This window comes from Numenius arquata, chromosome 21, assembly GCF_964106895.1.
Source record: "Numenius arquata chromosome 21, bNumArq3.hap1.1, whole genome shotgun sequence".
Classification (NCBI taxonomy): domain Eukaryota; kingdom Metazoa; phylum Chordata; class Aves; order Charadriiformes; family Scolopacidae; genus Numenius; species Numenius arquata.
In genome coordinates, this window is record NC_133596.1 from 5,731,437 (window position 1) to 5,866,184 (window position 134,748).

The window sequence follows — 134,748 nt, forward strand, 5'->3', positions numbered from 1 at the left end:
GGCTTCATATTGCTATCGAACGCCGTGCTCAATTCTCTTCTCATACTGCTTTTTTAGAGCGGTTTGACACCACTGATTTACGTGTAGCTACTCCTAAACCGTGGTAGTGAAAGGAAAGGCACGCTCAGATCTGCTGCCCTAGATTTCACTGCATTATCTGCTGACTTCGACTACCCCGTCTCTCTCCCAGGTATCACTACGAAGGGGGTTTTCTAGACTGCTCTCAACCATCCACACCTCTGAGTTTTCCTTCCCTACGCTCAGAGTCCTGCTTTGTGGTCTCCGAGCACTGGGTTGCAGCTCTGCCAAGTGCTTCCCTTCTGCCTCGCAGCCCCCCACCCTCTCTCCCCCTTTCCCCGAGAGGTTGTTTGCTCTTCTCCAGCTCTGCTGGGTCTTCCCAACTCCCCCACGTTTTACGTCATCGGGAAACTTAAGACGCTTTTTTCTGCTATGCCTCCCTCAAGGTCACAGATTTCAAAGGGGACCCGGGCGCAAAGCGGGGTGTGATGTACGTTCCCTTTTCCCAGCCTGAAGCTTTTTCCCTGAGACTCCGCTCTCTGTTCCCGTGGGGTTAATTCATCTCTTTTCAAAGGCCTCCTCAACCTAAGCTGAGTAAATCAGTGGTAGCTCCTAAAAAAAAAAATTTTTAGCTCCTAAAAATATCCAGGAAAGACAACCATGCCGGGATTTAACTGTACAGCTGTACTTTGGGAAGGGCGAAGTGCCTGGCTGCAGCTGGAGACTGTTTTGTCTCCCATCTCTCAGCTCTGTCATGTCCTCCGTATGTTCTAGCAAATTCGTCAGGCGTGACTCACAGACCTTCCCCGTCCGCATTCCCATCTGCTGACTGCCCCTTCCTAAAATTAGACCCTACTCTTGTTGGCACAGGGGTTCAGTCACGGGGGAAGGTGAGGAGCTGCATACCCACGTCTGGAAGTGCTGAGTCCAGAAGGGACTAATGTCCAGGCTGAGGGGGGCGATCCATCTCCCCCTGCTTGGCATGTCCTTGGCCTCCTGCTGCAGTGGAGGGTGAGGTTGATAAATGTTTCCGTTCCCCAAGAGCTGGCTGGAGACCACTGCCTCATTCCATGAAGGCCAGTCCCTGAGGGACAAGAATGCTCTGGGTCAATACTGACTCGATCGTCTGCTCCAGAGAGGAAGGACACCTTCCCCTAGGAAATCCTGGAGGTCACAGTTTCTTGCTGCTCCTCCTTCTGAAGTCCCAAATTGACATGAATTTAACCATGCACCTTCCAGCGACCTTTCTGCTCACTGAAGGACTCGTTAGAATCAGTCCAGATCCAAACAGCTTGTCCAGACATCCCGTTCCAAAGGGTCTCACTGGTGGGCATGGGTCTCGGTCTGCTAGAAAGGGGAGCTCTGAAGGCTCTGGGTGGTGTTTGAGGAGGAGAGAAGGGAATAAGGTCATCGCTCTGCTAAGTGTGGAACAGCTCTGACCTTCAGCTGGGGAATTTTGTGCTCCCGTTATTTTCTCTGTTCCCGGGGGAACATTCACCAGGAGTGAAGTCAGTCGTTAGGAGACTCTGACACCACAGCTCGAATATTTTCGACCACATTCAGGCGGCTGGGACTGACTATAAATCCAACAAGTGTTACTGGAGACGTGCACACGTGCGTCCTTCTTTTACTGGTGACCTCAGCCCCAGAAGGGCAGTGTTGTGCAATGGTTACAAAGCAATAAAAGTATTATTCTTTGATGAGAGTCAAAAAAAAAAAAGGACTCCTTCTCACCCTGCTGACCTCCTGGGGGCAGTCAGAGTCCTGACAGTCTCGTTAGCATTTACTGCCTTTGGATTTGGGGGACAAGCTGGAGATTGCGAATTAAATTTGACCAGGGGAGAGGGAAGAGGAGTCCAACCTTGGCACAGAGCACTGGAAGGACTGTGCCAAGCCTAGGAGGTAAAACCTTCCCCCCTGAGGTGCCAAGAAGGGCTTTGCACCGTGCAGCTCCCTTGGGAAGAGGCTCTCAGTCCCAGCTGGTACCTCGGAGCTGGCCTTGGCAAGGCTGGAAGCTACGCAGATCCATCCTGCAGCTGGAAATTGGGAATAAACAGGGAGCCTTGGGCTACTGCTTTCAGGGCCTGCCCTTTTCACATTACAACGGTCCATCGGTGCTGTTGTAGCGTGTTCTGTCCCGTTGGCTGTAAGCAGATGGTTGCTGGATGTCTTCTGACCATCCGAGAGACAGCAAAACATGTATAAAAAATTCTCTGTCAAACTAACAGGGAAAAGCAAAAAGAAACACTCCCATTTACTACTCCTGAATTTCAAACCTCCAGAGCGCTCATCAAAGCGTTCGGTTTTCATACTTCCAAGGCAGAGTTTGCATTTCCTCCCGGCTGTCGCTGTCAGACCGTAATGGGAAAAAACAGAGAAACCGTGGTACGTGGCTGGGAAGGATGAGATGAATGAGCTCCTCAGTGGTCCGCTATGCTGTCAAAAGGAACTGTTTCTAAGGGTCAGATGTTTCACACATGTCTAACGCAACTCATACTCTCAGCAGAGATCTCCTAAAACCTCACTGGTAATTGGGACACGGAGTTCCTGCAATATCCAGGTCCCATCCCCAGATCCACATACCCAAACCTTGAGCAAGGTCCTTCCCCGCTCCCCTCCGTGCTCTGTCTCTGCCCGCGGCCGTGACTTTGCCTCCGTAAAGGTTCTGCTCTCCCTCCTTGCAGACAGCCCGTCGGCTCCAGTAAATGTCACAGTCAAACACCTGAAAGCCAACTCAGCCGTTGTGACTTGGGATGTTCTGGAAGATGAAGTTGTCATTGGATTTGCAATTTCCCAACAGGTACGGTGCCTGCAGTTACCCGGTTTCGATCACGTTCATCTTCACCCCAGGTCCCCTCAGTTTCCAAATTCTCTTGCTGTGGTTTAAGCCCATTCCTTCTCGTCCTGTCCCTCGTGGTCTGGGAGGGGACTTGGCTTTCCCCGTCCTCTTTGCAGCAGCTCTTCACGTATTGGTAGCTGCAGAGAGGAAAGGGTCCGATGGTCTCCACGTCCGTGGTGGACAGGGCAGGAAGAAGTGGTCTTAGATGACAGCAGTGCACACGGGAGGCCTCTCCACCACTCTGTGCTCTCCTCTCTCGGCTTCCAGAAGAAGGACGTGCGGATGCTGCGCTTCATCCAGGAGGTGAACACCACCACCCGCTCCTGTGCCCTCTGGGACCTAGAGGAGGACACTGAGTACATTGTGCATGTCCAGTCCATCAGCATTCAAGGCCAGAGCCCTGCCAGTGAGCCAGTCCTCTTCAAGACCCCCAGGGAAGCTGAGAAACTAGCCTCTAAAAATAAAGGCAAGTGTGGGTGAGTTCCTATGTGGCCCCTGGGACGCCCAGGCAGAGTAGGGCTCTGCAGAGAGGAAACCAGTGTCCTTGTGCAATGAGAATAGCTGCGTCAAACACACAGAGGGGTGAGTGCCCTCTCGCAGCCCCACGTGGACAAGTGGGACGCCCTGAGAGCACCCCGCAGACAAGGCTGACGGGTGCACAAAGCGATAGGGAGGTGCTGCCAAAGGCTGGCTCTTCATTTCTCCCGTTTCAGATGAGGTTTAACAGGCAAAGTGAGGAGGAGGAGAAGGTTTCCAGCCTAGGAGCAATGTGTCCAGCATCCTCGCAAGTGGAGAATGCCAGGGGAAATTCCTGGGCAGCCTGTGAACTCACATGGAAGTGGGCTCCTGGGTGGCACAACACTGCTGTGCTCACAGGGCACTCAGGGGGATTCGCTGAGCCTCCTCTGCTTGGATGCCAGGACAGCAGGGGGAAATATACCCAGACTCTGCCACTTTTCTTATATTTCAAATATTTCTGCCAAATCACAGGAAGTTGAGGTTGGAAGGGACCTCTTGAAATCACCTAGTCCAAACCCCTGCCCAAGCAGGGTCAGCTAGAGCAGGTTGTCCAGGATCACGTCCAGTTGGGTTTTGAACATCTCCATGGAGGAAATCAGGCACTTCCTCACCGGCAGCTCCTTCACTCGTTCCTCTTAAGCCAAAATAGATTGTTGAAGGTTTTCTGTCAGCAAGAATCTCTGCTACAAAAAGGGATAGGGAGTACGGGGGTCTGGGCTTTAAAGGGTTACTGCCTCCCTGCTGAGGACCCAGCCTGTTGCGGGGCTTTTGGCCATGGTTCCTAGGATGCTGTGAGTTCTTGACTCTTCCTGCTAAAATGATTTGGTGTCTGTAAATACTGAATTGCTGTTCATCTGAAAGCACTAAGAGGAGCACAGCTTCCCTCCCCGGAGGCCTGAACTGTAATCTTCTTAGTGCTTTGAAGCCAAGGAGGCGCATTACGCCCTGCAAAAAGGCTCTACTCATTTCTGAATCCCATGGCTCCGCTGAAAAATATCATGCCAGGCTCCACGCTCCTGAGCTGGGAGAGGAACTGCTGAAGCGTGCAAGGCTTTGTGACAGGCGCAGACGGCACTGGCAGAGACCAGAGACTGAGCAGAGCGAGCCACCGCAGGGCCAGATAACATGTAGACTTACCCCATGGCAGCTCCTCTGTGGTCACTGCCTGTTGATCCCGTCTCACAGCTCCTCCCTCACTCCATAGAATCACAGAATGGTTTGGGTTGGAAGGGACCTTAAAGCCCATCCAGTCCAACCCCCTGCTCTGGGCAGCGACACCTCCCACCAGACCAGGTTGCTCAAAGCCCCATCCAACCTGGCCTTGAACCCCTCCAGGGATGGGGCATCCACAGCTTCTCTGGGCAACCTGGGCCAGGCTCTCACCACCCTCACAGCAAAGAATTTCTTCCTGAGATCTCATCTCAATCTCCCCTCTTTCAGTTTAAAACCCTTCCCCCTCGTCCTATGGCTCCCCTCCCTGACCAAGAGTCCCTCCCCAGCTTTCCTGGAGCCCCTTTAGGGACTGGAAGGGGCTCTAAATTCTACCTGGAGCCTTCTCTTCTCCAGGCTGAACCCCCCCAAACTCTCTCAGCCTGTCCTCACAGCAGAGGGGCTCCAGCCCTCCCAGCATCTCCGTGGCCTCCTAGGGCCCTGCTCCAACACGTCCATGTCCTTCCTGTGCTGAGGACTCCAGAGCTGGACACAGTACTTCAGGTGGGGTCTCACCAGAGTGGAATAGAGGGGTAGAATCACCTCCCTCGCCACATCTCCTGCAGGTTGTGGGGGGCAGTGGCTGCAGAGCAGTTGATGCTCTGCAAGTTCAAAGCGCAGCTTGTGGAGCTGGGGTGACTGGTGGGTGAGGACTCTCTCCCTGCTGGCTTTGACAGTGATGATTTGAGTCAAGGGCCCAGTTAAACTGGTGTCTGGTGCAGGCTGAGCCAGGCGGTGTGGTTTCATGATCTCTCTTTCCCCTTGTGCAGATGAGGTGACAATGAAGGAGATGGCGAAGAAAAACCAACAGCTGCGAGCGGGGGAAATTCTCATCATTGTTGTGGTGTTGTTTATGTGGGCAGGTCAGTTCAATCTTTCCGTCAAAAGCACCTAATATCCCTAGGGCCTGCTGGCTTGCTTGGTTTGCCTCTGTAATCATGTAAGACCTGAAAAGAAACCCTTCCTCCCCTAAAGAATTCTGTATATTCAGCTGTAAGGGTATCTTGGTTCCCTCTGCAGCATCACAAGTCGGGCAGTGCCAAAAGCAGGTAAATCGATGGTCTGATGTGGTCCAGCAGGAAGCAGATGAGGGACTTGATGAACCAATTGCCTGATTCTCCATGGCTAATCCTGTAATCTCAATTTTTCCAGAAGGCACTGATGATAATGCCCTCAGCCACCCAACAGGATGCCTCAAGCCCTTCAAATGATACAGGTCACTGTAATTATCTGGCTATTTTATGACTCCAACTCTCATGCAAAACAGGAATTTAAGAGTCTTGCTCTCAACACCTACTATTATATATACACAAAAACCCACTTCAAAATCAATTAAAATAATGGAAGCATTGAAAGAACAAATGGCCCCAAACCTCAAAACACCAATGAACCCAGATCCTCTCAACATCCACTATTAAAATACAAAGAATAGTATTTAATAGGAAGAGGAGGGACATTAGCAGAAACATATTAACTGAAAGGAAGGAAACGTCTACATGAGCTTAGGATGGGAGAAGGAAGCATTAGCTGAAAGCTGCTATCCAAAAGGGTGCTTTGGAGCCAAACTTTTGGCAATCTTTTGAAATTCCACCCTAGTCTTCCTTCCATCCTGCAGCCACTAATCCTTTTAACCCAAGCGGAGGCTCTGCTCCAAGACAGCTACCATAGTATATGATTTTATAAGCGAGACCACATGCCCAGCTGCAGCTGAAAGCACCCAGTGCTGAGGAAGGTAAAGTAAAATCATCCTCAGGCCACTTTGCTGTAAGATGCGATGGGCATAACTAGGCACAGACATTAACACAGCCTCTAAAAGAGCATCGTAAGTGTGTTCCTTTAAAATGAAGATCCCTCACTGTCACTTTCTGTAATATGGACAAATGTATACATTAAATTTCCAAAGAGAACCACGAGTTTTCCGACAGGAGTTTGGGACCACATTTCAATACAGCAAACTGTAGCTAGGACAGACCTCGCTCATGTGTTTTAAGCTGGCAAACAGGGAGAAGAAAACGCCTCCGACTCCCGCTCCATCAGCTTAGCATGTCTGAAGAGGCTGCAGCCGGCCCTTCAGCTTGTTCAGTTTGGAAATTACATGCATGAGTTAATGGGAAATAAAGTTTGCACACATTTGTTTTCTATTTAGAGCCCCAGCCTCCCCTGGCTGCCAGTCTGCTGCTGCTCCTGCTGCAGCGTGAAACACTAATGAAACAACATTTGCTCCCTGCGAGTCACAGAGCACGTCGCCCAAGGGGGGAACAGTTCAGGTGACCCAAGGAAACAGGCAGGAAGGGAAATTAGCACAATGGTAAATCTCTGATCCGTAAAAGACAACCTTTGCCACTCGGTATTTAGTCCTCTCGGCCCAGGCAAACCACTTTTCCATGCACAGAGGGTGTAAACAGTCGCACGGAGAATTTTTCTCGCTCAGAAGAGAAAGCCACCACAACAGCACTGAGAAGCTGATGACTTTGACACCTTGTAGTTTCACCAGTTGACTCCAACAGAGGATTTGGCCCATTTAGACTAGATTCTGCTGCGATGAGATGCCTCCAGGGAGAGAAGCGAAGAGGAAACCAGTCACTGATCTGAGATCTGTCACAGAAGAGGAGGATGGAGGGACTGGATGTGTCCTGTGCAGCTCTGCAAGGTTTCTTACAAGGGAATCCAGGTGACACAGAATCAGATCCACGTATAATACCTTTTTGCCCTGGAATGTCCTGAGTTTACCATACCTTATCTGCATTTCCAGAGACTGGACACCAATTATTGCTAAAGATGACAGCCAAATGAAAACCTAATCTAAATTAAAAGGTTTCCAAAACCTCTAGTCCATGATCTTTTCAGCGTTTACACCAAGTTTTAGTTCTGCACATTCAAATTTAAATGCCCTGCCAGTAAAAACAATCATGAATAATTACACAAAGCGACTGAACAACTGATTCATCTCCCACTGTATTATAATCTAAAACTCACATCAGCGTTGGAACAAAGAATTTGCTAATACCACCATTTCCCTTCTAGACAGATGACTTACATTTGAAAAGGAAAGTGGGTGAGGGGAAAATCTCTTTACATCTAGTGGGTTCTTTACAAAGTCTCAATAAAAAAAACCCTCTTTCCAGCTCTTAACCTGGCCGGGCCATAACCTGAATGTATGACGATGTTTTAGCAAATGCCAACAGGAACCGGTCTGTGCCCAGGGCTCTGAACTGAGACGAGACCCAAGCTCTCGTGCTGTCCCTCTTCCCGGTATCGTTCACAGCACTTTGCTTCTCTCTGCCTCAGTTTTTCCATCAGAAATGACAGAAGGTGTGACTGTGGCAGATGTTCGCCTTCTCTCTCAGGATCAGCCATTTGTTCACGTGCGCAAGAAAGAATTTAGACCACCGTGTTTATCAGTAACACCTGGGGGCAGCTGCCATAACAACACCTCGCTTTATAAAGCAGTTTGTGATGATCTGGTGAAAGCCTTACACATGTTTTGCTATCAAGGGAGCTGGAATATTTCTCAGTAAGGGAGAAGCAGCATCTGCCTGGGTCTACTTAACCTCCGGGTTTGGAATCTGCAGGCAGAGAAGTTATTTGGTCAAAATGTCACATAAAAGGTTCCGAGAAAGACATTTGCAGTCTTCTTACGTGTCATGGCTGCCCCTGCTTTTCTCTTCATGTGCCTGCGTGTGTGGGAGGAAATTTCCACTGGCAGCTTCTGCTGCCGTCACTGTTGCATATTTGCAGATGTTGTCCTGCTGCTCAAAAGGCCCTGGCTTATATGACAGGCAGGCAGGTACTGTACCTGCCTCTCATCTGCCAGCTCCTTCTTCTCACCCCAGAGGAGAGAGATCAGAGGACACCTTCTCACTAACCAGAAACTCCAGGAGCTCCTGTGTTTGCAAAGCAAAGATCCCATTTAACCGCACTGCGAGTGTTGATCGGTATCCAAACCTAGGGCTCGAAACACTTGTCCCATTTAATGATAGGGAAGTTGGAATATAATTAATCTTCTGTTCTACTGTCTAACTAGTTTAGCACGGAATTAGGCATCGAGAAGGAAAGAGCTGGAGGGCTGACTAGCTGTGTTAGAAAATGATCCTTAGGAGGAATTGTGAACGCTGCCGAGATCTCTACCAGGAGGCACAAAGCCGGCTGGCAAGTGAGGGATCTCTGATCTCTGCAGGCTCCGGGGGCTGAGCTCATTTGTGTGATCACTAATGCTTTTTCCTGTTAGGGGTGATCGCCCTGTTTTGCAGACAGTACGATATCATCAAAGATAACGAGCCAAATAACAGCAAGGAGAAAGCCAAGAGCGCCTCGGAGAACAGCACTCCCGAGCACCAGAGCGGAGGGCTCCTGCGCAGCAAGGTGAGACGCTGCTGGCACCCGGTGGGGGACGGGACAGACAATCAACTTCCAGCTGGGCTTCAGTGAAATTATCCCAAAAAAAGCAGCCTCTGTTAACCATCCTCACTCCAGCCTCCTCCCGCCAGCTCTGATGCAGAAAGGGAACACCCCTTCACATCCACGCACGCCGGCACCACGGCTTGGTTAGTGGCCTGAGCCTCCCAGATGCATCAGGGCAGCAGCACTTCACCCCCACCTCTGGATTAGGATTAGATTCAGTAAAACAGATTTTAATCCATAACTCTGAAATATCCGAACATCTCTGGAAGAAAAATACACTGAGCAACACTGCAGTCCCTGAGCCGCTGGGTCCTTACCCCCCCCAGCAGCCCTTCGGTGGCATGTGGTAAAGGGGATATTACTCTTGCATGGCTGGTAATACCCGTGATGTTAAAGGTAGGCCATATCCATAACAACAGCAGACTCAAGCCTATAATTTATACCAACTTATTTCAACTAATTTAACTTCCTTGTGTTTCCATTCACAACATGCCCTCTGGCACATCCCCACCACTCCGCATTTACTTAGGATTTGAAATAGTCCCCTAATTCAGGCTCATTTGGAAGCAGACGGTGATGAACCACACAACCCTAAAGCTCAACTCCGGCCCTTTTTCATTATCCTGAGGGGAAGGGAACAAGAACTCTTACAAAAACAAAAACTGACCCACATGCTGCACTCCTCTCATCTGTTTTTTTTCCTCTCTAGCGATTCCTATCCATTTTTTCTCCCTTTTATCTCCTTTTCTCTTCTAGTTCCCCAAAAACAAGCCCTCAGTGAACATCATTGAAGCGTGACAGCCTGCCATCTGATGGATGGACTCCATTCCTCACTCTCACTTTCTGCCTCTGAGCCTTGATGACTTGGGAGGTGAAATATCGTTGGAGGGATTTGGAAAGAGAGCTAGTGATTGTCACTCGCTGGCATTCACGCCTCCTCGTCCGTGTTCTGCAAAACATCTGGCCAGAAAGAAAAAATCCTGCAAAAAAATAACAAAGAAAACCACCCTGAAACCCAAACAATTAAGATGGAAAAGCATCAGTGAGGTGGCTGCTGCCGGTGATCCTCTACTGGACTCACGAATCACCTGGGCTGGAGCAGCTTCTCACGCACTCCTCTCCACCCTCACACTCCATCTTCTGGAACGATTTTCCTGTCTTTGGAAATGTGCAAGGTTTTTGTTGTATCTTTATTTTGTCTCACTGTCGCTCCATCTTGACAGTATTAAGGTGAGCTCAGGCATCAGTCACTGTCACTCCTCTTCCGAGCAAGGAAGGAGGAAAGCTCATCCCAGACACCACGAGCAACCAGATTTGGGCTGCTGTGTGCGCTCCCGGCTTGCTTTGTTCCGTTGATGTGTGTTGTGTAACACGTCTTGCAGGTGGGTTTTTAAAACAAAGAAAAAAAAGGCATACCCCAGTCTCCATTCCCACTGGGAGAACTTCCCTGGTTGTTCTCCGGTTAGGCTGCAGCACGTGTCTCCACCGTTGCTGTCTCTCCTGTCTCGCACTGGTGCTCTTCACCTCAGATAATGGGGGCATGCCCAACACTGAGGCACAGACAGACCCATATGAGGGGACACCAGGAGCCATTGTTTAGCTTCCAGGATAATTTCAACCATTTTCTTCACGGTATTTTCAGCTGGGCCTGCGTCCACCACCGGTGTGATAAAAGGTCTGTAAAAAATGTAGCCAGTCAGCAAAAAAAAGTAAAAAAAAAAGTTAAAAAAAAAAATCACGATACCGGTTGCTATGCAAGGTCACCCATGGCAATAGCTCTTTATTGCGAAAGGCTCTTGCCTAAGGGACCTTTTTCTGAGGGCTTAAGTTCTTAAATTGCTTCTTTTAGTGGGGTTCCTGTGGGAAGGTCTGGTTCTCCTTACACGTCCCGTCTGCACTATTTTTTGTGACGTTGTAATGCCAGGTATCTGCTGCAGGCGGTCCTCCGGAAAAAGGGTGACGAGGAGTGGAAAAGGGGTTGGGGTTCTCCTCTTCTCTCTTATTAAGTGCTTGATGTTTGTAAGCTGACAGGATCCCTGGGATTGCTGGTGCTCTGGAAGCTGGTAGATGCAAGTCCATCACACCGAAAAGATTTACTCTTTGTAGTGCGCCATGGGGTATCTGTATTTATTTAATTACTCCACGAAACCACTCCATATGCACTAGGGGATGAGGCAAGATCCTACTTGTTCCATCAAACACCAAGACAGGTTGGGCCTGAGTAGGGTTGGAATCTCGTTACAACAAACCTGCACCCAAACGAGCCTGGCTTAAAAGTCCCTGCAAAGAAACAGGCTGGCAGTAACCCAGTTCAGCCATCTCTCCTCTTCCACTGTCACCAGCCTTTCCAAAATAGGTGATTTGGGAGAAAGGCACGAGGAACTCTGCTTGTAAAAGTGTCGGTGAACGAGCAAGGACTTCCCTCGTGCCGGTTGCAGAAGACAGGCCAACCCCAAAGGTCTCTTCAGTGGATCCTCTGCCAGAACATACTCCTCCATCACCAAGAGGGAGAGGTCAGCACCTCTGATACAGACAGAGCAATAAACATTTTATAATGTACAATAAAAGATTAAAGGCATCTCCCGTGTCCTTGTAATGTCTGAATTTAGTAATATTTCACCTTTGCCTGCTTCGAGCAGAACACACACAATAGAATGGGGAGATTTTCTCTCTGTTTCCCAGGGACTGCAGCATAAAATGTTTTCTCAATGTCTGGGAGAAAAAAACCAGGAAGGTTCAGAGTTCCCTCTGCTTGTGGGACGAGGGGAAAAAAAAACCACACAGTGTGACATAAATAGCACCACGGCCATACCTAGAGAGATTCTTCAGACATGCCTGTTATCTCCTAAGAAAGAAATGGCATTTGGAATCCGTACCCCTATAAAGGGAGATTTAGGACAGATGGTACAGCATGTGCAAAATGATAAGGGAGATGCTCTCTCCTAATCCTAGAGCAGACAGCCAAGCAAGCAGCCCTCAGAAGGCTGCTCGGGAGGAAATTCAGCCCAATAATTTGGCAGGTTTGGGACGGGGGGGCAGGGGGTTGTGCGTCTGTTTTTAAAGACAGTCGTCCCTGGGAATTCAGGCCATATCCCCTTTTTTACAGTTAACTCTTGTTCCCAAGTGACAGGTTTAAACTCTTTCTTTCCTAACAGAGACGTGCTCACTCTTTGTTTGGTAGAAAAGAATTAAAATGTAAAGCATCAGCGATTGCGCAGAGTTCAATATTCACACCATAATGTGGCAGGAGGTAAAAGGGTTATCATTATGTTCGATAACGGCAGGCTTTAAAAGTAAGGTAATAATGCTATTAGTCAGGGGAAACAAATGTAGGCTGGCAGCAACTCAACCCATCAGAGAGGGACTCCAAGGTACCCGATTCAAGCGATTCTCTTAAAGGAAATGTTTTCAGCAACTGGGAATTGCAGTGATGTAATAAGCCCACACTTTAGGAAAAGGTGTTTCCCGTTATAAGAAAATAAAGTTACTTAAGATCCTAATTTTCTGTGGGTCATAACCATCAAAGCTTTAACTGCTCTTTCAGCATCAGCTTCCACTGTAACCTGTAAGAGCCAGAACCCATTAATGCTCCGGGGCTGTGTGACTTCAAGCCTAAGCCCACCTTTAGAAGAGATGCCTTATTCTCAGCAACAGCTGCCAAAAGATACTCCTGAGGTGTTTTACTGTCAATAAAGGGAAGAGATCAAGAAAAAAGCAACCAAGAGAGTGCTGAGGAAAGTCATGTTGGGCCACAGACGAACGCACCCTAAAGGCCACCCACATTTCCCCATGTGTTTCTGCCTGACTGCTGGTTTTAACTGGTTGTTGGAAGCAGGAGCAGAGAAAGGGAGGATTCAATGAATACTAAAAAGCGGTAAGTGGGAGGGGGCTGGCATGACAGGGATCCCAGAGAGCCCTGCAAGAACCCATTCCCCGTTGATCTCAAAAGCAAAGCAGCCAGCTCTGCTGACGCCATGCAGCCCCCGAGGATTAATCCCCTTGATTTCCAAACCTCAACTGAGCAGAGACTACGGGCACGATAAGGAGCACGAAGCTGAAAACAAAACCCGTTGCCAATATACGCAGTGCGTGTTTAAAGTTAAGCACCACTCGCCTTCAGCCTTTCAAGCACTGTAATATTATGCCTACAAGTACAATTTAGCCAATATATTCCTCCCCCACGAGTTTAGTAAAAGGGAGCCGCAGGAGGCGGTGTGGAGCAAACAATCCCGCACAGCGTGTCCTTCCAATTGACAACACAAGGCGCCATCCGCTTCTCACCACCTCCCTCCGTACAACAAGCAGCAACGCGAGCTCTGTTCTCTGTCTCCTCGGAGGAAAATGAGAACATTAGGCGGTTTAGTCCCTGACAGTTCAATAGCATCCGAGGAGGAAACACCTACACGACAGAAAAGTGTTAGTATAATCTCAGCTGGTAATGACTTTCTGGAGGAGATGTAAATGGAGAGGAACAGACTGCTAATGCCAGTATTTGCCAAAGACATTAAAGGTTACATCACTCAAAAGCGTATGTCACAGCTGCACATCCATTTTGCTGATAAAAATATGGCAATTCATTGACTGAGTAGTCAGACTGCACTTCCCAAGGAGAGAGTTGAAGATTATACCATATGTTGTACCAAATGTAATTTCCCCAGCTTTGCAGAAAAGCTTCCTAACGACATGTAATGAGCTATTACTGGCTAGACTGGAAGCAGAAGCCTTGCTGACCAAATTCAATCAGCTTTCTAGCATTTGTTAAAAAGCTGTATGATCAACGCGCTTGTTATGCTAAAATATCTTCTGTTTCCTCCACAAATCTGGTGTCTATTAAATCGTCGGATGACCTTATAGATTAAAATTATTATGTTCCTACTTGTTAGCTCTTTAGCCCACACGTCTCGAGGAAAGCGAGCTGGATTCTCTTTCAGCTCATGCGGCAGCATCAATTTTGTTTAACTAAGTTCCAAATGAAGAATCTTTATTATTAGCGACAGAGCCAGGAAAGACACAGCTTGAATTTTAGATCCCAGATGGAATCAGCAAAGTTGGCAGCCAGAAAAGCCATCTTTCTCCCTGCGATCTGAACACGTTGGATGTGGAGTCACCGAGTGGCAATAATGACATAGCCCCACGACGCCATTTGACACTTTCCAACACATCGCTGTCCTTTTTAACGGACAAAAAAACACCCCCCCGCATTTAGTGCCACCAACTGCTAAATATAACCTATTTATGCCACCCGGACCTGTTTTGCGGAGGATGAGACCAGCATAGCACTAGAGATCCTCTCAAATCCAAGGGAGGATATTATCAGCTTCCACTATTGTTTCACGTTTCAGGACATAATTTCTTCCTCACATTTAGAATTACCTTCAGGACAAAAGTAGGGAAGAGTTGGTTTTGAGAGGAGGGCAGAAAAAGCCACGCAGCAGTTTAATTTCAGTCTCATTGTTTTCTAGCTGCTGTTGTTAGAGTGCAATATACTGACAAATGTTATTAAATTTTTAATTGGAAGGCATTTCATCACAGAGCTCACACAGGGCCTGCACAAAACTGTCTCTTCCAGTCTTATCTGATGTTGCTGGATTCTATAAAAATCAGAAACAGAGCCCTTGGCTACACTTGAGCAGCAAACATGCAGAATGTCCTTCAACAAAGGCTTAATACTGCCAGGGGAGGGAGAGATTGTGTATCTCTACCGCTCGGCGTATATGAATCACGGTTGCAATGTCAAAGAACGAAATCTTCAGCAATAAGGCTGCCCGGAAGCCTAAAGCCTTTACAAAGTGCAGAGCCGCTCCATGGCAGGGTTCATTCACGTGAGAGATTTACATTCACAAAGAGGATAAAACACACGTTCGGGAGGAGGAACCCGCGTTTGCCCGAGGTCCCTCAGCCCAGGGAAACTGGTCTGAGACACAGCACACGTACAGACACCATCATCCCGCTGCCACGGGAAGGTGCTGCCTGTTCAGAATAATTTCATTTTCTCAGCATGGCTGAACCGACATCAGAACGCCCGCTTTAAGAGAAGGCTAACACAAATAACATCCTGGCTGCTCCACATCGCTTAGTAATCATCTCATCAAGAGATATATAACAAAATCAAGACGGCCACAGTGGAAAGCTCTGAAAGTATAAAAGGCAACACCTCAGCACGCACGGCAAAGGGAGCGGGTTGCCTGTGGTCTTCCTGCCCTGTTATATCGCCACCGATCAGCAGCGACCATCGATCGCCGGTTGAGCCAGAGCTTCACTATCCCAGCAGTGTGTGACTGCAACAGCTGCCGCCGGGCCCGCATTATTTCTGGGCCTTCAAAGAGCCACTCTGTTAGTGGTTTAATATCAGATAAACCCTCCGGCAGGCAAGCTCGTCCGCTTTTGGAAGGGGAGGAGGGGGAACAGGCTCTGCAGTCAGACTCCTGCTGTGCCTCTTGCCTTCTTCAAAATGCCTGCAACAAGGAGATTCGAAGCAAATCATCTTCCTTGCTTTATTATGTGCGTTGGGAGGTGGTGGACTTTACAGACAACAACCTGGACAGCACATGGAACTGCCCTCAGGACCACAAGTAAATCGGTCATTTTTCAGAGAAGTATTTTGAATTTAATATATAGGATTCACTGGTTTAAAAGCCATCAGCACCACGTTAATAACCCCCATGCCACCCAGCCAGGGGATGTTACCTTCTCTTTCTAAGCAAGGCGCTCTGCGAGCAAAATTTATAGTGGAAAAAGTCACCTGAGAGGCTGCGCTGGCATTAAGAACACATTATTAACTGGAGAAGATCAATTATTGACACAAAGCTCTAACGCTGGGCATCTACCGCCCAGGCCTGTACAACCCATCAGAAAAAAAAAGACACTCCCCGCTGCCTATGAATTAGTTCGTTAACGGAGGCGGTTATTATCTAGGAGTTAGTGCAGTCAGGCAGCACCAGGCTCCGTTCCAAGCTCCACTGCTTATCCTTTGGACAAATTACTTTGATTCCCTGCGCCTCAGTCGCTGCACATCTAGGACAGTGATAAACTTTGTCCGCTTTTTTAAAGCCACTTCCTCCCGTCCTGCTCCGGATTTGGAAGATGCTATGGTAGAGCAAAATAATAAAATATATATGAACCAAAACAGTGAAAAACTTTAGTACTGTACCTAAATTTTATTTCTTTAAAATCACAGTGTCATCAAAAATTCTAATCACTCTAATAAAAATATAGTACCATTTCCTCTGTGAATAAGCCTCATTTGCTCTCTGAAATCCACCTACAAATGCCTACAGAGTTCGTAAGGCCTGTGCGGGCCCTGCTGCACCCCTGGGAAGAGCATTTTATATAAATAATATATATGAGTAATTTATATAAATAATATATATAAATAATTTTGAGTGTCTACACCCTGTCAGGGAAGGAGATGGAGGCAGTAGCTGCTGTCAGACTGTGTAGCTTCAATAAACACCAGGTCACATTCTTCTGGGCACTCCAGAAAGCGGGCAAGAGAAAGGGAGATGAGACAAAGCCTCACAATGTGGCCTCACAAAGCCACACAACAAAGAAAACTCCATCTAACAGGTGCAAAAATTTTTATAAACGGAAGTGCAAATCTCATGAAACGTTTTGACAAGAACGGTTACAAATGAAACCACAAGCAAAAACAATCAAAGGAGGCAGCAAATTTTTCAGGGACAGAACAAAGAACAGGACAAGACGAGACATACCCAAACCAGGTAAATCAACTGCTGCTCCTGAGTTTACAGTGAACAAATACAAATTGGTCTTTGCCAAACAGAGGGAGACAGCAGCCACAAGCCATTTTCACAATTTAAAGCCTTCATGTTATTCAAAGGGAGCCCAATCACTGTAGGAGATTTAATACCAAGGTTTAGGTCCAAGCTTTAAAGAAAAGTTTTTCCAATTCAAAGCACATTTTCCAGATTCCATCATTGAAATGTTACATCCTCACATCCAACACACAATCTTGCCTCTTGAACACCAACTACTTTTGTTACCTGCTCTGTGAGGAGGCATGTTTCACGATGCAAAACACAGAAGTTACCTCTACAGAAACCGATCACATTGAAATTGCGCTTCAAAACCAGTTCCAAATGTTCCTAAAACACAGAAACTTCTGCCGGCCTCATTAAAAACAGATCATAAAACAACTCGTGAAGATACAAACCACTCAAAACCAGAACAATTAAGAACAACTCTAAATGCAGAGTAAGAACCAGCACAGTCCCTCGGCAGCAAAATCAGACATTAGAACAGGCTGTCACGGGGCGACGCTGGAAGTGGTCAGGGATGCTCTGGAAATGGTGGCGTTTGGCCAAGTTCTTGCTCACCCACCATGTGAGGCTGTACTTTTGGGCAGGTTTCTTGTTGGACCTTGAGTAATTTCTGCAAAAGTAAGTAAAATAGTTAAAACAAACACAAGAGAAGCATATGTATGAGAGACTTGAACAGCATCTCTGAAAACACCTTCTCCATTCCTTGGGGCTTGCAGCTGGTACCTAATTTTCTTGTTATGAGGTTTTAAAAGGGAAACCACATTCTAAGGCTGCACCTTGGTAAGTAACAGTATGAAAGTTTAAAGACTGTCCCTTTCAGGAACGCTGCCTTGTGCTTTATTACCTCCTTTGCAAAGCTCTTTCTCCCTGGCCCAGCAGAGAAGGCTGAGGGCTCCACTAGAGTTGAGCACTACTGATCTCACAGCCAGGGCTATCTGTGTACACAGAACAAGCCCCTCTATTCAAGAGCACAGATCTGAAGGCCTGGCACAGTGAATCCTTGGCAAGAGATGGTTCATAAGAACGCAAAAATCCTTGAACTCATGTCATAAAATACAAAACAACCAGTAACTTCAACCTTGCCGTAGCGTTCGCCCTCCTGCTCGCTCAGAATAGGTACTACAGCTCGGAGAAAGGCAACTTCCCTGGAATACTGCCCTCCCCCAAAGTTCACTGTTTCAAGGTGCTCTCAGCACAGAACAGAGTGTGTCCTTGTCCTTGCCCAGTCGAAACTCAAAGTTTTTTCCATCCTGCCACCGCAGCCATGTGATTAATGTGAATCACGGCTCTGCGTAACACTTCCTTTCCAGGGAACATCGCGTCCCTTGAGCAAATCCAGGTCTCCTTCATAAACTGCAGTATCAGCTTTTATTTACCCAAAGGAATAACTTCTTGTCAAAAAAAAAAAAAAAAAGATACTCCTAGAAGAGATTTCAGAAGTGTTCTGAAAAATCCATGTTTTCAGGCTGCATTGTTTAGGAAGAAGGGAGGCACTTCAAGACAGCCAACAAAAGGGAAACACTCACCATCACACAACTGTCCATATTGTCCCCAATAAGCTGATGGGAGATGTGGGTGTGACTAGAAGAAATCACAACTTTTCACAAATTCTCAGCCTTCCTCTATAAAGTCCCCCTCCTTGGCCGTTCTGATTCACAGTTAAAATGGGTGACAGAAACAGGGGGGTGATTTCCTACTGTCAGGGGTGCACCCTTCACCCTTGCACCTGAGGGGAGACAAGAAGTCGTGCAAAATATCACCACGCGTCACAACTACTTCACACCAGTAAGAGGTTTGAGCTCCTCTGCAGGTCGCAGGAGCAGACTAACCCCATCAAATATTTGGAGAGCATTATTATCACTGTGCCTTATGTAACTATCTAACCCAAGACTCAGAGTAAGAATCCTCATGGCCGTTACACGAGGGAAGGGGACAATGACACCCTAGATAAACTTAACTGCCATGGAACAGAACTTAAAACATTTCGATTTGCTTCTCCTCAGGCCCAGTCCATCCCCCATCCTTCCACAACAGTTGAGACCAAACTACAGATTTAGGATGAGATTTTTAGGCAAGTTCCACTCTCATTTAGAAACCAGAAGCTCGGATTATCTCGGCAAAAGCACCTGCAAACTGAAGCCAGGTGGCTTGTCACTAGAGAAGCCCCTGGACCAGCAGTGCAGACTGAGAACAGGTAACTGCTCCCACCACTCTCCCGGCAGAAGCCTCCTTACAATCTGCTTTATTCCTACCCCATATCCCCTACGCCAAACCCCATCTCACACCCCTCTTGAGATGTAGGGTTTGTAGGTGGATTTCATTTGCTTTGAAATGAAATCTCCCTCCTAGGCTCAGCATAAACATAATTCCTCCTTTATGTCAGCACACCAAAGTCCCGTACCTTCCCTGCGTGCTTTCCACTCAAGCAGAATGAGTTTGGGCAGGTTAAGAACTGCTTCAAGATAAAGTCTTTTCCTCAGCCAGCTCAGTACCAATCCACAGCCCAGACTCTTTCAAGGCAGAGTCTGCTAACACAGCACTCATTTGTATTTCACAGATTTGTTTCTCCATATGTTCCCTTATACTCTTTTCCCTTTCCATCACCTTAAACCTGGGGTGTCTGTTTTTTAAAGATACTGATCTTTTTTATTACAGTAAGACCAGATGGTCTGTGACTCTTCATAAGGTATTTCCTCCACCTCCTCTCCCTTTGATTCAACAGGGATCCAAGAAAACAATTTATCAGGTTTCTCCCAGGTTGTAAGAAGTCTGATAAAATTGCTAAGCATCAGAAACCTCTACTGACCAAACCAAGGCTGAAGGAGAACTCCTGCTGGAGTCCTGCTACAGAAGCCCTCAGAGAAAGCAGTGGTTAGAGGTCAGAGAGGAGCTGGCTCAGCCTCCCAGGTACCCCGGGGTGCGTGACTCTGCCCAGAGTGATCCCCCTCCAAATAACATGAGAATACTTGTCTGAGCAGCAGGTGGTGCGGGCGCTATCCCACGTGCACAACTGCAACGTTAATGACCTGTGAAAGCAGATCTCCTGAAGTGCAGATGTTTGGGTGGAAACCAAGAAAAGGCTCTGTTTAGAGGGAAATGCTTTTTCTGTTCAGTTTGTCCTTCCCCTGCGCATTTAAAAATAGGCCTAATCCAGCTACGTGCATCGCTGAGGACAAGGCTAAGCAGCAGAGAGATAACACCCAGTGCCAAGAGGCAGTTATAAAAGCAGGAGCCCCATTACTTCTGCAGGCTGACACAGAACCGACCAGAATTGCCAAGGAGGATCTCATCAAGAAGGATATGATTCTATTTACTGTTGGATAAAGGGCAATAATGAAGTGTGAATGCTAACAAATGGTCAGCTGGCAGAAATCTTTTGTGGTCAATTATCAGTTTCAGCCACCCATTTCCAAGCAGATGTTCAAATCACATCTCATTTTTACATCTGCTACAACGCAGCCTCAGCAGCATTTAGATTCCTATGGGAAGCTGCAAATAAATTTATCTATTCAGATTGAATATCCTCTAGATACTAGAATGAGAGAAAGAGCAACCAGAACCATGGGTTATCTCCCAACTCACTTGAGGTGGCTGGATTTGAAAGGTTTACTCAGAATACACAAGGATTTCTTCAACCAGTCGATGATAAAGACTCCACACGTGCAACTTTTAGCACACAATCACCCAACGTGGATATAAGCAAGCTGTATTTATAGAGAATCTGAAAGTAAGTGCAAGATACAGTGCAGGTAAGTGAAAAGATAAAGCCCCTGCTGTAGCCAGCCCGTAATTCAGCCAGAGAACACATGAGCGAGAGGCAGGATCCAAGGAAGAGCAGAGAGATTACGTAGGAGAGAGGAAAGCAAAATCAAACACCACCATAAGACAAATGCCAGAGGATTTGCAATACAAAACAGAGCCGAAGATTTGTAGCAGCAATATGTAAGTTACAGCTTCCCAAAGGGAATCCCCTTGCTGGCTCTGAAACCTGCTAATGTGTTTTTTAGGAATTTCTTGGGATCATTCTGCATTATTGCGTCTCCTACGCAAATGATACACAAGACACTGCTGCAGATCCAGGTGTACAGAAACACCACACAGGGTCAAAGCCAGCCCACCGAGAAGGTTTTTCTGCGACAACGGGGAAAGCCCACGCTGTCTGTTGGGCTGAATTCCAAGCCTCCAGCTATTTGGAATAAGAGAGGTTTGCACTAATAAGAAAATCAAATTGTGTGCATCACAGACAATGCTCTTCCCCAGCAAAATAGATCTCTCTTGCGCTCACCAGCTTTGTTCATTTGGAGCTCCTGTCTGATTTTCTGTGACTCAGAACATACGTCTTGCATTTTTAATTTGAAAGGAAGAGAAAACAGGCCATTTTAGCTTTCCTTGCGTAGTCCCCTCTGCATTACTTATGCTGTATTCATAGGCTGGAAAGCAGCCCCGTGGCTATGCAGCTGCTCGTGCTGCCCAGATAAGTGCAGGCTTCATGCAACGAGCCACAAAACTGTCAGCTTCTTGTAACTCTCAGGAAATGACAATTATTGCACCCATGAACACCCAGAATAACCACAGTGGGAGGGCCATCTCTGGAAGCTACCAGAACACTCTTTGCCCTTCCGAAAATCCCAGTTCTACCCATCAGATTCTGCTCTACAGCTGATATCCATACGTGCTCTTTACAGACATCTTCCTTTAGACCTCCGCAGCTGATAGACCTTGGATGACACTGCTGAGAGCGGCAGCGCGGAGAAGGTGTCAATAGTGAATCCACATCCCAGCACTTAAGCTAAGGATTCCCTGAGTCTGGGCTCATATTTATGAACCAGTTCCAGAGAACTGTGATCTCCCAACACAAGCAGTCAGGGCTCAGCTCTGCTCTTCTCAGGTAATGTGGGCCTGTTTTGGGAGCATCCCTGATTTACTGCAGCAAAACCTGTATCCCAGGTATCCCAAACCATGAAACTCATCTGAACCAGCCCTGGGACAAGACCGGTTGCTGTACAGGAATTCTGTGCATGGTATTACTAGCAAGTGTAGCAGGCACTTTTTATTTCCCTCTGAAAAACGAGTACATTCAAAACATCAAAGAATACAAGTTGAGCAGGCCAGGCCTCCCGCAGGATTATCCATCCTCCATCCTGCCCTCCTCACCAGCACAGCCTTACCCCATCCCATGTGGAAGTTGCCTGGTGTAGGAGCTACGATTTTCTTCATATGGAGACACACACTTGGGATATAAATGCTTCTTTTCCTCAAGCTCTTCTTCTGAAATGCACATCCGTTGTTTCAGGCTTTAAAATAAAAGACAGCATTAATTGTTTTTCAGACAATTTGTCAAATTAGGTTACAGGTGACAGAGGGGAGAAAGTGTCCTGCAGAACTATTACAGACATCAACTTCTTGCAGCACTTTTCTATTATTGCAAAAATAAACGTATTTATTCGAGCAAAGCTGCAAAGGTAACCTACTGAGAGCAAAGCAGGAGTGAGTGTCAGCTGAGCGAACCTGCAAGTCACTGTCCTGATTAACAAGCCAGGAACCTGCAGCGAGCCCCCAAAAGCTGCAGATTTTTCGTGTTACTCAAGGCCACGCTGGGAACAGCAACGCGCAGAACATCTGAGTGCAGCAAGTCTGCAGCAGCCACAGCGAAGAACCACCGAACAGACAACTCCGGGCCCAGGAGCACCAGAGAGGAGAAGACAACCATCCCTGCAGCACCCGGAGCTGCTCTGCTGCTGCCATCTGCTGGAAACCACTCCAGGAGAGCAGCCACCGAGCCAGGCCAGCACAAACATCTCCTCTTCTGCCCCACAGACCACTGCCCGGGACTCCCTTGGAAACCTTTCCCATTTGGACCAGGCCTATATTCTTCCCCCTCTTACAGGGTAAAATATTAAGTATTTTTCCCACTATTTCAGTGCACCATAAGGAAAAAAAAAGGGAGAAAACCAGCAGCACACAACCAACCAAACTGGTTTGGGAAACTGCTGGGACATTTTTCACAGTGCAAAGGGATTTAGAAGTTCATAAGAATCTACCTTTCCTCCTCCTCCTGTGGCACAGGCTTCTTCCCACTGGTTGTCTCTTCCTGCCCAATCTGGCCTACAGCTATATCACTTAACTAGAAAGATAAGGAGAAAGGGGATTAACATCAAATAGAAAAATCATTCCATGGAAGTCTTGCCTATGCAGTTACATAAAAATTCACACTTTGCTCCACTTGAAAAACCTCCCCTTACTGCGTAAAAATGCACACTGGTGTGCATATGGACATTACTGCAAGTACCAATCAAAAGGAATGGAATTTAAAATGTTTTAGTTACAAGAATTAAAATGTATGTTTACTTTAATGCTGTTTGATGGCTGTTCAGCTGCTGAAGATTCCTGCTCCCCATCATCATCTAGAAAGTTTAATTTCCTTGAAAAATATCTGTTTGTTGCTTTGGAAAGTTCTCGGTTTCTCAACCCAGAAGATGGCGTGGGACACCTTGGTAACCCGGGCGCTGATCTCTCCTCAGCCGGACTCTGGCTGCAGGCAGGGTCAGAAGAGGGCATGGACCTTTCCAGCCGATCACTACAGGAGTCAGACACATCTCTGCTCGCAAAGGGCGTCTCTCCCAGGCAGCCCACACCCAGGCTTTGCCACTCATTAGACAACAGCTCCTCCAAGGATTCTTCAAGAACGCAGCTACTCATCGTTTTATCAAACTCTAGGCAATCGCTTTGGATTCCTTCTGAAGCTTCTCTTTTGGCTTCCACCAAAGAATCGTCCTCCAGAGGCTGATCAACATCGTCAGCATCAATTGGGCTAAGACTCAGAAGCTCCTGAATGTCAAGGTCAAACAACATGCGGGTTACTTGGGCTGACTGCAGATGGTGTTCATCCAAACTAACACTCTCATTCGAAAGGCTGGGATAAGGTTCCGAACCAGGTGAAGAACACTCTCTGGATGGAGGTTCGTTTGGTGTCTCTGTGATCTCTGAGGCCACGCTCGCATCTTCGCTGATGACTGATGCCCCGGTGCAGCTGCTGCTCTCGTCCTTTTCACTCTCTCCATTTACATTTTGGCTCAGAGTGCTTTTTCTCATTAGGTACCGCTCAGATTCCACACGATCATCTGCCAAGATTTCCTGGATCTCTTCCTCGGTGTAATTGAAAGGAGAATTCCCTACTTCATTGTCTGACAGTTCCAACAAGGAGTCATCTGGCTCGCTATCATCAAAACATCTGGTTGTATCTAGAGAAATGGCTACATCATCATATTTTGAGGCAGAAGAACTGGCAACAAGGTCGTCATGGCCAGTATCATCCAGAAAATGAGAGGATCCTTGAAAGCAGGCAGAATCTGGGGAGCAGAGCAGCAGTTTCTTTGATGGATCTGGAGTGCTACAGTGATGACTCAACATACAAGGTTTCTTAGCTGAGTGCAGGGCGTGAACCTGCTCTGAGGAATCCAAGAGCCTTTTGGCCCCGAGAACTGTATTACGAACAGTAGGTTTAAATTCATGGCAAAGACTAAGCCCAAAGGCATGAAGGGAATGGTCGTCCATGTTGCTGTCAGTTCCCGTATCTCAGTGACCCTGTTCCTTCTGCTCTAGAAGCCTGTTTTGAAGTTCATCTGACCCTGGTGCCCTTCGATCAGCCCTTTCAGAAATGGGCAAGAGTCAGCTCCAACCTGCCAGCAAAAGACAACGTCTTAAGTAAAAGAAACTCAGCTGGTTTTCCAAAGATGCAGAAATGTAATGGGGAAGGCAAAAACACTGGCTGAGGCACAGCGGGCACAATTTTAACTCCCTGGTCTCCATTACCTCTGCTCCTGACCATTTTAGGTCTCAACAACATATAACAACAACCAGACTCTCATTCCCTGAGTGTTCTCCGGTTGTTTGGCGTTATCAAGCAGGACTAATATAAGCCCCAACCATCACTGCAGTCTGTACCATCTCCTCCAAAGCTGCTGTAAATCAGTCGCTTTAACAGCAGGTATCAGTATTCACAAATTATTCTTTACGACCTTAAAGCACCGAGCACGCTTTAGGTATTAAATAAAGCCTCACAGACATCCCCCCCCATCTCCCAACCCCCACCTCCGTCCTTCAAAGCCACTAAACAAATAAAAAGTCTTTTTTTGGGTTAGGAAAAACTGAGCAACGGAAGAGTAACTCTGTCAGGGAGCTAAGAGGACATTCAGCAGGTATTAGTCACTAACACACTCACACAAAACACATCTTATAATGAAAGATCAGAAGATAAAGAACCTTCCCGTAAAATTCAACAGTTTAAAAGTATTCACAAACAAAACCTGTTTTCCTTTTAGTGAGGACTCAAACTACCATGAATCTTTTGAGCTGAAAGCCCTGCATTTGACTCTCACCCAGCAGGAGAATCTTGTCTAAGGAAAGGTATTTCCTGTCCTCTTTGTGCAGCAGATTTAAAGCAGTACCTTTTGTCTTTCCCTACCTTTGACTACTCACTGCTTTCAAAAAGGAAGGGGTTAACTACTCCGGGAATAAAACCCAGTTCTGCTACTTCCTCTTCTCATTATGTCCAAATAATAAAAATCAGCACTTTCAGAATAATGCTGTAACCACACTGAAGAAAGAAAATACCTCAGGAATCACCTACATACACACAAAACCTACACAAGAACACGAGGAGCCACAGTCAGTCCTCATTAGATAGTACTTGCCCAGAGTTCTGCAATTTAGCCACAAGTGCTCAAGTGCTCCAAAGAGAAACAAAAGGCAAATAAAACCAAATTAAACATGGGTTGAGTCCTACAGAGTGCAGCAGTCTGATCATCTAGCTCCTAACCAATAAGGACTTGAAAGAGAAGCAAACATTTTAAGCCTTTTTGATGGAACTGCCTTACAAAAAGGATGCTGGGAGATGTTTGCATGCTCAGCTTGCAGACAAGGAAATGGTTTCTTCACTGCCGTGACCTTCCCAATTCACCTAACTCCAACCTACTCCCAGTCTGCACTTTCAGCCCTACAGCAACTGATTCTGGAAGCAGAACCCCGGTAACTATGCAACCAAGCCCAGAGCCCCCTGCCATTCCCCACAGATGTGTGCTGAATTCAGGGGCTGTTCCAGGATTTACACCAGGGTAACGCTCATTAACAGTTTAAATGGCTCTTAAACTGATGTAAGACAAGGCTGCCTGCTGCCACCCTCACACCCTGTCCCTCGTTCCAGCACTGGTGCTCATATGGTCAGCCCACCCCCAACTGCGAAAGCCCAGCCCTGGATGGGTCATTCTTCATGGGGCAGCCAAAGGAAAGCTCTTTGGAAAGCTATACATGCTTCAGAATCACAGAGTAGTTTGGGCGGGAAGGGACCTTTAAAGGTCATCTAGTCCAACCTCCTGCAATGAACAGGGGCACCTCCCACCAGATCAGGTTGCTCAGGGCCCCCCAACCTGGCCTGAAATGGTTCCAGGGATGGGGGGATCTACCACCTCTCCAAGCAGCCTGGGCCAGTGTCTCACCTTCAGTGTAAACAATTTCTTCCTTATATCTTGCCTACATCTACCTTCTTTAAGTTTAAAGCCATTACCCCTTGTCCTATTGTTACGGCCCTCTAAAAAGTTTGTCCCCATTTTTCTTAGAAGCCCCCTTTAGGGACTGGAAGGAGCTCTAAGGTCTCCTTAGAGCCTTCTCTTCTCCAGGCTGAACCTCCCCAACTCTCTCAGCCTGTCCTCACAGCAGAGGGGCTCCAGCCCTCGGAGCATCACTGTGGCCTCCTCTGGCCCCGCTCCAACGGGTCCATGTCCTTCTGATGCTGGGGGCCCCAGAGCTGGACACAGTACTTCAGGTGGATACTTTATGTGGGTTTCTAGCACAGCTTCAGTAAATAATGAGATCAAAAGACAAAACTACTGAGAAACACAGTTCTGCCAAGGCTCACGGACTGGCCGTATTGCCCGCTCCACTCCCCACAGCCAGACACAGATCCCACCAACTGACAGCACTGCGCTGCCCTGGGATCTGCGCCCTGATGAGAGAACGGGGAGCAGAGGGAGGCAATCATGGCCTAACACTTCCCTCAGCCCCGTGATTTACCCACGACAAGGTTATCTCCTTTGAAAAAGCAAAATCGTGAGAGGTGAGGACTGTGCTCTCTTCTCACCCCACAGCACACAGGCAAATACCGGCCTTTCACCTCTGCAGCTCCCTAACTTCGCCCTCTCTATGACAGCTTTACTCGTACCCGCTCTAGGCCTGTCCCTACCTCAGCAGCCCCCTTTTAACCCCCATCCCGCGGGCACGGCCCGGGACCGCCCAACCGGCGCCCAACAGCGCTGCGCGGGGCCGGGGCCGCCCCGAGGGAGGGGCCCGGCCCGCCCCCGGCTGCTCCTCCTCCTCCCGTCCAGGCGCCGGCTGCTCCCGCGAGCCCCGACCGGGAAAAAGGAGCAAATAACCTAAATCGATAAACAAGAAGCTATACTAAGACCAATGAACTGCCGGGGCCTGGGCCAGGCCTGGCGGCGGAAAAGGCCGCGCCGCGCTCACCCGCCGCCATTTTATCACACACACATACACCCCCGCCCGCGAGGCGCCTCCCGATTGGCGGAGCGAGGCCCCGCCCCCTCCTCATCGGCAGCTCGGCGTTCCGACGCCGGAAGTGACGCCCAGGCGCGGCGGGCGAGCGCCGAGCGGGGCTGATGCAACGCGGGGAAGGTCGGTGGGGCCGGGCCGGGGGGGAGCGGGGCGGCCCCGGGACCGGGCAGGGCATCGGCGGGCTCCCGGGAGGGCTGGTGACTTCGGTAACGTTGTCTCCTTCCCTGTAGCTGCCGCCATGGAGCCTGCACCCGGCCCCCAGGAGAAGTATCACCTCATCACGCGGAACCTGCAGGTACTGGGGTGGGGGGATCGGGGCCTAGGCAGGCCGAGGCGGGGAGATCGGGGCCTGGGCAGGCCGGGAGGGGGAGATCGGGGCCTGGGGAGGGCGGCTCCGGACCGAGGCAGGCCCTGGGCATAGCGGAGGGGATCCTGGATCAGCCTCAGGACCTGTCAGGAGCCCCGGGGACACGCTGCATGAATGGTGGGCCGGAGCCTGGGCACAGCTCGGGGCTAGGCCATTCAGCAGAAACGTTTTCCTACCCACGTCCTCCCTCAGCGTGTTTCTGGAGAGGCTCAGCCCTACCAGATGTTTGTCTTGGCCCTCCACAGGAGGTGTTGGGGGAGGATAAGCTCATGGCCATCCTGAAAGAGCGAGAGTTGAAGATCTACTGGGGGACTGCCACCACGGGCAAGCCGCACGTGGCCTACTTTGTGCCCATGTCCAAGATTGCAGACTTCCTGAAGGCAGGGTGTGAGGTAGGTGGCCAGGCTGGGAGCCCTGTGTGACTCTGTTGCCACGCCAGTGGGTGGGAATGTGCATTTCCCCTGAGCAGGGCGGCACTGACTCTGTCCCCCTTTGTACCAGGTGACGATACTCTTTGCTGATCTCCACGCTTACCTAGACAACATGAAGGCCCCTTGGGAGCTGCTGGAGTTGCGCACCCGCTATTACGAGAACGTGATCAAAGCCATGCTGGAGAGCATTGGGGTGCCCCTGGAAAAGCTGAAGTTTGTCCGGGGCACTGACTACCAGCTCAGCAAGTGAGTCCTGGGGCGTCTGGCCCTCTCAGGAAGAGAGAGCCTGAGCTGGGGCTCTGCTGTCCCTGAGCCTGCTCCCAGGCACTGTCATTCAGGGAACAAAGTGAAGGTGCCTCCAGATCTGGGCTCCTCTTGCTGTGGCTAGAACCAGTGTTTACATGAAGCGGCTCTAAAAGATGTCTCCCTCCCTGGTGCTAACAGCGCTGTCCCTTCCCACAGGGAGTACACGCTGGACGTCTATCGCCTCTCCTCTGTGGTGACGCAGCACGACGCAAAGAAGGCGGGTGCGGAGGTGGTGAAGCAGGTGGAGCACCCTTTGCTGAGCGGTTTGCTCTACCCAGGCCTGCAGGTGCGTCGTGGCGAGGCCGGTCAGCGGAGCTGCTGGGCTGGGGAGGTGCTGGGGGGAAGCCGGGACGGCAGGGACGCATGAGGCTGAATGCCAAGGTCGTTATACTCCACCCCGATATTACACCTGGCAGCAGCACAAAGCATAACCTGAACACAGAGCTGCTTTTACAGCGACTCCAGCCAACTGCAGCACAGCAGGCAGTCCAGGGAGCTCCCAACCCTGTGGCAGGATTGACCTGGAGGAGACTGGGCAGATCCTGGGGGATGAGCAGGACCTCCAAAGGCTGAGCGCAGCTGGAGCGTGGAGTCTTGGGTCCAGTCTCAAGGCTGCGTGTGTCTTTCCGCAGGCCCTGGATGAGGAGTACCTCAAGGTCGACGCACAGTTTGGAGGAGTTGATCAGAGGAAGATATTCACCTTTGCAGAAAAGGTGAGGAAATGGGGGTGTTTCTGAGCCCCCTGCGATGCTGACGCCTGGCTCAGGGTTCAAACACTCACTAATCCATTGGGAGAAGTGTCTGTGACTTTGGTTGGCACCACAGCACCCTTTGCAGCTCCTGCTGCTGCTCTCGTGGTCTGCAGGGCTCTGGTGTGCTGCCAGTATCCCTGGCTGTGGCTTTCTGCGCCCCGTGAACTCACGATAGCTTTCTGGGTCCCCAATTTACCTGGACCCAGGAGCAAACAGGGATTGTGGGTTAAAGCTGATCTTCAGAAGAGGATTGTCCATGACTTGCCTCCTTGCTTTTTCCCAGTACCTTCCTTCCCTGGGCTATGCCAAGCGCGTCCATTTGATGAACCCCATGGTTCCTGGTCTGACAGGCAGCAAAATGAGCTCATCAGAAGAGGTTGGTCCCTGAACGGTGGCTGTGGTCAGGGGTTCTGCAGGGGGATGGGTTAATGGCTGGGCGTGCAGAGGCTGCACCCCAAGAGAAGGCGACTTCTCTCTCTACTCATGCTGGGGTCTAAGAAGAAGTTGCAGCAACTCCAGCACGAGTTGTCTCTTTTGGGCGAGAGGTTGGGTAAAAGGCTGCGGATATCTCTTCCTGCAGGACTCAAAGATCGACCTTCTGGACCGCAAGGAGGATGTGAAGAAGAAGCTGAAGAAGGCTTTCTGCGAGCCAGGGAATGTGGAGAACAACGGTGTCCTCTCCTTCATCAAGCACGTCCTCTTTCCCCTCAAGTCAGGTGAGGAGCTCCCCACGCTTGGGCGCTGGGGCTAGTTTTTCTGTGGGTAAGAGGAGGGGACAGCAGTGTGTGTCCCCTGAAGCTGGGTGGTTTACCTGGCTGAGCAGAGGGTGAGTCTCCGCTTGGGTTAATCTGAGCATTAAAATCTGTGTGTTGCAGAATTTGTCATTCTACGAGAAGAAAAATGGGGAGGAAACAAAACCTACACGGCCTATGAGGCCCTGGAGAAGGACTTTGCTGATCAGGTGAGTGTCAGGAGGGACTGAACCGCTCCTGAGAGCGCTGTTGGAGGGCTCTCAGCAGCAGTGGGAGACAGAAATCCACACTGGAGAAAGTGTGGAGCAGAGCACGGCCCAGTGGCTGTAGGGTGGCAGGGTGCTGCTCACCAGGAGAGCCCGAAGGTGAGAGGACTTGGGGGCAGCAGCTGTCCTGGTGCAGGACAGGACCACATCAGCCACATCCTGGAACAGGGCAACAGTTTAACTGTTCCCAGCTGAGGCTGCAAGTGAAAGCGTCCAGAAGAGGGGCTTTGTTTTCCGAGGAGGAATGAGTCTTAAGTGCTGGGTTCATCTCCCTGCCCTGCATCATCTCCAGTTCCTTCTTCTTTGGCCTCAGATCAGTGATTCAAATTCAGCTGCTCCCCCTGCCTGGGAGGAAACCAAGCAGGAACCTGTCTGTTTGTCATGATACAGGTCGTGCATCCCGGAGACTTGAAGAACTCGGTGGAAGTGGCCCTGAACAAACTGCTTGATCCCATCAGAGAGAAATTCAACAGCCCGGAACTGAAGAAATTGACCAACGCAGCGTATCCCGACCCTTCCAAAGCCAGTAAGGAGGTGCTGGGAGCTCAGGAAAGTGGGGCTGGGTGGGAGAGTCCCTTCAGGGGCTGAGGTTAGAGAGAAGTTTGGAAACTTCAGTTTCAGGAGCAGCCCCAGAGAGCATTAGGAAGGGTGAGGAAAGGCCAACAGCAGGGGTGTCTGCCTGGCCTGGAGAGGACAGAGGAGGGACCATGCTGTCTGGTCTAGAGACAAGCAGGGAATTCAGGGAGCCCCAGGGCCAGCGTTTGGGGGTCACTGTGTGCTCCCCAGGGCCTGGCCAACTCCCTGGCTTTATGCTGAGCGGCAAAACTGTTCCCTTTGCACTGCAGAGCCTGCAGAGAAGGGCACCAAGAACTCGGAGCCAGAGAATGTGGTCCCATCCCGGCTGGACATCCGTGTTGGCAAAGTGATCAGTGTGGAAAAGGTACGGGTACAACGGGGAGAGGAGAGTAACCTTCCCAGGTGGTGGCATGGGCACTCAGTGCATGTAGGGGGGCTCTGTCCCCTTCCCTGCTCCTCACTTTGCTTCTGCTTGGCAGCACCCAGACGCTGACAGCCTGTACGTGGAGAAGATCGACGTGGGGGAGCCTGAGCCCCGCACCGTGGTGAGTGGCCTGGTGCAGTTTGTCCCCAAGGAGCAGCTGCAGGACAGGCTGGTGGTGCTGCTGTGCAACCTCAAGCCCCAGAAGATGAGGGGTGTGGAGTCTCAGGGCATGGTGCTGTGTGCCTCCAGGTGAGGGAGGGGACATAGGGGGGCCGTACCCCTCCGGGGGTGCAGTCCAGACCCCCCTTTCCTGTCCCAGAGCCTGGTGGTTCTGGGGGGCAGATGGGTGCTGCCTTGGGGTGACTCTGCTTCTTCTACACCCCTCCGCAGTGTGGGGGAGCCGCGGCAGGTGGAGCCCCTGGACCCGCCGGCCGGGTGCTGCGCCGGGGAGCGCGTCTACGTGGAGGGCTACGAGAGCGGGGAGCCCGACGACGAGCTCAAGCCGAAGAAGAAGGTCTTCGAGAAGCTGCAGGTGAGGGGCTGCACCGGGAGCCTGGGCCACAGCTCAGAGTAGCTGGGGCTCCAGGCATTGAGTGGGGCAGCGCTTAGGGCCAGTGTCCCCACTTGCGTGACCCCAAATTAGCTACTGGCTGCTCAGTGCCCCTGTTTGCTACTGTCAGCAAAGCCGGGGAGGAGACAAACCTCCCCACCGGCTGAGCAAGGTGCCACCGGCAGCCCAGGCCTGACCCTGTCTCCCCTGCTTTGCTCCCCAGGCCGACTTCTGCATCTCTGAGGACTGTGTGGCCCAGTGGAAGCAGAAAAACTTCCTGACCAAGCTGGGGAGAGTCTCCTGTAAAAGCCTGAAGGGAGGGAGCATCAGCTAACAAGCGCCAGAGCCGCTGCTCGTGCCTCCTGCCTGGTCCCCTCCATCGCTCCAGCCAGGCTCTCCTCCCCGGTCCCTGCCATCTCCTCCCCAGTGCCCCGAGCCGGGGGCTCAGCTCTGCGGGACCTGGGGGCTCTGGGACTGAATTTGCAGCCTCCCAACCTGAGGAGCTGCCTCTGACATCCCTCTGGCCCTGGAGCCTGCTCAGTCAGCATCCGTGCCTCGGCCGTGGGCCAGCTCTGGGGACTGGCATCTGGGACCTGTGTGACTTGTGCCCGTGGCCTCGGGCTCTACGCTGGGGCCATCGGCTCGCTCCCAGTTGTGCTACAGAGTGGATGCCTTGCCCGCTGGCCCCAACTGGGACAGCAGTGAGGGCAGAAAGGGAAGGCTGCTTGCTCGAACCTTTGTTGCTGCTAACAGAGCTGGGGGCAGCTGCCTGGCACCCCCTGCTCTGCCCAGGCACCCCCTGCTCCCCACTCAGCCCCCCCCCCTTCCCCCAGGGGGCTGGGGCTGCTGCTGGGGCTGCTCTTGGGCCAGGAGCCCAGGCGGCACCGGTGGGTCTGTCCTGAGCCCGTGGGGGGGTGGCACGGGCCTCGAACACTGACTCGGGAACCATCTGTCTGTCGTAAACCCAAATAAAACGTGAAGCTGAGTGCGCCCGAGTGTGCCCGTCTGTCTGGGGGGAGGTGGCCAAGTTGGCAACTAGCCCTGCTCCTGTGGTTTAGTGCTGCCCGAGCCCTCTGCCCCCACTCTGTGGGCAGCGGGGCCAGGAGCCAGCCCCCTCGCGGGGGGGGTCTGTGCCCACCCCAGGGCTCAGCACCACCGGGAAGGGCTACTGCCGCACGTGGCAAGGCCGTGGCCAGGAAGCACAAGAGGCGGGCAAGCTTCGGTCATCATTTTTACCAGCCAGTACAGAGCTCTGAGCAGCTACTCGGCGGCAGAGGGTTGGTTGCTTTTGGTTTGGTTTGGTTGGTTTGTTTTTTTTTTTTTTACAATCAAAGAAATCAAAATGTGACCGGAGGTTACAGAAACAGAAATCGAGGCTCTACCCCAGGGTCTGAAGACCAGCTCCCGGGGCAGCCGGGCTTCCCCTCCACCCTGCGGCCAGTGGGCAGAGATCGGTGCTGGCCAAGAGCCCGCTCCTGCCTTTCCAGCAAGGGCTGCGGTCCTGGTCCCTCCCAACCTGCATCTCCATCCCCTCCTGCCCGCCTTCCCCCATGGCCGAAGCCTTCCCCTTCCCGTGTCCAAAGTGCTTCGATTCCTCGTGGGCAGAGCAGCTCCACCATCTTCATCCTCTGCGGGGCTGCTCGGCTCCGCACCCCAAACCAAGCTGGAGGGAGGAGGTGCTGGCTCTGGGCATGGGGTCTCCAGTCCAGTTTAAAAAAAAACCAAAAAACAAAAAAAAAAGCAAAATAAAGCTGTAGTACTTAGGAAAGTGAAACCAACACCATTTTTGCATAAATATCATCAAGGCCGTGGAGGCTAAGGCTGTTTGCTTCCTGTATTAAGTTAGTTGCCAGTTCCACACTCGTCCGTTGACCTGCCCAGGTCCCTGAGAGATTTGGATTCCTGTCCGTGGGGCACCAGTCCTGCAGCTTCGTCCTTCAGGCCGTCTCTCCCCGTCCGTCTGCAAGGCAGGAGGGAAGAACCCATCAGCTTCCCTGAGCCCCATCTTCCCACAGCTGTGCCCCACGCCTGGGCTCTTCCCAGCCACCCCAGCCCCACACAGCCCAAGTGCTATGTTGGGAGCCTATAGCTCGGGAGCCCGAGCATCCCATGGAGGGGCTGAACCTGGCTCCCCCCCACCCCGTCCCACGTACCTTGTGCAGGGAGGCTCTGAGCCGGTGGCTCTGTGGCATTCCTCCCCTCTGTCCCCGTGGCCGCCGTCCCCACCGGCTCGCTCTTAGTCCTGCTCTCGTTGGCCGGCGCTGCCTTGGCCTTCCCATCCGGCATGGGGGAGCCCGGCACCTCCGCCTCCGGCGCCTTTGGGCTCAAAGGGGAAGGAGCCGACCCCGGGCCAAGAGAAGGCTTCTTGGCTACCGGAGGGGGAATCTTGCCGGGTTTTCGGTGGGTTTGCGCCTTGCCGGGGCCCTGTTGGGCGGCAGCCGGGGCTACCGAGCGCTGCCCCGAGAAATTCATCAGCTCAGCCACCAAGTTCCTCTTCAGGTCAGCCTGCGCCTCGGGGGACGAGGCCGTCTCGATCACCAGCTTCTTGGAGCTCTTGGCGAAGATGAAGCTGGCGGTGGAGGCCGGGGACTTGTTCCTGGGGGAGAGCTGGCCGTCCCCAGGGGGTCCCTCGGGGCCGGGCAGAGCCGCTTTGCTGCCCGGTGGCTTCTCCGCAGCCTCGCCGGAGGACAAGGCGGCCGCCTTGAGGTGCACGGCGTGGTGGAGCTGGTTGGAAGGCACCGCGTCTTTGGCAGGAGGGGGCTGCCGCGTGGACAGGGACCGGCGGACGGGCTTTTGGGGTGCCAGCCGCTCCTCGGCACCGGCCCCGGCGGGTGGCTCCACGCTGACGGAGCGCAGCCGCACCATCTGCAGCAGCGATGGCGTGACGATGGGCAGGCTGGCGTCCTCCTTGGGCACGGGACCGCTCTTGCTCCGTGACACCGGCTCCTTCTTGGCATCCGCCCGAGGGCCGTTGGCCGCCTTCTTAAGGCTGGTTTGGGGCGGCAGAGCTGGAGCCGAGGGTGGGGGGAGAGGCGGTGGGGGCGGCGGCACGGTGGTCTCAGGAGGGGGCTTGGTGGGGGAAGGTGGCCGCGGTGCCCCAGCCGGTGGCCCTTGCTGCTGACTGTGTGAGGAGACGGTGGCCAAGAAGGAGGAAGACGCAGCCCCCGGGGTCGGTGCCGCTGTCTGCCCAGCCACCGGAGCCGGTGCGGCGTCGGGCAGGCTGGAGAAATAGGCTTCATCTGGAGGGGGAAAGTCCGCCATGGACAGGTCGTGCTCCTCAGGAGCTGGTGGAGGTGGCGGGGGCCAGGCAGCATCAACGGGGGCTTCACTGGTGGCCTGGGGGCTCTCCTCCACCTTCTTTGCTGGTGGGGGAGGTGGGTGATAGGCAGGTGGCGGCGATGGTGGTGGAGACTTGCTGCTGGGCTTGGCCGAGGTCTCCTGGCCGGCAGCGCCGGGGGCCGGTGGGCCTGGAGAGGGGATGAGGGGGCCGGCGGGGGCCACGGGCTGTTGGGGCTTGGTGGGTGGCGGGGAGAAGGGAGCGGGCACCTTGGGGTGCGGTGGGATGATGAACCGGTCCGAGCGGCACGGCAGCATCTCGGGGGGGGCCGGGTCTGAAGCCGAGGAGGAGATGGAGGTGAGGGAGGAGGACACAGAGAGCGCAGGCGACTGCAGGGAACAGACCCGGTCCGACTTCGGGGGCTGAGCCCTGCCCGGGGACACAGAGGGGGGTCCCAGCCCCTTGGTGGGCAGCGTGGGTGTCCCGCTCTGGCTGGAGTAGCCGCTGGAGGGGGACATGGTGCGGTCAAACCCATCTGGGCAGCTCCACTTGGGCTGAGCCTGAGGCTCCCTCAGCACCACCGTCACCCCGGGGCTGCCCCGCGAGGCCTCGGGGGAGCTGGCACCGGCCAAGCTCTCGGAGCGGAGGCTGCTGGTCTCGCTCAGAGACGACGGGGAGAAGACCTCATCCTCGGCCGTGGGGCTGAAGGGCTCGGGGCGCGGGGACCAGGGCGTGCTGCTCTCCCGCTGGGACCGCCGGTCGGGCTTGGGGGGCAGCCCCAGCACCTTGGGCTCCCCCTCAGCCTTCTGGTGCAGCGAGTAGGTCCTGCGAGGGGGGGCCGGGGGCTTCTTCATCTTCCTGAGGGAGACACTACGGGTGGAAGAGCGCTCGCTGGCCAGGCTGCCCGTGTCCGAGCCCTCTGCCTGGCTGCTCGTGCTGTAGGCAGGGGACACCCGGCCGCTGCTGGCCCCCACGGCTAGTAGCCCAGGGGCTGCAGGTGTGGGGCCGGTGGTGGGCTTGGAGCAGGAGCTGGCGAAGCTGGCAGAGCTGTAGATGCTGACTTGGTCGGTGTCAGAGCGAGCGGCCACGTCCACCTCACCACGGGGCCCTGCCTCGGGCTGCCCGGAACCCCCCTGGGAGGAGATGGTGGAGCTGTTGGAGACGATGGTCTCCGTGGACTGCGAGTGGCTCCAGTTGTCGCTGGAGGAGGAAGGCTCACGGCTGCGGGCGCTGCGCTCCGAGAAGCGGGCGAGGGAGCGCACCGAGGCCGGGCTGGAGGACACCAAGCTGCAGCGGCTCAGAGTCCGCACGCTGCTCCGTGTCAGGGCCACCACGTCCACCATGGGCGGCAGGATGGCGTTGGGGATGATCTTGGACATGTAGGTGCCTTGGGGCGAGATGGACATGACGGGGCCCAGCAGCTCCGGGGGGCTGGTGTTGGTGGTCATGCCTGGCACGGCCAGTGACTTTGGCCTCACCATGGGTGACAGCTTGGCTGCCGTCTTCCTCCCCACCAGCATGTCATCGTAGTAAACCCGGTCGATGTGCTTCTGCAGGGCCGCGTCCGCCTCCTCCAGGGCTCCCAGGCGGACGTGGGCACCCCCGGGGACAGCCAGGGGCTGCAGCTTCCCGTCGATGGTGGGGATGCGGATGGCATCGCCGGAGACCTGCCCGCCGTTCAGCAAGACCTGGGGTACCTGGCTGCCCCCGCGCCCCGCCGGCCCTCGCCCATCAGCATCAGGGTGTCCCTTGGCTTCCCGGCTGTTCCTGAGACCTGGGAGCAGGGAGAGACGAACCCGGCGTGATCCCAAGGCAGACACACTGAGCCAAGGCAAACAGAGCCTGGGCAACGAGACCAGACCCTAAAAATCTCCCCTAAAAATCCCCCCCGAGACTTACCCAGCTCCTTCTGGACATGCTGGGGGATGCCCAGCACCGTTGTCCTCCTCTCCTTCCTCTTCTTGCCAGCCCTCTCCGAGGATTTGGGAAAGGAGTCATGCGGTCGGAAGGTGGAACCTGCGAGAGGCATGAGCTGGTGTGAGGGGGGCCGTGGCCAGGGGGTCCCCAGTGTCCCCAGAACCCCCCCCACTGCGGAAGATGCTCCAGGACAAGCCGGGCGCAGGCGCTCGGCACAGCCCGGAGAGGCACCAGCAGCTGCCAAAGAGCTGCGTGGTCTGAGCAGGGAGGAGACGGTGTCTGTCCGTCTGTCTGTCCCCCTCGCCCAGCCCCAGCGCTCTGACTCAGCCGGAGTTGCTCCCTTCTCTCCAAGGGCCCCCAAATCCCCGCGCTGGCTCCTGGCCACGCCAACGCGGAGAGCCCAGCTTTCCTGCCACGCACCCCAGCCCCCCTCGCACCCCCTTGGCTCGTGTCCCACAGCCCCCCAGCCGGGTACCTTTCCGCTGGATCATCTCGGAGCGGATGGAGAGGGCGTCCTCAGAGGTGCTGTCAGTGGCACAGGAGGCCGCCCGGCTCCGGAAGGACACGCTGTCATCCTCCAAGGATGCGCAGGACTGCGTGGGCAGAGAGGGGGCTCAGACGGACCCCGGGCTGCGGGAAAGGACCTGCCCTGGCCCCCGCCAAGGCCCCTTCTCCGCCGCAAACTGACTCCGCAGCCCAGCGCTGCCGAGACAAAAGCTTCTCCGAGGGCCAAAGGCTGAGTCAGCCACGCCGGCATCCAGAGTCCTCCCACCAGAGCGGGGCTGGGAGCAGCCCCAGGGACCCCTCATGGCCTTGTAACCCCCCTGGAGAGCAGATGAGCTGGGGTCGGGTCTGCCAGAGGAGGACCCGAGGGAACCACCAGCCCCGCCACCATGCCAAGCCGAAAATGTCCCCATGGCTGTGCCCAGCCCTGCTGTGCCCCAGAGCCTGGGGCTGGAGGGCTGCCATGGCTGGGAGAGAGGTGCTGGGAGAGGGGTGCAGGGATGGGGCGGGGGGGGGGGGGGACAGGGACAAAGAGGCAGCGATGTGGCTGCACACTGGGGATCCAGAGATCACACATTTTCCCCCCAGGCACAGCCAACAGCACAGCTTTCAGTGCCCCCCTCCCCCCCCAAAGCATCTCTTGGCACAGGCGGAGGTCAGGATGAGACACATCAGCGGGAACCACCGCCCAAACCCTCCACCACGTCACCCTGAGCCATCCCGGCTCCCCCCGTGGATCTGCGCTCCCCCCCCAGGGACTCCCAGCCCACTGCTTCCAAGGGGTTAAGGGGGCCGAGAGCCAACGGGAGGCAGTGGCTTGAGCAAACATCGATGGCAGCAGGGTCAGAGCCCTGGGAAGCGGCAAAGCTCAGCTTGGCCAAGAGGGTGGGAGCTTCTCCTCGTCAGCAGCCAGGGAGGGGCCCGGCCATGGGGCTGGATATGGCCGATGGACCCCGTCACCCCATCCCGTCACCCCACCTCGCTCGGGGCTGCCAGGGGACAACAGTGGGGTGGAAAGGGGGTGGACAGAGGGACATGGGCATGGTGAGGGTCCCCAGGCACAGCAGGACACGCCAAGGCTGAGGAGAGGGACAGGGGCAAAGGGATAATGTTGAGGGACAAACGGTCCCTTCCCACCCCACAAACCCCCCGGCCACGGTCTTGCAGCCCCAGCTTCAGCCGGTTCCCCACTTGCTCTCAGCCCCCAAACAGCACCCAGGGGGGGACAGAGGGGCCACCCGGTGTCCCCTCAGCCCCAGGGCACCCCGAGAGCACTGAGAGGCAGAGCCATCTCCTTGGCAGGGCTCACCTGGAGGCTGCTGGTGTCCCCGTGGTCCCAGGCACTTTTGGTCTGCTTCTGTTTCTCTGGGGAGGGAAGGCAGGGGGTAAATCCCTCCGTGGGAGCTGGGGGGGGGCCACCAGCCAGAGAAATGGCTGCCGAGTGCAGCCGTGCTGCCCGCACACCCCAGCCCCGGCTGGACTCCGGTCAGCCCCATCGCGCCGCCCACGCAGCCCGGCCAGCCAGGAGTGTCACCGGGGCCACCCCGGGGTTGGGGACACCTACCCTGGTGCTGCAGGGACTTCAGTCCTTGCTGGGCCTGGTTGTGCAGCTCCTCCAGGTGCGGGGGCCGGGTGCTGGGGAAGAAGACGTTGTCGGGACATTCCTCGCCCGCCGTGTACTGCACACTCAGCCGCTTCTCAGCCTCGCCCTTGGCAGCGCCTGCGGAGACAGAGGGATCAGCTGAGTATCAGAGAATCATAGAACAGTTCAGGTTGGAAGGAACCTTTAAAGGCCATCTAGTCCAATCCCCTGCCACGGGCAGGGACATCTTCAAGTAGACCAGGTTGCTCGGAGCCCCGTCCAACCTGGCCCTGGAATGGTTCCAGGGATGGGGCAGCCACCGCCTCTCTGGGCAACCTGGGCCAGTGTCTCACCACCTTCAGTGTCAACAGTTTTTTCCTTATATCTAGCCTAAATCTTCCCTCTTTTAGTTTGAAAAACATTACCCCTTGTCCTACCACAACAGGTCCTGCTAAAAAGTCTGTCCCATCTTTCTTATAAGTCCTCTTTAGGGACTGGAAGGGGCTCTAAGGTCTCCCCGGAGCCTTCTCTTCTCCAGGCTGAACCCCCGCAACTCTCTCAGCCTGTCCTCCCAGCAGAGGGGCTCCAGCCCTCCCAGCATCTCCATGGCCTCCTCTGGCCCCGCTCCAACAGATCCATGTCCTTCTGATGTTGGTGGCCCAAGAGCTGGAGTGGGGGCGGTCCCCCCAGAGCGGAGCAGAATCCCCCCCTCGCCCTGCTGGACACACTGCTGGGGATGCAGCCCAGGGTGCAGGGGGCTTTCTAGGCTGCCAGCACACATCGCCAGCTCATGGCCAGCTTTTCACCCACCACTATCCCCGAGCCCTTCTCGGTAGGGCTGCTCTCCATCCTTCCATCCCCACCCTGTGCTGATATCAAGGGTTGCCCCAACCCAGGTGCAGGACCCTGCAGTTGGCCTTGATGAACCTCATGAGGTTCACATGGACCAACTTCTCTAGCCTGTCCAGAGGGGGGATGGCATCCCATCCCATGGGCATGTCAACCACACTGCTCAGCTTGGTGTCGTCAGCAAACTTGCCCTCAATCCCACTGTCTATGTCACTGATGGAGACGGGGGGACACAGCCACGCTCCCGCTGATGTACCCCCACCCACAGGATGCAGCCCCAATGAGCTGGGAGAAGCGCCAGGTGATGACAGCCCGCCCGGGATGACGTTATCCTGCTCATCTCCGAACCAGGCGAGAAATCATCTCCCATGGCTCTGCCCGGCCGGTCGATACGCTGGAGTCAGGCTGTCTCTGCCACGAAGCCACAGGGTTTTCTCCCCACTGGCTGGAGCGGAGCTGGAGCACGACACCACCCTCCTCTCCAGCGCCTTCGTTAGAAGCAAACGAGGCAGCGAGTTAGTTGTGCGGGGCTGTGGGCAGCTGAGCGGAGAAGGGGCAGCACGGGGGTATGAAATGAGGATGGAAAACCAATGACTTTCCCTTCGGAGGGTTGCATCGTCCCCAAACCTTGCAAAGCACCCCAAGAGCAGGGACTCACCCCGTGCCCAGCCAGGCTGGGAACTGCACAGATGAGGGAAACTGAGGCACAGAGACCCCAGAGAACCCAAATCCCCCCCTCCAAGCCCCCCAGGTGCCATGCCAGGGTTGGCACAGGACTCTCCACACCCCATCTCACAGCCCCCTCCCCACAAACCATTGCCAGCACCCTGGGGTGCCCACCACCAGCTCCGGGCACCTGCTGGGGGCTGTGCCTGGCATCACGCACCCGGGACACCACCGGCACAGCCCTGCCTGCTCCTGCCTGCACACCCCTGCCTGCCGCGAAGCCTCAAACTCTTCCTGCCCGGAAAAAAACAACTTCAGGCTGAGGAAGGGAAGGGCGAGACCAGGAAACCAGTGGGGCTGGCGGCAGCACCCCGGGGACACGAGTACCCGCTGCTCAGCATCGCCGGCGCCAGGCACCCATCCTCTGACCCCCGTGTCCCCTGTCCCCTCCCGGCCAGCCCGGCCAGGCAGCGAGGCGGCCGCGCTCCAGCTCCACCGCACAAAGGAGCAGGCCCCGAACAATGGAGCCGGCCCGCCCTGCCGCGCCATGCCACCACGCCATGCCGCCACGCCGGCCTCTGCCTCCACCGGCACGGCGAGCGGGCACTGGGGGTACAGCCAGGACCCGGGGGGGGGGGACAGGTCGTGGCGCAGGGGACCCCTGTGCTGGTGCAGGGTCCCTGTAGGGGGACACAAGACACCCACAGCCGCCCCCCCCCCCCCCATTGTGTCCCCCTTCCCCTTAAGCCCTTTTCTCCCACAATTTTGGCAGCCCCTCGCCTGACACCACCCCCCCCACCCCCCCGGCTCGCTCAGAGATGCCTTCCAGCGAGAGGACTGCAGTGATTTATTCCCATAACTTCCCAGCGGATGAGGCTGGGGCCCGAGTGACCTTCCCTGCCCTCTCCCTGGGGTGGCAGCCCCCCCCGCTACCCGCTGCGGGTGGGCGAACGCCCGATGTGGGGGCAGGCGGGGGTCCTGGCAGGCAGGGGTTGTGTAAGGACAAGGCACCACTCCCTCCCCCCCCTCCCCATCACTCACCCTTCTTCTTGAAGAAAGCCAGAAGCGAGGAGAGGTTCCTGCCCATGAAAACCACCATGGTGGACGGGGAGCGGGTCTGGTCCCCACGGGGGCTCCGTGGGTCCCCAAGGGGGCTCCGCCACCCCCCACGGAGGCTCTGCCTATTGTGCCGGGGTGGCTCTCGCCCAGCCGTGAGCCGGCGAGGCGGATGCTGGCAGCCGCCAGCTCCCTCTCTCCGTCCTCATCCGCACGGCGGGAGGATGCTCGGCCGGGTGAAGAGGCTCCGGCGCAGCTGCCTGACCCTGGGGACGGCTGCGCGGTGGCAGGAGGGGACAGCCCCAGCTGCGCCCACCACACTCCTCAGTCACGGGAGGAGGAGAGCAGGGGGGCTCCTCCTCTGGCCTCCCCGCTCACCCCCAGCCCTCCCACCTCCTCCCACGCATGGCACGGCCGGCAAGGATCCATCCTGTTGGGCTCAGGGCTGGAATTTCCCCAACTCCCCCCTCTTGCACCCCTGGGACCCCCCCCCAGATCCTCCTTGCTTGCTCCCCACTGGGCACAGCATCCCTGCAAACCAGTTGCTCGCTTCCACAACAGTGCATCCAACTGGGAGGAGGTGGGAGGCTTTTCCTCCGGCCCTTGGAATGTGTTGGCATTCCCTGTCCATCCCCAGCGCCCCCCAGGACCCGGTGACCACTGTGATCCCCCCCTATCCCTGTCAGGGAGAGCCCTTCTCCCGACACTGCTCAGCCCGCAGCAGGAGGACACGAGCCATCACGGGGCAAAGGGTGTTTTTCCTTGGGGACCAGGCGTCCAGCGCGACTACGTCACGGTCACGAGAGTTGGCAGCACTGGGGGAGAACGAGGTCTCAGACCAGTCTAACCAGTAGCTCCAGCTGCTGGCACAGGGGCACGTGAAGGCAGGGGAAGAAATGCCGGCTGGTCAGGCACTGGCACAGACCATGGCACTGACAGCCACCCGTCCCCACCGCACAAGGTGCTGTGGAATGCCTCGGACAGAAGGGGAATTTGCCCTTTCCATCAGCCCCGGGTGTTCAACACCTCAGGGAGCTCCATCCCTCCCATCTCCAGGCGTTTGGCCCCAAAAGGTGAAGAGCTCCCAGTATAATACATAATATATATGATATATAATATATATATCAACCACATCCTGGGCTGCATCAAGAGAAGTGTGGCCAGCAGGTCGCGGGAGGTGATTCTACCCTTCTGCTCTGCGCTCGTGAGACCCCACCTGGAATACTGTGTCCAGCTTTGGAGTCCTCAACACAGGAAGGACATGGACCTGTTGGAACGGGCCCAGCGGAGGGCCACGAAGATGATCAGAGGGATGGAGCACCTCCCCTGTGAAGACAGACTGAGAGAGCTGGGGCTGTTCAGCCTGGAGAAGAGAAGGCTCCGAGGAGACCTTCCAGTCCCTAAAGGGGCTCCAGGAAAGCTGGGGATATTCAAGAGGAGGGGAGGGGAGCCATAGGACGAGGGGTAGCAGTTTTAAACTGAAAGAGGGGAGATTGAGATGAGATCTCAGGAAGAAATTCTTTGCTGTGAGGGTGGTGAGAGCCTGGCCCAGGTTGCCCAGAGAAGCTGGGGCTGCCCCATCCCTGGAGGGGTTCAAGGCCAGGTTGGAGGGGGCTTGGAGCGACCTGGTCTGGTGGGAGGTGTCCCTGCCCATGGCAGGGGGGTTGGAACTAGATGATCTTTAAGGTCCCTTCCAACTCTAACCATTCTATGATTCTATTACTCTATTTACGCAGCAGGAAGGGCCGTCCTCGTGCCAGCCGGGAGCCAACGTGTCAAACCCTCCTTCCCCTGCCCTTCCAGCTCCCCAGGCGCTGCTCACAGGTTGAATTGCGGCAGGACAGAGGTTTGGCTGCAGACGGAGCAGCGTCACCCAAAGCAGAGAGCCAGGATCCCACCAGGCATTGAACAGCCCGAGGGACACTTTGACCTTGCAAAGGGCACCTCGGCGTGCATGGCTGGGCAGCTGCGGGCTTCGGGAGGATTTCTCCCCCTGCATGCCCACAACAGCACTTGCAGCAATGCCCTGCAGTCCCTGCTATGCATAACCCAGCACCCTGCCTCCGGCACGGGCAGGATCAGCCCCCGCTGCCCACACGCTCACCCAGAAGGTGCCGGCGGCTGCAGGCAGACGCTCCCCAGCTCTTTTCACAGCACAAGTGGAAAAGGGACATAATTAAAGGGCTGAGGATGCACAAAGCGGGCGGCCACGTGCTGTGCTGACCGCTGCCCTCTCCTCCCCGGGCAGCCCATCACGAGTCCCAGCGAGGGCCAGGGCGACGGTGGGCAAACGCAGCCAAGAGTGACACCGGGTCCATCCCTCTGGGATTCATCCAGCTCTGCCTCCATGGATGGGACTGCACCCAGGACCCCCCAGCACAGCACCAGCAGCTTTGCGAGGCAGATAAAGGGGGGCAGTCCCCTCCCTGTGCCACCAGTCCAGGGCCCAGGGACCGCTGAGCTTCAGCGCAGAGCTTCCAGCACACATGGAAGCTGCTGCCCAGGGCTGTGAGGACATTCCCAGGTGCCAGCAGAGAGACCCAAAGGGTCTCAAGACTGTCCCTTGCTGATGGAGACATGCATCCCACTCCCGAGTGTGTGGGAAGGAGGAGCTCAGCATCGCTGGCTGCAATCACCCAAAGGATAATCCAGGTAGGACGTTGTGGCAACCACCCAGCAGGAGCAGGAGCCCAGCCTTGGAGGAGCTTTGGGCCAAGGGCTGACGCTGGGGAGCGCAGCGGCGTGTGAAGAGCAGCCTCCGCTTCTCCTCCCACTCCCTGCGACCTTCGCTACCGTGTCCTCCTTGCCCGGACAGCCTCACCCCGGCTCTGTCAACACATGGCTAAACCTGCTTGAAAAGGGACTGGAAAAAAATAATAGAATCATAGATGAAAGGGACCTTAAAGATCATCTGGTTCCAACCCCCCTGCCATGGGCAGGGACACCTCCACTAGAGCAGGTTGCTCAAAGCCCCATCCAGCCTGGCCTTAAACACTTCCAGGGATGGGGCATCCACAACTTCCCTGGGCAACCTGTTCCAGTGCCTCACCACTCTCACGGTAAAGAATTTCCTCCTAATATCTAATCTAAATCTCCCCTCTTCCAGTTTAAAACCATTACCCCTTGTCCTGTCACTACACTTCCTGACAAAGAGTCCCCCTCCGGCTCTCCTGTAGGCCCCCTTCAGATACTGGAAGGCTGCTATGAGGTCTCCCCGGAGCCTTCTCTTCGGGGGAAGAGAAGGGGAGAAGCCAGGAGGGAGAGAGGTCTGATCCTGCGGCAGAGGCTGCAGAGCTTGGCGGGCCGAGGAAGCCGCCGCAGCTGCAGCCGATGCCGGTACCAACACGCCCGGTCGGAGCTGGCGTCCCGTCCCTCGTTGCATTCCTTGCGACGCGCCCTGGATCGCCCCGTCCCCTCCAGGCTCGGCGGCGTTGATCTGACACACGTGCCTCGGCTGCACGTGGCAGTGGGATCCTCCCGGAGAAGAAGCCAGAGGCCTCTCGGGGCTGAGCACTCTCTCAAGGGCGGTCTCCCTGCCTCGGAGCTGGTATCCACCACCGCCAGTGCCAGGGATGGTCCGGACGGAATAAAGCATCCCCACAGCAAGGCAAAGAGATAGGAAGGGGCAGAGAACCCTAGGCACCATGCCTGCAGCTCCATCTGCTCCAGCAGGTTGGAAGGCACCGGGATGGGAATGGGAAGAGCTGCACTGGGAGAAACTGGAGCTGAGACCCCGAAGGAACACGACTTGGACCATACAGCCCCGGACCAGCGATGCTGCAAGCGGGACACAATGCCATCCCAGCTCCCTCCCGGAGCTGGCTTAGCCACGATGCTGCTCTTCCCACCGGGACAGCCGGAGGAGGAAATCCTGGCTCCTGTCCCCCTCCTCACCAGGCCTGTGCCTCCTGCAAGCAGCAGGTTGGGCCGGACTCAGCTGCAAAAAAACATCCATCTCTGCCTGCACGGCACTGCCCCGACTTGCCTTCTCCCTGCGCAGCGGCGGGTCCTGCGGCAGGAGGCAGGGAACAGGCAGCGCAGCTCCACCACCACTGACTCACCCGAGAAAAATGGGGAGGAGGGGGGAGCTGGCAGGCGGGAGGGAAAGGGGCTGCGAGGTCCCCGGGGGAGGAAGGGGAGGTGAACCTGCCTGTCTGTGTCCTGCTCAGTGGGATGAAGACCTGCCTCCCTTCTCCCAGCAGTAGGGACAGTGCAGAAGGCAGCGAGAAGACCCACTGCCCCATGGGACCGATGCTCTCCCACCACTTTGGGGCTCCTTCCCACCATTGGCCACTACCATGCAGGCGAGCACCAAGGCTTGGGGACCCCTCCGCTCCCTGCACTGGAGCGATGACAAAGCGGCACTTGCCTGCGGATGCCAGAAGTGTGGATAACGCCAATGGGGTGCACCATGAACCAACCCCAGCCCTGAGACCCCTGGGGAACAGCCAGCACGTGGACCCTGCCGTGGCCACAAAGAGTCCCCGTGCTCTGCTCCAGGATCCAGCCCCTCTGTGCCAGGATCCAGCCCCTCTGCTCCCTCCGAATCGGCCTCTCCCCGTGCGACCAGCCCATTCCCCAGCTGGCAGGATGGAGCAGGCAGCCCTTCTGGCATCTCCCTGTTGGGAGCGACGCCGCCTCTTCACGAGCCTGAGCCCGTTTATCTTTCCCTTGGGCCCATCACCTCCAGCTCCATGGCCCTGGCACCCACCTTTGCCACCCTGCCCTGCCTCTGCTCCCTGGTCCTTGGCTAGGGAGGGAGGCTGGGGGGCCAGCGACCCTGCTGGAGGCAACCAGCCCAGCTCCCCTCAATCCCCGAGCCCTTGTTGTCTCTGCACAGGATCCGTGCCCTGGACACACCATGGGATCGTGCTCTCTCCAGGCAGGATAAGAGCACAATAATATTTACTGTGGCTCCGGCCACGCAGCCCCCCGCTGCCAGCCCAGGGGCTGCAGCCCGCCCTTGGCTCACTCGGGGGCTGCTGCTTCGGCCAGGAAAACATCTCCGTAAAGCAAATAAACACGACCCGATCTGCACCGCTGGCTCGACTCTCAAACATGATCCCACGCAGAGGCAGGAATAAAATTAATTTCAAATGGGGAAACAAACTTGAGTCGGTTTCTTCCTCTAAATCGTAGTGCAGAAACCTGCCCTGCGTCGCCCCAGTGAGCAAAGGGGCCACGGCAAAGGAGCCAGTGTGGGGTGAAACCCCGCTCGGAGGAGAACGGTCACCCCGACAGCCACCTCCAGGCACGGCTGCTGTCATGGCAGGAGCACGCACCGGGCTCTGCGACGGGGCTGCGCCGCAGCCGGCTTGGCCCTGACCTCGCTGCTGCCCGTGTGGTGACGTGTGACATTCGCCATTCCCAACCCTGCGTTATCTCGGACCCTGGGCGAGGGTCTGGCAGCACCCCACGGCGGGGGTCCCGGCACCGCAGAGGAAGGCAGGACCCCCCCTCCTCCCCCCAAGCCTGACTGTGCCCCACTCCCATCCCTGGCCCCTGTTCCAGCCCGGCGAGCCTCCGTCCCACCACATCCCCACCCCGCGCCCGTCCCCTCCCCGGAGAAGCCACCAAACAGGTTTGAAGGTAAATAACAGCCTTTCCCGGGGCCAGGAGCCGGATCCAGGCAGGAACGGCCCAGCTGGGGAGCACGGGGTGGGAGAGGGCGGCGGGCAGAGCCTCAAGAGCCACGCGGGGCCACGGAGGCAACGCCGATGGCACACACGGCCGGGGACAAACCACCAGCACCTCCTCCTCCTCCTCCTTCCCCCAGAGCTATGCCAAAGTCCAGAGGTTTATCACAGCCCTGCTTCACCTTCCCTGGGTGCCCTCTGCCTCCCACGCACATGCTGCGGCCGCGGCGCCTACGCCGCTTCCCCGCCACGGTGCCCGGAGCTGGCTGCGTCCCCACGGCGCGTGCCGTCATGCCCAGCGTGTTTGCAGGGTACCCAAGGGTGCCGTGGAGATGGCAGCCGTGCCTGTCACAGCAGGTACCTGGCTCCGACGCGGCAAGCCAACCCAGCAGAGGGATTAGGGACAAGACCTTGCAGGTTGTTTCTCTTCCCCGTGCACGGATCCGCCGTCCCGCAGGCAGCACCCAACCCCGCTCCTGCCCAGGGAGCAACCGAGGAGCTGCCCATCCTCCCCCGGGAAGGGAGACGGACCCAGCGATGCGGGATCAGGGGAGAAGATGGGAGAGGAGCCATCAGATGGGGCTGGGGCTGCCCCCAAAATGGGGTGGAGGGGACAACCAGCAGCAGAACAGCAGGTCGCCCCGGTCCCTGCCTCTTGGTGACGGGGGGCGGCTGCCAAGAGGGCACGACCCGGCATGTCGGAGCCGAGCGCTGGAAGCAGCTGCCTGCCCGGGACACCCACAGATCACCCCCTCCCCTGCTCCGGCATTGCTCCAGGAGCACCAGGAAGGGTTCGGCCCTCCCAGCCGGAGGGAAGATGCCGGTAGGCGAATCCGGCACGCCGGTGTGCCGGGCTGGCGGTGCCGGGAGAAAGCGCCTGTGTAAATCTCGGCGCGTCCCCCGCCAGGGCGGGCCCCTGCCCTTATCTGCTCCCCCGGCTGTTTGCGGAGCCGGCCCAGCGTGGGTCTGGCACGAAGAGCGGCTGCGAAGGAGAGAAAAGACGCCCAGATTTGCTCAGCCCACCCCGGAGCTGCGCGGCAAGAGCAGGGCACCGGTGCCGGCTGCCGGGGGGGGGAGCCTCGCCGCCCACGGGTCATACCCTCGCCCCAAACCTGCCTCCTCCCAGGGATTTGCCCCTGACGCCTGCCCTAGCGCCCACCGACGGGGAGGTGGGCATCAAGGGACCCCGCGCCGGCTGCAGCCGCATCCCCGCTGGCTCGGCGGGGCGCAGCCTGGCCGGCCGCCACGTTCCTCCACCCTGACTCAGCAGGGCGTCCCGATAAGGAGGCGATAAGAGGCTTCGGTCTCCCTGGTGCTCAAGGACCTTCCCCGGCTGCTCCCGCCGGAGATGAGCCCGGGGAAGAGAGGCAGGGGGTGAAACCCAGAGCGAGCCGAGCCCCACTCCATCACCGGGGATGGGGACACGGGGGTTTGGGACTGGGGAAGGAGGGCGAGGAGCCCCACGTGGAAAGCGAGGAGGTGGGGAGCGGGTCGAGCGATGCCGGCAGCCCTCAGCCATGCTCCCGAGGCTCCTGCCCGGCCAACCCCATCCCTGGGGACCGCTGCTCTCAAGATCAAAAGGCAGTGGGTGCCCACGCCACCCCACGCGTGGGCAGAAGCACAAAGGCAGCCGCCGGTGCCTGCCCGGGCCTGACGCATCGGCAGTGGGCACGGTGGGGCCAAACTGGTGCTCCCAACAGAGAGATGGGAACTGGGGGATATCGGTCCAGTTGCCCGCGAGATGCAATTAGCCCCTGACCTGAAACCCAGAAGCACCCAGGGCCTCGGTGGTGGGCAGGAGGGAGACAGAGCGATGGCGGGGGCCCGTCGGGCGGGTGCCAGCACACCCTGCCCCCAGCCGGTGATCCCGGCTGCGCCCCACGAAATGCTGAAGCGACACAATGCAAATTCTTTCGCTTTGTGGCCGCCGCGCCGTTGCCATGGAGCCGCCGCAGAGAACAAACACAACTCACCCCATGTTTTCTCAGCACCTTCCACCCCACGGCCTTCAGCCCCAGCGCCGGCCCTCGCCTCGCCAGGATCTGCCTCGGTTGCATCGCAGGATCCCACATGGCACCCATTTCAGGGCACCCGAAATGGGGCAGGGCTTCTCCCGGCCACCCCTGGGGAAGGGCAGCAGCGGTGGCACCAGGGACTGGGACTGCAGGTCCAGGGACCGGTAAGGGGTACCCAAGGGGTACCCAAGCCTGGCAGGGGGGATGGAGAGGAGACAGAGATCTGGATGGGGATGGCACAAGGAAAGGGTAAGGATTGTGCCAGGGGTGCTCACACGAGCCCCCAGACCACCTCTCCCCAGGAGGCGGCTCACCCCATCACCTGCAGCGCTGCGGCCCAGGGCAGAGGCAAAGGGACCGACAGGAGAAGGGCAGGAGCCCGGCTATGACACAGCCTGGATGGTGGCACCCAGCCATTCCGGTGTGGAGACCATGACGAGAGGATGGCTTTGGCGGAGAGGAACCCACAGCCAGCTGGTGAGGAGGGACGGACAGCAGAGAGCCAGCAGTGAAGGAGATGCCGTCCCCGCACAGCCATGGGTGACTGGAGTAACTGCTCCTGCCTCAGTTTTCCCAGGCACCGAGGGGATGCTGCTGGCTGGGGCACTTTGGTACCCCCTCCCCATGCACCCGCAGGGTCCCCCCGTTCTCTGGGGTAGTTTTTCTTGGCATGATCACTCCCCAAGCCTGCGAGGGCTTGACTCCAGACCCTGTTTACCCTGCAGACAGCTCAGCTCACCACACCTGGGGACCTGCTGACCGTAAAGACCGAGGGAAACGGGGAGCCAAGAGCTGGGGAGTTGGTGGGGCTGCGAGTCCCATGGGCCTGGATAGAGAAAACTGCCCAATTCCCACCATCCTGGGTCCGCCATTCCCAATCCTACCAACCCTGGACCTCTGCCCACGTGCCCGTCAAGTCCCCTCCCTGACACAGACCAGGCTGGGGACACAGGGACAGTTTAACAACATCAGCGGGGAAATTGGCAGCCCCAGGATGGGGACAACGTTACTGAGAGAGACCTTCCCTGTTCTCACCGCCCTGCTCCAATGGAGGAACCTCACCGGGACTGGGCACCCCATGGGGCTGGTAGGTCAATACACGGGTCCAGGCTGGCGTGGGACCCTTTTCCCTGCTCCTCTTCCCCGCAGAAAAGAGCTCCCCCTGCCCCCTGCCTCCTCCCGGGCTTTTCAGCTGCATCCCTGGAGCTGGAGCATAAAGAATCGGAGCAATCGGTGCATGGACGGACAGACAGACACACAGAGCGCAGGACGGATGCAGGGGGGGGAGCAGCCCGGTGCTCTCTGCAAACACTCCCAGATCCCCAGGGCGCAGTGAGGGAAACCGAGGCACGGGATGGGAGCGGAGGCCGGGGAGGAAGGTGACACCGCGGGGACGCCGCTTAGAAAAACAAATCGGTAATTAACTCAGCGGATGATCCCTGTCCCGATAGCGCAGGCGAGCCGGCGGCTGGTCCCCGGCATGTCGGCACAGCCCCTGCACGCAGCCGGAGGTTCTTCCCCAGCTCCAGCACCTGGAGCCAGGGGGCCTAATCCTGACACACACACACCCCCCCCCAGCACGGGGAGGGCAGGGGGAGCGAAGCCACCGGCCACGGTGGCTCAGGTCCTGCCCAGCCCCATGCCAAGGCGGGCAGAGCAGAGGCAGCAAACTTTCCTGGTGCGTTTCCCCCCCCCAAAAAAGTCACCAAACCGGGACACCCCGCAGCCCCTCCCCGGGCACCCCCCCATCGTTCCTACCTGCCCGTGGCTTCCCAGCACGGCCGAAGGGCCAGTAGGAGCCGGCCTTGACGCCCGCCGGGCTCCTCTTGCGGTGCACGTTGCCCATGAGGCCGCTCTCGCCCTCCACCGCGGCCGGGTGGAGGAAGCCGGGACGCTACATGGCGGAGCCGAACGGGCTCCGGCGTGGCCCCGGCGGCCGCGGGAGACGAGGGCTCTCAGCCACCGTCTCCCATCCCTCCGGCTCCGGCGGAGCTCGGCGCTCGCAGGCGGCGGTGCCGGAGCCAATGGTACAGGCAGAGAGGAGGGGCCTGCCGGGATCACCCGTCGGATCCCACGGCACCCTCCCAGCCCCATCCCTCCGGCAGGGATGCGTGGGTGCCGCAGACAGGCCAAGCGGGCAAAAGGAGACACACACCCCCCCCCAGCTCCCCAGATGTCCCCAAACATGGGGACAAGCTGGACACAGAGCTCGCCTTCCTCCCCGCTCCAACCTCCCCGGGAGTTTGCCACGCTCCACTGATCCACCACCATTTCTGCCTGTCCCTGAGCACAGCGCCGACAACCGAGGCTACAACACACCCCCACTGCAGGTCTCGGGGGTCCCAGCCCCATGGGGACACCCCAGCCAAGCTTGGCACGGGACGGACAAGGCTAGAACACGACCTCCAAGATCCCGAGGACACGGGATGGGTCTGGCTGTTGCCCAACCTCAGGGCGAGCACCCACACGCCCATAGGTGGATGTTAAACCCCTGCCACCCTCTCCACGGTCACTCCTGTCCCAGGGGCAAGCCGCAGGTGGACGAGCCAGGAGGAGATCTGCATCCGCATCAGCTCACACCCCCGGCACATCCTTCCCATGCCCTCCCCAGGTGCACCCCAGTTTTTTCCCCGCTCCGGCAGGGTTTTGCAAGCAGGGAGCAGGCTGGGGCTGGCAGGGGAAGGGCAGATGGGTGCTCCACCAGCTGCCCACGCTGCACGGAAAAGCCCTGCCATTGCTCGTTCTGAAACGTGTCTGCCAGCCTGCCCCGGCCAAAACCCAGCTTTCCCTCCTGATTTTTATTTAGAACATTAAATGCTGGGAGGGCAGGGAGGGGTCAGCCGGCCAGGCGGTGGGCAATTCCTGCTGGCAATGTTGATGTTCCTTAGGTGATTCATCAGAGACAGGGATAAATAGGAAGGAGGGTTTTGTGGGAAAGGCACAGAACTGGGGAGATGATGTAAAAAAATAAAAATAAATTACAAATCAACCGGCAGCTCTGTCCTGACCTCCCAAGGTGAGCAGTAATAAAGTAATCTTTGGACTTCAGCCTCCTTCTCCGCAATGGAAATTGTGATGCTTCCGTTTCTCACCGGCTTGGTTTGCTGCCCAAAAGGCACGGTCAGTGGGGCAGAGACCGTCTTGTGCCTGGCACAGGGTGACTGTCCCCATGTCCCTGTGCATTTGCTGCCCCGTCTGCTGTGGGAGCTGTTAAGGGAATGGGGGATCCAGTGGGAAACTATTCCCTGTTTCCCATTTACTGGCTGTACCCAGTTTAAGGCACAGCCTTTCCGTCTCAGGGCAGATGGGATTAAACATGGACATGGCCACAAGTGCAACAGAGTCCAAGGTCTCTGCCCAGCGACTTGGGGAGATGATTTTTCCCCTGGGCTGAAGGAGTGGGGTCGGCTGGGGGCATCTCAAGCCCAGGACAGGGCTTGTTCCCACCACCCAGCACCTCCTGAACCTTCCTGGGGACATACATCCCCTTGCAGCAGGTCCAAACAGGGTGCATGGACCCTTCCCATACTGCTCAGTCCCCCTCCCCAGTGACACAGGGGGCTCCTCCGCAGCCACGCACACCAGCGTTCCCAGTGAGGCATTTTTATGTTTCCCCCTGCAAGAAAAGGAGAGGCTGGAGCCTGCGGCTGCCCCAGATACAGCGAGACACTTCCCCCTCCGCTCCCAAAACAGACGCCCTCCGTGCCAGCACCTGCCAAGCGAACGCGGCCACCGCCGGCACCGAAGCTTCACCGCCCCCAGCCGCTGCAACCCTGAGGTGCCGAGGGGGCTCCGAGAGGGAACCGAGCCCCAGGAACCCAGAAAAGTGCCATAAATATCAAGGGGCTAATGGGGGTCACTCACAGCCACGTAGCAACACAGCCCCTCCTGGGTCCCCTGTTTTGGTCCCGGCCGTAGTGGGGGGCTGAGGGCAGCAGGGGCAGCTCCAGCATCCCCCGCAGACCCCACTGAGCTGCGTCGCTGCCCCATCGCTGCCTGGGGACACAAACCCCTCTGAAACCCGCCGACAGGCTGCAGGGCCAGCCGGCTTCTCTCATCCTTCATCCCGGACTCGGGTTTACATCGCTGCACCCAGAAATCCGCCTGGAAAGAGTGGCAGGGAATGGGGAAGCATTTGCAGCTTCTCCGGTATGCGATTCCCAGCACAGCAGGAATGCTATGAAACCCAGCGAGAATGGGAAACTGGGGGCCAGAGGTGCTCATCCAGGTCTCTCCGGGCCAGAACCCCCTGGTTTTATTCACTGAGAGGACTCTGATAATAGCACGGAGCTCAGAGGGAGGGGGGAAGCTGCTCATGAGATACAGATCTTGTCACCGCAGCGTGACCGCTCCGAGCGCATCTGATCGTCCCCGAGTCACACGCTCCCTGGGTCAGACCGGCCAGCCCAAGCGTGGGGCGGCGGGGACCCCCCTGCCCTGGCACAGGGTGGGGAAGGATCTGTCCCTCCTGGTGTTTTATCCCTCCCTCGTGGTGTTTTCTAAACCTGATCCCTTCGCCGAGCAAACAGGGAGCCGAGCTGCCTGAATGAGAAAGGAATTCAGCCCTTGCTCCCTTCCCGGGGAAGTAAAGCGCAGCGAGGCAAAGGTAACACAAAAACCCCACTTGAGATCCCCAATCATTAACAGAAATACATAACCAGAAAGGTTTCAGATGATTTCCTGCTCGAGCCGGAGTCCAGGCCGGCTCTGCCGATGACAGCTCCAGCCCCAGCCCATAGAAGTGGAGGGAGCTCAGCTCCCTGCTCCCAGGAAGGCATTTTTTGATCCGGGCACGGAGGGGACCGGCCCAGGGCCCCGGCTCCCGCTTGGCAGGGAAATGCTTTTTCGCTTCATCCTCGCCCAGCTCTTCACCTCCCAACGGCTTATGTTCCCATCGCTGCCGGAGTCAGAGTCAATGATGATATTGTCTTATGAAATAAGACCTTCCTTCTGAAGAGAAATATGACTCCGGCGAAATAGTTTTATCGGATCTTATGGAACGTTATTTGCAAGAGTAATTCTTCCAGTTGTCTCCAGGTGGAATAGCTGTGGTTGCAGACACACCTCTCTTTGTTCGCAGCAGCCGCTCACCGTTGCCAGTTCGGGCCAGCCAGGGGATTCCTGCTGCTCACATTTGCTGAAGTGTCACTCTCTCCCTTCTTTGCAGATTAACAGATTCGTTCCCACACGCGCGCGGGGGAACAAATCCCGGGGCGCGGGGGTGGCGGTGCCCACCCCTCTCCTCCCTCCTTTGAGTCCAGGAGCTCAAACTAACACACAAAGCCCATGTTTACACCAAAACACGTGCCACGCAGCGGCCGAGGACGGAGGAAATCAAGTGTCCGGGGAGATTTCACATCTCCGTCATTATCAGAGCAACACCGGGGGGGCCGGGGAGCAGCCCAGCCCCAAATTGCCCTCAAGGAGTCCAGTGCCACCCCAAAACCCATAGCATCAAGCCCGGCCCCCATCGCAGCCCAGCCCCTGCCACTCGCTGCTCACCCCACACGGTTTCCAACCAGCCCTCGCTGATGCTATGAACCAGCTGAGCGCATTTAAAGCGTTATTTTTAACATCACGGTGACACCCCCCACCCCCCAAGTCAGGAAATCTGTTGCTGCCGGACTAAGCTGGCATCAAAGGGGGAAAAAAAGCCAACCCTAATTTAATATTTCTGGAACATCGATTCCTTTACTTCACTGGGGAATTAAGAAGAATATTGCGAAACCCAGACAAAGCAGTAGCCAAAAAACAGACTAAAACCGCTCGCAGGCAGCAGGACTCCACGAGCACCCACCCGGGGAGCGGGAGAGGGCTCGCCGCCGCTGAGGGTTAACATCTGCCTTCATCCCGGGGGCTGCGGGAGGAGAAGGAAAAGCCTTTGGCTTTCTTGCTCCCAGTTTCCAGCAGGAAAAAGCAGCCAGACAGAGCAAACCGGAGCCGGCCGAGCACCCCGATTCCTTGCTCCACGGCACAGCCCACCTGCTCCCCCCGCCTCTGTTCCCATCCCAGGGGTTAATCGCTCCTCGGCCTCCAAAGGTTATTGTGGAAATAAACAGGTTGGGAATGGCGAGGTGCTCGGATACCATGGGGATGGGGCCACGGGGGTGCTGAGAGCCGGGGGGGAGCTGTGTACAGGTAAAACAGCCTGGGGCTGGCAGCACCCTGGCAGCCACCACACACCCCGGGACGGGGCGTTACAGCTCGCAGCAGGAATTATCCTGTAGCAAAGAGTTGCACCGGCATAAAAAGGGGACGGTGCAGCCAGTAGGACCCATACACCCAAACAGGGCAGAGCATCCAGCTGGGAAATGGGAGAGGACTCGGCTTCCAGCTGGGATGGAGCCGTCCCCAGCTCAGCATAAAGCTGTTGGTGTTCCCCCCCACCCCCCAGAGAGGGGGCCTGAAACTCGCCCATGAGCAGGATTAGTGCGTCTTTCCTCTACACAGCTCAGCTGTTTGAGCGGCCAGAGATGGGAGCTCTGATTAGACGGACCTGCGGGTTTGATCCAAAGTGGAAATGCTTTCATCCTCCTGCTCCCGTGGTTTCAGTGCTGAGCAATTCCGACCCCACCGACACCCTGGTCGGGAACAGGCAGATGCCCAGGCTGAGGAACTAGTCCTGACCCAAATCTCCATGGGGTGGCTTTCCTCCCTCTCCTCCCCATCCCCAAGTCCCTGAACAGCCCCTCCCTGCTTCCCCACAGCCGGGATGCACCGGGGTTGGTGGGACATGCCCTGTCCCCCCTCCGTGACCAAAGCCACCTGCGGGAACGGCAGGATGACGGATCGGGTGAGACACAGGGGAAAAGCTGAGGGCACCCAGAACCCACAAGGACCTGCAGAATCTCTCCCTTCTCCCTCTCCCACAGCTCCCAGCTGATATTTGGAAAAATTCCCAGGCTGGGGCAGAGCCCGGCCAGCTCATGGTGTGGGCAGCAAGGCCAACGCAGCCTCCAGGCAGGTCAGAACTTCCCAACGTGGCGGCCGACACCACCAGCTCCTGCACGCAGCTCTGCAGCCGCCCTCGGAAAGCGGCCGGCACTTGGTGCTGCCGGAGCCATCACTCCTTCCATCTCCACTGCTCAGGCCAGGGTGCCACTCAAGGCACCCTGACGCCGTCACTTGGGGGGGAAGCGTTATCCCCCATCTCACAGGGAAGGATGCTGGTATCCCAGAGGATGCTGGCAGCCTCAGCTGGGCCAGAGGAAGATAAGCTGGGGGGAGACCCGGCACGCTCAGCACACTGGAAGCACGTGGAGAGGCCGATTCAATCACACACTCAAGCTGCAACCGTGGGGCATCCCCGCTGCTTCCCCGCTGCTTTGCCACTGAGCGAGCGGTGACACGGTGGAACATTGGCACCTCCCGGCTCGGGGCATGCCAAGGGGGATGCCACGGGCTGCCAGCATGGCCGTGGGCATAGCTCCAAGGAGAAGGGTCCCGCAGCCCCAAGGGGAAGGGTCCCACAACCCCGAGGGGAAGGGTCCCGCAGCCCCGGGGCCAGTCGTGGCCCCTCCGTCACCAGCGTGGACCTTGGGCAGGCAGGGGCTCTGGGCAGCAATCCCAGACACGGGGATATCTAACGGAACGGCATGGTGACAGCGCGGTGACGGAGGACACGATGGTGCTTTGTCGGGGTGTATTTACAGCGGACAGCGTGGCAAGCGGGCTGCGGGTCCCCGAGCTGCAACCCTGACGGGCAGTGACTTCGCATTTCGAGGATTCGCTGGCGAATGTTACAACTTCAGGGGAAGGGAAAAAAAAAAAAAAATAAAAAAAAAATAAAAAGAGGGCTGGCAGAGCTGCTGGGGGCGTTTCCGTGCTGCGAAGAGGAACATCACATGCTCCGGCACATCTCATTTTTTCTGCTCAGGTTTCAGCGTCGGGCTGTGGCAGCGGTGTCCACGCAGGAGGGAGGCACCGGCAGCATCCCATGGACCCGCTGAGCCTCTTCCCGAGACCCTCCTGCCTTTCCACGGCCACCCCTCTCCTATCACAGATCTCCATGCACTTCTCCAAGCGGTAAACGTGCCTGCCTGCAGTCCTGGATGCCTGGAAATTCGCTCCCCGGGGCAAATCGAGGGAGAAAGTCCCAGGCGACGGCATCTGGCTGCGTTTGGGTGCCGCAGAAGTGGCCTCTCCCTTGGCGAGAGCGCGGTGACGTCCCCGCCGGAGGTGCCCTGCAGGGAGGGCAGCGGCGTGACGCAGACGGTGTCCCCGACAGCATGGGGTGGGAGAGGCTGAGCACGTCTCTGCTGCTCGGGGTGATACCTCCAGCGACTCCTGCCTCGCCGGGACACCTACTACTGCAAAACAACCGTGCCGAGGAGACGAGCAAGACCAGACACGCCACCACCCATCGCTCTGCTGAAGGTCCCGGCCCACGGGAGGCCGGGCTGAGCCCACGGATCCCCGTAACCCAGCCCTGGGGCAACGAAGAGAAGGCACCCGCAGCACCTTCCACTGCAGGATTGTCCTGGTCGAGGTGGCAGGGACGTGGCGGGGCGATGGAGGGAGCACCCCGCAAAGCGGCCGGGGTGAGGGCCATATCTAGGACAGGAAGGGCCACACCTGGAGCACGCAAACACCCTGCCCAGGAGGAGGAGGAGGAGAAGGAGGAGGAGGAGGCAGCGGCTGGCGTCTCTCCCGGTTTCCCTCAGCCCCAGTGACCTTCTGACTCAGCGGAGAGAGAACCTACCCACTGAACCGGCACCAGCCCTCGGGGCAGGGGCGAGATTGCACCGGGGACTGCCGGATCCGGCCTGCTGGCACGGCTGCTGCAGCGGCGGCACCATGGCCACCATGGCCACCCCAGCCACCATGGCGGCCACCACCACCTCCTTCACTCCCCTTCAGCCACCTCCGCTGCCACCACGGCCAGCGCCTCCACCCCTCCTGGCCACCACCACGGCCAGCGCCTCTGCCCCTCCTTGGCCACCACCATGACCCCTCTGTGGCCGTCACCTCCACCCCTCCTCGGCCACCACCATGACGCCTTTTTGCCCACCTCCACGGCCACCACCGTGACTCTTTTTTGGTCACCACTGTGGTCTGTCTTTGGGCACCTCCTTGGCTAGCACCTCCACCTCTCTTTGCCACCTCCATGGCCACCACCTTGAGCTCTCCTTGGTCACCTCCACAGCCCCCACTGTGACTCCTCCTCGACCACTGCCATGACACCTCCTCAGTCACCACCTCGAGCCACCACCCTGACCCCTCCTTGCCTACCTCCATGGCCATCCTGACCCCTCCTTGGCCGCCTCCATGGTCACCATCCTGACACCTCCTTGCCCACCACCCCAACACCTCCTTGCCCACTACTCCAACCCCTCCTTGCCCACCTCTACAGCCATCCTGACCCCTCCTTGGCCGCCTCCATGGTCACCATCCTGACACCTCCTTGCCCACCACCCCAACACCTCCTTGCCCACTACTCCAACCCCTCCTTGCCCACCTCTACAGCCATCCTGACCTCTCCTTGCCCGCCTCCATGGCCACCACCCCGGTCCTTCCTTGCCCACCACCATGGACACCACCCCAACCGCTCCTTGCCCACCACCCCAACCTCTCGCCGCCCCCTTCCCCTCCCCATCCGGCCCCCCCCCGCCGCTCCCTCACCTCGTCCCTCCTTCCCGTCCGGGGTACTGTCGCCCTTTCTCCGCCGCCGCCGGCCGCGGAGCCAGCTGAAGGCCCGGCGCAACGAGCCCGCCCGGGCCTTCCTCCGCCGTGGGGGGGCCGCCGCCGCCGCCTCCGCCGATCCGCCGCCCCGCTCCGGCTCCCGCTCGCCGCCCGCCGCAGGTGCAGCCCCGGCGGACATGGCCGCGGCGGGCAGCGCCCCGCACCGCCCCGCAACCGCCGGCAGCCGCTGCCCATAGGGCCGGGCCCGCCCGGCTCCGGCTGCAGCCCCGGCTCCGGCCCCGGTCCCCGCTCCGGGCTCCCGCCGAGCGCCCGGCGCCGACGGAAAGTTTCTGCGGGGCGGGGCCGGGCTGCGGGAGGCCCCGCCCGCACCGGCCCCCGCCCCCCCCCCCCCCTCCCCTCCGCCCGCCCGCAGGTGGCCCCGGTGGCGATGGAAGGGGGGGGGTCCGATGCGGGGACCCTCCCCTTGATGCCGCCGGGGTGTCTCCGCACTAACGGCGAGTCGTGTGTGTCCCCCCCCCCAGAGCTGTTCTCCCCTGCCCCGGTGAGTCCCGGCTTTGTCCCCTCGGGACCCGCACCCTGCGAGGGACGAGCCCGTGGGGACAGCCGGGGGCTGCTGTCGCCCCTTGGGACCCTCCATCTGCACCCCCCGCCCCGTGGTGCTGAGCCTCAGCAGGAGAGAACCGGGGCAGAGCAGCCCCTGCGGGACCGGAGCAAGTAATTACAGCATCGTCACCTTCCCCCCCACCCCGAGCGGTGGTGTCCTGCAGAGCCGCGGGGGTGGCTGTCCCCGTCCCCAGGAGAGGAGCCAGAGCCGGCGGCCGTGTCCTGCCCTTGCCCTCTCCCCGCAGCCACCACCGGTTCCTCACCTGATGGGCCCGAGGGTGACGCTTGCCCTGTCACCGCCGCTGGCAGCGCCTGGGGGGGACACAGCGCTCCCGAACAGCGGCCGACCTGGGCGCACCTGAGGCCACCAACACGCTGCCGTGAAACACCCCGTGCCGCGCTGCTTCTTGTTGCTAATAATAAATCAGCTCCTTGAAAATGAAATGACACGGGAAGGTGGGGAGGGTGAGGGGAGGGGGGGTTCGGCCGCTTGACGTGGCTCTACCAGCCTCTGCCTGCGGCCCAGAGCGCGCCTGGGCGCTTGCCCGGGAATGGCAGCGGCTCTCGTAAAAGATTTCACCGCTTGCCACGAGCCTGCGCTGCTCGGGAGCGTGAGCGTGCGGATCGGGCTGCGAGGGGACAACAGGATGCAGAGGAGAGCCTGGGGCCGGCGCGGTGACGCATGCCGGTGGTGAGCAGGTCGGTGGCAGGACACGCGGCAAAGCCGGAGGCCATGAGCCTGGGGCAAGGAAGCAGGTGGTTTTTGCCGCATTTCCACGCTCTGTGGCTCAGTGGGGTTTGGGTCCCCGTGCGGATGCGTTTCCTGAAGCTGCACCGTTGCATTTGAGCCGCATCCTTCCCGGAGGCTGGCAAGGGCCTGGCCATGTGCCCGGGGGAGTTTGCCAACCGCTGGAAATGACTAGAAGAATTTATAAAGAGAGAAGCCTGTCCATCCCAGGGGCTTCCCGGTGCGTTGCTGTCTCCCGTGGGATTCGGGGGCCGGCACCGCGTGTCTCGTGGGCTGTGCAAACCCCAGCATCCTGCTGCTGTTCGGTGGTACCGGCGATGAGGGACAGGGATGTGACCCCAAATCCTGGGCGATGCCTGCAGAAGGGCTGGGGCTCGCTGTGCTTTTTTGTCTCTGCCTCTCATTCCTCTCCCTTCACCCCCTGAACCCGGACTTGAGACCTAAATGAGGCCTGAAACACTCGGGCAGCGATTTCCTAGCACCCCTCCTGGCCCCCCATGATCCCAGGGGAAGGGATCCTTCCCAGGGGGAGGGCTGAGCACGCCACTGCGCTCCGAGGCTTTGCTGACCCACAGCGAGGTGAAGTGCGCTGGGGAAAAGCTAATCCCCAATTAGGGCGTTTGTGTTGACTTTCTGCCGCCGGCTCCAGCTTCCGAGTCATTAACCTCCAAAAAAAGATCCTGGTTTTCACATCATGCCCCTCCTCAGATGGCAGAAGAACCAGTTTGAAAAATATATTTGCACAGAGCTACGGGGCATTGTCCAGATAATCACAGCGAGAGGGAGAGTGTCCCTTACCCTCCGGGGAGAGCTCTCGTCAGATGGGTGAGGAAAGTAGAGGAGGAAGGTGAAGAGGAAGGTCATCCTCAGCTTTCCCTCCATGACAGTCCTGGTCCTGGTGGAGAATGACGATCCAGAGGCTCCCTAAAGCACCAGCCCTTCGTGCAGAGCCCCAGAAACCTTCACCCCCTCCCCAGAGAGCCCCCGCGCCGGCAGCGTGCCAGGGTACCCAGCTGGATAACTCATTTTCCACTTCCACGGCCAAGATGGTCACAAGGACGCCGGGCGCTCGCGGGGAGAGGAGCCGGCTGGAGCTCAGCCCCTGCGAGGCCACGGCAGAGGCACATGGGAGGGGAGGCAGAGAGGCAGAGACACCCCCCCACCCCGCGCCTGACCCTTGGGAGGTGACATCCCGAATGCGGGTAATGGGTGCTAAAGGGTGCCAAAACACATTGGCCACTGGCTGCGGCATCGCGGGCTTCAGCAGCCACCCAAGATCCTGTCCCTTGCACTGGGAAGGCATGAGCTCGGAGCCACCGGCACGTTGGGGTGTGCTCAGCCCGTCCTCTGCCCCCCTTCCTTCCCCTCGCCGGGGCAGCGGGAGGGATGGCTGCTCCCTCATTACTCATTAACGCTTCCGGCGCTAGTGGGTGGCCGGGACAAGGTCCTCCCGCAGCCACCCCAGTCCCACTGAGCCCTGTGGGTGCTGCTTCCCACCCCGCTGCACCCCCAAGAAGGAGCCGCTCGCTCCAAATCCCTCCCACGGGGACGGGAGCCGGAGCCGGAGCCGCTGCTCCCCATCGCTCGCCCCAGGATATGGAAAAACCCAGCGACGAGCCCTCTCCGCCGGCGCTCGGGCAGCAGTGACCCTGCCAGCGATCGTTGGGACACGGGGACTGGTTGCTGCCATGCTCAAAAGCAGCACCTCACTCACTGTTTTAAAAAAGGGGCTTTATAAAAGGGCGCCTGGGCCCTAAATGTCACGGGAAGGGGAAACGCAAACGGCTCCTGGCTCGGCTGCGTTGTACGTGGAGACGGAGATGAATAAAGAGTAGTGGTTGCTCCCTGCCCAGCTTCCTCGTGCTGGGAAGGGACGGCTCCGTCACGCACAGCCCACGACAGGGGGAGGAGCGGGACATCACCAAAACCGGGTGTCCATCACGGCTGCTTCAAAGGTCCCCAACCTCCCCCCGACGTCGGCCCCTGCCAGCCCCGTCGCACAAGCCCACGGGGCTGCTCAGAACGGGGGGCACTTGTTGCATCGGCTGCTTGTCACGGGGCTGTTTGTGCACGCCGAGCTGTGCGCACACACACACGGACACGTGCACACACGCACACGCCGTGGTGGGCACGGCAGGAGCGTGGCCGAGTGCTGCTTGGGGCACACATAAGCCCGTGGCACACACGGGGGCTGCCGGGGGGGGGCTGCCGGGACGGGCAGCCTTGACTCAAGCATGTGAAGCCCAGTATCTGGGCTGAGCAGAGATAAAACCGAAGGACCACAATGCAGAACTGGGGGACACTGGTGGGGGCTCCAGTGCTTGGTCCCTGTAGCCAGACCCCCCACCAGTCCCCGCTCCGCTCCCCTGGCTGGGCCGGTGTCTCCTTCAGGAGCAGCTATGGCAGGAACGGTGCTTTCCTCGTCCCCCCTCGCCGTGGGGCAGAGCGGGACCCAGCACCCAGATAAGGGGGAGCCGCCGGCGCCTGTGGCCTGTGGGCAGGGTCTGGCCCCATTCCCGTGGAGTTCCCAAGGTCCCTGCAGGACAGACAGAGCCTTCGGCCTCCCCCTTTCATCTCTGCCCCAGCTGGGCACATGCCCACGCTGCATTTCTCTTCCTCCTCCTCCTCCTCTTCCTCCTCCTCCCGGTCCCGCTGGGTGACCTCGTGTCCCTCTCACAGGATCTGTCCTGAGCCTCTTTGCCCGGGGAGTTTTGTGATGGGTCCGGCATCTCCGTGGTGTGTACGTGATGGGACCCCATGTGCCAGGTCCTGGGACTCGGCTGCGGTGCTCACCCTGTGCCGGCACCGCCATGGCACCCCTGCATCACTGCCAGCAGTGGGCACCAACGAGAGACACCCCCCCCCAGCTCTCAGCCGGGGAAACTGAGGCAGGAGGAGAAGCTGTTTCCAAATGGCCAGTGGCACCCAAACCCCCCAAGCTCGGATGAATGCCACCAGGTGCCATCTCCATGCAGCCACGGCCATTTCAGCTTCATCCAGGGACCCCCCACCCTCCCGGGGCGAAGGGGCCACCTTGTGAGGGCAGGGCAGGAGCGGGCACACGGTGCCACCACCCTCCCAGCCAGGATCCGTCCCTGGAAGCGCTCCCGGCTCCGGCGATGAATCACACTTTCCCCCTGAGGTCAGATTGCAGCTCCTGTGCATGGGAGGGGTGTGTGGATCCAGACCCCCCCCTTGGCAAACACCGTGGTGAGACGCATGCAGAGGGCACGGGGCTGGCAGCATCGCCTGGGTTCACTGCTGCAAAATCCCATCGGTGCTGGGGTTTGGGGCAGCCTGGGTGACCCCCAGTGCCTCCGGAGCTGCCGGAGCCTCTGGCCAAGGAGATCCCAAAGTTGGGAGAGCGTCCCTGCTACCTCAAGCCTGTCCCTAAAGATTATGGGGGTACCGAGCCCTCATGCTGCCGTGGCGGTGCCAGGGTGGTCGTGCCAAGATGGTGCTGAGGCTGCGGTGCCTGCTCCGTCCCTGCCCTCGGGGCAGATCTGCCATGTGTGATGGAAAAATCCACCGGGAAGGGGGACGGCAGCACCAGCACCAGGTCGCCAGAGGAGAGGCAAAGTGGCCCACGACCCCCTTCAGCCACCGGCCGGCTCCGTGCCGGGGATGCCGAGGCAGGGCAGCGACGGCAGCTGCCACCATTGATCCCAACAGCCGGAACATTTCATCTCACAAACCCTCTCCTGCCTTTTGCTTTCCCCTCCGGCAGCGCCGCCGATAATTCCCCGCCGGCTCTGTTTACCGGAGCAAAGTCCACGATGGTGGTTTGCAGGCGACGGTGTCTCTCCGCGCCGGCTGGACCCAACGCTCGCCCGCGACCGGCCGGGCTCTGCCGAGCGCCTCGGGGTCCGGCCACCGACACCCGAGCCAGCCGTTGCCTGGTTATATCCACAAAACAGCCCCGCGCCGGGGCCGGGGTATCTTCTTACCGAGCCGGGAACAGCTGAGCCTCTTCAATCCCCACCCTGCCCTTGGCAGCTCATCAGATAAACCCCGGCCGGGGCTCGGCAGCGCCGCCGCCATCGGCCCCTCCATCCCCGACAAGGGTTTGTCGGACCCAGCCCCCAGCGCGACCCACAGGTTTCTCCCCTCGGCCGGTTTGGGCTCCGGATAGATATTTATACACGCAACTTGTGCGAATTAACAGCATTCCTCTCCTATTGAGTCAAAAGCCCCGGCACAAATAGAGGAGCTTCATGGGAAAAAAAAAAAAAAGAGAGAGAGAAGAGAAAAAAAAAAAAAAAAAAAGGTGGGTTGTGCTGAAAAAAGCAACAGGATAAAAAAAAAATAAAAGGAAAGAAAAGAAAAGAAAAAAAAAAGTACCCAAATCTCCCTTTTCCTTTTAAAGCTCTGTTCCTGGGAGATGGACAAGCGCAGTTATTTTAAACCTGATTTCAGCAGCCCGGCGGCCAGCGCGGCATGGGCAAGGTGGCGGTGACGGTGGCGGTGACGCGGGGACGGGGTGGCACTGGGCGATGTTGCAAGCCGTGGCGCGCGTTGCCGGGGGATTTTGGGGCACACGTAAACTGGCGACTTCCTGAGCGGCGAGTGGCGACTTCCTGAGCCGCGGCGGCAGCGGCAGGATCGGGCCCTGGCAGAGGTAGGCTCGGTTGGCTCTAAGACCACGGTGGGGCCACCAGGCTACGCGGCCACTGGCCGTGCCACCACCCCGGGCTGTTGCACCCATGCCAAGGCGGCAATAGATCTAAAATATGTATTTTATATAAATATATGCTAATGATACAGCCGCCGAAGGGCCGGTTTAGGGTGCCGTGGGGTGGGGAGGATGGGGATGGGCGCTGCCGGAAAGCGGAGCTGCGGGGATGGTGGGTGAGCAGAGGTGGAAAACCACGTCTGTGGGCAGCGAGGGCAGCAGCGAGGGCAGTGTCACCGCTGGGCGTCCAGGAGCTTGGCCACGGCCACCACCGGGCTTTGCAGAGCACGACGCCACCGTCTCCATCCCCAAAACAGAGGGGAGAGGGAGGCAGGGACGGGGTTCGGGGTGGAAGGGGAAGTGGCGGCTGCGCTCTGCCATTACTGGGGTGTTTGCGGGGACAACCTGCGGCGTCTGAAGACCCCTGAGTTATTGGTATGTAATACATTCATACACTTTATAATAAATACCGAGGGGAGCGCATCACCGGGCTGCCAGTACCCCGCCCCGTGCACAGGACGAGGCCGCAGCGTTTGGCAGCCATGTGCTGCGTGCTCCGGCGTTTCCCCTTCCAGCCGCCCGTGTCAGACGCAAACCCCATGCACCCCCAGGGGACACCACCCAGGCCCCCCACTGTCCCCATCCCGTCCCCCAGAGCTGGGAAGTGGGACTCCACAGCTCCCGGGAAAGAGCCCCCAGCCCCGCGAGGCGGGGAAGGGGGGGGGGTTGAGGCTGCACAAAGCAAATCTCCACCCTAAATCACGGGTGGGGACAGCCGGAGCGGGATGGGGGGCTGCGGGGGATGCTCCCCAGGGATGCGGGTTAGCTGCAGCCAGCCCCTGCGGCTGCCTCTGCCAGGGATGCAGGCGGCTTGGCCTTCCCCGCCCTCCTCCTCCTCCTCCTCCCCCGGGGCGGAGGAAGGCAGCCGCCTGCAGCTGGCACCGCAGGCGGTGGCCGGGCGAAGCGGCTGCTCCGGGGAGTCTGATTTCCAGCCCTGTTTATTAATAACACCCCCCCGCCCCATGCTAAGCCCATGTGCAGCACAGAGACGGAGGCGCTGGGCTCCGGGGGAGGAAGGTAAGAGCCCAGCCGGGGGGGAGCAGAGAAGGGGCTGGTGGCCGCCGAGGGGGTCCCATGGGTGCCTTGGTGAGGTGGGAGGTGTGGGGCAGGCGAGGGGGCTGCCAAAGCATGGAGTGGGGAGGGGGAAAGGGGTGGGGAGATCTGAGGTTCGGCACCCGGGGAGCATCCCTGGACCCCCAGGAGTGATGGGGGGGGGGGAGCACGGCCCCTCTGGGGTACGCAGGAGTGCTGGGGGGGGGGGGGGTCTGGGATGAGGGGTGGTGGGTGGGAGCAAGCCCCTGCGCCCCACTGCGAGGGTGGGACGGATCCTCCCCTCCCGCCCTGCTGATGCAAAGCAGAGCCGAGAACTTTGAAAAATAAGCGCTGGCACGGTACGAGGGCAAGAAAAAAATGAAGCGGAGCCCATTCCCCACCTTTCCAGGCGCTGCCCCCTCTCCAGCCGACCGGCCGCTGGGTCCGAGGCTGCGATGTGTCATCGCTGCCGAAAACTACCTTATTAGGAGAGAAAGTATCAGTGAAAATCAGTTCTTTCCCTAAAGCCGTTGCCGCGAGCCGAGGGCTGCCTGCGAGTGCCAGCCTGCGCTCATTCCTTGGGGGATGACGAGACATGAGCTCAGCGGCGTGGCCGGGAGGTGAGAGCATCCTCCCACCGATCCCACCGGCCCCGGCTCCTGGAAGCAGCAGGAAAAGCCCCAGCTCGTTCCCTGAGGGTTGTCCTCTCCATCCTACCCCAAATAGCACCCGGGCGAACGCGAGAGGGGAGTATTTGGTGGTGGCAGCTGCAGGTACCGGGGCTGGGGATAATGTCGGGATCGGATGACTCTGCAAAGCCCGGCTCCTGCTGCAGGAGCTGCCGCTCGCTCGGGCGCTGTGCGTGTGCGGTGCTTTACTCCATCCCAGCCACCCCGGAGCCCACCTGCGCTTTAGCAGCACGTTCCCTTGCCGTGAGGTTATCCCCCATTGCTAAAATCCCGAGAAGCTCTACTGGCGGTGCCCCCACCAGCATGTGTGCGATGTGTGTGCGGCACCCCGGGTGTGAGCTTTTGGCATGGGTACGGCAGCTCTGCTCCCGGCTCGCCGGTCACACCGGTGACGCTGGGGGAGACCGGCCGTGACATGGTGGGCAGTTCCCATCAACACTGTGGTTGTACCTCTTGGTTTTGGGGTCGGGGTTTGCATCCCTCGCTCTTCCTCTGTCACTTTAAGAGGGTTTTCTTCCCTTGGTTTGGCCCGTGCCAAAGCCGACGGTTTGGGTCCAAGTTGTCATCGGAGCGTGCCAGCGCAGCCCTGCCCAGTTTGCACAGCTCTTGGGTGGCACGGGGACGGTGACAGCAGCGGGGGCTGCGGCGAGAGCACCCCCAGCTCAGCCTGCTGCAGGGCGGAGAGGAAGGGCTGAGACCTGTTGCACTCATTGCTCTGGTTCACCTCTCCTCTCCTTTCCAGGGACCTGATGGCAGAGCCTGAGCCCCCTCCAGAGCTGCAGCTGGATGAAGCTGGAGCATCCTCTGCCCCTGAGGACACAGCTGCAGGAGCTGCTGCGCACCCGGACCTTTTGCGCAGCCCGTTAGACACAGCAGCGGCTGGGGGGGTGACACCCCTGAACCAGGACAGCCCTGTCACCTGCTGGGAGCTGCAGGCAGATGGCGGGGACACTTCCTTGGAGCTAAACATGGCAGGGCCCCAGCTGGGCGAGGGTGCGGCCAGGGCTGAGATCCCGCTGGATGTGGATGTGGCAGGAATCCCGCTGGACGTGGATGCAGATGGAGCAGGGATCCCACTGGACGTGGATGGGGCAGGGAGTCCACTGGATGTGAATGGGGCAGGGATCCTGCTGGATGTGGATGGGGCAGGGATCCTGCTGGATGTGGATGCAGATGGAGTAGGGATCCCGCTGTACATGGACACAGACGGGGCAGGGATCCCAGCCGACGCGGATGCAGATGGGGCAGGAATCCCACTGGATATGGATGCAGAGGGAGCAGGTGGCCCCTTGGATGCAGAGCAGCAGTGCCTGACCCTCGAAGAGCTGGGGGACTATTTCCAGGAATGTATCGAAGCCGTCGAGCAGCTGGAGAAAGAGAGAGACAGCCTGATCGCAGAGCTCTCCCAGCTCCGGGAGCCGGCGCTGCAGGAGATCCGCCATGCCCACGAGGAGATCCAGGCAGCTTGCCGGCTGCTGGCCAAGGTGGAGCTGGAGAGGGACAACCTGAAGGATGAGATCCGACAGATCAAGCAGAAGCTGTTCAAGGTGACGAAGGAGTGCGTGGCTTGCCAGTACCAGCTGGAGAGCCGGCGGCACGACCTCTCCCAGCACGCCGCTTACCGGGGCGAGCTGGAGACCCAGGCTGGACAACTCTCCGGTGAATTGTCCCAGCTGAAGGAGACCTGCGAGAAGGAGAAGGAGGTTTTGAGGCAGCGGCTGGAGACCCCGCCGTGTCGGCCGGACAACCTGTACCTGCAGGAGAGCCGCCGGCTCTCCATGGAGTTCGAGAGCTTCGTGGCGGAGAGCCGGCGGGGTCTGGAGGAGCACTACGAGCCCCAGCTGCTGCGGCTGCTGGAGAGACGGGAGGCAGGGGCCAAGGCGCTGCAGGAGATGCAGGGGGAGATCCAAGGGATGAAGGAAGCCCTGCGGCCCTTGCAGGGGGAGGTCAGCCGGCTGCGGCTGCAGAACCGCAGCCTGGAGGAGCAGATCGTCCTCGTCAAGCAGAAGCGGGACGAGGAGGTCGGGCAGTACCGGGTACGTGCCCCATCACCCCTGGCACCCGCTTGTTCGGAGAGTGGGAGCCGTTCTTTGCAGCCGGTGAAACGTGGGTGGTGTTGCTCGTAGGGCCAAGGGGAGGAGCGGGGTGGATGAGGAGGGTAAAGAGGTGGAATATCTCCTGCTGGTTGAAGTCAAAAGCATCCCCTGCCCTGGCACCAGCCCCTGAGCAAAGGGCAAACCTGAGCTGACAGGGGTGCGGTGGGAAAAAGCTGGGGCTGCGCCCCCTGAGCTGCTGGAAAAAAGCTTTCTCCTGATTATATTCTCACTTGGGTTTGACCTGCCCCTCAGGAATGGCCCCAGCGAGCAGGGACAAGGCAGAGGGGACAGGGGGGTTTCGTTCCCAGAGTGGGCTGGCGGCAGAGCTGAGCGATGCTGCTGGGCACAGCTCGCACTGAGGTGCACTTTGCTGAGCAAAGGCACTTGGAAAAGTCAGGTTTTTTTTAAAAATGACGGCTTTTCTTTAAAAGCCCAGCCCTGCCGGGGCAGATCCTGCCCTTCCCACTGCCAGGAGGGTCTCACCTCCTGCACCCACAGCCCTGGCTGCCTCCCGAGAGGGTTATTTCTGTCTGCGCCTGGTGCATGTGTCTCCCCCCCGGCCCCCCGCCACCGCGTCCTGAGGGACAAGGCAATTCAATATCTACAAGAGCGCATTTGGCAAAGAGGCTCCACAATTAATCTCCCCCGTTTCAACACTCCCTGTTCTCGGCTCGTAATCGCTGCCTCCTCCCAGCCTGGCTCCGAGCAGCTTCTCGAAGCTGGCATGTCCCCTCCGTGGCTTCTCCTCCCCGGTGGGCTGGGGACCAGGTCCCCAGTGCCCGTGACGCTGCTCGTCTTGGATTTCTCCCTCTCCCCGGGAGGACAGGACTTGGGGCACGCCTGATGTGCCTCCACATTTTCTTTTTTTTTCCCAAATTCCTTGTTTATCTTTTCCTGGCTCACAGGTTTATATAGTTCTGGCAGCTTTTCAAAACACACACGAAGTAGTCTAGGGGACAAAACCAACTAAGGACTCAACACAGCACATCCCAACCCAAACTCCCACCTTTCTAATAAAACAAAGATACTATGTTTTTTTGGAGGTTTTTTGAGATGGTGGTTGGCCACCAGCCTGGCTGGGCTTTGTCCAGACCAACACCATGGACAGGCCGATCCCCCCAGGAGAGCGTGGGCAGCAGCTGAGCGTAGGAACCGAGGCAGCTCATCCACTCGTGTCTTCTGACTCCCCAGGAGCAGGTTGAGGAGCTGGAAGACAGGCTGAAGGAGCTGAAGAACGGGGTCCAGCTCCAGCAGCGCAAGAATCAGGAACTGGAGGAGCTGAGGACCAGCCTCCACCGGGAGCTCTCCATCTACAAGTGCGTTGGTGGCTCATCCCTGCGGCGTGGAGGGGCCGGGGAGGGAGGAGGAGGATGGTGGAGAAGCAGCTGGTGGTCACACCATGGGTTCCTGGCCAGTGTGCGAGCAAGGGGTCTGGTGGCAGGAACTCCAAAGCCTTTGCCATCCAGCAAATAGGGATTTGCTGGAAATTCCTGTACACGAAGGAGCGGAGGTGGCTTTCCAGGAAGCAGCTGTGGCAACTTAAAACCAAATATTCCTATTCCTTAGGAATACATGGGAAGGAGCTGAGGTTTAGGTTTGGGAAACACCGCTGTGGATGCTCTTCAATGAGTGCGCGCTATCTTCTGCTTGTCACTCCCTGCTGCTGCTTTCACTCAGGTCTTTATTACGTGGGATTTTTTAAAGCTGCAGAAAATGTCTGTAGGTTTGAGGACTATTTTACTCACCAAACTTGGTGGTGGTTTGTGTTACTCCAATCTCAGCTGTACACTCTAAACCGTTTTCCGTAGCTTCGCCGTTACTTTAGTATTCATTTTTCCCCTTCTCCACTCAAACCTCCTCACGCAAGGGCATGAGAGGAGATTCCCCACCACAAACAGGTAGAGTTTCCTTTTATCCGGGTAAGACTCGCGCAGGGGAAGAGAGCTCTGTTTCAGCCTCTCACGTCAGCGGCCGTTCCAAAATGTATTAACAAGAATAACCGCATTTACGACTCAGACCAGATCCCAATAACCCCGTGTCTTTGCTGCTTGGGGTCCTTCTAAATCACGGGTCTAAATCACAGCACCATGGCTCTCGTAATCTTTAACTTGCCATCCCTGGAAGGGATAGGGCGGGAGGCTTTTCTGGTGGCGGGACACCTCATGGAGTTTCCCCTTGGAACCTGGGGGTTAAGAAGGGCCCCGAGCCGGCGTCTCCCGCTGCTCACACCAAAAACGTTCCCTGCTGTTAAAGCTTTCCTCGCCAAGGGCTCTTGGGTTGGGCCGGGTCCACGCACTCACGAGACCGCGTACCCAGCCAGTTTAAGTGTTTCCTAATTACTTTTCTTCCCTAACCTCAAAAGAATGTTTTTCAGAAATAGCATCTCTCGCCCGTTCTCTCCGGCCAAAGCACTTTATATAAATAGTCTCCTAAATTTACCTTCTCTCCCCACAGGGGCTGCTTAGAAATCTACGGCCACCTCTGCAAATCGGAAGAAAAAGAAGACCAGGACTGCTAAAAACGATGGATTTTCCCCTCTTTGTAGCAAAACTAAAGGACAGAGGCACCTGCAGGGGACGTCCCCTCCTGCCGCTGGCCCTGCCTGACGCCCAGCAGCCGCCCCGAGCCGGGAACACCCATCGTTTCGCTTGTTATTTTCTCGAGGCGCTGCTGTCGATGGCGTAGTAAAACTGCTTTCCCCCAGAGGAGCAGAGAAAATAATCCTTGCACTGAACAACGGACATAAATGAAGAACGTTATACTGTATGTTTTTGCTGTGTTTGAGAAAAAAAAAAAGAAAAAAAAAAAAATGTATCTTGTCTTGTTCCATAGGTGGATGGTGTCAGCCTGCGCGGGGAGCCGTGTTCTGGGAGCCAGCGTTGGGGGGCGGGGGGGTGTTGATTTTTAAAGTTTACATGCAAGAGAAGCTTTATCCTTTTAACGGGATTTTCTTTTGTATTCTAAGGGCCTCTGCTGTATTGTGACACGCTCCACCGCGGGCCACAGGAAGGAGTTTGTGGATAATAGGTTTCCACTTTGATATATCAAGTCTCACACTGAAAATAAAGGCCGGAGTTTAAAGATGCTTTTCATTCTCAAAGCTGCGTCTTAAAAAGAAAATAACAAGCTCGTGTCAAAGCAGGGTACTTGGAAGGAAGGTATCTGACTATTTATTCTGCAGACTAACAATAAAAAAAATAATAGTTCTGTGGCAAGGGCTGAAGGCAGACCCAAAATCCACTTCATTCTTGGCTTCTTAGGGATAATAAGTCCTTATTTAGAATCATAGAATGGTTAGAGTTGGAAGGGACCTTAAAGATCATCAAGTTCCAACCCCCCTGCCATGGGCAGGGACACCTCCACCAGAGCAGGTTGCTCAAAGCCCCATCCAGCCTGGCCTTAAACACTTCCAGGGATGGGGCATCCGCAACTTCCCTGGGCAACCTGTTCCAGTGCCTCACCACCCTCACAGGAAAGAATTTCCTCCTAATATCTAATCTAAATCTCCCCTCTTCCAATTTAAAACCATTACCCCTTGTCCTGTCACTACACCTCCTGACAAAGAGTCCCTCTCCGGCTCTCCTGTAGCTCCCTTCAGATATTGGAAGGCTGCTATGAGGTCTCCCCGGAGCCTTCTCTTCTCCAGGCTGAACAGCCCCAGCTCTCTCAGTCTGTCTTCATAGGGGAGGTGCTCCAGCCCTCCGATCATCTTCGTGGCCCTCTGCTGGCCCCGTTCCAACAGGTCCATGTCCTTCCTGTGTTGAGGACTCCAAAGCTGGACACAGTATTCCAGGTGGGGTCTCACGAGCGCAGAGTAGAGGGGTAATTTACTCATTTCACAAAGAAAGAATCCAAGTGTACAAATGTAAGGAATATCTATACCAGCACCAAGTCCCACAGGACACACCATGGGTAGAGACCATGCCCTTGCCTTCTCCGCTCTCCGAGGAGTTTACCCTGGAGAAAGCGGTTGATGCGGAAGGGAAAGCCCAGCGCACAAATCACAGAGCTCCACAGCTTTTACGTAGAAAAAATTTATTCCATCTGAAGCACTTACACGCAATTAGTCATGAGGAGCACGGAGAGTAACAGGTTGCTGGTGGAACAGGACACCCTAGTGGAAGATGTGCAGGAACTAGTGGTCAAAGGACTAACTCCTAAAAAAAGTAGTTTATCCACATTTAAATTGCTTTACAGGTACCAGCTACCGACGCTGTTATAGGTTCCCGGACACGCCATCTGTGGTACATCAGTTGGTAAAAACATACACCTTTACAACTTGGTGGCCCCCAAGTTTTAAAAACCATTTCACAGAAAGGAAAGAAATATTTATGTGAAAACACAGCTCAAGAAACACACAATAGAGCCAAAAAAAAAAAAAAAACCCCAAAAAACTTGAAAAGGTGAACAATGCTCTGCAGGAATAGCTAACGAATCCAAACCGCTGTGGCCCAGCAGATGGGAGAGAAGGGAAAGGAAGGAAGGAAGGAAAGAAGGAAGGAAGGAAGGAAAAACCCAGAATTACCAGTAGAGACAAAAAAAAAAATATAGAAAGGAACTTCAGTTCAACTTAGAATCTGCAAATCTGTTTTGCATCTGCAGAGGCAGGAAAAAAAAATCCACAAGGTAGAGATTAATTAAAGGAATCTCAAGACTTCTGAGCTGTACTGAGAGGACAAGACCTTCCAACACTCCATTTCTGAACTGCCAGTGGATTAACACTCGTATCATCTCCACTGGCTCTCACACACTTTGGCAGCTCCACCTAGTTAATTTTTACTTAAATTAGGCAAAAGCCCGCAGCTGTAGCAAGCTAAAAGACAGAAGAAAAAGAAAAAAACCCCAACAAAATCAAGTTTTCTTTGTGTGATGAAGGCAGCTAAAATGAGACAGCCAGCCCTAGAGGCGAGAGGCTGCTGTGGATCTGAGCGAGGAGCTACAGCACGGAACCAGCGGAGCCGGGCTCAGCCCTTTTTTCTTCGGGAGCACTCACTGTCTGGGTTAAAAAGCCTGGTGATGGTATCTACAGAAGGATGGCTGAACACAAAGTCTACGTGTGTCTCAAAACCAGTGTTAAGTCAGTATTGGGGTTGAGAGGGAAGAGAAGGAAAAAAAAAAAAAAAAAGACTAAAACCAGGAAAAAGTCATCATCTAGGATCCTTGACCTTCTGGATCCACACTTCCTTCAGGGTCTTCATCATTATAGATGTTCTCCGCCTGCAAGACAGAGATGGAGGAACTGAAGAAGCACTTTGCCACCACAATGAGCAGGATTCCATGCACTAGAACACTTCAAAAATTCGCGGAAGTTTTTCATCTGTAGATATGGATCATAGAATCCATATGGATTCTATGGTTCGGGTTGGAAGGGACCTTAAAGCCCATCCAGTGCCACCCCCTGCCCTGGGCAGGGACACCTCCCACCAGACCAGGTTGCTCCAAGCCCCCTCCAACCTGGCCTTGAACCCCTCCAGGGATGGGGCAGCCACAGCTTCTCTGTTCCACAGAGAACAACTCTCTGTTCCTTCCTCTGCTCTCACCCATCCCTGATCCCTCAAGGCTCAAGGCCTCAAGGCAATTTAACATTAATAAAGCAACACAAACGACCTTATTTCTTAGCAGCCCCATCTCCAAAACATTGCATAAATATGCTGTAAGTTACAGTAGCTCATGGAAATCTGCGTTCTTAAAGTAGAGACCACTGCAAGACTTACTTCAATTAACAGACTATTTTATATACATTTAGTAGATCCTCTACTCAGCAGAAGGACCTTCCAAAAGAACTACGTGGAAAGCCGCTAAGAACAAAGCCCACGTGAAACAATTCCTAGATAAAGAAAAATTAGGAGAATGGTCTTGTCAAAGGTCAAACTATACAAGTTTGTCTTCCAAAACCTTCAACAGCCAGTAATTTAGGGTCAGCAAACTTCTGTTCACCACCACCCTCTCCATCTTCAGGAGCATATTTATGTCATCCGCAAAGATTTCATTAAGACAATAACTACTTCATCTTTGGTCCTCACACACACTGTTTTTATCCAAACATAGAAGGGAAAAATTTGCCTTTTTTTTTTTTTTTTTAAATCACGAGAAACACAAAACAGCTTCTGAGTATTTGTAAACCATTGTTTGGACCAAACCTAGAGAGGATTCTGTTGTCCCTGTTAGATTTAGGCAGTGCTACAAAGCAGCTCTCGCTGAGAGCTGCAATAAGAGCAAGGATGCTGAAATCCAAGCAGTTCAACACCTCCTGCACCTTCCCAAACCACTTACCATTTGCCAGACTTGCATGATATTATCTTCTGATACAGAACAAATTACCCAGGGCTCATTGGGATTCCAGGAGAAATCAGATATCTTCGCAGTATGACCACCATGAATAAACTAGTATTGGGGGGAGAAAAAAAAAAAAAAAGGGGGGGGGAATGGTTTCAAATCTCCATCGCAGAGATGAAAAATAGATCAAAATAGTCAGTGAGATTCCAAGGACTTACCAACAGCTCTGGGGGACCATCCTCAGCATCTTCAGGGGATTGCTCTTCTCCAATTTTACTGTAAAAAAAAAGGGAGGAAAAACAAGAAGGTGGGGGGTTTGTTTGTTTGAAGTGTTATGTAATTTATCAATAATATTTCTCCAGGACGACGTGACTAATTTGGGATTTACCTCAAGTCCCAAACATTTAGCCTGCGGTCAGTGCCACTGGAGGCCAATATGGTTTCATTATGGGGAGACCACTGAACCTACAGACAAGGAGGAATTTAGAAAGAAAGTTAGTTTTAAGCAGCTGTAACATGACAGACATTCACAACAAACATCACTATTTTGTATCCTGAAAGCTCTATGAGAATTCAAATTGATAGTAACTTGAAATATGAATGTGCCCAATAATAACACTCCCGACACAAGAGGTTGGTTTGTGAACATTCATACCCTAAAAAGGCATTTAAGCACAAAAAAAAAAAGGTACCACACGTAATCTTTCCTCTAACAAAGGCCATGTGTTATGAAGCACAAAGCAGCTCTCGAGGGCATTAGCTGCTCCTTGCCTTAATAAGCATTGCACAAATATAAACTATGGATTCCTTAAGTAGTACGGTTTACACATGAAAAGAAATCACTGTAATTAAGCTTAACTGCCCAAAAGTTCACATTTACTACTTCTGCTGCAGATAAATCTCTCCAAAACATACCACTTAATAGGATCACAGGATTAAGAAAAGAACACATAATTCTGCACACTAACGTGACATTTCAAGATTTCATGTGTAATTTTATTTAGAAGTAACTACAGTATTAACTAGTAATCCTTCTACAAAAAAATCTCTACATATTTTTCTTCTGAGTAGGGCGTGAGCTGGAGATGGAAATATTGTATCTGCTAAGCACATGCTACCCGTGATGTGAACATTCTATATTTACACCAGCAAAATTAGCAATTGTTTGTTGTCACAGGACTTTCCAATGATCCCCTTTAATGGGTACTGGCTAAGACCTTCCTACAGGACCAAGCTGAGAAGATGAAAACACTGCAGCCGTTTCATTGTGCTTCCCTGCTTCAATCTGCTGCCATGAATAATTTACATTTTCTCTCTACTACTTGCATTTCACCCTTCTGTTGCGGTTAAAGCCCTCGACCATTTCCTCATTACGTTCTGCCCCTGCCTCTCTGGACACTCTTATGTGTCTGTACTGAAGCTCTGCCCCACACACAGCACTATACAGCTCCACAACAAGCAGACAGAAAGCTATCAACAGATGAGAGAAAAAGAATATATGAGTTTTTAAGTGCAAGTATATTTAATAAAAATGTAGAGTGGAGAAGAATGTTTTTCATTTCTTCCAGACAAACAAGTAGAACGAAGTCTATGTGCACGTGTTATACCTGAAATATTTCATCTTTATGTGATTCAAATGAGTGCAACTTCAGTTTTAGGTTCCTCAAGTCCCATAGGGCAACAGTCTAGGAAGAAAAGCCATAAAAATACTTTTTATTGAAATAACCAATATATACATCCCCACTTACGCATCAGAAACTGAACAAATATGTTCCAAATTCAAGGTAGACATACCTTATCAGCTGATCCTGTGGCCAGGATAAACTCACTGTAGGGATTGAAGGAGAGACAGTTGACTTCAGCTGTGTGAGCGTCCACCGAATGACTGGGTTTGGAGGTGTTGTTTGACCGGGTGTCCCAGCTGCAAGGGGAAAACATGGAATCGGAAAAAAGGTTCATATCCCATTTTATTGAGATACCAAGGAGCAGATGAGAAAGCTCAAGGGACAGAAGCACTCGGTCTCTGAAGACATCACCCCACTTACATCATGAGCTTCTGATCATCAGCAACAGATCCAAACAGAGATTCATGGAGCAGATGCCAAGATACATCTTCCACTACTGCTGTATGGCCTGTGAAGATGGTCTTTGCATCCACCACTTTGCCTTCCTTTGGAACAGCACTAATATCCCACAAGCAAATGGTCTTTAAGAAACAACAAAAACAAAACCAACAATTTTTTAAAAAATTGCATCCTTAGACAGACAGTCTCTTCTCCCCCCAAATCAAAACCAAAATGGTTTTACCCCTGCCAAGGGACACTGAGTGCAGATTGTACCCCAGTTATATTTAAAGTACTCACGTGATCATCAGAAGCACTAAGCAAATGCCCACTCAGGTTTGGGTTCCATGACAGCCCATAACCTTCCTTCTGGTGCCCACGAAGACGCAGATCAGGGTTACACTCTCCAGAAGGGTCTGTAAAAAGGCAGCGTTAAGAACTCTAGTGCCTGGTATCATTTCCAGCACATCCTGGAATACCTGGCGTTAAATTTTACTGTGCTTTACTAAATTTTGCTTTGACATTTTCAACAGGATCCTTCTTTCTATCCTTTTGAGCATTTTCCCCAACTGAAGAATCACCTCATTAAAACAGAATGCACTGAGAGAACACACAGCAGTTTGTCTTCTTAGCTTAGTAAAAGCACACTGAAGATTTTTCCAAGCTGCCTTTTATTTTTTTTGGCTGGATAGCCTAGCAGTAGGTCCACTCTAAATTAGTGCTATAGGACCTGCTGAAGAGTCAAAGAAGCCCAGCAGCCACTTCCACTTCCCTGCCTTGGCATAAGTCACCTGGTCCAGCATTTCTGATCCTCCTTGTAAGTGACAGAACTAATTACTCTATACCATCTTGATAAGTTTAATGGGTAAATGACTGTTAATATCCTTACAAGATATCAGGAAAATAGCTCAGCTACTCAGCAAATCATATAGTTTCCAAAAAGGCACCTTCTACCACCCCAAATGTCACGACACACAGTGACATGACAGAACAGGCAGTAAAATAACAAAAGGAAAAAAGCATCCCTTTCTATTGATACCTATTGGATACCTATGTTTAAGCTTCTTACAAGATAACCTTTTACACTAAATACCTACTTTAAATCATAAATAATATGCAACCCACAAAATTATTTGAACCTCTTTTTCACTCCATCAACCTTTTCTCAAGGGAGGGCTGGCTGATCTCTGACGAGCAGACACAACAAAGCGCACACACCTGGTTTAGAAGGGTGTTTGGTGTAATCAAAGACGAGGACATCGCTGGATGGAGTCTTCGTAGCGATGATACAAGGGTTCTGCGGCATGTAACGTGCTCTGTTCACTTCTCCCTCGTGATTTATCTTGATTTCAATTTCAATTTTTCCACTAACTGACCCAAAGCCTCCAAACTCTGGAAATAAGAATTTAGTAGTTGTAAATCGTAAAATAATAAGCCCGTTTCAGACCCAATGACCGGTACCACCAAACTCTCATTTTGAAAGATTAGTCACAATAACCATAAAACTGAAAGAATCCAGTTCTCAAATGGCATGTTGTTTCAAACACCTGTATTTGTAACATCATAAGTTCAGGATTTTGGCTAAGTTAAAGACCATTTCTTCCCCAAAAAATGTTTTACTATTTGGAATTTAACAGCACAAGCCCCAAATTATCACACCTAAAACTCTTCTTTCAAAGATAACAAAATTCAGCATTGCAGAATAAACAAAGTTCTGGTTAAAAAAAAAATTGCTGCAGCACTTAGCACTTGCTAAAGCTACCTTATCTTTATAATTAAACTCACAGTAACTTAACATTGCACAAAATCGCACAGCACCCTCCTGGCAAAAAGAAGGGGGGGTTGTTAGTAAATTGGAGTAGTATATTTTTGAGAAATACTAACACAGAATAGAAACAAAGTATTTATTAGACAACATTGTGTTCATGGGTAACTCTCAGAAGCCCCAAAGATCAAAATACTAATTGCCCAATCCAGGCTTGTGGATAAAAAAAAAAAAAAAAAGAGCTAACATTGGATCATTAAGGACTTTCACCAAGTAGAAAGATTGATTCAACCAAGTAAAAATGAGAAACGTCTAATTCGTGGCAATGCTGACAGCCAACTAAGATTACAGAAAGCATTGGATTCAAGTCTGATACACCAAATAAAACACAATAATCTTTTTATCCAAGGAGGGCTGGCACAACTATCAGGCAGCAGAATTCAGACCAGAGAAGAACATTTGAAATGTTACACTCCTCTGAAATAAAGTATTCTTTGACGTGAGTGACTTTCTCACTGGAAGTTTGTGGAATGCAAAAGTGATAGTAAAAATACCAATATACAGTACTCTGTGAAATTCAATGTCAATTCCTGATGAGAAATAGGGAGGGGTGAGATTTTCCCACACACACTTTTGTAATAAGCCCACCACCTTCTTTTTTCATCATTAAATTATGAAGACATTATGTACATTCAAAAAACATAGTCTTTGCCTCCTGTTAAGCAAAGGTACCAATTAGAAATAAATTGATTAGTTTAGAAGCAACATCTGAATTTTGCTGCCTGAACTTTAAGGCAAGATGAATATTCTATTGCGAAGGGAAAGGAAAAAAAAGGTTAAAAATGGTTAAAACATCTTTGGGCCTTTACCTCCTTTCTCACTGTCATAGTGCGAAGCATCAAACTGCGCATCATCGTTGGGCAGCTGCACACTCGCTATCACGAGATGGTTTTGTTCATCTGAAGTGTGGGTCCCCAGGACTAACCGGTGAATACTGAAATCTTTGCCTTCAGGTCTGCAAGGGAAGAGAGTGAGATGAGAAACAAAAGGGGGTTTACACAAATGCTGAGCCGATTACAACATTTTTTTAATGACAACTTCTAACAGTAATTAACTTTAAAGTTATCGTTGCTCTCCTGCTCCACCACCCAACTCACTTCCTCCAGAAGAAATCACTAAGCATAACTCAAGGTCTCAGCCTAGAATTCTTGCAGCACAACACCCTGACAGACCACCATTCCCCTGCCTTCCTTCAAGAGACCTCAGTAGCTCCTCCCGAGCACAGCTCCGAGGGGCAGTAACGTTCACCGCAAGCAGAACATTGTTTTGGAAGCTCAGGACAAAATGACGGCTATACAGAAATCATATCTAGTTCTATTTTTGCATATTTTTTTTGCTGGAGGAAGAAAAGAATGGAAATCAAATGTGTGAAAACATCTTCTCAGTGATATAAGCCATTTCCCCAAATTTAAAATGTCTGTACTGATTATCTCTCTGGTGTTCCTAGTCCTCAACTCGCTGTTGGCAAGGCAAGGGTACAAGAAGAGATTAAGACAGAAAGGAATAGCATATTGCCTTACTTTAACAAAAAGTGATCATAGATGTACTATTTATTCTGCTTTTTAAAAAAATAAAATGCAAAAGGATCAGCTTACCTTGTTACATCAGGAAGCCACTGAGCAGTCAAGCTGGGCCATTCCAGAGCATGGGTCATTACCAAATCATATAAGAAGGGAGTATTCTTTTTCCATATTTTATACTCTTCGTTGATCACACGTTCTTCCACTGCATCATCAAAGGCTGCTAAATTTAAAAAAAAAAAAATAAAAAAAGAATACGATTAGCCTTTCTGAATGTATTTACAACATACACACAACACTGCGAGTGGGCAACTGAACAGAGAGCCAATGACATCAAACCCTGGTTTGCCGTTAGACCACCTTACTGGAGCAGCTGCTAGACGATTAAAAATCCTCGTTTCTGGATAGAAGGCTGAGAATTAACATTAACTACGTCAAGGTTTCAACCGAAGCAGCCTAATAAAATTCTGAAACTTGTTGCCACAGGATATTGCAGGGGCAAAACCCCAGAATTGTGAAGATGTTTAAACGGGGGAGGTGTAGCTGCTGTTAAAACAGAGTGGGCTCAGTGCAGCCTTGAACTACCGGTTCCCAAAATCCAGTTTTCCAAGGCTCCTCCCGTTTCTCTCTCTCTCTCACACACACACACACACTTTTCTCGCACCATCTGCTTCACAACAGCGCAGGCCCTTGGGGAGCGCACCCCGGGGGGGGGGGGGGGCGGCCGTGCTGCCGGTGACCCCTCTTTGTCTGCACCAGGCCCACCCCCCTCACGGGGCACCGTATTTCTGCTCCCCCCGTCCGTTCGTTACACCGGGCTGCTTCGAGAATTCACATTCCGGGCGCGGATACAAACGGATCAAAACGGGAGGGGGGCGGAGGGACTCGGCCCCGGTACAGGCCTCCTCCCACCCCACGCACGCGAAGCAACACGACGAGTCGGGCCCCAGGCCTCCCCGGTGGCGAGGGGCGGCGGGCCACGCCGGCAGAGCCCCTGAGGGGACCGCCCCTCCGCCCCACTCCTCTCACACCGGTCGCCCCCGCGCCTCACGGTAGGCCCGAGGGGAGGAGGCCGCGCCGCGAGGCCTACACGGCGCCGCGAGCCCTACCTTCCTTGTCCGCCATGGCGGGGCGGGGGGAGCGGGGCGGTAACGGGAGAGGAGATGAGGCGGGGCGGGCTGGGCTGGGCGAGACGGGCGGCCGGTTCCTCCGCTCCCTGCTCGGACCCCTCCGGCCGCGGGCTCTATTGTTTCCTGCCCCCGCCGCCTGCCGCTCCGGCGCCGCGCACCCCTTCGCGCGCCAACGCCGGCCAATCGCCGCCCGCCGCCGGGCACCGGCAGCCAATCGGCGAGAGGCAAGGGGCGGGGACACGCGGCAGGCGAGCGCGCTCGGCGGTCACGTGGGAAGGAGGAAGGTGCTGCTGAAGCTCCCCTGGGAGCCGCCATTTTCCGGAGGGGAAGGGGAGGGCGGCCCTCGCCCCTCGCCCCTCGCTCGCTCTTAAAGCGGCAGCGCCCGACGCTGAGGGGCGGCTCGGTGGCGGCGGCGATTCCGGGGAGAGGCTCCGGTTTGGGATTGGGAAGGGCCGTGGCTGCGGCCGCAGTTTCTTCCGATTACCACAGCTGCGGGCAGGCCGGGCCGGGACCGCACCGGTGCGTGTGTGGGGCTGAGGCCTGGCCCTCAGGGCCCTCCTTTCTCACAGGAGTATCCTCAGTTTGCTCTTGGGTCATTAATTGTTTATAATCACTAATAACTTCCCTTTTTCCCTAATTCAGTGCGGCGTGGTATGTGGCTGGTGCTGATGGGCCTGCTGTGATCAGCCGTGGATCTGACCCTCCGCAGTCAAGGCTTAACAGGTTTAAAATCAACATGTGCATTCATGTGGGTTTATTCCCTCAGAGGAGCAGTGGCTTCTCAGTTTCAGACTTCTCTTTGCAACATCCCTAGATGCTTCCCTGAAAATAGAAATTGGAAATCCCATGTTGTCTGTTTCTAAGCCCTGGAGTAGGAACCACTCCTGTTTAAAACTTGCCTTGATGTTACATACTATCTATAAATCTAGCATTTGCGCTATTTTCAGAAGTCTTGGGCTCAGCTATAGATAAATCTTTTAATGCACAAAAATATTAAGCAAGAGTGAGAGTAGTTGCTATATATCTGGAAATCTAGGGGGCTCTAGTCTGAGGAAAACTAGTTAGCCTGAAGTTAATGAGGTTCTCCAGTTTGTGGCTGTTAGATTTACAAATGAAAGCTTGTATGAATCTGAGCAACAACTAAGATCTGGTCTGAGAATTCGACTTTTAAATAGGGATTTGATACAGTTCTTGCTTAAAAAGAAATCGTAAAAAAAAAAAAAAAAAGACATTCTGCAAGAAAATAAACGTAGGAAAACTCCTGCACTTGTGTGACAGGTCGTACTTGCCCCACGTGAGTTTCTAGGATTGAAGCCTCAAATACAGTCTTTGTCCTAAGAGAAAACTAGTTTTTTTCCTAAAGAAAAATTGCATGTGAGGCTGCAGATCTTCCTTCCTCTCACGTCTTGTGGTTTGGAGGCAATGCAAATTTCAGCTTGCCGTGTAATGTATCAATGGGCTCACTATTTTTCATTATTACATTATTTTATTATTTGAGGATGAATCCAATGCTTGGTTCTGTACACAGCAATGAGGAAAAAAAATGTGGTTCTTCCCAGAAAAGGCCAAAGTCCACACTTTCTGTAAGATCTGTAATCCCTTGGCTTCGCTGGCTGAACGTAACTCGTGTCAATTAATGAGGCAAGTGGTGTAGGATTGAACTGTGAACTTCCCCTGTCTCCCAGTGACAGTTTTGAGAGCAAACAACTTAAATGACATGCATTTAATGTCGTATTTTAAATACCTGAGCCTGTCTACAACTGTTACCAAGCTGTTGTCAAGTGAAAAGCCGAACAGAGAGGTAATTCTCCCCTTTTTTCCGCACAGCGTCCCCTGGCAGGTCGAGGCACTGGCGGAGGTGGCCACGTTTCCCGGCACCAGGAAGTGAAGGAAGGTTTCTCCAGCCCAGAGCCATGGCAGCCGACGAGAGGGACTACAACCTGACGGAGGAGCAGAAAGCCATCAAAGCCAAATATCCACCCCTCACTAAGAAATATGAATGTGAGTATTTTCTAACGTTATCCCAACTCAGCGTATGTGTGACGGTGCAACCGTGAAGAGGAGGAAGGGGAAGGAAGGAAGCAGGATATGCTTTTTAAGCATATGTGGGGTTTCTTAACGTGCCAGTATTGTGTGTCTAGACTGTGGGATGCATCTGTAGTTGAATTAATAGAGGTGAGATATGTATAGTTTTCTTCATCACAAATAAATGCCTTTCTTGTTATGGGTGCTAAAGAAATAATAATAGATTCATAAGTCTCACCTTGAAATCTTTCCCCTTTCAAGCTATTTCTTAGCAAGGCAGTATATTTTTCTACCTCTCTTATAGAGCAATTGATATTCAGGAGTGTGCTGGTCTTCTGTGTGGTGTTTTTTCTCCTACACGAACTACTTAAAGATCATTATCTCTCCCTTTCCCCACCCCTGAAATGTCTTCTAAGAACGTGTGGGTGGCAGCCCAAGGATTTGCTTCAGGTGCTCGCAGGAGACCGTTCAGTGTCTGGCTGTTTTCTGTTTCCTGTCTGGAGGGACAGTGTCTATTATTCTGTTAGAATATATATTTTTAGGATGTGTTCAGAGCTTTATTTGATAGCAGTGCAGAAATACGGTGACATATTACAATAGTCACGCTGTTGCCATAACTGGAAGAGGTTTTATTCTTCTTTTATATCCACTGGAATTTGTTTGCTTTAGAGACGGTTGTTGAGCATCCATTAATAGCGTGTGAATGATCTAAACAGCATCAGAACAGTCTTTCAGTTAGTGATCATGGCATGGCTTTTATTTTACATCCCAAGCTAGCTTTGTTTCTCCCAACTTGTTAAAATTTTGCATTTCTTTCATTCTTGTAAATGAATATAAACGATGTTCATGTAAAATTTGATACATGCTTGGGATGTTAATCCTACCTTATTAGTGAAGATTGTCTTCTATTTTGTATTACGTACTTTTTTAAAGTTCTCCCTTTTGCATAATGAGTGTTTTTGGGTGTGGACAGGTATATTTGTTCACCGAGCTGGAAATATTTGTAAATCTCATCCTCTGCATGAATAATTTTCAGTCCCGCAGACTTCAGCAAAAACCCTTTACTCCTGGTTAAAGTTTCTTGTTATTGCAGGTAACTTGTAGAAGCCTGTTGTGTTCCAGCAGCCGTACCTTGCACCCGGTGCTGTATATGTAGGGCACTGACGTAATTATATTAAACACTGTTTTTCTGCTTGGAAGTATTAATCCAAGATTCCACCTGTGCTACCTTTTTCTAATATGCTGGAAAAGAGATTATCTGTGTCTCACATCTGAAAATGAATGCAAAAAGTTATTGTTATAACAACAATATCTGATTGATGGTTTTTTTAATCCTCATTTTTAAAATACGTTTGGTGATGTCATGCCTTTTCTTTTTCCTTCCCCCTCAGATCTGGATCACACAGCGGATGTGCAGTAAGTACGGGCAGATGGGATTTCTCAATATGGCAAGTTGATTATTTCTTACGCTGCTATAAATTTGGAAAACCTGACGAAGACTGGTTTGCGGGTGTACACCTTGTGGAACCATGAAATGTCACTCACTGGGGTTTTTGATGGTCAGTTTTGTTGCTGCTCTCAGGGAGAGCACAGAATCATGTTTGGTTTCTTTTCTAATTTAATATGGGGCTTCAGATTAAGCCTTTGTTATTTAGAAATGTCTTTTGAAATGTCCTTTGAATCTCTTCCTTTTAAACCAAATTTCTTCAGAGTAATTCAATTCTATAGACATCAATTAGCCATGTTAGGAAAGAGCTTTCTTGTTGTCTGGTAAAACATTTATTTTCCATGTTTTTCCAGGAAGCTCTTCTCACAAGGAAAATCTCTTGTAAAATCTGTCGAAATGCGTAGGTAATAGGTATAGAAAAAAGCAAGTAATTTTGTTCGTTCACTTCCTCTGCGTTAATTCTCATGTTCTGATTTCTCACCTGAATATTACTTTGGGATATATTTATTTTATTTTTGTTATGGTCTGGTAAATGATCCCATGTCTTTTTAGGCTACACGCCTGGGGAGACACTTTAGAGGAAGCGTTTGAGCAGTGCGTCATGGCCATGTTTGGGTACATGACTGACACGGAGACGGTGGAACCTGTGGATACCGTCGAGGTAGAGGCAGAAGGTAAAGCTGCGTCGACTTTTTATACTGGAACTGTATGAACCCTAAGGGTTTTAAATCTTTAGATGTAGTTTTGTTGCAGTTAATTAAAATCTAATTAAGCATCACTAATCTGGATCTTCTAATAGTGCAGAAGCTGTACATCTGACATACTCTTAAAAATCTTTGAGTGTTCTTGCCGAGGCAATCGACTGATGGTCTTCTCTGCTTCCACCACGCAGGACATGACATGTTGTCTCTCCTCTTCCACTTCTTGGATGAGTGGCTGTATAAGTTCAGCGCTAATGAGTTCTTTATACCCAGGGTAAGTGTTCTGTTTTGATCTCTTTCCATTTGTAGGTCGAGGCTGTTCTCTGGTAACACCAGCTCTGAATTCAGTGGTACTTCAGGGAAAAAAAAAAGGGACACAACAGATCACTTAAGCACAACACACAGAGAATTGAAAATCCTGGGGCAGAAAGACTTCAGAAACAAATTGTTAAGCTTTGTTAACACAAACACCAATTATTAGCTGCTATTACACAGTAGGGGCAGCTCTGCTGCCTTCCTGTTCGAAGTCGCAGTGTATCTCTCTGAGGCTGCTCAGATTCTCTGGTTTTAGATTCCATTTAAACAGGGGGATGTAGCCCTTGTAAATGGGATTTACTGAGAATTTCTGCCTGAAGACAGAAGATGTTACTGACAGATTTCTCTTCTCGCTTTCTCTACAGGAGGTGAAAGTGCTTTACATCGACCGAATGCAATTCAAAATAAGATCAATTGGGTGAGCATAAATGATGGGTTGAGTAATTAATATCTTTACTGAAAATGCACATAACTGCCTTCAGAGTCACCACTCTCAAATACCGTCGATGTGCTGGAGTTTATTGATGCTTCTAAAAAGCGGATTGTGGGCTGCTTTTTTTGTCCTTTGATGCTTTAAATGAAAGTCTCGCTGTTCCTATGCGCATCATTGAAACAAGTTAAAACATTTGGTAAATACCAAAATTACAACCACCTCTCTTCTTTTTGCTTTTAAAGGTGGGGAGAAGAGTTCTCTTTACCCAAACACCCTCAGGTATGCTGTGGTTCATCTGTACATCTCTTACCTTCCGGGGGTAGGATGAGGAGGGGTGGGGTCTTTTAAATCTTGTGAGATCCGAGTATAAACATGTCTGAATGGTTTCACAGGCACTAAACTTAAAATCTCGCTTTCTCCCTGTTTTTTGTGAATCCGTTCCTGAAACTGTTGAGCTGAGTGTCTGATTCTTCCTCAGCACTAGCAAAACTCAACAGTTGGCTTCCTTTTTTGCGATGCTGATGACACAGTAAACTGATCTATATTCAGAATGTGTATGTGGCTTTTTGCTAAGTCAGGTTTTGCTGCTTTGTGTTTTTTTTTCCCCCTAAAGAATTGCTAGAAGCAAATCCTTATCTCTTTGGCTGTGTCCGTATTAGCACAGCAAATGCTGAGGTTCTGTCAGAGGTAAAAGGAGGAATTCGTAGTATTTGAGAGGTAGTAAAATCAGGGAAGAGTTACTTACTATTTGGCCTGGCCAAGTCCTTGCCGTTAGTATGTCAACTTTCTTATTCATTGGAACAAATGCAGTTAGAGCTTTTTGGGGGAAAAAGAAAAAATGATTAAACTGGATAGCATCTGTAGAAGGTGGTAAATACAGTGTATTTAGAAAATTCTTGGGTTTATGTCTTTTCTCTCTAGGGTACAGAGGTCAAAGCCATAACTTACTCAGCAATGCAGATCTGTGAAGACGAAAAGCCCGAAGTCTTTGTCATCATTGATATTTAAAGCCAGAAGAGTGTGGTCAAGTGGATACTTGTCATCGACTGGCAAAAGTCCCTTGAAAACTGTAAACCCCCGTGGAAGTAACTAAGGAATTGGCCAATTCAAGTCATAAATTGAAGGGAGCGATTGCAGGGAACGTCAGCCTGTGTTTTGACTTGAGGGTGGTGAGACACAACCACCTACATGCCAGGAAAAAAAAGATCTAGTTGGTTTTTGGGGGGTGTTGAGAAGAAGAGAGCGAGTTGTAGGGGTTGAAAGTCTCTCAGGAATGTTAGTAGCCAGTTTTTAAGGCTGATAAATTTCTCGGGTGCTATCTGAACTAAATAGAGAAACTAGTGGAGCTGCTGGCTGAAATCTTTTTGCAGGGTGGCAGGAGATAACGTTCATCTACTTGGTATCATCTGCAGATCTAAGTGTTCTAATTCTGAGGTGACATCCCTCCTCCATATCATATAAAAGGGCCAAAATATCTGCAGTGGGCTGGATTTAACAGATAAAAAATTCTGACTGTTCAAAGGACACCTAAGAAAGTATACCAATGAAAAAAAAAAACAAACCACCACACCTTCTAGACTACTTTAAAAAAAAAAATAAATAAATCATGCCAGCAGGTGGTGCTGAATTGCTGTAAATAGATTTCCACGTGAAATCCTAAAGCATGTGATCATGTACAGGGAATCCTCATGGCACCGATTATCACTAAAAAGCAGGTGGCTTTGCGATGGAGAAGGGACTGCCCTCTCCAGCTACGTCTTGCCAAAGCCGATTCTCTTCTTTTAAAAAGGAGGCGATTTGAATCGGCTTCCATTTCTGCCTTCGGAAAGGACAAACGCAGACAATCCTTTAACGTCAAAAGGGTTGTGGACTTCAGTTCACCGAATCAAAATTAATTAAAAAAATAATCAAAAGTGTGTTTTGTTTTAAATCTCAGGGCAGTAAATGCTCGTTACCCGCTGTTGGTATTTACCTGTGAGAGGGCACAGCCTGAGGGACGGTAGGTGCTGGCCTGACCCGCTATTTTTTTTAATGTAAATCCTACAAGTGCCTCACCTCTGGAGGTGGCACCTCATCTGTGTTTTGTTGTAACGTCATCTTAAATAAATTGGGGTTTTAAATAAATTGGGGTTTTATTTCCACATTGTGAAGGTTGAGGGATAAAATCCCTTTTATTTTTTGAGAAAGCGTCGACACCGAAATAAAACTTGGGATGGAAAGACTTAGTGGATTTGTGTGTGAGTAATTTTGGCCAGTGGATTTTTAACACCAATTAATTACATGCATGCTTTGTTCTCTGCTAAGGTGAGCAGACTTTTTTAATAAGAATGACAATACACCTATTTGATGGTATAAAAAAAGTATGATTTTCACACACTGGGCTTTCTTCCCTCCTCAGGAGCAGCCCCTGAGGCTGAGGAGCAGCCCTCAGCACATGCCCGCTACAGCGACAGGCTGGACACAGCGGCGCTGTGGAGGAAGAGCGAGGCCTGGGCTCGCCTGCTTGAGCTGCTCGACACGAACGGCTCCGGGCTTTCCCTCAGCACGGCAAGCGGCCGGACCCCACCGGAGTTGAGGGCCGTACCGGTCCGGTGAGGGCCATGGCGGGTGGGGGGGGGCCGCCGCCGCCCCTCAGGCGGGCAGAGCGCGGCTCCCGCCCCTCAACGCGGCTTTGACACCTCATTGGCTGGCTAGGTCAGGCGACTGGAATTAGCCAATCAGGCGTCGAGTTGAAGCGGCTTTGTTCTCCACGGAGCCTGAGGAGGCGGCTGCGGCCGTTGGGCGCCGGCGCTGAGGGAGAGCGGCGGGGGGCGCTTGGCCTCTTACCCAGCCCTCTAAAATGGGAGAACAGAATTTTATCTAGTTAAAATTTAACTTTGTGGAAGTGCTGAGATGCCCTGTGTATACCATCAGTCACAGGACATAGTAATACATTAAAGTGCTCTGCTTTTAGAAATGGTGACAGGAACTTGCTAGAAAAACACGTGGAATTAACGAAGTAAGTGTTAGTAATTATTTTTTTTCCAATATTTATTAAGTACTTACTATAAAACAGGCCTTAAGTTCACCTTATTCCATTTCCACAGCTGTGGGAGTGACAGGTTTCAGCCAGCAGTGTGTTTACTGGAAATCCTGTTCTCCCAGTACGTTACAGAAGCCCCATGGCTGGCTGTAGCTTCTCACTGAGCTGGGGCCCTCTGAAACAATTAACTACCTGAAAGTGGTTAATTGAAAAACATGCTTAAACTGCAAACCTTTCTTTTCTTGCTGCTAGTTGAGCAAGCTCAGTAGGCCTTGCCCTGTTCTCGCTTTTCCCTGGATATCTGTTAACAGCAGCTATTGGAGACAGGGAGAACCTTGATGTGAATCAATATGGCTGTTCTCAAGTTCTCTACAGGGAATTTTTGCTTGCTTGGCAGTAACCTCGAGCTACAGATTCTGCTAACAGGAAAGAAAACATAGCATAAAATGAGACATGAGACCAAACAGTGGCTCTTTTATCAAGAGTACCTACTGGGAATGCCATTCTCTGCTCTCACTCAGAATGTTTCTTCTGTATGTTCAGAGGTGTATTTATTATTTCTTTTTATCACTTCCGTACTGAGCACCTTCAGTTTCTTTAGCAAGCGGAGGTTCTCTGACCCAAATGACGGGGGAAAAAATTATTACTAAAAAAGCTGAAAAGACTCTAGAATTACAAAGGTTGCTTAAACTCTAAGGGAAATTGTCCTTATAAACAATGTTTTTATGCTGACTGTTAAGCAACCTTTAAGCATCCTAAACTTCCACAAGCAGGGAAGCCTTTCTAAAGCAGCTCCATGATCTAAGTCAGTCACAAATGTCCCACTGAAATTAAACAGACTTGTCCTCTTTATTATTTTAGCATAAGAGACAGGAGTTTAAGCAAAACTTGTACCAGTCCTGCAAAAAAATGGAAAAAACCTGACAACTGTACTTCCAGTGATTGCACTTTATTTCCTTGGAACCACGTTAGTGTATCTTTCTTTAAAATTCACAGTACAAACCCACTGCATATCTGAAAAGGCAAACTCACTACCCAAGTGCACTAGAGATACTCTTGTTAGTTATTCTACTTTGTATGGCTGTGTGTATTCTTTAAAACTAATCATGCTTTTCTCAAATATAAGAAGCAGTTAAGCTCACTCAGAAAACAAAGCTCTCCTAAATAGGTTCTTCAGCAGGAAGAATTCCACTTGTTTTCTCCTTTCTTAGGAAGTTTCTGAAGTGTATATACATGTTAATTACAGTGGCAACAAAAATGGGGTTTACATTTCTTAGCTGCTTGCTTTAGGAAGACTTTTTCGAAGCAAATTATCAATATTTGTTTTTTAAAAATTTATGTTGTATAGAATCTTTGTAGGACTGTAAATTGGATCACACTTGCATTATGAACAGGAGCTCTGAGCAAGTCCAATGAAATAGAAACCAATTCTTCCAAGTAGTTTCTAGATAATAAGTAGTTTCTAGATAATAAGTACTTTCTAGATGATACTTAGAAGCCGTTACACTGTTGCTTGTCTGTAAGTATAAAACAACTTGTAGTCCTTATTTTGTTTCTCATAATAGAATCTTAGCATTATTTCATTTTAATGAAAGTAATAAACCAGCAATAGTTGGTAGGACACAAGTAATTTAATCTTGAATACAACAGTAACAAGTATACACAAATATATCTACCTAAGATTTGGTTTCACCTTTTCCTCTGCCTCATCTGGAGTATCATCCTTAACGTGTCGGACAACCAAATTATAGGGTTCTTCCTCCATTGTCTCTTCCTCTGATTTCTGTTCCTCCTCCAAAGCCCATTTGGAACATTTGTTTCCCGTGGAGGAGACAGGAGAATGTTCTGCATCTAAATCGTCAGGCATGCTGTCAAAATTAGCTTCTGCTAGACATTTATGGCACAGTCTGTAGCGTCTTGTTCCCTGCTGAACAACACATCCTGTGAGGTCGGTTACGTGACGCTTGCATTTTCTGCAGATCAGTTTGCCGGCTTGATGTATCTAAAGAGATTTCAAATTTGAAAATGTCAGTGTTCATCCAAAAGCAGATTTAATTTTATTTATTTTTTTTTTTTTTTTAGAAAAAGATAATTCACTCAATCATTCTAAAAAAAAAAAAAAAATTAAAAATATAATTGGCCAATTTAAATAATGAATGATTGATGTGCAGCTAGGAAGCTTTTCTGGGATTAGGTCTGGAAATGAGTGACCAGCTGGTGCCAGTGACATCTCGTGGTGTTTTTGCCCAGGCTGAACCCCGACGGAAACGCCGTACCGTTTGGAAGTGGTTCCGTAAATGCTCCAGCCGGGTGAACCTTTTCCCACACGCTTCGCACGGGTACGGTCGCTCCCCCGTGTGACATCGAAGATGTCGCTTCAGGTCTGCGCGTCGCTTCACTGTGTGCGTACAGAAGGGGCATTTGAATCGCATCCGAGGTAGGTCATCTGTCAGAGAGAAATACAGGTACAATGTCAAATAGCGGTAGCCTTTCTTTATGTAGTAGTTTGATTATTTTTCAGCTTAAATAAGCAGCAGTTCATTTTTCTTCATTTTCATTCATTAAATAGAAAAAATCCTAAAATATACTCCCCCCCAAACCCAGTATTTCTTACTGAATGTGTTAAATGGCATTTGACACTGGATTCTTTCTCGCTCAGGGTATTTTTTAGACATACAGATGATCATAAACACATAGCTATAATATACAGTCATCACATCTGCCTCTTCCATCAGCTAACAGCTCATAGCTTTGATGTTTATAATCTCAATGTAATACACTAGGATGCCCAATGTCTTGAAATTATGCAATTATAATAAAATATAGATACACTAGTTTCCAAAGTAATTCAGGCAAGAGTACACCTGTCAGCTTTACTCCACCCGCTGAGGGCTGTGCTCTCAGGCCATCGAGAGCCGAGATGCTCTACATAGTGTGGCCAAACAGTCCTGAAGTTTGGGCTGGTTTGGACCTCAAGGGAAATGCAGCGTCCTGTCAGCGACAGGACCTTCTCTTGTGAAGGACCTGGGTTGGATTTAGGTTGAACACCTCTATTTCTGCCAGGTATTGGGGATATTACAAGAGAAATTCAGCACTTCAGGTCCCCAAGTCCATCACAGCTCTTTAGGCTTCATTAAACTCCACTTGGGACCAAATAATCTGGGATGTATTGTTTTAATTTTGCACAATGCCTGGGTCAAACTCTCCAATTCCAGTTCTCACACCCTGCTCTGGCTGCAAAGTCTCTCATCCTGTTGGGCACCACACTCCAATAGATCAAGAAATAATCTGCAGCTCTAGGCATCGTTTGGATTTTAAGGCAGCTACACAGATTCTCTCCAAAAGATCATCTCGATTCTTCCAAATAAAGATAAACTTTTCAAAGACACATCTATTTTTTACCTTCATTCCAACTACTCATTACACCTAAAATTGTGGGCATGGAGGTGTACAGTTCCTCTGCCTTTAACTCCATGAACTCGGGAGTTCTTGAAAGCTCTTGTTCGAGCTGAGCAACAGACCACCTTTTGGGTATCACTTCTGCTTCGTGATTATATCCGTAACCATCCTGACCAACGTCATTCTCGGCATCGAATTCAGCCTCCTCTCTAACCCGAGAGATGTGGCCGGATTCGGATGCGCTGCCGCCTCCTCCGGCCCGCTCAGCTTTGTTCGATTTACACTGCACGAAATCCCGGCTCTGCGACAACCCGAGGTGCTTTCGGCGCTTTCTCGTTGAGCCCTGTTTTCTGCCTCTTTTGGAGAGCTGTGTCTCTGCCCGCTGAAGAATGACCTGCGATGACAGGTAACTGCTGTAACCACTCCAGGAATTTTCATTCACCGTATTAGTCTTTTCCTCCGGGACTGAATAGGAACGGCGGGGATTGCTCTTCGCTTTCCTTCTTGACCGATAAAGAGACGGATTGGCAGGTTCGCTGTTTGTACTCTTGGCCGAGAGGCTGAGGTAATGATCCTTTTCCTTCTCATTAATATCCAGCGAGGACTTAATGAATGTCTTACAGACATTAAGGATATCTGTCATCTGCAGATAGCTCGCAGCCGACATCACTTCGATCACATTTTGTCCGGTTAAAGACAATACGCCTGAATACACAAAGTCCAGGATAACCATGAATGTCTCTGGAGAGAAGACCTCAAAAGTCGCTATCGTCGGCTGGCTCGTCTCCTTCGAGCTCTGCGAAAGGAGCATTTTGAAGTAGCCGCTGCTGGCGAACAGCACATTGCGGTGTGCTTTAAAGACCTTTCCCTCCACCAGGATATTGCAGTCGCAGAACAAATCCTGCTTCCGTTGTTCGTTGAGCTGCTCCAGGAGGTGAAACTGGTGGGAAGAAATCTCCATTCCAGTCAGGGATAGCGGGAAGCCTTGCTCTAAAGTTAAAAAAAAAAACAAAAACAAAAACAAAACAAACAAGTACAGTCATGATAATCTAAACCAATGCTGTGGAATCCTATTTTAAATAGAAGAGGTTTATTTTTAAAAGCATGAACAGCGTGCGTGTTATCGCATTCCCAGTATATCTCCAAACTCCCTGCAGCCCCTACGCCCCTAATAACAAAAGAAACTTAACAGCTCTAAAAGAGGTGAAAAGATGCCTCAGCGGGATCACTGCATATCCTAAAAGAGTTGAGATTACATCGGCGACGACGTCGGCGGTTGGTAGATTGAGAAAAAGGACTTGGCTCTTCTGCCGTGGGGAGAGCCAGGGCTACGAGAGGGTCCTCGCCTTAAACCCGTTCGCCGCGGGCACAGCCCCGGCCCGGGCGCCTCAGGGCCGCAGACGAAGGCGGCGGCAGAGCCCCGGCGGCCGCAGCCCGCCCGGCCCGGGCTCCCCCGGCATTGGCGGAGGCCGCCGTCACTCACCCGCACGCCCGGCCGAATTGGTCGCTCGGTCACCGGGAGCCCGGGACGCCCGACGGCGCCGGACCCGCCCGCCAAACCGCGGAGGCGCCTCCCGGCTCCGTGGGTAGCCGTTCCAGCTCCCGCCATCGCCGCGCCCGCTCCCCTCCGCCGGGCCGGGCGCGTAGCCCGGAGCCGCCCGCGTTCACCGAGCCCCGTCTCCCGCCCCACCGGAGCTCCCGACCACGCTGCCGCCGCCCGGTGCCGGGCGCCCGGCGTGGCCCGAGCCGCTCCCGCCCCGCCGCCCGCAGCCTCCCCGCGCTGGCCGCGCCCCGGCCGCCCCCGGCCCCTCTCCCCGCGCAGCCCTTTGTTGCCGCGCCCGGGGCTGCAAATGGCGCCCGCGGAGGACGCTGTGCGGCCCCAGGAACCCTCGGCGCCGAGGGGCAGCTGCCGGCGGGCCGCCGCGCTACGGTCCCCGCCGCTCCCGGGGACTGCGGAGCCCGGGGAACGCCCGCGCAGCAGCCCGCTCGCAGCCGCTTCCAGTCCCGACCCTCGGTCCGAGTTATCGATGTACAGCACAACCCCCACTCACCGGCTGGGTCCTGCGGGCGGCTGCCGCCGAGCCGAGAGGAGAAGAGAGAGGAGCGGGCGGTGGATGCGGGGTCCCCGGCCCCGCGTCGGGGCTGGCGCTGGCTGAAGGCGACGCGCGGGTCCCGCAGCCCCGAGCCCTGGAAGCCCGAACGTGAGAGAAACAAAAGGTATTTGCTGACGTGGGCGTTGGACAGAGACGCCCGAGGGCTGGGGACACAATTAAAGGGGCAACGCACCGATTGCAGGCGCAGCCCAGCGGCTTCCTCCGCCTCATCGCCCCGCGGACGGGGCTGCTCGCCTCTTCCCACACCCACATGCTGCCCGGGAGGCCCACTACCTTACCGCAGACAATGCACCGCTATTGTTAACGGCCAGGCTAGAGATCTTTGTATATGGAAGGAAGGCGCCACCTGAGTGGGAAATATTTGTAACTCCGTGGCATAGGATATATTACGTTACTTGATATAGCGGTATTTTTTTTGTAACAGGGAAGTTTTGTATTCAAACAATGTAGATAATCTTAAACCAAAGTACTGCAAGTGGGAGTGCAACATGACATTGTCCTGGGTTTTTTTCCCCTTCTCTGTGGAAAAAGAAAATCAAATCAGGATGCCCGTTAGAAGACAAGACACTTTCAATCTTCTGCCTGTTAGAAGACAAGACACATTCGGTCTTGTGCCTGTTAGATGAGACACTTTCAGTCTTGTTCCTCGAGATCATTGAATGATTTTGAGAAAGAACCTCTGCGGGTCATCTGGTACATCAGATCATGGTAAAAGAACAGTTCCCATTTGCACAGTAAAAAGTGTCAGGTCAGAGTGTTGTGGAGAACTTAATTATTGTTTAATTTAGCATAACAGCTACGCCAAGATACGGAAATCTTCTTCCTGCCATTCCTCCCAGATTTCCCTTACAATTTTCTTTTTGTTCTGTGTTGCTACTATGTTTAAAATTCTTGATGCACCAAATAAGACGCCTCTGCATTTCAAGAGTTAAATATGATGAAAGGTTATGCTAACTCCAATGTGGGAGGTTTTTTAAGTGAAACAGTATAGAAAATACTTAACTAAATGGTATTAGAAGCTTTTCTTAGTAGCTTATCAAATTATACCTATCACTCAACAGACATACAGACTGTTGGTACAGATTTACACCTAACAGGAAAAGTACACTGAAAGTCTGGAGGCAAGGACTGGATCATTATAAGATCCTTTTCTTCAAAACTCAAACTTTGGGCCAGAATTAGAGAAATTTTCTTCTATTTCATTCCTGTAAAAGTTGCCTTCCAACTAATAGTAACCTTCTAATTGACTTCCGGCTTTCCTGAGATGTTCCAGAACAATCAAGTGTTGGAATGCCTGTACTAGAATATTGAACTACTCTGAAAATTCTCCTGTACTTATTTGTGTAGAAACAATAAAAGGAATACAGAATGAACTATTTGGACCATTTTGGGATTATAATTTACATTTCTGTACCTTGCAAATGGTTAGAAGTCTCCAGTGCCAGCTTGACCAGATGACATGGCCTCAGCAGCTCACTGAGGTAGCTCCTTATGAGTTTGTAAACTCAGTAAATAAACCCTCAACATATGTGCTTATTCCAGTCTGACTGCTGCTGCTATCTTTAGCCTCAACGCTTCGATTAAAATATAATTTGTAAAGTTGTTGTTTTATTTAGGATAAATTCAACTAAACCAGTTTTGTTTAGCTGTAATCCTCAACGCAAATCTCAACTCTGCTCACCCTCAGCAGTTAAGGTTTTAGATAAACATTCAACTATATGGCATTGTTGTTACGCTGACAGATGCTAATGATTATCAGAGGGGGATCCTGGGATCTGGGCACTCATTGACTCAGCTGTAGCCAGATAGTAGGTCAGGCATTTTTTCAGCTAAATCAAGGTCCATTTAAATAATAAATGGGACTGAAGATAGTGCTATTAGCCCCTGTGTAGGCTATCTGAAGTTCAAAGCCAAGTATTTCTGCAGACTAAGAGACCAAAAGGTAGACGTTGGCATGGCTAGGCAATGGGATAACCTCTCACAGTGACCAGATGCTTCAGGGAAGAAATGCAGTATTCCATAATTTTACATCCAACAGAGATTTTTATCATTGAAAAATTGAGAGGGATCCCAGTATCCTGGAGGATGGAGTATTTCTGAAGAGCCAGGAGTAAAGGAACAATGTAGCAGCCAGTGTCAATCCTGTGCTAGAGATCTATGGGCTTACAGATATTTTCAAAGCTCACACTAAATCAATATTTTTTGTTGTTTTGTTTTTTTTTTTTTTATCTCAGTTCTTAAGAACTGGAATAGAATATATACCAAAAGGTTGGAAAGGGAGGTTAATTCTGAGGTTGTTTTTTGGAGTCTGCTTTTTTTTAATTATTCATTTGGAAAAAAAAAAAAACCAACCAACAGTTGAACCTTCAAGATAAGGACAAGTGTCATTTTTTGGGGATAGTAAATACCGAAGTTTGGAAAACAAAATGGAAACAAATGGAAATGGAAAACAAACAAAAAAAATTGGATATGATTTGAAGGAGAAAAACTAATCAAATATCACACAAGTCATGGGTTTATGTGGCAGGTAGAATTCTGTAAGAAATACCTGAAAAGGGAGAAAGAGAAATGTTTTATAATTCAATGTTTCAGCCTTTGAAAGGATGGCAAGATAGTTGCCAGAAAATAAGGATAGTTAAAGGTGAGACACTGAACAGAGGATGAGGAATCTGTGTCTTCACTCTTGACCATGGTTTTGTGAACACATTAAATACAAGCCAAGCAAAGAGAGACAGTCTTTCAGTGACAAAGGACAGACAGAGGAGAGGACAAAGACACTAGGATTGCACAGAACGTAGAGGTATAAAGGAGGAACGTCTCTGAACTGGACATCCCTCCAGTGTTGGTCAGATGGAACAGGGAATGGAAAAGCAAACGATAGGAGAATGATGTATTGAAAACCAGTGAATGAGGAAAACATGCATTAAGTAGCATTTAAGAGCGTTCAAAGCAACGTGAAAATGATGAAAGAAGTACAAGGAAAAAAAAAAAAGCAAAAACCAATTTGAGAGGAATCATGAAACTGTTGGTCATAGGGGAGCTGTGAATGTCCCTAGTCCCACCTCCCACAGGAAGAAGGCCAGCACCAAGATCAGATCAGCCATGGCTTTGTCTAGCCAAGTCTTCATCACTTTTTAAGGACAACCATTTCCAAGGCTGCTTTCTGAACAGCCTGTTCCAATGCTCCACTACAATTTAAACCTCTCAGACTGTGATCTGGATGTGCAGAGGCAGGACAGAAACAATCTGAATGGATCAATATTAGCAGAATTCAGTGCAGTTCTATATAGCTGTCTCAAGCATTTAAAGATAAAATACTTGTGTCCTAATTGTGACTTGGCAAAGTTCGAAAAGCAACGTATTCAAATCAGTTATTGTTAAGTAAATTAAATTCTGGGGGAACAACCCTATATGGTCTTTGCTTTCCTCCTTGAAAAGAACAAAAATGTTACTTCTGCTAATGAGCGGTGTGCGATCCTAACAGGAGGATGAAGACGACAGTCATCAGAGGCAATGCAAGATGAAAAGAAAACAAATCGGATTTCATTTAGAGAAAAACAAGCAAAATACATGACTGGCTATGTAAAATGAAGGACGTCGAAAATATAAGGCACTTAACATTTATCTTGTCTTGCAATACAAAAATAAGGAACAACAACTGAAATTAAGGCAACAAATGTAAAAATGGTAACCTTTTTAAAATACAAAACATAATTGATCTGTGGGAATCGCAGTCTTGAGCTAAAACTCCAAGCTTAATAAGATAATTTTAAAATTACTACAGATATCTAGTTATGCTACTGAGAATAACAATAACGCATAAGAACAGTGAAAACCCTTGTTTGCCAGGCAAATCAACAATTAATCTGCCTATATTTAAAGAGTAAATGTCTTCATAAGGAAAGATTGTTCCATTTGCTCACTATAGCCACTTCACATCTTTTTCTGAAGCATCTGGTCCTCAGTATTCTTACAGTATCTAATTAGATTGAGTATTGATCCCAAAATCCCTTTGCTTCCAAAAACGCCCCCAAGTGTATGGAAACACTTCATAGTCTCACCTTTACAGTTGGCGGTTAAGATCTCAAGCCTAGAGTGACACTTTATTTTCCCCTCCCCTTAATCCATCCCCAAACACACACACAGACTAATCCCAGCCACTTTGGATTCTGGGACAGCAGGCACTCATACCTACAATTTATTGCGCATACGGTTTAATGTAAAGGGAAATGGAAAAATCTATTAAATTTGATTTCAGCAAGCATTTTCTCTTGAAATTTGATCGAAGTCATTCCGTATTCGTTTATATATTTCTTTGTTCTATAGTTGATTTAGTTAAGGTTGCTCAGGAATATTTCTTAGCCATTTAATAATACGCATTTTAGGAGTAATAACCTCCAAGAAATTAACCAGCTGTTTTCACATCAAGTCCATTCTGGGGACTGCTAACCAAAGTGTAACATAAAATCCAGGCAAGTGTAAGTCTTGTTTGGAAAACACGTTTTCATATGGGTCATGAGAAAGTTTTGTAAGTTCTCCGCTTCCGTCCCCCTCCCCAGGTCGAGGCCAATGGACAATAATTTTTGTAGGAATAATAAAATACCACTTCTCATCTTAGAACACACAGGGAGGCTGCTTCTTGACAGCCCTGCACGTCTGAGGGGAAGGACACTTAATGCTTACGCTGTGAACTTAGTAGGAAGCACTGGAGCTGCCACGTAAGAGACCCGTAGGCTGGCCATCTGCAGCCTGCAAGGAAAACGCTGCACTCTCTGGTAATGATGATACTAATAAGGCTATACAGTTTTTACACAAATAAAAATAAAATAGTGACTTTTTAGCTGTCCCTGGGAAAGAGATTATATAGTGTATATACGGGATTTTTCTGTAATTAATCCCGGGTTTCAGCCAAACATGCTTACAAAGTCATAAAAAAGAAAAAAAAAAGTTTTCTAAGCCTATAGCCATTGAGTTCAATGATCCCAGGATGAAGGCTGTATTAATACTCAGGTCTGTCCAAGAAAATGCAGAGTAAAAGCACCCCAGGAGCATAGTCCTGCTCCTCTCCTGTTTGCAGTGCTGGTTAAGATAAACTCACTAAGTAACAAAACAAACTGGCTTGTTCTGTTATAGAAGTAAACTTTTCTTTGCCATTAGTCATCTCATCTCTTGTAGTCTAATTGTAGGTAAAATTACACAGATAGGATGTCTAGACCTTCCAGTACATCTTGTTCTCGTTGGCATATAGTACAGACTGAAAAAGGTTAAAGTTATGTTCTCTTGGTGACCAAATGACTTTGGGAAGATATAAATTGATAATGACTCAATCATAAAACTCATCAGTTTAAATTGAGTACAGGTCAATAAAAACAAGAGGAAGTCAATGGTTTCAGATGGAAAATCTCATCAGTTCCATTTCTAATGATATCATATATATACTGTACAAATTGTTCTGCCATTGCTATTGGCAAATAAAACGGGGAACAAAGAGAGAAAACAACAGCTTAAGTAACCTCGTAAGGATTTGTTTCCTTCATGTTGGCATGGAGAAGCTGACACTGCCATTGGCAATGCTGCAGATTCAGGGCTACCAGTCACGTCAGTCTGGCACTTTTGAGAGGTTTAAAAAGAAAAAAAAAAAAGAGAGTATTTTACTAGAGCTTATTAAAACATAGCCCAGTCTGAGCTCCCAATTTTCAGAATGAATAAAACATCTACTGGCATCAATTAATGATCCATATTTGTAATCATTTTATCTCTGATGTGTTGACTAGGACTAGCATTCATGGGTTTATTTTCTTGTAAAGAAATAGGTCTTGAATGATCTGCTAAAGATTCTCCTTATTCTAATAAATTTTACAACAAAGTGCTTTTCCAGACAAATGTGCTAAAACATTTGTATATACTTTTTCTTAATTAGCTGCCTTTTTTCCTTATTATAATATGAAGACTTCATGAAATTTCAGGGAAGATTATCTTCATTTCTCAATACTGAAGAGAGGTTTTCTTTATTATTCTGGTGTCAGGGGTATTTATACTTTGTTTATCGCCAGATGATATTACTTATAAAAGCCACATCTCTATAAGTGTAAAAGGTGGGCAATTTACAGCACTGTGTGACTTTTTTTTTTAAAAAAAAAAAAGCATTTAGAGCTCACTCCCTCGAAAGAGGTTTTGAGAAGTGACCCATTGTCTACTATAAAAAGTTATCCATGTAGTACTTCAGTTTCCTTGTTCATCCATTTTTTCATTTAAGGATGGACTATTTCTAATGAAGCCAAGTCTGGGTGTTCTGATAACAAAACTCCAAATGGATTCAATGGTATGTCCATAAATACATGCAAGGCTGGACCTGTTCAGGAGAAACCAGTGTGTCTCTGTACGGTAACAACAGGCTGGTGGAGGGCTTATGGTCAAGCCAGTACATTCTCCCTCTTACACTGGAATTCCCAATTCTTTTACTGCAACTACCTAATATTTGGTTTTACTTCCTTTTCATCTGCTTCATCCTCACTGTCATCAACTTGCTGAATGACCAAGTCGGTTGACCCATCCTCCACAATCTCCACATCGGATCTGTTGTCTTCCCCGTAGTGCCACCTGGAATCCTTATCCCCATCTTGTGGGAATTCAAGGGGTGCTTCAGCCTCCAAGTCAATGCGAATACTGTCTATGCCAGCTTCAGCCAAACACTCGTTACAGAGTCTGTAACGTCTTGTTCCCTCTTGGACCACTTGTCCTGTGAGCTCAGTCACGTGGCGTTTACACTTTCTGCAGATAGGCTTACACGCCTGATGGATCTGGGGAAATTGAAACGAATAAATCTGATAATGTGTCCACAAAGAAGTGTTTTTTAAGGTGACAAAAAAGTAGGGCTGGAGTAGCATTATGGTAGCATTAACTCATTTAGAGAGACAGTCACCAAACATTAAAACTTAAACAATCCCAGGTGCTGTAATTGCCCACTTAAGCTCTATTACAGGACTCGCAGAGAGCAGTACCTCTGTGAGCCATCAATTAACAAATAAACCCATCCCCTTTCATACAAATTATGCTTCAAATAGACTTCAGCAAAACCAGATTAATTTTCTATTACCTCTTCTTTACGGGAGTCAATATATCAACCAGAGACACTTGTACTGTGTTTAATTACACTGAGACTTTTACACGTTAAACAAATCATGCAGTTACTAAAAATACATACTGTTCGGAAATGGCTACTTAGGTGATCTAGCCTGCTAAATCTTTTCCCACACGCCTCACAGGGGTAAGGGCGCTCTCCCGTGTGACAGCGAAGGTGACGCTTTAGGTCTGCTTTTCTTTTCACCACGTGAGTGCAAAACGGGCACTTGAACCTCATCCTGGGCAGATCATCTGTTCGAAAATAATGTGATTTAAAAAAAAAAAAAAATTAAGTCGTAACATGTCTAGTCATGTAATACTCTAGGAAATGGCATTCCATGAGCAGAAGAGCAAATCACTTTTATTAAAAAGAACATTATCATAGGTCTTTTCAAGCACAAAGATCTTAGTTACACCGGAGTGCAACAAAGCAGTGGACCGTTAGCTATACTGAAATGAGATTAAAAATATCCCAGAAGATCATGACTTAAATTCGCAAGACGAAGCTGCAGAGACACTAAGGAATATGTATTTTGAAAGGCTATTCACAATTTTTAAAAAAATAAGAGTTAAACTTTCCAAACTTACATTTCTGCACAATACAGATGTCTTTTTGGCAATTGGACACCCGCTTAGTAAAGCACATTTCTCACGGACAGCACAGAGGGTTCCCAGATGACTCCGCCCTCAGCATTAAACCCAACTCTTACCTTCAGCCCAGCTTCCCATGACGCCTAGGATGGAGGGCATGCTCGCGTACTGCTCCTCTGCCTTTGAAGACTTCGATTTACTAGAAGAACGGGGTGATTCATGCTCCTGCTGTGACACAGACAAGCTCCTCGGCATCACGTCAGACCCCTGGCCGTACTGGTATCCCACGTGAGGAGATTCAACTTCTGTTTCAATCGGAACCTGCTCCTCCGACGGAGCGATGTGACCAGCGGGCTCGGCAGCCCTCTCCTCCAGTTTGCTTGATTTATAGTGAGGAATGTCAGAAGGTTGCTGGATTCCCAGGTGCCGGGATTTCTTTATGGAATCTTGCCTTTGCTCGTGTTTGGACAGCTGCTGCTGGGCATTTCTTTGAGAAGTTGGATAGTAGCTGAAATTGCTCCAAGCGTTTCCACCCATCATACATGTCCCTTGATCCGGACTTAAGTGTGAATGCGGGGGGCTGCTCTCTGCCCTCCAGCCTGCGCTGTACAAGCAGGATCGGTCCACGCCGTTCGAACTGACGTCTTTGTCTGACAGACTGAAGTACCGATCCTTCTCCTTCTCGCTGATGTCCAGTGAGGACTTAATGAAGGTTTTACACACACTGATAACGTCGGTCATCTGCAGATAGCTCGCAGCCGACATCACTTCGATGACGTTCTGACCCGTGAGAGACAGTTTGCCTGAATACACAAAATCTAGAATAACTGTAAATGTGTCAGGAGAAAATGCCTGGAAAGTCGCTGTCGTCGGCTGGCTCGTCTCCTTCGAGCTCTGCGAAAGGAGCATTTTGAAGTAGCCGCTGCTGGCGAACAGCACATTGCGGTGTGCTTTAAAGACCTTTCCCTCCACCAGGATATTGCAGTCGCAGAATAAGTCCTGCCTGCGCTGCTCATTTAGTTGCTGCAAGAGGTGAAACTGGTGAGAAGAAATCTCCATTCCAGAAAAGATGAATTGAAGCGGCGCTCTGAAAAAAAGAAACAAAATTATTAGACTTTTGACTTCAGCGTCACGCAATTCAGCCAGAGATGTCAGACCCAATTTTAGGGGTATCTCTAGAAATAATCTTATTTATTTAAATTACAGTATGCACGACCATGCGTTCTTTTTTTTCCCCAAGATGAAAAAAGTGATGAAAAAGCCAAATAAAGCAGTAGACGTTATTTGGCAGAGAGGTGTGTGTGCTGCAGCGAGGAGCATCTCCTCCCTAAGGATACAGGACAGGATGGCTGCGACCCCCCGCCGCCCCCCGCCCTTCGCCCGTTCTCCAACGCCACCCGGCGCCACCGTGCCTTGAGCCGCCGTTACCGCATCGCCCCGCTCCGCCCGGGCTCCCCCCCTCCCCGCCGAAGGGATCAGAAACGGGACTCGGCGGCGGCAGAGCCCCGGCGGCCGCAGCCCGCCCGGCCCGGGCTCCCCCGGCATTGGCGGAGGCCGCCGTCACTCACCCGCACGCCCGGCCGAATTGGTCGCTCGGTCACCGGGAGCCCGGGACGCCCGACGGCGCCGGACCCGCCCGCCAAACCGCGGAGGCGCCTCCCGGCTCCGTGGGCGACCTCCCCCGCTCCCGCCACCGCAGCGCCCGCGCCCCGGAGCCGCCCGCCGCGCCCGCTCCCCTCCGCCGGGGCCGGGCGCGTAGCCCGGAGCCGCCCGCGTTCACCGAGCCCCGTCTCCCGCCCCACCGGAGCTCCCGACCACGCTGCCGCCGCCCGGTGCCGGGCGCCCGGCGTGGCCCGAGCCGCTCCCGCCCCGCCGCCCGCAGCCTCCCCGCGCTGGCCGCGCCCCGGCCGCCCCCGGCCCCTCTCCCCGCGCACCCGCCGCCCGCTCCCCGCGCAGCCCTTTGTTGCCGCGCCCGGGGCTGCAAATGGCGCCCGCGGAGGACGCTGTGCAGCCCCAGGAACCCTCGGCGCCGAGGGGCAGCTGCCGGCGGGCCGCCGCGCTACGGTCCCCGCCGCTCCCGGGGACTGCGGAGCCCGGGGGACGTCCCTCGCAGCAAGGCTGGCTGCGGGGCCGTTTCCGCCCCCAAATCCCAACGCCCGGTCCGGCCTGCCGGCGTGCGAGAGCCCCCGCTCACCGGCTGGGTCCTGCGGGCGGCTGCCGCCGAGCCGAGAGGAGAGGAGAGAGGAGCGGGCGGTGGATGCGGGGTCCCCGGCCCCGCGTCGGGGCTGGCGCTGGCTGAAGGCGACGCGCGGGTCCCGCAGCCCCGAGCCCTGGAAGCCCGAACGTGAGAGAAACAAAAGGTATTTGCTGACGTGGGCGTTGGACAGAGACGCCCGAGGGCTGGGGACACAATTAAAGGGGCAACGCACCGATTGCAGGCGCAGCCCAGCGGCTTCCTCCGCCTCATCGCCCCGCGGACGGGGCTGCTCGCCTCTTCCCACACCCACATGCTGCCCGGGAGGGGATGCGATGCCCTAGATGCTTTCTTCTCACACCTTTATCTATAGCAGGGGCCTTGGTGACCCAAATCCTTCTTTAACGCGCCTGCAGCTTCCTCAAAAGGAGATGTAACATTTTTTTTTTTTTTTTTTTTTTCCCCCTGTTCATATCTCTTCTGAAAAAAACAGGCCTGACATCCTAGTACCTGAACCTCTCACCTTCTCTCACTCCGAGTTTGGTATCTTTCTCCTTCCTCTTCTTGCCACCAGGATCTTTTCGGTGCTCTTGACACCCCAGTAATTTCTCATAAATATTTGTTTTCCCACGGGAGCCACTCTGCCTCAGCCATATCCTTTGTGTCCTTTTCAGCCTCCCCTTCCGTGAACTTAAGATCCCATCTTGAAACAATTTACGCTCCTTTCCCCACTATAGCAAAATGGAAAAGACATCTAAAGACGTTTCCTCTGATAGTTAGAAACATTCCCCCAGTACATCATATATATTTATTCATATTCTGTTTATATACGTTTTTATTGTAAAAATATTTTTCACCAGCTTAATTCCCTCTTTTTAATAAACAGCCATAGTTTTGGAGATTCTGTCTCCTCTCAAATGCAGGCCACGCTTTTAAAATCCTTCATGAGAGCCGTTGTGCTTGCGTAAGACTCCGCTCTGTACCTGAGCAGCTCGAATTAATCATTCTTGAACGTGGAAGTGATTGGAATTTCCACAGGATTTCACATGGATCTTTTCAGTCCACTGGACAATGGTGTTAATTATCAACTGAAAACACTGGAGTCTGATGTACCTCCAGCTGACCAGCCTCTTCCAGCCATGTCACATCGCTGATCCGTAGTCATCCTCTGATCAGTGTCACCTGCAAATCTCATGTCATTTATCTTGTTTTACATCAAAGTTTAAAGACTATCAGCAGAACTGATTCCAAAGTCAGCCCAGAGGACCACGAGCATCTTTGTCTTCCTCGTTCCTCTTTCAGGGTAAGGCAACACAACCCTGGCACCCGGCTTCTCATCGCTCTTCCCATTAATTAATAGCTCACAGCTGTGTGTTGATGCTGTGTGCATCCCCCCGCCACTCATTTCAGAGCGGATACAGGGACCTGCAGTGCTTCAGAGAGGGAAAAGAGAACTGATAAAAATCTGGCGGAGGATTCATCCCTCTGAAGTTTGCTTTTGCTGGTCAATTCAATGAGGTAGCACCTCTTTTTATATAACATCCTATGTATTTTTTCAGATCCATCTCCAGATTATTTCCTCTGCTGAAAACGTCCCTTTGAAAAGAACTGTTTGTAGGTGTTTGTTCTGTTTGACTTTAGCTGACTTCTCAGGTAATGGGTACTTTTGCTTGTATATCGGAGAACGTTTCGCTCGGTAGCAGGTTGTATCAGTACTAATAGGACCACAAGTGCTCTCCGTCTGCTAGGAACAGCTAATAGAATTTAAAAAGTAGAAAAAAAAAACAAGGCAGTGGTATCTAGAATAGCTTAATTAGAATTTTTAAAGATGTTGCAAGTGCTTTTCTCAGAATACTTCAGAAACCTCACCCACAAGTCTGTGCCACGCGGCCAGGAACAGCCATGGAACAGACTTTGGTTTTCTCCTACGTAGGGACTGATTTCGTCTTGTTTTGCACAATAAGACATCACAAACGATCCACTGATTCTAGAAGTGTGTTCGGTTGGTTAATCTAGTCCTTTGTTTCGCGTTCCTAAATTTCGGACTTACTGTTTCTAGCCAAGAAAGTTCCACTTGAAGTCGAGATATTGTTTGGAGGGTTTATCCAATGGGAATAAACTTGGCAACTCTGTAGAGGAGGTGCTTCTTACAGCAACAGGAGGAGTGTTGCAAAGCACGACTGATAGTCTGCTTTTTAGAGAACATTTTACAAAATACCGTAAAAAAATGACATTGTTAGTGCTGATACAAAAACTATTAGCATGAATGTTGCATCGTCTTATTTGGATTTTGGTAATTATTTGGTATTTGGTAATATAATTAACAGTAACATCAGTTAAAAGATTTCAGTTTTCCTTAAAATAAATGTTTCTGAAAAATCGCAGGCTTCAGTTATGGTATGTTTTCTGACTTTAAATATATAGTGATATTTCTTGCCAAAGAAAACAGAGTATACTAGAAAAACCAAAGTGCTGTAGTTCAAAGACTGGCATGTGTTGATTCACAGGGTTGGTTTGTTGGGAGCTGCAATGGATTTTTCCCACATGTGTGAGTAAAGTAACATGCATTTACCAAGGGTTTTATTTTAATTTTTGAAAATATAAGTAAAATTCTTTCCTGTTTCTACCATTGAAGAAATAGCTGCAGTTTTTTTCCACTGGATCAGAAACGTATCGTACTTGGGGAACTAATTGGTTGTGCTTTTTTTTTTTTTTGTACTGTATCTAAAAATGTGTTTAATGAGAAACTGTGAACAGCAGGAATTTTAATCCATGCTCTCGCAAAAAAAATGTTGCTTTTAAAATAGTGTTAGACCTCTTAAAAGAAAAGTAATTTTCAGAGAACATTTTGTTTGTTTAAAAGCTTTTGAGAAACTTTGTGTGACATAAATACATTTTTTTTTTCCAGTAGTTCATAGGTGAGTTACTAATCATTCCACGGCAGGAAACTTTTCAGCGTTACAGGACCTAATGCCTTGAGGAATACAAAGTATGCAAGATAAGACCGTATCCCAGTCATGATAGAAGAGCTTTCTGAGGTAGGCAGGCATGGTCTGGAGATAAGGAAACCGTAAGCAAGACCCCAGAAATGAATGAAGAATGAGATTACAATTTCATCTAACGCACTGCCAGCTCATTTGCCTTCAGCATCATTTTTACTGTCATCAGTTTTCTGCGTGACGAAGCCACTGGGCTCACCCGCAATTTCTGGAGTTCAGTTGTCTTCATGAAGATCCCGAGCCGCGTCCTTGTTCTCTTCTGGTAGAAACACAAACACTTGGTTCAGCTTCCAGGTCACCAGGAGATCACTCCATTTTTTCAAAAGGAGAAGGAAATCAAAATTCACTGTCCTAAAATGTTGAGTACAGGGAGGAATCTTCCACCTGCTGGTATATGCCTAGCAGTAACGAGCAGGCCGTCTTTGAGCAGAGTTTGCAGCCTGGGCAGAGCCTGAGATTTGACGGTGGTGACAGAGGCAGCAGCATCTACACTAGGAACCCAAATTCCTAACGCTGTACCAATAGAATTACATTAAATACCTGTTAAGCATATTTTATCTTCCACCCGGCTTCCCTTAACACCTAAAATCGTGGCATATTTGCATACAGCTCATCTGTGTTGATGACTTAGACCTTGATCTAAACATTGATTGTCCCCGAATCATTAGCAAGCTCTCTGGCGGCCTCTCATCTCCCTTGATTGCCCTGCGCTCCTGCTTTCCTTCTCCCACAGGGAGTCCTTTTTGCCAAGGATAGTAATAGCCCCATGGCCCTCGGAGCCAAGGAGACAAGATGAGTGCTTCAGTGCCTCACATCTTTCATGTAAAAAATGAAAAAATGTGTACTTACTGTGAGCTTAGTATTTATTTAATGTTTTCTTTTCTTCAACTATAAATGAACCCGAATACATACAACAACATAGTACATACACGCTTTAACATACAGTCAAGATAAATTCAGTAAAACACCGCTGTAGGAAAAAAGGTTACAAAAAGCACTTAAAGATTTGATCCCCACCCCTTAGAAAGGGTAAATTGCCTGCACGGTGGTGATGCACGTTAGTTCTCAACTTTGGTTTAATTTGTTTTTCTCTCTTCCACCCCGACACACACACACACAGAGATCTCCACACCAGGACAGGTTCACTGGCAGATGCGGCAGCTTGTGGTGAGACATCAGGGGCAACTTCTCTATTACTGATCTGTGGAAAGCGCCCAGTTATTAAATCTGGAAAGGTCTGCTGGATTTGCACTGCTACCCGAATTTACTCTGAATTGTGTGTGAGCGCTGCCGAGCTAGCTTCTGTGAAATACTGCCAAGACCCACAATTCACAACTTTTACACAAGCTTTTTCCCACGTAGAACTATTGATCCCAAACAATTCCCCTCCAACCCAAAAGGAAGCCAGCAGCTAACCATTAAAATAAGCCTTGCCACAGAAGAACTTTAAGAATTTCTAAGAGCTGGTTTCTAATTCTGCAAAACTGTCAATGTATGTTTAAATTTTACCCTTGTCGGTAATCTTGTTGTCAACAGGACTGATAATACGTGTCTGAGCCTTCATAGGACGTAGCCGGTTGTGCTAAAAGCATGTAAGAATGTACAAAATCATATATTTTGACAGTTAAAGTATTTTGCGTCTCAGCTGGCAGTCCGAAGTTTAAAGCCCAGTATTTTGCCTTTGGGTATTCGGGGGCGGTATTTGAAGTTGCTGTGTACAGCCTGCTGGTTTGGGAGGGGGAGAGGGGCGGTGTCTGGTTTGATTTTTGGTTGATTGGTCTTTGTTTCTTTCCTTTGTGATTTCCTAGTATCAGACACTTGCCTCTAACTGTTTAATAAACACCAAAAAAGTTGTTACGTTCACTGGGTTTGTGACATCCTAACTCTGACTCCAGACCTAAAAGCAGCTCCATGTGGGCACAGACACCACACACACACGTGTATAAATGGAGCCGCTGGCAACGGTTTAACAACTTCATGCCCTTTGTATTCTCATACATGTTACTAATATTTCTAGATATGTAGAAAATCTGAATTTCAAACAATCCAACAAAAGGCAAAAAACCAGGCTGTCTTCAGTTACTTGGTTGACATGTTAACAGTGGCCTTTAGGAGAAGAAATGCAATTTTTATGAGCACGTTAAAGGGTGCTGTCAACTTAAGTTGGATCCAAAAACCTTTAATACTAACAAAAATGTTTTAATGATTTTTTTAAAAACCCAATAATAAACAAGTTTTGAAATATGAATCATTCCCAGGAGCTTCTGAAACAAACACGTATAAACCAAAGGACCCAATAAAAGAAAAGTGAACAGGTTTCACTCTTCGAATTAAACCATTTTTCATCAATTAAGGATATTCTAAATCCACAGGTAAATACAGGTGTAAATATCATAGTCTGTAAAAGCAGGGTTAAAAAAAGGCTGTTTGTGAAATATCCAATGTCATTCAAAATTACCTAGAAAGAATATCTGGGAGTCTGTTCCCCCCACCCGCATTTTATTGTAGGCATTTGACAGCATTTTCTTTGAGCTAAGATCAACGAGTGCTTCCCAGTTGCAGATTTTTCTCACCCAGCATGGAAAGTGAAAAGCTTCAAAAAGAGTTTAAAAAGTTAAGATGATTATAAAACTACAAAACCTGTTAAGGAAACAAAGCCAGTGTTAATAGTATAAAAGATTTTCTAAAAAAACCACCAGCTGGCTGGGCTTTACGTTGACAGCATCCTTTTAATCCTTTCCTACCAAGACTCTAGCTTGCAAAGTGCCTGTTGCCGGAAATGGATATATTCATTTTTAATTCCCAGAAATTGAAACGTGAGCCTTAATCTAGACACTCTCAGGTTTACTCAGTCAACTTTTGAACAGTAAAAAAAATAAAATAAAATCAAAGCAACCCTCTCAGAGAGTTTTATTTTCTAGACAATCAAAAAGCTCCAGAATGCTCCAAGATCCACAAATATAGTTAAGTCACTTCTACAAATAAAGTTCGGTTTATAAGAATTTGTCATTTAAACTAGACTAAAGGACTTCAGTTATGAAACCGCCTTACAAAACATCAGTAAATTAAATAACCACATTTGGAAGATTTACAAGGTCTTGCACCAAGAGGTTAAATGCACTACGAATACCAGTGCAGCGTGTATTCCTCCAGTGAAATACACTGCAATTATGTGCAAAAGTACGTTAAAACGTGTACTCCTAAACCAAGTCAAATACGTAGCGCTAAGACTTTAAGATACGTAGTCTGCATGGCCTTTAAAAAACTTTGAGAAAGAGATTATATTAGAAATATCTTTCCTAAAAACATTATTTTTCGATTCTTCATTAAGCACCATATGAATATTTTAAAACAGCTACATCATTTTCTCAAAGCTTGTAGAGGCTGGATCTACAATGGAAGATTTCAGGAAAAACATCCAAAAACTAAGTGGAAAGCACAGCAAACAGATTTACATGGACGTGTGGTCACAAGAATGTGGATAAACTACATCCTCTTCTAAATACAAAGGTTGAAGGACTCCACTGAAAACAAAGCAGCACAATATGACAGATCAAGAGGAAAAAACATCGATATTGGTGGTCACTTTTCATCTGGAATGGGAATGGCGAACCCCCCACCCGCACACCCCCCCCGGCATTACACAAACCTTAACACAGCTCCATTCTCTAGGCACAAGACACACAAGAACAATCTCTAAGACCGAAGAAAAGCAGGTTGAAGGATAATCGCTGAAGGTCTCTGCAGTCTTTCCTGCAGCTTTTATTCCATACAGACTTTTGCAAGAGGTTCATTTTCCCTACTCTGAATCACGGTTTCAGAGTCACCCCAAACCTCACCCCTGTCAGAAGCCAAATCTTCTGACGTTTTCGTTGTGGCTCACTAGCCAGAACCGTGCTCAGCTGATACTCCATGTCTAGTGGCCTTTTCCAATATTTACAATGAGGTGGAATGACCAGGGGTTGGGATGCCTGGTCACTAAATATCATTTTGGATCCCTATTTACATTCTTGTCCCACTTCCATTAGCGAGTTACTCTCCCGACAGACACAGATGTCGTGACTCTTTTCCAGGTTTTTCATAGGCAGAAGCCCTTCCTTTATCAGATAAGCAGATACGAAAAAATACCCTCTGATGTTGGACGGACTCAACAAAAACAGAGCAGTAGCCCAAAAGACTAGCCCCGCTAGGCTGGAGGTGGCATTTTCAAATGTGCTGGCAAGATTTACCAGCCCAAGTTTTGCTCATATTTTCAAGTGCTCAGGACCCAAAACTGCAGCAGGATTTTCAAAGGAGCTCAGCTCCAAATCTGGCATCTACGCGAGATGTTTCCTTAATGACCTTAATCTAGGTAACTAAAACAGAGGCTATTGAGCCCTGAATTTTTTAAAGATCTTGTCCCAGTGAGATTTTTCTGTGATGATGTGTGTCACTATGATACTGTTCAGCTATTACAAACTCAAATTTATCGATGACCTGGAATAGGGACCACTGAGAGCTTTTGCAACTTAACTTACAGAAAATAAATGCAGTAAGTGGTGCCAGTACCTTCTTGTGAAGGTGCCACTCAGCTAGAACTTCAACCAGACCATTTCCCAACAAGTCTCTCTACCTTCTGCCATTCTCATGAATCACTAGTAAAGCGACTTGTTTAAAAAGAACCTTTTTTCTTCTTTCCTCATCCTACTCGATCTGGCAAGGGATTCTTAGCTGCATTTGTGACATCAGAATCACCTCTCACAAGTAAATTTGACATCACTATAGGGTCACTGTTTCACTGTAGGGTGAAGCAGACAGAAAAGCTGAATTGTTCTTTTTCAGTATGTAAAATAAAAGCATAAGGTATCCAAAAAAAACCCCAACTGGTTAAATCAGAAGGCTCTTTGTTTTTTTAGGCTCCATCTAACATTTGCCAAGTGTAAAGTCTTTCTTTACACTAAAAACCTCAAGAAGCACCATCTTGTTAAGTGGGAGGAACTGCTCATTCTTTCTGAGCCGTGTCTGTCTACAGGTTTTGATCCAGCACCGACTCCAGCTGAAAGACTCGTGTACAATTTGCCTTTTCATGAAACACTTAAGAACAACATAGTAAAGAAGCATTAACAGTCTTATTTCACAGTATATTTCAGTTTTGTCTCTTCATTAGGAAACAGTAGGTCACCCATAAGCAAACAGGCTTTCTGTTGGCATTGGGTTTTCTTTTAAAGCTTCCCAGGTTGATTTTTGATATCAACTTGGTACTGGAAAAGTAAAAAAAATCTTTCACCTCCTTTGAAAGCCAGCCTTTATCTATCCCAGCAAAGAAACATGAGGTACTTGGATAAATTCACGTGACATAAACCATGAGAAGGATCACCAAAGACAAAAAAGGAAATATATTAAAAGAGAAAAAAAAGGATTTGCATACAAAGGAGCTAGTAAAAAATTCTGAGATTTCCTACCCAATTACTTCAAAAAGGGTATTCAGAGCTCTTTGATATGCACAGCTGAGATATTTCTATTTAACTGCTCCTCGGCTACATCAGCTGTGAATCTGGATATTTAATCTACCAGAATCACAATTCCCAAGTAACCCGACTGACAGCTTTTAACTTCTGCTGTAAAAAGCTGAAGAGAATAGGGCAGTTCACGTAGTCTAAACTGAGAGAGCAGGACAATAGACACCATAACGTGTGCTTAATATTTCTTAAGCCAAGACTGCTAATGTCTAAATGACATTAAAGACACATCTGAAGATCTGTAGCCCGAGCTCTTGAGAGAGGGAGATGCAGTAAAAACAATAGAGAACCAACTTGTTCTCTAAATACCTGCAATTAAGGACATGTGAAATACATTTATTCTTACTGTCTAGGCTTTCAGCAGCAGCATATTTTCGTTATCCTGGTTTGTCTGCCCTGGTTTCCAGGTCAAATCCAGTCTAAGCAATATATAATTTAGATAATACCGTCCAGATGCAGAAGGATCACACCTTAGTTTAGAAAAGTCCAAGGTAATGGATGAAAACTACATTTCTTTCAATGTAATCTTCAGGGAGAAGATGATGCCCCTTTTCAGATCAGGGATTAAGGACCATAACAGCATTATTTGAAGAAAACCTGTTATTAAAACAACACAGAGATGTTCCACCTGCAAAATCAAGACTAGGAGGCAGAGACACCGCTGGCAATTGCTCAAGTACAACCTCTGTGAACCCCAGACAGAAGATTCTTCACAGATTTCTGGTGCACAGCACTGAAAACTTAAAAGTATTAAAAATTCCAATTCTCCCCACTCTTCTATTAAAAAAATGGAATAATAAAAACCAGCAGTGTCTCATTAATTGGGCAAATACGCAATCCTGTTGCAGACCAACCACCACCAGGGAGACGCTTTAAATGCTCCCACTCTCCTCTCGCTGCTACATGAGTGTTTCTCGGTCCGATAAACTCCTATGGATTTCCTGCTTGTCATCACCATCGGCATCGTCATCATCCGCCGGATCGTTCTCCTCTCCAGACTCCACGTATATGGGCCAGTCGTTATCGGCATCGCCCTTCTCCTGCCCTTCCGAGGAAGGTTCCATCAGGCTGAGGTTGATGGGCATGGAGTCCTCGTGGGTAGTGGTCACGCACGTGCAGCTGTCGCACAAGCCAAAGCGGCGCAATCCTTGTGAGAGGCTACTTGTGAACGTTCTCCTGCAGCCTTTACAGATAATCGGCTTGTTCGATCGATGCACCTGGAGTTAAAAATAAAAGATTCTGGTTAAAAAAAGGCAATCTGCCTTCTTGCTTTCACCCTTTCTGGGTGCTGGTTTGTGTATCTTCCTAGAACAGGAAAACTTCTTCACTTACGCTAAAGGGCAGGTGATCCCATCACAAATCCAGCAATAAAGATTTGGGGCTACATAAGTACTAATGAACCAATAGATCGGTGGCTTAAACTCATTAGAAAAGTTTATCTCATGTTGGTAACAATCATTGTGTCTGACATATTTTAGGAAAATACGACTGGGAAACTTTTAAAAGCCAAAGACTTTTTAAAAATTTCCCAAATAGATGTAATCTTGCAAACTTACACTTAAAGCGTGACTCCGAAGGTGTTCCTGCCGAGTGAAGCGTTTCCCACAGGTCTCGCAGGGGTAGGGCCTCTCGCCCGTGTGAGAGCGAATGTGCCGTTTCAATATTCCCTTCTGTTTCGCCGTGTAGGGACAGAACGGGCATTTGTGGAGCTTGATTGGCACCACCAACACATCACCTTTCGGGGGAAAAAAAAACCACAGTGCGTTAGATCAGGCAGCTCACCCGTGTCAGCCACGTCGGCTTCTGAGCCTCCTCGCTGCAAATCTGAGCCAAGATAATTGCGCTTTCCCCCTCTTTTTGCATTTGGCTTACCTGGGACTTGTGTAGGGCGTGCAATTTCAGAAGAGATTCGTGCAGCTGCAGAGGATCAAGTCCCTTGAAAATCAGCTTGCCTGTACTTACATAGCTGATACTCTAAGGGAGTTGGCTCACAACAGAAAAACAAATTAATTTTATTTTAAGAAGCCATTTAATTAAGTGCCAAAAGTTTGCTTTTAGTGCAGCGGGGTCTCCACACTCTCGCAACCACAGAAAGCCTCCTACTTCCTTTTCTTCTTTATGATACCATTAGCAGTGAAGAAATGAAAATCTTTAAGACAAATTACAGGTAGAAGTAGTGCAGTGTTTCCCATACGCTTTTACAACGTGCGTAACTTCAGATGCGGAGAACCCATCTAAAATACGAACGCTTGTTTGCACTGCCATTCACTTTAGCATTCACTTTCTACTGGAAATAACACGATGAAGGACTCCCAATGCATTTACTGATGATATTTCACTTTTCCTCCAATCAGACTATACGCACAAATAATATGTAATTTATGAAGTCAGATGCCAAAAGAGAGAATTCAATGTGAAGATCACATTTTACATAAACACGGGTATTGCCAAGTTTTTCCGTATCAGCCCAGATATGAGCTTCCTTTCCAGCATAAAGGTTGAGATGCACTAAAAGATCAATTTTCCCTGTTTCAGGGGAAAAAGAGCCTCGAGCTCTTTAAGTTACACCGAAGTAGGTGGGGCCACAGAACTTTGTCCAAGCCCACTTCAAAAAAGGAGTGTCTGGCGTTCACGAGCGGCCATCGACTGAAATTCATCTCACCCAATTTTGGACCTTCACGAGGTATCGCTAATCCCTGCGGGGTGTTTAGAGCTCTGTTTTAAAAAAGTAAAGTTCTTCAACCTGCCTTGCTTCCAGGCTCTCTGCAAGCGCCCATTTACCCTTCCATCAGCTGTGAAGGGGACCGGGATGACTAGGACAGATGGGGACGCTTGAAAGTAAGTGCTATTTATCTCATCTGTCAGCCTGACTGTGTGAGAGCACCGTTCTTCTATCAGGACTTCGTATTTCACATTCCTGGTGTCTTGTGAAAATGCTAAGAGAGCAGAAGCACAAAAAGCTGAGAAGAGATACTTCCGTTCTACTAAATGCTTATGATGTTCAGTTTTAGCAGAGAAACGTAACTGAATGCAAGGTCTGGGTTTTTTTTTTTCCCCAGCCCAATTTAAAACACATCTACTGTTGACATTTCCAATACGCTGTCGTAACACCTGATGTTCTCATCAAATTCTAGAAGCACTTCTCTTTTAATGATTCAGTAACAGTCTGAAGATTTTAGGAGGGGAAAAAAGTAAGCCACGTTTGTGTGTTAGATGCTCTTGCCTTCCTACGCGTCAAAAACCCTCGGTGTGACCTGGTGACAGCACTCTGCTCTGGTAACTTGGGACTTTTGGTGACTGTAAGACTGGATTTGTGATTTTATCAGATTCCTTAGTTTAAAGCAGTGAGAGATATTATTGGGTTTATTGGCTTTAAGATCACACAGCATCACACTTCCAGCCTGAGCTGGAAGTGACATGACCGTAAGCTTGCTATCTAGAGTGGAATATTCAGGAAAAGGTTTCCTCTCCGCTGGCCACACCGTTACTGCATTTGTCACATCCCGAACAGCTATCGCAGTGTTTGTCAGAGCCACCTCCCGTCTTCGTCAGGCAGTTTGGATGAGGCAAGCTGTGCACCAACATTATTGTAAGCAGGTAAAATGCCCAAATCCTTATTGTCCACATCAGGAGAAACACGTATGGACACCAACTTCTTCTTCTGCAGGTCCCCGATGTTGCTGCTGGGGACATTCCTGCCGGCACCAGTGACATATCCCAACAGGCGCTGGGCTGGGAAAAGCAGCGGAACCTCAGGTGAAAAGCCAGTCTGCTGCTAGAGGTAAAAGCTAAGTCTCATCTTTATGCAACACCACAGAGTTTAAAGCTTTCAGTGCTCTTAAAGAATGTCTAGGTATCACTCAATATTGAATAAAACTGATTTCTGCCCTTCTGAAATTCAAAGGAAGTAACAGCAAAGAAACTATCATCCCACAACCCATGAGCCGGCAGGAGCTCCAGTGGAATGAGCTTCTGCTCTCTCAGGTGCTACAGCAGATCCCTCTTGTGGCAGCTCAACTTATCTTTCTGATTGCTTTTTCTAACACTACCATTAGGAAGATTCTTTTCAAAAATTCACCTGCCATTCAACAAGGTCCCAAATGAGATTGTTTATTAAAGCAGTGTCACCAACACCAAGCTCCAGGATCTGTTTCAAAGAGACTGTAAAAGCTGTGAGAAATACTTACCTCCCGAATGCTGCACTGAATAAACGAGTACAGCTTTCTTTTCAAGTCCAGAACAATAGTTTATTTTGCTACGGCATAATATTCAGCAATATATTCCTGAACAAGAACGAGAGTAACAAAGGAAGTCGCACAACTGAGCAGTTCCCTCCTCAATTCCACAGCCTACACCCCCCAGAGTCCTCTCACCTGTGTCCTCACCATACCAGTCGCTGTGAATGTCCATCATGGAACTCATGGCTACCCCTGCATCCTCTGGCCTACCCTCAAAGCCCCGGACGAAGTGATGAACCACCTCATCCTTTCTCTGAGCCGAGCTGTTGCGCAACAGGGCCTCTAGGAACTGTTTCATGTGATAGTTATTGCAGGCCAGGTCCATCGCCTGCCCGCCGTGCAGCCCCTCGTCCATCTGCTCCAGGGACAGCGGAGTCGGGTACTGCGGCAGCCGGTCGCCCACCTCCACCTCCACTTCATCCGAGTCAAACTCCACTTTGGGTTCCACCCCTTTGGGCAACGAAGAATTAACGTCGTCGGGAGAATCGCTGCTCCCGGGGTCTCTGACCACCAGCTCCAGGGGATGGCAGCTGCTGCACTCGCCGCAGGGAGGGTCTCTCTGGCAATCCGAAATCCTTTCCTTCTCCTGCAGGGAAGAGACAGAGGCAGAGCACTGGCTCTTGGAGCTGTATGAGGTGCCCTCTCTCACAGAGCTGGCGCTCCCGCTATCGGCCTGATAGAAAGCGGCTTCTCTCTCTATTTTCCTGCAAATATCTAACGACGACCTTATGTACGTTTTGCAGAAGTTGACCACGTCGGTCATCTGCAAATAGCTGGCCGCAGACATCACCTCGATAACGTTTTCCCCGCAGAGATCCAGTTTCCCGGAATAAAGGAAATCGAGGATGATGGAGAAGGCCTCCGAGGTGACAATGTCCAGAGAGGCGGTGCTGTGGCGTCCGCTGTCTTGGATGTAGTGAATCAGCAGGGCTCGGAAATACCCGCTGTTGGCGAACAAGATGTTCTTGTGGGCTTTGAAGATCCTCCCTTCCACGATGATGCTGCAGTCGCAGAAGAAGTCCCTCTTGCGCTGCTCGTTCAGCTCTCCCAGCAGCTTGGTGTAGTACGACTGCATCTCCATCGCTGCCGAGGCAAGGAGGAGGCACCGTCAGTGAGGGGGGAACCCGCCGCCTCCCGGGGACCCCCCCGCCGCCTCCCGCCAGCCTCTCCCCACGCACCGGCAGCCGGAGGGGCCGAGCAGCGGCCGCGTCCCGTCCCGTCCCGTCCCGTCCCGTCCCCTCCCACCGGTTCGTCCTCCCTCCCTTCTCCCGCCGCTCGCCCCTCACCTCCGCCGCCGGCCGCCCTCCCCGGAGGAGGCGGGAGGAGGAAGTGACGTTGACGGGGGGAGGTGAGGGGTCGGTAAATATTGGTGACGTCAGGCCGCCAAGATGGCGGAGGGGTGAGTTCGGCAGCGCTGAGGGGGCGGTGGGGAAGGGGGCCAGGCCTGGGTCCGGGGGGTTGGCGGCTGGAGCAGGAGCAGGTCCCGGTGGGGCCGGTGTCTGGGGTCGGGGTCGGTGACTGGGCCCTGTCCCGTCTGACGCGCGTTGTCGCCCTGCAGGGAGGACGCGGGCTGGTGGCGGAGCTGGCTGCAGCAGAGCTACCAGGCCGTCAAGGAGAAGGTAGGCGGAGGAGGAGGCGGCGGCGGGACGGGTCTGCGGAGCGGCCCCGGGGGGCGGCGGGCTGAGAGAGCCGCGGCGATGGCCGGCTCCCGGCCGGGCTGCGGTGAGGGCTGGGCCGTGGCGGCTTTGTCAACAAGGGCTCTGATCCCTCCTGTGCCGGGCCTCGGTGGCGGCCCCGCGGCTGTAGCGCAGCCCGTGAGCCGGGAAGGGGCCGGTCGGGAGGCGGAGAGGGAGTTTGGGGTGTTTTTGTGGTAACTCTGGCTCCGGGGAGCAGCGCGGGGCTCTGGGGAGCTGAGCCGGGAGGGCATGTGCTCGCAGCGTCGCTTTCCAATGTGTAATTTCCTGGCTGTGACAGCGCTGCTTAAGTTAATTATACCCAAAACTCGGAAGGAGGCTTTTCCTAACCTGTTTGTTTCCATTCTTAAAAAAACAACCCACCACTGTAGCGTGTTTTGGGCATAGAAGTTTCCCATTGTTATTCTGCTTGTTATGGTCTTACGCATTGCAGGAGTTGGGGTAAGGGCTCAGCTGGGTTAAAGGCTCTCGCGCTTTAATCTTTGCAATGTGCCACGTGTTGCCAGAGTGACCATGGCTTTATTGGAGAGCAAAAAGATTACCCAATCTATCTGTCATGTCCTTACAGTCCACAGAAGCTTTGGAATTCATGAAACGGGACCTGGCTGAGTTCACCCAAGTAGTGCAGCATGACACAGCCTGCACCATCGCTGCTACGGCCAGCGTGGTCAAGGACAAGCTGGCAGTGAGTACAGGAGTGAGAGAGCTGGGGTTCTTGCTGCAGAAAGCAAAGCGGGGGGTGAATAGGATGCCCCTGCCTCTGAGGGAACAAACCCCAGTGCATAACCAGGAGCTTCAGGTGTCAGACTTTCTCCCAGTGCAGGTTTCATGCCGAGCACTGTGTGGGCTTTCCTCGCTGTAGTGGCGAGGAACCTCTGGAGACGAGTGGAGACAAGTTCCTTGTGCTTTCCCTCTCCCAGTGTGCTGTGTAGGTGGGATACTGGCAGTGTCACTGTAGTATGACATCAGATCTCTGCACAGTCCAACCCTCAAACCAGCCGGTCCCCAAACCTGGCTGTGTCCTTCCCTGCAAAGCCTAGGCTTGGTTCCCCACAAACCTGTGACAAGGCCTACTTGCCCTACCGCCACCTGAGGCTAGTGCCTGCCACCACACCCTTCTCCTAGCCCAGCCCTGGCCACACAGTTGCCTCATTAGCACTTTTATGAAGGCAGAGAAATCCTTCTTCTTTAAAGAAACCTATCCAGCAAAGACTGAGACTTGTCCTACTGCTGCGGGCACTGTGACTTACACTGCACTGCTTTTTCTCTTCAAGAGGACAGAAGGTTCCTCAGGTGCAACTGAAAAGGTGAGGAAAGGGCTCTCTGACTTCCTGGGTGTCATCTCAGACACATTTGCTCCCTCTCCGGATAAGACCATTGACTGTGATGTCATCACGCTGATGGCAACACCCACAGGTACCACAGAGCCCTATGACAGTGCCAAGGTGAGTGCTGTGTTCCTGGAGCTTCTCTCTGGGATGTGGGATCCTGAGCCCTGTCCTTTCGGGGCTCTGCTGCTGCCCCTCTGCTGAAGGCTCTGCTCTGCCTGTCTCTTCCAGGCTCGTCTCTACAGCCTCCAGTCAGACCCAGCCACCTACTGCAACGAACCTGATGGTATGGGGGGGGCTTGGTGGTGCTGCTGAGCAAAGCTGGCCCCTGCGTGGGATCTGTGGGGTGTCCTGAATTGCCCGGAGCCTTTGGCCAGCGGGGCTGCTGGCCTGGCTGTCGATGGGGTCACTGTTTATGGAGAGCAGATCTGTCTGTTGCACTGGGGACAAGCTTAGACCGAGAGTTTGCTGGGCCAGCTTAAACTGCTGCTACAGCTGGCACCATGTGGCCTTGTGCTGGCAGAGGACCCACAATGTGGGGTGGGCTCAGAGACCCATGTCTCCCTCCTTTGCCCCTCGCTCACCCCAGCTGCTCTGGTCTATAGCATCTTTCCAATGAACCTTCCCAAAACTGTTCCTGCCTTGTTTGTGCCAAGGACTGTTATCTCTCTGCTTGTCCTGTACAGGCCCTGCTGAGCTTCTCGAGGCCTGGCTCTCTCAGTTTAACCTCGAGGAGAAGAAAGGGGAGATCGCAGAGCTCCTGGCAACCAGCCCTTCCATCCGGGCTCTCTACACCAAAATGGTAAGGCCCTGCCTGGCTCCTGCAGTGGGCAAGTTCTGGCTTGGGGTGTGGTGCAGGGAAGCTCTGAGCTGCTTGGGCCCTGGAGTTCATGTCAGAAAGGATTGTGGTTGCCTGGTAAACTGGCAGATGGATGTTTGGCAGCATATTATATTCTTCTTCCCTTCTTGTTTGTCACTGGAACAGAAGTTCCTCTGTCGCTGGCTGATGTGTGTCTGAGCATCTGCTGGTGCGTACCTGGGGCTTGGTGCCAAATCTGTGCAGCTGAAAACACAGGTGCCTCGCGCAGGTTCTGAGGGTAGCTGCAAGGCTCAGGAGGAGAGAGGAGCCAGGCAGCAACCGCAGCCCTCCCCCCGCAGTGACTCATCGTGTTTTCTGTGTCACTCCCAGGTCCCCGTGGCTGTTTCCCATTCCGAATTCTGGCAGCGCTACTTCTATAAAGTGCATCGTCTGGAGCAGGTAGGTCAGAAGGTGGGTGTCTCCCCAGCGGGTGGGTGCTCCAGCCAAGGAGCTCTCTAATGCAGGCCAAAGAGGCAGAAGATATTTTTCCTGGAAAAGCGGGGATCTGGGCTGCCTAGTCTGTGACTTTGTTGTCACTGACACTGAAGTGCCTTGGGGAGGAAGGGACTGGGGACACGAGCAGCTGCTGATGCTGAATTCCCTGCAGGATGAAGCCAGGAGGGAGGCTCTGAAGCAGCGAGCGGAGCAGAGCATTCACCAAGAGGAGCCAGGCTGGGAAGAAGATGAAGGTGGGTCAGATGGTGGGGGATCTGCGGGAGGGCTCGCGCAGGTCTCAGTTAGAGAGGGTGGTGGCTCCTCCTTGCTCCCACAAATCCAGCTCCCAGCCCAGCTGCAGCCAACCCTGCTGCACCGTCAGCTGCTGCTGCGCTTGCTGAAACATCTCTCGCTTCTCTTCTGCCTTCCTACAGAGGAGTTCTTGGGGATGTCACCCCTGCCTTGTGCAAACGTGAAATTGCCAGAAGCAGCAGAGAAAGAATCTGCCCCTGCAGCCCTGGAGGGAAACCACCCCACTGCTCCCAAGGGACCCTCAGAGGAAAGCTGGGCCGTCCTCCCTCCGGAGCCAGCCCCAGTAGAGGGGAGCCCCTCTGAGAGCAGTGAGAGCATCTCCCTTGTGACTCAGATTGCAAACCCTGCCTCTGTGCCTGCTGCGCAGCTACAGACTGGAGCGCAACCAGCCGGGGCTGGAGACCTCTCCCAGAAGCTGCTGGAGGCCACCTCGGAAGAGCAGAGCTCCCTGCCAAAGCCCCCAGAACCTGCTCATCCTTCTGCACCTGCATCCTCAGAGCATCCGGCTGTTACAGAGCTCAAAGAGTTGGAGAGCAAAGCCCAGGGCAGGACAGAGACTCTGAAAGAGGAAGGACCAACAGATCTACGTGTCTTTGAGCTGAACTCGGATAGTGGGAAATCCACCCCCTCCAACAATGGCAAGAAAGGTGCGTCTGTGGGGCCAGCACAGGGCCTGGAAACCTTCAGCTGGGGGTGGTGGCTTTTGGGGAAAGGGTTCTATTTTCGTGATGATGGAAGAGGAGAAAAGGGGTTTTGCTAAAATCAGCCAGGAAGGTTAGATCCAAAGATTGGCTGAACTGAAATTGAATCTTTATGCTGTGGGGCAGGGTCAAGTGGGTCACAGCAGATGGTGACAATCTGCTCTTGGAAGGTCTGAGCCCCCTTCCTGGTGCTCCCTCGGAAGAATGGAGGGTGAGACTCTTGCAGGACCATGAGGAAGGATGTTTCGCAGCTCTGGCTGACCATATTTACAAATACTTAATTGCAAGGGATTCTGCCTTCAGCAGAGCCTGCTGCAGGTCTCCCAGAGCAGTGGGTATGGTGGTTATAGGATTATAAAGCTGCTGGAAGTGACCCCAGATCCAGTAAGGTGGCCACATACCATGAACTGGGTTTGTGTTGAGCAGGAGGAAATTAGAGAGGAAATCAGAAGTCTGGGGGCTGAACAGGGTAGACCTTTGGTCCCTCGGCTGCTGGTTGCCAGAACAAGGCTGTGGTCTGCGTAGGAAATGTGGTGTTTCCTTCCCTCTGCATGTCACCCCTAGGAGCGTCCCTGCTGCTCCTTTGCCCTGGGAGGTTGTTCTTTCTGTTGGGGACTGTGACAGTCCCCATATCTAAGTCACTCCTGTCATTCCTTGCTTGTTGTGTTTTCTGTGTGACTGAAGCGTGACACGTCCTAGTTCTCCCAGGCCAGAGGGGAACACGTTTCAGCGTTCACCTCTCCCACTCGTTCTGAACCAGCCCTCGCTGCAAGTTCAGTCCATCCCGTCTCAGAGTGAGGGCCTGCTCTTGGGAACGGGGGAGGATTTTTCTCCTGGGGCAGGCTGCGCTAGATCCGAGCCTCATTAGTGCCAGGGCTTTGTGGGCCTTGCTTGGGCAGCTGTGTCTGGAGAGCACAAGCAGCTCTGATGCCTTCGTGACATCTGTGGTTACAGGCTCCAGCACGGACATCAGTGAAGACTGGGAAAAGGACTTTGATTTGGACATGACTGAAGAGGAGGTGCAGCTGGCACTCTCGAAGGTGGAAGTGTCTGGGGAGGTGAGTGGAGGGGAAGTGCTCTCTCAAATAGGCAAGAAGATGGCTCCCAGAAATCATCAGCGACTCCCCGGGGTGATGCTGCCTGAGCTCTGCCGTTGCTGGGTGCTTCCCCCGAGAGAGACTGCAGCGCCTCAGAGCAGGAGGGCGAATCCCTCGGCTTGAGCTCTGCTTCCAGCCCCTGCGCAGCACGTTGCAGTGAGCCATGGCTACTGCTGATCTGGAAGGGCCGAGAGCTGCTGGCAGGAGGCTCCTCAAAGGCCTGACTCCCTCTTTGAGGACACGGGCGTAGCTTGGGATCTTGCTGTGGGAGTCACGGGTGTTGGCTTAAAGAGGGGATGAGTGTGCAGGTTCCCCAAGGGAACCAGAGCAAGCAAATCCCTGTTGTGAGGGTGTGGGAACATGAGGATATGCCAGGCTCTGCGCTGACTCAGGTGCCATGGGCAGGAGCATCTGTTGACAGATGTCTGTTGAGTTACAGAATAAACTGAGGGATCTTTCTCTTGTTTGCAGCTGGAAGACGAAGAGTGGGAAGATTGGGAATAAAGCGACCGCTTCCAGTGTGTGTCACAGGCTCATTTCCACCATCGAAAGTGAATTAAATCACGGACCGGCTGTTCCTTTGTGTGTAACTGTGCTGGGGATTGCAGTTCCAGGCTGGAGGAGTTTCATTCCTGCTATAAATCCTGTGGGCAACTGGAGTGACCTCTTCAGACCTGGAGGAGGAGGAGGAAGCAGGAGGTCACTTGTACACGTAGCTGCTAGGGAGCCCATCTTTTCAGTAGGTCCTAGAGACTGGCCAAGCCAAAACTGACTGCCCCGAAAGCGTGGGGTCGAGGCAGATGTGATGCAGTGAGGGGGTCCCCGGGGCCAGCTGGGCACTCGGACACCTGGCAGGATCACTCGGTGCCACCGGGCTGCCAGCTGGCTGATTGTTCGCTCGTGTGCGCGTCGTCAGCGGTACAGCAGTTCAAAGGCTCTTGGACTCCAGCTGTGCCTCCTCGCTTGCCGCTCCGCGCTGCTGGCCGGGCCACCCCTGGAGAAAGCCCCCATGCAGGGAGCAGCCGGGGGCTGGAGATGCTGCAGTAGAAGCCCCTCCTGCTCTTCCCTCGTTGCTGCAAAGAAAGGCAGTCGGCTTGTGGCTTTGGCCCAGAGCTGGGCCACGCTGGAAGGAGCCAAACTCCCTGCCAAACCCTGAGCTTCTGCCTGGCTTTTCGTCTTGGAAGCTTTTTCTAATGGAATCTCTTGTTTCCTCTAAGAGCCAGACCTGCGGCTTCCCCCTTCGCAGCTGCACTGCCCTCCTCTGCTGGGTTTTGTGTACTTAAATTTCCCAAGCAAAGTACTTGTGGCTTGCTCTTACTTGAGCCCTCCTGGGCCGGCAGCGTTTTGGGCCACCTGGGGGGCAGAACCCCTCTCTTTGTGGTGCCCGGTTCAGCCCTCGCGAAGCCCCAGTGACCACTTTAACCTCCCCCTTGGCACCGAGGCTCGGCCCTTCCCTCGCCCAGCCTGGCAGGAGGCAGAAGCGTCCAAGCGCGGGTGGTACCTGCTGGCTGAGGCTGTGTCTGTCCACTAACGTGTCCCTTCGTGTCTCACCCACGGCCACCAGGGTCACAGGCCTGGCTGTGCTCACTCGGCTTCCTTCCCCTAAGCCCCCTGTGACTGCTTGCAATTGCTTCCTCCGGACCCAAATGCCTCTCTTTTTGGGGCGTTTCCCTTCTAATGGCACGAGAAGCTCCTCGGTGGATGTTGCTAATTACAGTTGTCCTAAAGGGACAGAGCCCTCGCTGCTGTCTCTGGCCTTTGGGGTGGTGGTTTTATACACGCTACCCTTGTCCTTCTGCCCCTTCCAGGGCTGCTTGGTGGGACCTGTGGGTTTCCTTCTGGGTTTGGATAGCATTAACCTTGGGGCACTTGGAAGAGTTGGGGGTTTGGGGTAGTTTTTTGGGTTTTTTTTTGCCCCCAGCTTTGGGGAGATTCTCAAATGCAGCTGCCCGCACAGGTGTCTTGGTGGCAGTGGTGACTTCAGGCGCTTACACGAGAGCGTGTCTGTCCTGCCAAGTCCACGAGGGCCGGGGACTGAGCCTCAACTGTCCTCCCGCGTGGTGTGGTGGGCCCTGCAGAGCCTCTGGAATGTACTGCAGCCTCACCCTGCCCTGGGCTCAAATTTGGCCGTAGCGATAAAACCTGGTGTGAGGAGGCGACACTGGTGGGGGGTCAGGGGGCTGTGGTCCCTCGGGGTTTGGTGGTCTGAGTCGCGGCTGGGTCCCTGGGCCCACACAGAGCTCCAAGGGTGCAGTGCTCTCACCTGTGTCACTGCTTTTCTTTTTTTTTTTTTTTTTTTTGAATTCTTTAGTCAAATTAACCGTTTGGTTGTCTGTGCAATATTCTCTGTTCTGAACTATTCCCCATCTCCCTGAGCTTTTTCTAGCTGGGGCGAGAAACCAGGAACAATTCTAACAGCTGGTAGTTTTGTAACGATGACTTTCTCCGAACCTTTTACAGACTTGCGGATAACAGCAATTAAAGGAATTCTACAGAGTCTCTGCCTGTGCCGGGTGTTCTCATTTCCTGCGCCATGGGGATGGCAGCTTTACGTTTCCCTTTCCTCCCAGTTTGTTTAACTGGGGAAGATGGACCTGGGCTGCTCGGAGCCTGTTTCTGCCCCCTTCCCCAGTGCCGGTGGCCGAGGGCTTCGAGTGAGCCGATAAAAATTCTATTCCAGAAAAAAAAATAATGCCCGAGTACGATCCAGGCCTTGTCTCTGGCCCAGCACCCCCGAGGCTGGCTACATGTCCTCCAAATTTATCATCATTTTAGAAACAAATCTGTTCTATTGGGGGAGAGCGGGGGCGAGTCCTTCTCAGGGGTTGGTCAGCCACGGGTGGCTGCTCACCCCCTCGATGGAGGGTCTCAGGGTCATGTCTGGTTCCAGGAGCGTTTCCAGAAGGTTCTGGCACTCCTTGGAGATGCCCAGGTGCCCGGGGACGGAGACGCCTTTCTGCTGCTGGTGCAGCATCTTGGGGATGTCAGTGTCGTCGAAGGGCAGGCGGGCGCAGAGCAGGACATAGAGGAGGACGCCCATGCTCCAGACGTCGCCCTTGCGGCTGTCGTGGGGCTGGCCCTGCAGCACCTCGGGGGCCGCGTAGGCTGTGCTGCCGCAGAAGGTCCAGCTCAGCTCCCGGCCTTCCCTGGGGAGCGCTTTGGCGAAGCCAAAATCCGTCAGCTTCAAGGTGGGACCCTGCAGGAGGGCGTTCTCGCACTTGAGGTCACGGTGGGCCACCCCGCAGCCGTGGCAGTACTGCATGGCCTCCACCAGCTGGCGGAACAGGGCCCTGGCCTGGGGCTCGGGCAGGGGACCCTCGCGGAGCACGTAGTCAAAGATGTCCCCGTCCTCCGCCAGCTCCATCACCAAGCAGATCTTCCCCTCCGCCGACTCCAACATCTCGTGGACGCGGATGATGTTCCTGTGGTCCAAGCGTGTGACGATCTGGAGCTCCCGGGGCAGGAATCGGTGAATGAACTCTGGCGAGAGAGGGCTTTGGTCATGGGGACATCCCCGAGCTGCTGGCTCCGAGCATCCTTTTGGGACACGGCGGAGGGAGGGATCGTTCCCTGGTTCCTTATGTCCCGGCACCGTTCCCCGAGAGCTGCTCCTCATGGGGGGACGCTGGGCTCCACCAGCGCTTTGCCATCCTTGTGGTGGGAGAGGTGGCCACCTAAACACATCCTAACCCTTGGGGTCACGGTCCCCGGGCTGCTCTGCTGGACCCCAGTGGGAAACCACTAGCCAGTGTGGGAAACCAGTTTCCTGCTGGGAATTAAAAGCCCTCGAGGAGGGACGGTGTCTCAGCCCGGAGCCCTTTTGGGGTCATCTCTTACCTTCTGGCATTTCCCTCTTATCAATTATTTTAATTGCTACTTTCTTCCGGTGCTTTTTGGAAAAGGCCTCCTTCACTTTGGAGTAGGTGCCCTCCCCGATGGTCCTGCCCAGCTGGTAGCCGTTGGCAAGCAAAAACCTCTCCATGTCCTCATGCCGCCCGGGACGCTTCCCTCCCTCGGATCACCCCACAGTGACCCCGTTACAGCATTTGGGCATCCAGGGGCACCTGCAGCACCCCGGGGGGGGACACAAAGGGACCTTTTATAGCCCGGGGGGGCTATTGTGATGCAGCCGAGGCGGTGTCAGTCGGGTGACGGATGCGCAGCGGGGTGGGGGACAGGCCAGGGCACCCTCTCGGTGAGTGGGGGCTCTTGGGGTGGGCACTGCTGGTTACGGGGCTGGTTGGGGTCCCCCTGTGTCCCCCCTGTTCTTTTGCTGTTGCTGGGGGGGGGGGGGGGGGGCGTGCTGGCCCGGCTCACACCCCCCCCACACCTCTGGGCAGACACATCCGGAGCTGGGATATGAGCTCCCAGCAGACACCGCAGGCGCAGAGGTTCCCCATCGAGGCTGGTGACTGTCCCCGCTTGGCCGTGCCTCCCGAAACGCAGGAGCCGGCAGACGCCGAGCAGTCTGTGGGAAGGTAAGGGGGGGGCCAGGACACCCCGAGGGGCGCCGGGTCCAGCCCTGGCACAGCCACACCGTGTCCCCGTCACACAGAGCAGGTCCCTGCTCCGGCAAACGCCGCTTGTTTTGCTCCCAAAAGTGTCGCCTGGTGGCTGGAAACCCCTCTTTGTCCCGGGACAAGGCCGGTGCCACCGGGGCAGGCAGTGTCCTGTGTTGTGCTGTGCTGTGCCGTGCCATATCAGACAATGCCATGTCATACTGTGCCATGCTATGCCGTGCCATGACATATCAGACAATGCCATGTCATACCATGCCATGCTATGCCATGCCATGCCATATCAGACGATGCCATGTCATACCGTGCCATGCTATGCCGTGCCATGACATATCAGACGATGCCGTGCCATGCCTTATCAGACAATGCCATGTTGTGCCATGCCATGCCATGCCATGCTGGCCCATGTCATGGCATGTTCTGACATGCTCTTTCATGCTGGCCTATGTCATGCTATGCCATGCTATGCCATGCTGCACCATGCCGTGCCATATAAGACTGTGCTATGCCATATCAGACAATGCCATGTCATGCCATGCCATGCTAGCCCATGTTTTGCCATGCCATTCCATGCCATATCAGACAATGCCATATTGTGCCACCCTGGCCCATGTCATGCCATGCCATGCCATATCAGACAATGCCATGCCGTGCCATGCTGGCCCATGTCATGCCATGCCGGCCCATGGCATGCCATGCCATGCCATATCAGATGATGCCATGCCGTGCCATGCCGACCCATGCCATGTCGTATCAGACGATGCCATGCCGTGCCATGCCGACCCATGCCATGCCATGCCATGCCGTATCAGACGATGCCATGCCATGGCATATCAGACAATGCCATATCGTGCCATGCTGGCCCATGTCATGCCATGCCATGCCGTATCAGACGATGCCATGCCATGGCATATCAGACAATGCCATATCATGCCATGCTGGCCCATGTCATGCCATGCCATGCCGTATCAGATGATGTCATGCCGTGCCATGCCGGCCCCTGGCGTGCCGTGCAGTGCCGTGGGGCTCACGCTGCTCTCTCCCCACAGGCAGCTGCGGCGATGCCCCGGCAGCCACTGCCTGACGCTGCCCAACGTCCCCATTGATGTGTTCATCGCCATGGGAGGCAGCCGCCGGCCTCACACCAACTGATGGCCCCCGCGCCTGCCCCTGGGGCTGCAGAGCTGCGGACAACACAGATCGGTGACGGACTTTGTAATAAAAGGACATCTCGGAATGATTCCGTGCTCAAAACCGTCACGTGGTGTGTCGGCCATGGAGGGTCGCGGGGTGAGAGGGGACACGGGGACAGGAGGGGACAGAGCGCGAGGGGGTGGGACCTGAGGGATGGGGCACAAAGGGATGGGGCACGAGGGGATGGGACACAGGGACTGGGAGGTGAGGAACAGGACACGAGGGGATGGATGGGACGTGAGGGATGGGACACAAGTGACCTGACGGGAGGACCCAGGTCCGCCCCGCCGCCTCCCGCCCGCCCGCTAGGGGGCGCCCGAGCGCCGCGGCCCCGGCGGGAGAGAGCGGCCCCGCCCCGCCCCGCCCCCGCAGCCTTAATGGGCGGGGCGCCCTCCGCGCGCAGGAGGTTTGTCCCGTCCCGGCCGCCGTCCGCTCCCCTCGCCCTCCCTCTCCCCGGGGCCGCCATATTGTGGCCGCCGCAGCTCGGGAGCCGCCGCCTGAGGAGCCGCGATGGGTGAGGGCGGGCGCGGTCCCGGGGCGCCCCGGCGGCGGGCGGGGGCGAGGAGGGGGAGCCGGGAGGGGAGGACGATGCGCCCCGCCGGCCGGGCAGCGGGGACAGCCCGTCCTGGGGCCGTCCGCGCCCCTCACCGGGGCTCCGGCCGCCTCCCCTCAGCGGCGGCGGCGGGGCGGGCTGGCGGGGCGGGGGGCTGCGGGCCCGGCCGCTGAGTCATCCCGTCACCGGCACGGCGGGGCCTTCCCCGGGCAGGGCCCTCGCTGGCTGCGGGCCGGTAGGGGAGCCGGGGCTGGGGGTGGCCCCTCGGGGGGGACCCTGCGGCGGGGGCTCCGGGTAGCCAGGGGTCGAGTAGCCCGGGCCAGGGGCTGGGTAGCCGGGCCGCTGGAGTAAGGGGGAGCAGGGGTGTTACTGGTGGCCTTTGGTGCCCGCAGGAGATCAGCAGCTCGGTCTCTAGGCGGGTAAGGGGAGCGGCGCGGGGTGTTTAATGCTTTAATATTCCATTTCTTGGGTTTTGGGGACCCCTTCTGCCGCAGGCACCAGGGTAAAAAAGCCTTGAGAAGTAGCGGTGGTGGAAAGGGGCTGCTGCGATTGAAGCTTCATCAGAGTGTCCGTGGCGTGCTGTCAGATCTCCGGCTCCTTTAAATTCCCAAGTTTGTTTTAAGAGTTTAGAACCCAGCTCCAGTGGGATCCTACTAAACTGTGCATCATTCTATTAACCCGGCAGGGCTTCGGCTGTTGTAGCTTTTATAAAAGAAAACTTCAGCTGCAGTGACAACATAAACTTAGTGAGGCTGTCCCTGAGCAGCGTGTCGCCATGGACGGTGTCAGCAAATACATCTCCTGACACAGTGCAGGGAGGGAGGGTAGTGGAGGGGCTTGTTGGTGTATTCATAACCAGGGCCACTAAATACGCTTAAAGGTTCAGAGAAGTAGCAAGTGGCTCTCTCTGTTAGCTACAAATAACTCATAACTGAGTGTTGCCCTTCAAAAGGTACTTCAATAACAGCAGACCTTTTTTTCTGTCACTTTTGATGTAGCCTGATATTGAAGCTCCTCGCTCAGGGAGGAGAAGTGGCTTTTTCTTGAGGTTTCCAGTAGTAAGGCAGGGTTTGGATGGGGGAGGTCAATGGCAAAGCCAAGCCTGTAGGAGGGATATTCTGTTCTACAGACCAGAGTAAGGATCCTCTGGGAAGTAAGGATTAAGCTCTTACCAGTTTTCACCTGCAATATTGTCTTTTAACCAGACTTCCCTTCAGAACTCTTCAAAATGCCCTTTGGGGTGAGATGCTGCTTGATCAAAATGATCTTGTCAAACTCTCCTGCCGTCTTCAAACCCCTCCTGGGATGTTCCAGGAGAAGTTAGTGGCCGCGAGTCTGTGTGTGCAATGGCTGCAGCACCTCCCAGTCCAGAACGGCTTTTAAAACTTAATTTATGGCTTGAGATGCAAAATCTTGACTGGCAACTTTGAGTCGAAAAATGTCCTCGGGCCTGTTGGTGAGTGTCTGAAAACTGCCTGCACTACCTGGTGCTGAGGACGGCCATGCAAAGGAGCTTCCCATCCTTTCCCGCTGCTGCCTCCCCGTTTCTCCTTGGGGGTTTGAAGCAGGCATGTTTCTCACAGCAAGAATTTAATACTTCCCTCGTTTGAATTATCCTAGTGCAACTTTTTCTTAACTTTTTAAATAGTAAAACAGCTTTTTTGTTATTTTAGGTTAATAGGACTAAGTGGTGGCAACATAAAGTCGCTACCCCTTCTTCTGCGGTGCGGGTTGAGGGTGCTGTGGTGCTCGGAAGCCGCTGTGATATTGGTCTTGCCTGGGTTGTTAGAAATGCTCATTAGTTCGCTCTTCGTTTGCTATGCAAATGACATGTCTACATGCCTTTATAGTGCTCTTTAGCCTGCGGAGCGGTACGCAACGCTCGTTTCTTAATAAAACTCTTGTGGCTGATGAATTTAACTAGTTATTTGGCCGTTTTGCTCTGTTTGCTTGTGTTGGGGAGAGCAAACATGAACTTTGTAAAGGGGAGCTCGATCATTAAAATAGGGTGATAGTGAAAGTACCAATTCCTTCAGCTTTTCAGCTTTAAGCCATCGTGCTCGTGAGGTCCAGATAAACTCACGGTTGCTTAGTAAATCAGACAGTACTGTTTGTTTCTGGAGCAAAGCACATGTTGGGAAGGATGAGCTTGTTGGAATTTTATAGCCCTCTAATTGTCTCTTTCTAGTTGTTTTTAACCTCCTCTAACTCGTGGGTACGGTTTGAGTTGACTTAGTCGAAGAGTTAATCCCTGTTTTAAGAACTGTTACAAAGGCCTCTCTGACCTCGGTGCCAAACTGTTGAACTTGATCAGGCCGCTCTTAAGGAAATCTGAATGTCTCAGAATTGGTAAATCAGGTTGAAGAGGACTTAAAGCCTCCCCCCAGACCTCAGATATTTTTGAGGGGGCTGTGAAAAGATCAGGAGGAGATAGAGTTGAAATTAATGTGTATTGAGAACTGGGCTGAGGAATAGGTCGGCTCTTTTTTACAGCAGGGCACGGGGAGCCTAAAAGGAATCCTGATCCTTCTCCTGACCCCAGCGAAGGACAAGTATGTGGAGGACTGTTCGTTTTCCCCAAAGAGAATTTTTGCTTTTCCCTTCCCCCTCCCCAGCCGGCCCCACCAGCGGAGCTGTTGCACATTCCAGTAGTGATATCACATCGCTGGCTCTTGGTAGCTAAAACAGAAGGGAACGAGCCAATGGTGGCTGCGGCACCAGACGGGCAGATAGCTGCCTGGATAAGCAGTTTACCAGCACAGCGTGTCCCATGTGCGCAGCGCTGAGCCCGGGGACGGGGACAGGCTGGGGCCGAGACAGCTCGGAGCGAGAACTTGGCTCTTGTTTGTAGTAAACACTCCAATAACCTGTGTGAGAACATAACAGCAGCATAGAAAACAGAGCTGCACAAGTGACAGGGTGACAGAACTTGGCCGCTTCCCTGGGGTTTAACAGCAGCTGGGGTAATTCCAGGGCTGTAGAGGAAAAGCCTTGAGTTGGTGCTTACTTGACAGGACTTGACTTCTTATGTAGCTGTTCTCCTCTTGTAAGGACAACTGTTTAGCTTCCTTTTCCCCCTGTTGTCTTCTGAGCAAATGAAGGGATTTTATTAGTTTTTTTATTCACTGCAAAACTATCGAAGTGACGTATTCATATAAGGATCTGTTCTTGGCTGATTTCTGGTAGCAGTTCAGAGCTGTCTTTGTATACAGTGTGTGCAAGTAATTAAACTGCTTCTATATATTTAGTATAATCAACTTCATTGAATTTGTATTGAAGAAGTACAGATTATTTAGGCTTCTCTTTCTGTGGTTTCAACTGAAATCATAAAGTTGTCCTGGACACGCTTTTTCTGGAAGAGAATCCTCTAGAGACGTTAATAGCTCTGTATCTGTAGCTTCTGTCAGGAAGAACCTTTATGCTTTGCTGTAAAGCAGGTGCTTAAACTCTGAAGAATTGACTGCAGACGGGTCTGTAGAGTGCTGTAAAATGCATTACATATTGGAGTTTCAGAAGGATTTTTGTTCCTGTTCTCAAAGTTAAGAAAACCCATCACACATGGGAGAGAGCGAGCAGAACAGGATTCACGTGAGCGCTGCTAATTATAAAGTGACACTTTTACATTTACCAGGAAACCAGCCATTAATGCTGAGATATTTGGCTGGATGAAGAGAGACTTTAGATTTTTTGAAACATTTCAGAAATGCCTAACAATGTTTTGTTGTCTCTTGGCTGGAATGTGGTTTTGTTCTCTTCAGGCAGGAACTTTGGTGATAGTTTGACGAAGCAAGAGGCAGCGAGAGGATGAACCTAGAAGTGGCCAGAGATTTTCTTTTCAGTTCTAAGCAGGTGATAGCGATAAGAAATTACGTTCAAACCTGATGTGTCGTACCTAAATGCTGAATCAAGTTTCGCTGTCGGTGTGTTCTTGTGAGCTGTATCGAGTGGCCGACGGCAGAAATGACAAGAGTTTGAGTTACAAGTGTTCAGGCTTCTGGAGAAAGGCGGGAACATTCGGCAGTGAGGTGTAATCGGCCCAACGTCCCCTGCCCACGGCTGCCTCCTGTGTGGGGCCACGGGAGATGATTGGCGTGTTCTTCCAAGCCCCTCCTCCCCAGATCCAAAAATATCACAAATGCTTTGATTTTTTTTTTTTTAAAGAAATGCCTCAGTAACTGTAATTGGAGATAGCTTGACTGTCACATGTAGTTTTTAACATTGTCAGGGGAGATGACTCCAGTCTGAAACCTCTGATTTAGCACTGCTGGCTTGTTCTCCTAAAGGTAAGGTTCATTTTCCTTGTGTGATCTGAACTCCTCTGATGTCTGCTACTGCTAAATCAGTT

The 134,748-nt window shown here is 52.4% G+C and overlaps 12 protein-coding genes across 21 annotated transcripts in view; 5 read left to right on the forward strand and 7 right to left on the reverse strand.

Moving 5' to 3' along the window:
- Window positions 1–10,687, forward strand: part of FNDC5 (fibronectin type III domain containing 5) — a 17,233-nt gene extending 6,546 nt beyond the window's left edge. Inside the window, exons 2-6 of the mRNA XM_074162054.1 lie at window positions 2,703–2,818; window positions 3,125–3,323; window positions 5,356–5,448; window positions 8,814–8,947; window positions 9,743–10,687. Of these exons, the coding sequence (XP_074018155.1) occupies window positions 2,703–2,818; window positions 3,125–3,323; window positions 5,356–5,448; window positions 8,814–8,947; window positions 9,743–9,784 (584 nt within the window). The 3' untranslated portion in view covers window positions 9,785–10,687. The remainder of the gene's footprint in view (window positions 1–2,702; window positions 2,819–3,124; window positions 3,324–5,355; window positions 5,449–8,813; window positions 8,948–9,742) is intronic.
- Window positions 10,688–17,232: 6,545 nt separating this feature from the next.
- S100PBP (S100P binding protein) lies at window positions 17,233–24,321 on the reverse strand. Its single transcript, XM_074161848.1, has 3 exons — window positions 23,116–24,321; window positions 22,809–22,891; window positions 17,233–17,377 (listed from the first exon to the last, which is right to left on the reverse strand). The coding sequence occupies exons 1-3, from the start codon at window positions 24,319–24,321 to the stop codon at window positions 17,233–17,235; spliced, it is 1,434 nt and encodes a 477-aa protein (XP_074017949.1).
- A 3,111-nt stretch (window positions 24,322–27,432) lies between these two features.
- Window positions 27,433–32,741, forward strand: YARS1 (tyrosyl-tRNA synthetase 1). The gene is made up of 14 exons (XM_074162050.1): window positions 27,433–27,453; window positions 27,564–27,628; window positions 27,946–28,092; window positions 28,202–28,377; window positions 28,594–28,723; window positions 29,070–29,150; window positions 29,473–29,565; window positions 29,770–29,905; window positions 30,065–30,150; window positions 30,598–30,733; window positions 31,053–31,147; window positions 31,263–31,456; window positions 31,598–31,739; window positions 31,981–32,741. The coding sequence occupies exons 1-14, from the start codon at window positions 27,438–27,440 to the stop codon at window positions 32,089–32,091; spliced, it is 1,608 nt and encodes a 535-aa protein (XP_074018151.1). The 5' UTR covers window positions 27,433–27,437; the 3' UTR covers window positions 32,092–32,741.
- A 236-nt stretch (window positions 32,742–32,977) lies between these two features.
- NHSL3 (NHS like 3) lies at window positions 32,978–59,079 on the reverse strand. The gene is made up of 7 exons (XM_074162093.1): window positions 58,881–59,079; window positions 39,020–39,175; window positions 38,765–38,820; window positions 37,427–37,544; window positions 36,934–37,050; window positions 33,911–36,808; window positions 32,978–33,717 (listed from the first exon to the last, which is right to left on the reverse strand). The coding sequence occupies exons 1-7, from the start codon at window positions 59,077–59,079 to the stop codon at window positions 33,695–33,697; spliced, it is 3,567 nt and encodes a 1,188-aa protein (XP_074018194.1). The 3' UTR covers window positions 32,978–33,694.
- Window positions 59,080–64,680: 5,601 nt separating this feature from the next.
- On the forward strand, window positions 64,681–71,879 carry SYNC (syncoilin, intermediate filament protein). 2 transcript variants are annotated; one of them, XM_074162104.1, is made up of 4 exons: window positions 64,681–64,870; window positions 67,448–68,741; window positions 69,993–70,117; window positions 71,256–71,879. In XM_074162104.1, the coding sequence occupies exons 2-4, from the start codon at window positions 67,455–67,457 to the stop codon at window positions 71,317–71,319; spliced, it is 1,476 nt and encodes a 491-aa protein (XP_074018205.1). In that variant the 5' UTR covers window positions 64,681–64,870; window positions 67,448–67,454; the 3' UTR covers window positions 71,320–71,879. The 2 variants fall into 2 exon arrangements, with proteins under 2 accessions (XP_074018205.1, XP_074018204.1); XM_074162103.1 differs by lacking the exon at window positions 64,681–64,870 and adding an exon at window positions 65,834–66,001.
- Window positions 71,880–72,823: 944 nt separating this feature from the next.
- RBBP4 (RB binding protein 4, chromatin remodeling factor) lies at window positions 72,824–81,777 on the reverse strand. Of its 2 annotated transcripts, none has more exons than XM_074162040.1 (12): window positions 81,595–81,777; window positions 80,561–80,708; window positions 79,775–79,920; window positions 78,359–78,532; window positions 77,441–77,556; window positions 77,123–77,283; window positions 76,872–76,998; window positions 76,685–76,762; window positions 75,466–75,542; window positions 75,296–75,353; window positions 75,075–75,185; window positions 72,824–74,018 (listed from the first exon to the last, which is right to left on the reverse strand). In XM_074162040.1, the coding sequence occupies exons 1-12, from the start codon at window positions 81,608–81,610 to the stop codon at window positions 73,953–73,955; spliced, it is 1,278 nt and encodes a 425-aa protein (XP_074018141.1). In that variant the 5' UTR covers window positions 81,611–81,777; the 3' UTR covers window positions 72,824–73,952. The 2 variants fall into 2 exon arrangements, with proteins under 2 accessions (XP_074018141.1, XP_074018142.1); XM_074162041.1 differs by having other exon boundaries at window positions 80,561–80,705; window positions 81,595–81,610.
- Window positions 81,778–81,907: 130 nt separating this feature from the next.
- Window positions 81,908–88,752, forward strand: ZBTB8OS (zinc finger and BTB domain containing 8 opposite strand). 2 transcript variants are annotated; one of them, XM_074162044.1, is made up of 9 exons: window positions 81,908–82,134; window positions 82,258–82,338; window positions 83,443–83,616; window positions 85,032–85,056; window positions 85,640–85,761; window positions 85,980–86,062; window positions 86,469–86,521; window positions 86,779–86,815; window positions 87,458–88,752. In XM_074162044.1, exons 3-9 carry the CDS (start codon window positions 83,529–83,531, stop codon window positions 87,542–87,544), a joined length of 495 nt encoding a protein of 164 aa, XP_074018145.1. In that variant the 5' UTR covers window positions 81,908–82,134; window positions 82,258–82,338; window positions 83,443–83,528; the 3' UTR covers window positions 87,545–88,752. The 2 variants fall into 2 exon arrangements, with proteins under 2 accessions (XP_074018145.1, XP_074018146.1); XM_074162045.1 differs by having other exon boundaries at window positions 81,936–82,134; window positions 82,258–82,353.
- A 2,361-nt stretch (window positions 88,753–91,113) lies between these two features.
- Window positions 91,114–93,941, reverse strand: LOC141474230 (zinc finger and BTB domain-containing protein 8A-like). Of its 2 annotated transcripts, none has more exons than XM_074162042.1 (3): window positions 92,961–93,941; window positions 91,835–92,004; window positions 91,114–91,560 (listed from the first exon to the last, which is right to left on the reverse strand). In XM_074162042.1, exons 1-3 carry the CDS (start codon window positions 93,916–93,918, stop codon window positions 91,231–91,233), a joined length of 1,458 nt encoding a protein of 485 aa, XP_074018143.1. In that variant the 5' UTR covers window positions 93,919–93,941; the 3' UTR covers window positions 91,114–91,230. The 2 variants fall into 2 exon arrangements, with proteins under 2 accessions (XP_074018143.1, XP_074018144.1); XM_074162043.1 differs by having other exon boundaries at window positions 91,231–91,560; window positions 91,835–92,023; window positions 93,094–93,918.
- Window positions 93,942–97,564: 3,623 nt separating this feature from the next.
- On the reverse strand, window positions 97,565–105,118 carry LOC141474237 (zinc finger and BTB domain-containing protein 8A-like). Of its 2 annotated transcripts, XM_074162051.1 has the most exons (4): window positions 104,979–105,118; window positions 102,904–103,871; window positions 102,276–102,445; window positions 97,565–101,871 (listed from the first exon to the last, which is right to left on the reverse strand). In XM_074162051.1, the coding sequence occupies exons 2-4, from the start codon at window positions 103,841–103,843 to the stop codon at window positions 101,539–101,541; spliced, it is 1,443 nt and encodes a 480-aa protein (XP_074018152.1). In that variant the 5' UTR covers window positions 103,844–103,871; window positions 104,979–105,118; the 3' UTR covers window positions 97,565–101,538. The 2 variants fall into 2 exon arrangements, with proteins under 2 accessions (XP_074018152.1, XP_074018153.1); XM_074162052.1 differs by lacking the exon at window positions 104,979–105,118 and having other exon boundaries at window positions 101,539–101,871; window positions 102,994–103,843.
- A 9,256-nt stretch (window positions 105,119–114,374) lies between these two features.
- ZBTB8B (zinc finger and BTB domain containing 8B) lies at window positions 114,375–119,022 on the reverse strand. Of its 2 annotated transcripts, XM_074162112.1 has the most exons (3): window positions 117,849–118,809; window positions 115,032–115,210; window positions 114,375–114,692 (listed from the first exon to the last, which is right to left on the reverse strand). In XM_074162112.1, the coding sequence occupies exons 1-3, from the start codon at window positions 118,792–118,794 to the stop codon at window positions 114,375–114,377; spliced, it is 1,443 nt and encodes a 480-aa protein (XP_074018213.1). In that variant the 5' UTR covers window positions 118,795–118,809. The 2 variants fall into 2 exon arrangements, with proteins under 2 accessions (XP_074018213.1, XP_074018212.1); XM_074162111.1 differs by lacking the exons at window positions 114,375–114,692; window positions 115,032–115,210 and adding an exon at window positions 119,000–119,022 and having other exon boundaries at window positions 117,705–118,796.
- A 75-nt stretch (window positions 119,023–119,097) lies between these two features.
- Window positions 119,098–126,632, forward strand: BSDC1 (BSD domain containing 1). 4 transcript variants are annotated; one of them, XM_074162002.1, is made up of 11 exons: window positions 119,098–119,112; window positions 119,272–119,332; window positions 119,976–120,092; window positions 120,682–120,852; window positions 120,967–121,021; window positions 121,422–121,537; window positions 121,925–121,993; window positions 122,202–122,283; window positions 122,464–122,988; window positions 123,997–124,100; window positions 124,611–126,632. In XM_074162002.1, exons 1-11 carry the CDS (start codon window positions 119,102–119,104, stop codon window positions 124,641–124,643), a joined length of 1,344 nt encoding a protein of 447 aa, XP_074018103.1. In that variant the 5' UTR covers window positions 119,098–119,101; the 3' UTR covers window positions 124,644–126,632. The 4 variants fall into 4 exon arrangements, with proteins under 4 accessions (XP_074018103.1, XP_074018104.1, XP_074018105.1 ...); XM_074162003.1 differs by having other exon boundaries at window positions 119,102–119,112; window positions 119,976–120,096; window positions 120,689–120,852; XM_074162004.1 differs by lacking the exon at window positions 120,682–120,852 and having other exon boundaries at window positions 119,102–119,112.
- A 325-nt stretch (window positions 126,633–126,957) lies between these two features.
- Window positions 126,958–128,121, reverse strand: TSSK3 (testis specific serine kinase 3). The gene is made up of 2 exons (XM_074162006.1): window positions 127,977–128,121; window positions 126,958–127,619 (listed from the first exon to the last, which is right to left on the reverse strand). Exons 1-2 carry the CDS (start codon window positions 128,119–128,121, stop codon window positions 126,958–126,960), a joined length of 807 nt encoding a protein of 268 aa, XP_074018107.1.
- Between the last annotated feature and the right edge of the window lie 6,627 nt (window positions 128,122–134,748).

Coding starts and splice junctions, on each gene's coding strand:
- SYNC (XM_074162103.1), top strand. CDS start 65,958: ATGTGCAGCACAGAGACGGAGGCGCTGGGCTCCGGGGGAGGAAG. Junction 66,002..67,447: donor CTGGGCTCCGGGGGAGGAAG/GTAAGAGCCCAG, acceptor TCTCCTTTCCAG/GGACCTGATGGCAGAGCCTG. Junction 68,742..69,992: donor AGGAGGTCGGGCAGTACCGG/GTACGTGCCCCA, acceptor CTGACTCCCCAG/GAGCAGGTTGAGGAGCTGGA.
- RBBP4 (XM_074162040.1), bottom strand. Junction 77,284..77,440: donor TTAGTGCTTCTGATGATCAC/GTGAGTACTTTA, acceptor TGTTTCTTAAAG/ACCATTTGCTTGTGGGATAT. Junction 76,763..76,871: donor CCACAGGATCAGCTGATAAG/GTATGTCTACCT, acceptor TTTTCTTCCTAG/ACTGTTGCCCTATGGGACTT.
- ZBTB8OS (XM_074162044.1), top strand. CDS start 83,529: ATGGCAGCCGACGAGAGGGACTACAACCTGACGGAGGAGCAGAAAGCC. Junction 83,617..85,031: donor CCTCACTAAGAAATATGAAT/GTGAGTATTTTC, acceptor CTTCCCCCTCAG/ATCTGGATCACACAGCGGAT. Junction 86,063..86,468: donor ATGAGTTCTTTATACCCAGG/GTAAGTGTTCTG, acceptor CTTTCTCTACAG/GAGGTGAAAGTGCTTTACAT.
- LOC141474237 (XM_074162051.1), bottom strand. CDS start 103,843: ATGGAGATTTCTTCTCACCAGTTTCACCTCTTGCAGCAACTAAATGAG. Junction 102,446..102,903: donor CATGGGAAGCTGGGCTGAAG/GTAAGAGTTGGG, acceptor ATTTTCGAACAG/ATGATCTGCCCAGGATGAGG. Junction 101,872..102,275: donor TAAGTAGCCATTTCCGAACA/GTATGTATTTTT, acceptor CAATTTCCCCAG/ATCCATCAGGCGTGTAAGCC.
- YARS1 (XM_074162050.1), top strand. Junction 29,566..29,769: donor AAATGAGCTCATCAGAAGAG/GTTGGTCCCTGA, acceptor CTCTTCCTGCAG/GACTCAAAGATCGACCTTCT. Junction 30,151..30,597: donor AGAAGGACTTTGCTGATCAG/GTGAGTGTCAGG, acceptor GTCATGATACAG/GTCGTGCATCCCGGAGACTT.
- NHSL3 (XM_074162093.1), bottom strand. CDS start 59,079: ATGTCCGCCGGGGCTGCACCTGCGGCGGGCGGCGAGCGGGAGCCGGAG. Junction 37,545..38,764: donor GGGACACCAGCAGCCTCCAG/GTGAGCCCTGCC, acceptor CTGCCCACGCAG/TCCTGCGCATCCTTGGAGGA. Junction 37,051..37,426: donor CGAGATGATCCAGCGGAAAG/GTACCCGGCTGG, acceptor TGCCTCTCGCAG/GTTCCACCTTCCGACCGCAT.
- LOC141474230 (XM_074162042.1), bottom strand. CDS start 93,918: ATGGAGATTTCTTCCCACCAGTTTCACCTCCTGGAGCAGCTCAACGAA. Junction 92,005..92,960: donor AATGAGTAGTTGGAATGAAG/GTAAAAAATAGA, acceptor TCTCTCTGACAG/ATGACCTACCTCGGATGCGA. Junction 91,561..91,834: donor TACGGAACCACTTCCAAACG/GTACGGCGTTTC, acceptor AAATCTCTTTAG/ATACATCAAGCCGGCAAACT.
- ZBTB8B (XM_074162112.1), bottom strand. CDS start 118,794: ATGGAGATGCAGTCGTACTACACCAAGCTGCTGGGAGAGCTGAACGAG. Junction 115,211..117,848: donor CTGGTATGGTGAGGACACAG/GTGAGAGGACTC, acceptor TTCCCCCGAAAG/GTGATGTGTTGGTGGTGCCA. Junction 114,693..115,031: donor TTCGGAGTCACGCTTTAAGT/GTAAGTTTGCAA, acceptor TTTTAACTCCAG/GTGCATCGATCGAACAAGCC.
- BSDC1 (XM_074162002.1), top strand. Junction 121,538..121,924: donor GGGCTCTCTACACCAAAATG/GTAAGGCCCTGC, acceptor TGTCACTCCCAG/GTCCCCGTGGCTGTTTCCCA. Junction 124,101..124,610: donor AGGTGGAAGTGTCTGGGGAG/GTGAGTGGAGGG, acceptor TCTTGTTTGCAG/CTGGAAGACGAAGAGTGGGA.
- S100PBP (XM_074161848.1), bottom strand. CDS start 24,321: ATGGACGACCATTCCCTTCATGCCTTTGGGCTTAGTCTTTGCCATGAA. Junction 22,892..23,115: donor AGCCATCAAACAGCATTAAA/GTAAACATACAT, acceptor TTATCTTTCTAG/TTAAGTGATATAGCTGTAGG. Junction 17,378..22,808: donor CCACAGGAGGAGGAGGAAAG/GTAGATTCTTAT, acceptor TTACTTTTGCAG/AAATTACTCAAGGTCCAACA.
- TSSK3 (XM_074162006.1), bottom strand. CDS start 128,121: ATGGAGAGGTTTTTGCTTGCCAACGGCTACCAGCTGGGCAGGACCATC. Junction 127,620..127,976: donor TAAGAGGGAAATGCCAGAAG/GTAAGAGATGAC, acceptor CTCTCTCGCCAG/AGTTCATTCACCGATTCCTG.